This window comes from Eleutherodactylus coqui, chromosome 12 (assembly GCF_035609145.1).
Source record: "Eleutherodactylus coqui strain aEleCoq1 chromosome 12, aEleCoq1.hap1, whole genome shotgun sequence".
In the NCBI taxonomy this organism is placed as follows: Eukaryota; Metazoa; Chordata; class Amphibia; order Anura; family Eleutherodactylidae; genus Eleutherodactylus; species Eleutherodactylus coqui.
Window position 1 is genome coordinate 16,921,745 of NC_089848.1, and position 144,179 is coordinate 17,065,923.

Consider the following 144,179-nt stretch of genomic DNA (forward strand, 5'->3'; position numbering starts at 1 on the left):
GTTGTCCCGCGCCGAAACGGGTTTTTTTTTCTTCAATAGGCCCCCCGTTCGGCGCGCGACAAACACAAGGGATGGGTTAAAAAAAAAAAAAAAAACAGTTTAGTACTTACCCGAATCCCCGCTCTGCGGCGACTTCTTTCTTACCTTCGCAAGATGGCTGCCGGGATCTTCACCCACGATGCACCGCGGGTCTTCTCCCATGGTGCACCGTGGGCTCTGTGCGGTCCATTGCCGATTCCAGCCTCCTGATTGGCTGGAATCGGCACACGTGACGGGGCGGAGCTACGTGGACCAGCTCTCCGGCACGAGCGGCCCCATTCACCAGGGAGAAGACCGGACTGCGCAAGCGCGTCTAATCGGGCGATTAGACGCTGAAATTAGACGGCACCATGGCGACGCGGACGCTAGCAACGGAACAGGTAAGTGAATAACTTCTGTATGGCTCATAATTAATGCACAATGTACATTACAAAGTGCATTAATATGACCATACAGAAGTGTATAACCCCACTTGCTTTCGCGGGACAACCCCTTTAAATACTTTTTAATTATAAAGCAGGCTAACGCAGAAAAACAATTTCCTGGACAAAACCCTTGAGCGATGATTTGGTACCCTACTATTACTGGTATGCTTTGGTTAACAGATAATGTTAATGTACAGCGTTAAAGTAAATTGAAATGTCCGGTACTGGAAGCCCGTAATCATCAATGTTCACCTTGATCTCCAAATCGTCTTATAATTTCTTCATTGAAAGGATTCTGTTTTCCAAAAATATGTGGCTGTTTTTGTATTATTTCCTCCCATATCAGAACTGCTCCAATAGCAGATGCAACCTAGAATGAAATAGAGTATATGACATTCTATTTTTTTGTTTTGTTTTCACTAGTCCTGTTAAGCAACAGCATATCCCCTTTTAAACCCTTTCCAATCTAATTTGTATCCTGGTTTTCCTAGAGGGATAACTTTCTGCGCTATATGCTGGCTGAAGCCAGTACTGCATGAGGTGACATGTTGGATAGGCTCCGACAGCAGAGAGGCTGGCAATATACAGTAAGAGAACCCCAACGGATATATTCTTACATCGGAGCTGTACAGCCTTAAATCATAATGTCTTCAAAGGTCAGACAGTGGATTGGAAAGGGTTAAATGCCTCAACCACCCTCTTATTACACACACAGGATATATCCTCAGAACGGACTAAAAGTCAATTAAATGGCTTCCTTTATTTGTACCCGGTGCAACACAGATTTTAGTTTTCATGGTAGTTCTGAACAAACTAGTTTAAGTAAGAAATCTGATTAAAGGCATTTTAGTCTTAGAGCTGAACAGTAAGAAGATACATTTTCCTGTAGTATTTATTATCCTGAAGAATCCTCTACGTGATACTGTAACAGCCACCCTTATATGTTCTTCCATTTTTGGTTAGTAAATGGGTTGTGGATCTATCCAAATGCATCTTTGTCCAACTGCAGGCAGCAGAATTGGGAGAGATCACTGAACTCTATTCTGCACCAGTTCTCCCCAGAATACGTACACCCTTATCCACAGGAATCATCCCATCACTTCTCAAACTCCTAATTGGTTTTCATACCGGTAGTAGCCTGGAGCCTAATGAAGGCCACCGAGTCTCCCCTCTTTGTACTCATGTTAGGCCCTGCTAGAGGCATAATACACTGCAATACAGAAGAACTGCAATGTATATATATCACCAGTCAAAAGTTTGAACACATTTTTCTTCTTTTAATTTCCAGCTTTTATTGAAACATTTTCAAAAATTTAAATAATACAAAAGTATGCAGTAACGGCACACGTAAGATTGCTGATAGGACAAAGCTGTAGCGATAAAATATGCTCTAATAGAATCTAAAGAGAATAAACCTAAAAGACATTAAAGAAATTCATAAAAATAGGTAAAATAAAAGCCAATAGCCATGGCTTCCAGCCAAAAGGGGGATGAAACTAAACAAGACAAAATAGAAACGTGCACTTACAATTAGACCATCTAAGTCCAAATACAAATGAAAGAGTAAATACCTCTGAGATCATTTTGGGATTTGTAAAAGGCGCTTGGAGTGTCCTAGAGGGGCAAGTCGGAGGAGGACCCAGGGGAAGAGTAATTTATCAAACATTCCTATTGAGGATTACATTTATCAGTAACATTTAGGCACATTGCCAACCTTTCCTCCATGCTACGATCAAATTGGAGTAAGTTGCATAGTTCCTGAAGAGTAAGGCCAGATTTATTTGACCATATTTTTGCGCAATAAGCAGTGACTAGAACCCATTGATTGCAAAGGATTCGTTCACAAGCACGTATTTTGTGTGTGGAAATTCTGTCATGCAAAAAAATATGCAGCATGTTCTACTTTCCTGCACATTTGCAGAGAGAAATAGAATATTTGGAACCAATTAGACTAATTGGCCATTTCAACGGCTGGGACCGTGCGTGCACAAACACAACGCTCTATCCGTAAATTCGCATACACCTGTGTGAATCCGGCCTACATGGTGAGGGTTACTTCCAAGTTCTAGTGAAAACTAATCTAGCAGCCAGGATTATGTGGCCTATCGTAGAGTTAGGGCTCCAACCCACTTGCGTTTTTTTTTTACGCATTATAGCTTGCCTTTTTTTCATGCTATATGGGCTCCTGCACACTTGTGTTTTTTTTCACGCGTTATAGTTTGCCTTTTTTTCATGCTATATTGCTGCTTTTTTTTCACGCGATTGTCAATGGGACTTTCTAATGTTAAAAACGCTTTGCAAGTTGGTGCGTTTTTAACATTAGAAAGTCCCATTGACAATCGCGTGAAAAAAAGCAGCAATATAGCATAAAAAAAAGGGAAGCTATAACGCATGAAAAAAACGCAAGTGTGCAGGAGCCCATATGGCATGAAAAAAAAGCAAGCTATAACGCGTGAAAACAGAGCAAGTGGGTTGGAGCCCTTAAGAGCAGCAGGGAATGCTGAAGATGATTCTGGCTGAGAGTTATCAATGAATGGAACAGGTTACCATGGGAGGTGGTGAGTTATTCAATGGAAGTGTTCAAACAAAGGCTGGACAAATATCTGTCTGGGATGATTTAGTGAATCCTGCACTGAGCAGGAGGTTGGACCCGATGACCCTGGAGGTCCATTCCAACTCTACTATTCTATGATTCTATGCTGATTGGTCGGGGCCTCACTGGAACGGGAGGTTGAATGGAACGCTGGTAGCACAAGCGCACTGAGGCTCTATTCATTTTCAGTGGGACTGTGGAGATATCCGAGTGGCAAGCAATTGAGTATTTCCATCAGCTGCATTGAAATTAATGGTGCATTAACCGCGCATGCTCGGCTAGCGCTCCATTCATTTTGACGTCACTGCAGGAAAACGGGACCTTCATTCTTGAAATTGGTGGAGGTCTCATAGCACTTGTTGGCTGTTTTTCCTTCACTCTGTTCAACTCGTCCCAAGCCATCTCAATTGGATCTAGGTTGGGTGGTTGTGGAGGCCACGTCATCTGACACAGCACTCAGTCACTCTCCTTCTTTGTAATACAGTCCTTATATAGACTATAGAGGGGAAATCCACAGAGTTTTATGCATATACCCCTGGACAGTAGCCCTTAAAGTGTGATTGTTTTAAAATAGGGTGGAATCTCTGCTTATTTGTATTTATTTGTGTTTTATATCAAGTCACAGTGGCCTCATAGCTTATATATTGTAGCTATATTTGTCTTTCCTAGAGGTTAATACATTATGCTGAGTCGGTATAATGACGGATTACATTGTTAAATTTAAAAACAGAAATGGTTTGGAGATTGAACACAATACCGGTGTCTTACACGGGTGAGGAATTAGGGTGAATGCAGACGGAGCGGAAGTTTAGCGGTGAGATTTCCTGCAGAATTTCCACCCGTGCACGCTGCCATAGGATTGCATAAGTTTATGCATTCCTAGGCAGACAGCCATGATTTGACCGCGTAAAAACTTGCGCGGTAAACAAATTGCGGCATGTCCTATTTCTGTGCAAGCCTCGCAGAGGCGCGCACAGAGGCATCACGGCTGATGCGCTTGCTCTGCGCATGTGCGGCAGCCGCAAATAGCAGAACGGAGACAAGACGCAGGGAGGAGGTAAGCCGCGGGTCAGTACAGAGGCACTGGTTGCATCCTGCTGCGAGAATTCTTGCAGCCGGATCTGACCTGGCCGTCTGCATTCAACCATAAGAGTGGGAGTAAATGGGTTTTCCAAGTTATTTATTTTATGTTCCCCCTTCCCAAGACTATATAAAAAAAATGTATTCACCACAGCACCTCACTGCTATTGCAGCAGTCCAGTGCTGCGGCACCTGTCACGTGGGCTTCTAATATAGAGGTCCCGAAGCAAGTTTATGAGACATCACTGATGATGTTCCTGACTGCCTGATAATTGGCTACAGTGGTCACGTGGGTAAACAACCACAGACGCAGAGGACGGAGCACTGGTACGGGACACAGCGGGAGCAGGGAGAGTTGAGTATATAGCTATTTGTTATTTTAGTGTATGCAGAAAGGTTTCACAGATTAACTATAACTCTGACAACTCCTTTAATTAAAATACATTGGAATTGGGGGGCGTGGCTTGACCGATGGAGAGTCAGGAGAGCCTGTGCTTCTGTCCCCCCACAGCATAAAACTCTGATAAAACGGCATCCAAAGTCTAAAATTATCACCCATTACCTACCATGGTGAGGAAGAAGAGGGGCACAAGTTTCAGCACGACCAGGCAGGAGGATTCCGGGCCCCTGGATCGTTATACCACCGCCAGCGGAGACCGCCACGGGCGGGAAACGGCCCACAGCAGAACTGGTGGAGGAGAGAAGGGGACGAGCCGAGGAATCCGAAGATTCGGACTAGGCCAAAAGACCTCCGGACACCGTCCCCCGTGCTCACGACGCCAGCGCCCGAGCGAACAGCGGACCCACGCGGAAGCAAGATGGCGCCGGAAGAGTCAGCACTGCAACACCAGAGCGCCATAGCTGCAGAAGACCTCTGCACCTCGAAGCCGATGTGCATCGGCCCCCCGCCACAAAAAGAACCCTACTCGCCGCCATCGGGGACTGGCCAGTCCCCACCGCCGGAGCTGCGAAGCCGGAGGGTCCTACTGGAAGTACGGGCCCGGCTGCCATCTTCCCTGACCACCGTCCCGGAAGTGAAGGGAGACCGGGGCGCGATGGCGCGAAGAGTCCCAACAGGAGCCTCCGACAGCCAGAGAGCACTGAGGTACAGGGAAGAGAGAGACCAGATTACCCCCCTCACCCCTAGGGAGACCAGGCCAGCCTCTAGGGGCCCGACATTTTTGTAGGGGGGAGTAACGAGGCGCTGGGGCAGCCATACTTTCCCCAGGAGCCCACAATGGAGGGAGAAGAGGAGTGGGCAGCCTCCCCTGGACCCCCAGTCGTGACACGGGGCGACAGCGGCAGAAAAGAGAGTGCAGATACTGATCCTACTGCCCCCAAACCAACAAATAAGGGACCCTCACAAGGGCCGGCTCCCTGCACCGGAGACTACAGGGAGAAGTATCCTACTTATGCCCATGCAACCAAGCCTCCGCAGGGCAAAACAGAAGCCTGACAAGCACCCCAAAACAATGGTGTACCACCAGCTAGGGAGCAAGTCCCCCATACAATCTAACGAACCCTCGACTGACAATTGGGACTGGAAGGAACATCTTAGATCCATCCCCACCAAAGGGGACTTCGACAACCTTTTTGCCCAATTTGCCTCGTCTCAAAAATCAGCATTAGAATCCCTACAAAGAGAAATCCAACAGATGGGACACCGATTAAGAGAAACGGAAGAAACACAAGAACAAGTACTTCAACACGTAAATGAACACAATATTTTATGCGAACATGCCAATCTGATCTCAGAACTCACTACCCACCTGGATGACATCGAGAATCGCCACAGGCGCAACAACTTAAGGATCAGGGGCCTAAGCGAAGAGATAGATGGCAAACAACTCGAGACCTGGGCGCATAAGTGCTTCGGAGATCTTTTGAACAGACCCCCAAACGACCCGGTTGAGATCGACAGAATACACAGGGCCCTGGGTCCGAGATCGACAGATCCTGAAAGACCAAGAGATGTAGTGTGCAGGATCCACTTCTACAAAGAGAAGGAAGAGATCATGCGCCAGATCAGATCTAAAGGCCCGATAAAAGTACGAGACAGAAATCTTTTGATACTATCTGACTTGTCTAGAAGAACATTACAACAGCGCCGGGCGCTTCGACCCATACTAGCAATTCTGAGAAAAAGGAATCCCATACCGATGGGGATATCCATTTCAGCTGGTGGCTGGCACAGGGAATGAGACAGCCATTATCAGATCTTTGGGAGACCTTCCTAGATTCCTCACAGTCCTAAAACTTCCAATGATCTCGCTTCCGGAATGGCATAGAACAAGTACCCCAACACTAGCCCCCCCCCCCCAAAGGTCTGTGGCAAACAGTGCACCCAAACCGTAGAAGGCCAAACAACAAGGACAGAGTCCCATCACCATGAGATCCCTCCCCTTGAGAAGAGGAAGGACCCTCAGGTGACAGAAAATCTCTTGGAAACTGGCAGAATCCTCATGGGGACACTACCCGTCGAAATCCCAGCCTGCTGTCATCCCCTCCATTGACAAACAGGAGGGAATTCTACGGGACTCTGAGTTCAAGACCCGTTCATGGACTGCCACCCTTTGAGAAAAACCCCCTTGCCTGACGCACTACTACTGCAGCAGCAGAGCTCCCCCCACTCAAGTGCCTTATCCTGTACATCGGACACTCGTCCTATCTACCGAACTTTGCCCAACTACGACTACCAGCTACTGAGCCCCCCCCGGCTCATCCCACGGGGAGTTTTTTCCTCCCCTCTGCCAACATCCCCTGCTGCTGCTGCCGCCGCTCTCCCCCCTCGTTCCTTCTTTTCTCTTTCTTTTTTTCCCCCTCCTCCCTCCTTCTCATCTCTTCTTACACTTTTTAAAGGTTTGGATGCCCACCAGATAGTTTTTCTTCCACTTGCCGTGGGAGAATGCAGCCGCGACTGAGAGACTTGACCCGACTCAGCCGCCCCCCACTAGGGACTGCAGCAATCCCCTGCTGCGAAGACGTCAGTCATTTGCAAGTTAATGTGTGACACCACCTACGGTTTAAAGATTGTAATGTTCATGTTGTTAATAGGTGCATCCGTATCACCCTGTCTTCCCCCCCCCCCCCCACTACCTTCAATTCCAGGTACTGTTCACGAGGGGGATCACATCCCAGGACACTCACTGGCCATCACCCCAACTACCTATCAAGCCCAAATGGCCTGATTAACGTTATGCTCTTTTAACACAAAAGGGCTCAACTATCCCAACAAACGCAATCAGGTGCTGTACAGACTCCACAAGAAGCGAGTCATGGTCGCTATGCTTCAAGAGACGCACTTCCCATACTCTGGTCTCCCGGATTGTGGTAGAAACAAATTTTACCCCTTATGATTTCATTCCACTCACCCGGAGAGTGAAACTTGTGGAGTCTCTATAGTATTTCATAAATCAGTAACTCCTGTGGTTCTATCACAGGAAAGGGACGAGGAGGGGAGGTACATGTTCCTAAAAGTCTCCATTTGCAATAAAATATACACGATTGCTAACGTGTACTTCCCTAATCAAGGACAAGTGGGCTTCGCCTCCAGAGCTCTCGGGCTTCGCGGACGGAACTCCGGTCATACTGGGCGGTGACTTTAATATGTGCATGGACCCCCGACTAGATTCATCCACAGGACACTCCGCGCTCTCAAGAATGGCCATTCGCAAAGTCCAGAGAATTCTAGTGAGTATGGACCCGATAGACCTCTGGTGCATCCTCCATCCGGGTAAGCGAGACTATAGTTTTCACTCTGTGGCACATAACTCTTATAGTAGAATTGACTATATATTTATATCACATGGCTTGCTCGATGGGGCCCCTCAATGTTCCCTTGACATACTATTGTGGTCTGACCACTCCCCAGTGCTTGCATCCCTGGGCTCGGGGAACCCGGAGTTGAGGACACCCACGTGGCGCCTCAACGACAATCTACTTAAAGATGCTGTTTGTATGAATGACGTTAAAAAAATCTATTAAAAATTTCAAGCTAGACCATGAATCGGACCCCACGTCTGCCACATTAAAATGGGAAACGCTAAAATGTGTCCTGAGGGGTGTGTTCATCTCACACGGCACGAGGATCAAAAAAGAGCAAACTGCTCGACTCACCCAATTAATAAGAGACCTCAACCAGAAAGAAATGTCAAATAAGGCCCAGCCGACCACCACCCTCCAAACGGAAATCTCAGAAATCTGACATAAAATCCTAGAGATCCTCAACCAAAAAGCCCTCTGCAGAAGGGACAAGTTCAAAGCGGGTTATTATGAGTATGGAGATAAAAGCGGTAGATGGTTAGCCAGAGCTCTAAATCCCAGAACGTCCCACCCACATATACACTCCATCAACTCCTCGGAGGGTAAACGAATCCACGCCCCTATAGGATCAAGTGGGATTCGTCCCAGGGAGGGAAGCAAGAGACAATTCTGTTAAAACCCTGTCCTTGATCAACCGGGCCAGGAAAAGAGGACTCCCACTCTGTCTGCTATCTGTCGACGCTGAAAAAGCGTTCGACAGAATCAGCTGGAGTTATCTGGAAGCGACCCTCGGGAAGCTGGGACTGGGACCCAGAGCTCTGTTTTGGATATTGGCACTAAATCACAACCCCTCGGCCCGGGTCAGGGTCAACAGTAATTTGTCCGCTCCCTTCCAGATTAAAAACGGCACACGACAGGGGTGTCCCCTATCTCCAATTCTGTACATACTAGTGATGGAGACCCTCGCCAATGCCATTAGAAACAACCCCTCAATACGAGGGATGCAGGTCGGGAAGGAGGAGCATAAAATCTCACTCTTTGCGGACGACCTCCTGGTGTATGTCACCGAACCCCGAGTAGGTCTCCCCAACATCATACGAGAATTTTCTGTCTTTGGAAAACTAAGCAACTAGAAAGTCAACGCACAAAAATCGGTGATCCTCAACGTTTCCATGCCTCAACATGCTGTCGTCGAACTGTCCACAGCTTTCCCCTTACTCTGGAAACATGACAAATATCTAGGGATTCAGATTCTGTCGGACCCGTCCTCAATATACGAGTTAAATTATAAACCTCTCCTACTAACCCTGAAAAAGGACGTGGAGAAGTGGGAAGTAACCCCACTATCTTGATTGGAAGGATGTCCACGATTAAGATGGACATTCTCCCTAGGATCTTATATGTTTTTCAGACTGCGCCATGTAGTCCTCCAAAAGTCTTCTTCGATAGATTGCGTAGTCTAATTCTCCAATTTGTATGGAAGGGAGGCTCCAGGAGACTCAGCCACAAGAGCCTAACCAAACAGAAAGAGAAAGGGGGAGTGGGACTCCCTGACTTACGTCTTTATCATAAAGCGACAATAGGGACTCTCATACTAGACCTTTTTCACCATAAGTCAGATAAAATATGGGTACAAATTGAGAATGAAAGCAACGCCTTTGAGACAAGGGGGTGTTTTGGGTTCCAGGACGGGTGAAAAGAGAAAGGATAGAGGCCTCGACCCTAATGAACACACTCATGACGGCCTGGCAAGGGGGATGCAGGATGTCGGTCCCAGGGTTTCTCACCCCACTTGCCGGAAATCCACAACTTCCAGCAACACAGTTCACACGCAGTCAGGGGTTCTTACCACTGGGAGCGGAGGCTAGGGTAGGGGAGGTGCTAGAGTCGGGGAGTCTACGTGACGTGGTGGACATGGGTGGGACACGGGATTTACCCCTGGGCTCATGGATGCAATTTCTTCAGGTCCGCAGTTACCTGGGGAAGATAAAACCCACCCAAGGTTGGAACATGAACTTTACCCCCTTTGAGAAGCTATGCTGTGCCTCGGAGACACCCCGGCATACCATCTCGTTACTCTATAATCAATTATTAGTGGAGCGACTAGATGATCACCGTCCCAGATGGCTAGGGGCATGGGAGGAGGCCCGGGGCTGGCCAGTCCCCGGGGAGCTCTGGACCAGAGCATTCCAGCTCACCCATAAGATGTCTATAGAGAGTAAGCTCCAGGAGTTAAATTTCAAAATATTATCAAGATGGTACATGACCCCGGAGAGACTACACACCTTCTTTCCCTCGACCCCAACACCTGTTGGCGCTGCCAGGTGGGAGTAGGTTTGATGATCCACATCTGGTGGGACTGCCCCATGGTAGCGCCCATTTGGCAAGACATGAAAAGTTTATATGAGAGTGTATGCAGAGAACCCTTGACCTTAACACCTGAGTTGGCACTCTTGTCCATCTCCCCCACCCCAAATCACTTAAAAAAGGTCTCCTAAAATTCTTCATTATGGCAACGCGACTAGTGATACCTAACTTCTGGAAGCAGAGCCAGGAGATACCCAGATGTGCATGGGTGGGGGCGATGGACAAAATAGCTCGGATGGAGAGGCTGAGGCTATCCGACAACCCACAGGGCTATGACAGTTACTACCGTGGTTAGACATTCGTAACACACCCCTATTCTCCAGATGGCTGCAAACCGGCTCATGTGTGTAAGCCATATAGATTCCTGCAAATGCCAACAAGATCGAATTCCCACACTGTCCATACCCCCTATCCTACTCCCCCTATCCCCTAATGTTTATGTATGTAACAAAGCACAATTTACGTAAGATTTCTTTATTTATCAGAGAGGTTTATTAGTACACATAACATGTTATCTTTGTCTATTTCTGTGGTAACAAGGCATTTCCTCATTGTAATTGTTTTACACAAAATGTTAAAATTCTTGTGTCGCTCCTCCCTCTCCTGGCATCTGCCAGACGCCCCCGCACTATTCAGTTGCTGACTTCTAGGTAGAATTATCATGTGATAGCTCATGGTGTCTGGTTCCCGGCTGCAGCGATCATGTGTGCTTGTCACAAGATCACTACCCAGAAGTCAGTGGGTGAATAGTGCAGGCGTGGACTACTGACACTAGTAGTGGGAGGAGAAACACAGGTGAGTATAACATTTTTTTTTTGGAATTTCAATGCATTTCAACAAGGGCCAATCCATTCTGCAGGGGCCAAACAGAAAATGTGAGTATATTGCTTATATAGCACTATTACTAGGGGGTGGTGGGGGCGCTTGAGAGGCACTGCTACTGAATAGGGCCTTATGAAAGGCATTATTATTGAGTGGGGGTTAGTGAGGGGCATTATTACTGATTGGGGTCCCGTAACAGGATTATCACTGGCTGAGAGCTTGCGAGGAGCACTAAGTCTCAATGTGAGCCTGTGAGGGGCATTAATACTTAATAACGAACCTATGTGAAGCATTATTACCGATAGCGAACCTGGAAAGGGATTATTTCTAATTGGAAACTAATGGGGGCATTATTACTAAATGGAGGCCTGCGACGGGAATTAATTCTGAATGAGGGCCTGTTAGGGGCATTAATACTGGTTGGCAGCCTGTTAGGGGGAATTATTACAGGGTGGGAGCCTGCAATGGTAATTAATACTGAATAATGTGGCATTGATACTGAGTGGCAGCCTGTGGGAGGCTGTAAGTGGATTATTACTGATTGGGGGCCAGTGCAGGGCATTAATAATGGTTGGGGCCTGTGCGTGGAATTTTTACTGTGTGGGGGCCTACCAGCATCTCGTGACTACATTTGTCATGGTCACTATTCACCGTAGCATCTAGTGTGTTAAATAATAGGGATCAGAGTCTTTCTGATCTTGGCCATTACAGCAAGAGCTCAGCTGTCAGTAAACACAGGGATCATGCTGGCGCAGGGCACACGACATAAATGTCCATCATAGCAGCTAAAGACCAACCAGTCTATGATGTTCATATATATCATGGGGGCTTAATAGGTAAGAAATAGTCGGCACCTTTATGTGACCTCCAGTTTTAACATGTTCTGTGCTTCATAGAAAATTTACTGCGGTGAGCTATATACGCCACATAGGCTCCTCCTCTCCTACTACCCTTCCTGGCTGCAGGTGGCAAATTGCTGACCCCTACCTACTTGTACTCTCCCCACTTGCTGCTGGTTTGGGCCCACCAACAACATGGGGCCACTTTGTAATTTTTTCCCAGGGCCACTATGGATTCCCAATCTGCCCCTCTCTGAAGGAAGCATAAAGTAGTAGCAGACAGGCTCATCCTAGCAGTCTATCACTAATATGTGAATATGCAGTGGTTTTGGAGATCTCACAGTTTAATTGTTGCAGCATGATGTCAGGGGTGTAAAGTATTCATGTGATGCAGGCACCCAACCCTCATACTTGCCCACTTGCCACTGATTGACAGCTTTCTACTTATGCACCGTAATGACAAGAGAGCTGTCAGTCATCAGTGGAAAGGTGTATCTGCATCTCATGAACATCTCATTAGTGAAAGGCGCCTTAATCAGTGCAGCAGTCACTACTTTGCTTCCCATACACAGCTGATATAGAACAGCTGATCATCTGATATGTATTGTGGCCTCCTGACTCTCCACAGATGGCAGATATTGAGGGAGATAAGCATTTGACTGTTGGAACTGTCTGATCCTTTTGTTCTCAGGAGATAAGACGCTGCCAGAGCTATCTAGTAGCGACCTTCTTCTTTTTACTACATACGAAAAGCATTAGATGATGTATTTAATTGGGCATGCATAATGTACTTATAATCACATATCATCTAGTACCTGATTGGGATGAAATCCATCTACTGGTTCCAGCAGATCCCACTGGTTTCCTCCTAAATGTTCCCATTTTGCACTCACTGATGGAGAAAAAAAAATAAATGTAATTATAAATGATGCTTGCTGAGATATTTCATGAACAACTAAGGCTTCCTGTCCACTGGCGTAGCAATAGCTGCCATCGGGAACAGGTAAGAGCTGACAGCTCTCCGCGCTCAGCCTATCTGACAAATAGGCTCATCGCGGCTAATCGCAGCATGCTGCTATTTAAGTCCCACGCGCAGTGAATCGCTATGATTCTGCACTCGTGGACAGCGGGACTGCACCTTCCATAGTAGTCTATGGAAAGCGTTCACTGCGTTTCCCGCTGCCGGATTATCGCTGTGGAAAATGCAGTGAAAAAGCGCCTGTGGACAGGTAGCCAAAATGAAACTGTTTTTTAAATATTTCTGAAATAAAGAATCAGTTTTATAAACAAGATACCCTCAACTACTTGCAGTATTACGGACCCTTCAGTGTGTCTTGGAGGTCAAGTGACACGTTTCTCGTAATAGAAATCCACATGGCTACATGCAGATCTGTTACGGATTTCAATCCGTTCATTGAAAGGAGATCCATGGTGAAAATACCAGCATAAATTGATGTGTTGTGGATTTAAAATCCACCCTTCAGGTCAATTTACACTGCTGATTTCTCTGCAACGTCTGGATGAGATTTCTGTAGATCTCATCCGCCTTGCCTCTACTGTAATATGCTGTGCATTTTCAGCTTGGCAATCCACGGCGTATAATGTGATCGTCCTCTGTAAGAGAAACCAAGTATTCTTGTAGATTTGATACATTTAATGGCTAACAATAATGTGATGTAACAGTAGGCTTTCAAGACTACCTCGATTTCTTCAGGCTTATATTTGAAGAAGCATGCATAACCTATAGATATATAAATACACAAATGACAGAGACATAGACATGTAATAAATTTGCATTTAAAGTAATAACAGAACACGATGAAGGGAAGAGTCTGAATTAGAAATAAGTATGTGAGCGTTTCATGGTCTCTAAATTGATGTTACTTGGGAGAACTGTTGCCCTCGCCAAGTCTCGCTGTAAAACCTCAACGGATATTCTGACCTGTGTTCAGAGTATTAAAGATGGCCATAAATTTGTATTCACAAAGAACATCTTTGAATCAGGACTACCACCCCACTTCAATTGATGATTAAATCATCAGAGCCTCCAATACAAAGAAGAAGACGATCGTGTACCTCTAGTAGTGACCTACAATCCACAGCAACAGGTTTTTAGGAAAACTGCAAGAAAATTCCATCATACCTACACAAGGATGACTGTCTGAAAACCATATTTCCAACTTCCCTGTTTTGCTACAGGCAACCTCCAAATTTGAGGAACTTTATAATCTGGAGTGCATTACCCTCTGCCACACAAAAAGGAACTTATTCCTGCAATGTAAGGAGCTGTAAGACCTGCTGACATGTACTGACCGCAGACAGGAAACAAATCCCCAACACACAAGAGGAGTCTAAGATCCAGGGGACATTCACATGTTCCACGTCTGATGTTGTGTACCTGATCCTGTGCAGTAAATGTCCTGTTGCAGCAGCCGCTCACTTCATCATGGAACCAGGGATCCCTCCACATAGCTAGTGGAGCAGAGAGAAAATCAAGGCTGAGCATGTGTGACCACTAGAGATGTGCAAACTTTTCAAAAGTTCGGTTCCACTAATTTGGAAAAGGCCAGTTGGAACTAAATCAGAAGTTCATAAATACCCCTAAGGCCTTAGTCAGACGGGCGTTTTTTCGCGCGATTTGTGGATCGCATGACGGATGCGCATCCGCAAATCGCGTGACCGATGCCCGAAAATCGCCCGAAAATCTGCTCCTAGCCGCGTTTCATTAGAAACGGGCTGGAGCTGTCCAGCACATTGCATTCAATGGAGTCGGCAATACAGCCGACTCCATTGAAAGCAATGCGCTGCGGGCGAGTGTGGGATGAATTGTCGGGAAGGGCTTAAATATATAAGCCCTTCCCTGCAATTCATCCAGAAAAGTGTTAAAATAAAAAATATATACATACTCACCTGCTCCCGGCAGCCGGAGTTCCGTGCGGCCGGCCTGCAGTGGGTGTGAAGGGGGTGTGAGTCAGACCTGCCCCCTGATTGGCTCAGCGCTGTTACAGCTGTGGGAGAGAAGAATGATTTGTCTTCTATATGTTCTCAATGGGGTCGGCGCTGCTGCCGCCGGCCCCATTGAGCGCATATAGTGAAGAGAACAGGAATCGCAGATAGGTGCGATCTGCGATTTCTGTTCTATAATTTATCGGACGAGCGCATAAAAAGCGCTCATGTGTCCGATACCATTGCAAAGCAATGGTTTTAAAAAATCACCGGACGCATGCGCAAATCGCGCAAAAAAACGCCCGTCTGACTAAGGCCAAAACAAGCAATGGAAGCTAAAAGAGGATGACGAGGGAGGTAGTTCTTTAGTGGATGTTGCCTTGCAATGCTGTGGTCCTAGGTTCAAATCTGACCAATGACAACATTTCCATAGAATTGGAAAATTCCATGCAGATTTGAACCTAGGCCTCCAGCACTGTATGGCAACAGTGCTAACCACTTAGCTTCCTCTCCTCCTCATTTTAATTTTGGGAACTTTTGTTTTGGCAGAAAAGAACTGCTTGAGCTTTGGGTTCTTGCTGAACTGAATTTTAGTTACGTTTGACCCAAATTCAGCTTTTACAGGTTCGGTTTGCTCGTGTTCAGTGACCACCTTGGAACAACTAGAGGTGGACACAGAATAGAAACACCAGGTGGCGCTATTTCAACAATAGTATTGGAATATCTGGGGATAGAAACATTTTTAAAAAAATATAACTACACAAAGGTTTATAATTATGGGCTGTATTTAACTATAAATAACATTATTCCTGGGACAATCCCTTTAAAGGGAGTAAAGCTAGAATACATCCAATTATCCAATACAAGCGAAAATAGAAAACTGTAACAGGTAAAGATTACCATAGGTACCAAGGGAAAGCATTTTTAAATACATAGCTTAAAGTGCATCTCCAGTTCTACCACATTTGCTGGCATAGCTGGAGACGGAGGAGGGAAAGGAAAAGTTTATAGAACCATATCGATTTAGCAGCCTTTACTGCAAAGTGTCTGGTTTGACTGGAAATACACATTAAAAGGGCATTTTTCACTGTTTATTTAAATGGACACTAAGGCAGCTCTCACACACGCTGCTTTTTACCGCTAACCGTGGTACAGCACCGCTATTGATTTGAATGGTGCCATGCAGACCGGCACTCGAACACAGCATTTGCAAACAGTTATATGCATATTCACCTTGTTTTTTATGCACGTTACCAGGAGACAGTGGAGGAAAAAACTACATCAATTGGGCCTTCTTGCAAGATGACTTGTATTTTTCATTGGTGCTATGTAATGTACTGAAAAACTTTGAAAAATGTGGAGTGACATAGGGAAAAAAAAGCAATTCCGCCATCTTTGGGAGGGGGACTTGTTTCTACGGTGCACACACTACAGCAAAAGTGACCTGTTAACTTCATTCTATTGGTCACTTTGATTACTGCGATACTTTTACTGTAGTACTATTAAAAAATAAAATATCTTTGGGGAAAAAGAATATTTTCTGCTGCCATTTTCTGAAAGCCAGAATTTTTTAATTTTTTCGTAGACATAGTTGTGGGAGGACTTGCTTTTTGTGTGATGTCTAGAGATGAGCGAGCACCAAAATGCTCGGGTGCTCGTTACTCGAGATGAACTTTTCGCGATGCTCGAGGGTTCGTTTCGAGTAACGAACCCCATTGAAGTCAATGGGCGACCCGAGCATTTTTGTATATCGCCGATGCTCGCTAAGGTTTTCATTTGTGAAAATTTGGGCAATTCAAGAAAGTGATGGGAACGACACAGAAACGGATAGGGCAGGCGAGGGGCTACATGTTGGGCTGCATCTCAAGTTCCCAGGTCCCACTATTAAGCCACAATAGCGGCAAGAGTGCCCCCCCCTCCCAACAATTTTTACTTCTGAAAAACCCTCATTAGCAAGGCATACCTTAGCTAAGCACCACACTACCTCCAACAAAGCACAATCACTGCCTGCATGACACTCCGCTGCCACTTCTCCTGGGTAACATGCTGCCCAACCCCCGCACGACCCAGTGTCCACAACGCACACCAAAGTGTCCCTGCGCAGCCTTCAGCTGCACTCATGCCACACACTGGCCTCATAGCCACACCACCCTCATGTCTATTTATAAGTGCGTCTGCCATGAGGAGGAACCGCAGGCACACATTGCAGAGGGTTGGCACGGCCAGGCAGCGACCCTCTTTAAAAGGGGCGGGGCGATAGCCCACAATGCTATACAGAAGCAATGAGAAATCCAATCCTGTGCCACCTCCATCAGGAGCTGCACACGTGGGCATAGCAATGGGGAACCCATGTGCCACACACTATTCATTCTGTCAAGGTGTCTGCATGCCCCAGTCAGACCGGGGTTTTTTATAAATAGTCACAGGCAGGTACAACTCCGCAATGGGAATTCCGTGTGCACCCACAGCATGGGTGGCTCCCAGGAACCCACCGGCTGTACATAAATGCATTGCAGTGCCCAGGACAGCAGAGCTAACGTCAGATTAAATGGAGGTGGGCTTCGGCCCACACTGCATGCCCCAGTCACACTGGGGTTATTTATAAGTAGACACAGGCAGGTACAACTCCCTATTGTGAAGTCCCTGTGGACCCACAGCATGGGTGGCTCCCTGGAACCCACCAGCGGTACATAAATAAATCCCATTGCAGTGCCCATCACAGCTGAGGTAACGTCAGGTTTAATGCAGGTGGGCTTCGGCCCACACTGCATGCCCCAGTCAGACTGGGGTTCTTTAGAAGTGGACACATGGAGTAACAACTCCGTGTGGACCGACAGCATGGGTGGGTCCCAGGAAGCCACCGGCGGTACATAAATATATCCCATTGCATTGCCCATCACAGCTGAGTTAACGTCCGATTAAATGCAGGTGGTCTTCGGCCCACACTGCATGCCCCAGTCTGACCGGGGTTTTTAATACATAGACACTGGCAGGTACAAATCCCTAATGTGAAGTCCCTGTGGACCCACAGCATGGGTGGCTCCCTGGAACCCATCGGCGGTACATAAATATATCCCATTGCATTGCCCATCCCAACTGAGGTAACGTCAGGTTTAATGCAGGTGGGCTTCGGCCCACACTGCATGCCCCAGTCAGACTGGGGTTCTTTAGAAGTGGACAGATGCATTTACAACTCCCTGTGGACCCACAGCATGGGTGGCTCCCTGGAACCCACCGGCTGTACATAAATATATCCCATTGCAGTGCCCTGCTCAGCAGAGCAAACATCACATACAATACAGGTGTGCTTCGGCCCACAGTGCATCCCCCAGTCAGACTGGTAATATGTTTATGTAGCAAAAGTGTAGGCCAACCCCACACACCTTGCTGTACCATGAGTGCAGGTGAAGCCCATAAAAATTACTAGGATTACACTGTAGGCGAGGGCGAGGGTGATAGAGAACGATGCTTCCATCCGCGGGTGCAGCCTGCGTATTGTTTAGGTACCGCTGCTACGTACTCCCTCACCATCGTTTTACAGTGCTCCCGCCGACTCAGCCTTGACTGGGGAGCGGTGACACAGTCTTGCTGGGGAGCCATAAAGCTGGCAAAGGCCTTGGAGAGTGTTCCCCTGCCTGCGCTGTACATGCTGCCTGATCTCCACGCCTCCCTTGCTACCTGGCCCTCAGAACTGCGCCTTCTGCCACTAGCGCTGTCGGATGGGAATTTTACCATCAGTTTGTCCGCCCGGGTCCTGTGGTATAGCATCACTCTCGAACCCCTTTCCTCTTCAGGTATGAGAGTGGAAAGGTTCTCCTTATACCGTGGGTCGAGCAGTGTGTACACCCAGTAATCCGTAGTGGCCAGAATGCGTGTAACGCGAAGGTCACGAGAAAGGCATCCTAACATGAAGTCTGCCATGTGTGCCAGGGTACCTGTAAGCAACACATGGCTGTCCTCACTAGGAAGATCACTTTCAGGATCCTCCTCCTCCTGAGGCCATACACGCTGAAAGGATGACAGGCAAGCAGCATGGGTACCCTCAGCACTGGGCCAAGCTGTCTCTTCCCCCTCCTCCTCCTCCTCCTCCTCAACGCGCTGAGATATAGACATGAGGGTGCTCTGACTATTCAGCGACATACTGTCTTCCCCCGCCTCCGTTTCCGAGCGCAAAGCGTCTGCCTTTATGCTTTGCAGGGAACTTCTCAAGAGGCATAGCAGAGGAATGGTGACGCTAATGATTGCAGCATCGCCGCTCACCATCTGGGTAGACTCCTCAAAGTTACCAAGGACATGGCAGATGTCTGCCAACCAGGCCCACTCTTCTGTAAAGAAGTGAGGAGACTGACTCCCACTACGCCGCCCATGTTGGAGTTGGTATTCCACTATAGCTCTACGCTGCTCATAGAGCCTGGCCAACATGTGGAGCATAGAGTTCCACTGCGTGGGCACGTCGCACAGCAGTCGGTGCACTGGCAGATTAAACCGATGTTGCAGGGTCCACAGGGTGGCAGCGTCCGTCTTGGACTTAAGGAAATGTGCGCTGAGCCGGCGCACCTTTCCGAGCAGGTCTGACAAGCGTGGGTAGCTTTTCAGAAAGCGCTGAACCACCAAATTAAAGACGTGGGCCAGGCATGGCACGTGCGTGAGGCTGCCGAGCTGCAGAGCCGCCACCAGGTTACGGCTGTTGTCACACACGACCATGCCCGGTTGAAGGCTCAGCGGCGATAGCCAGCGGTCGGTCTGCTCTGTCAGACCCTGCAGCAGTTCGTGGGCCGTGTGCCTCTTCTCTCCTAAGCTGAGTAGTTTCAGCACGCCGCGCGACACCGACTGCTGGTGACGTGCTGCTGCTGACACATCTTGATTGCGAGACAGAGGTTGCGTAGGAGGAGGAGGAGGAGGGTGGTTTAGTGGAGGAAGCATACACCGTCGCAGATACCAGCACCGAGCTGGGGCCCACAATTCTGGGTGTGGGTAGGACGTGAGCGGTCCCAGGCTCTGACTCAGTCCCAGCCTCCACTAAATTCACCCAATGGGCCGTCAGGGAGATATAGTGGCCCTGCCCGCCTGTGCTTGTCCACGTGTCCGTTGTTAAGTGGACCTTGGCAGTAACCGCATTGGTGAGGGCGCGTACAATGTTGCGGGAGACGTGGTCGTGCAGGGCTGGGACGGCACATCGGGAAAAGTAGTGGCGACTGGGAACCGAGTAGCGTGGGGCCGCCGCCATCATTTTTTGAAAGCCTCCGTTTCCACAAGCCTATACGGCAGCATCTCCAGGCTGATCAATTTGGCTATGTGGACGGTTAACGCTTGAGCGTGCGGGTGCGTGGCGGCGTACTTGCGCTTGCGCTCAAACAGTTGCGCTAGCGACGGCTGGACGCTGCGCTGAGAGACATTGCTGGATGGGGCCGAGGACAGCGGAGGTGAGGGTGTGGGTGCAGGCCGGGAGACGGTAGTGCCTGTGTCCTGAGAGGGGGGTTGGATCTCAGTGGCAGGTTGGGGCACAGGGGGAGAGGCAGTGGTGCAAACCGGAGGTGGTGAACGGCCTTCATCCCACCTTGTGGGGTGCTTGGCCATCATATGTCTGCGCATGCTGGTGGTGAGGCTGGTGGTGGTGGCTCCACGGCTGATCTTGGCGCGACAAACCTTGCACACCACTGTTTGTCGGTGATCTGCACTTTCAGTGAAAAACTGCCACACTTTTGAGCACCTCGGCCTCTGCAAGGTGGCATGGCGCGAGGGGGCGCTTTGGGAAACAGTTGGTGGATTATTCAGTCTGGCCCTGCCTCTACCCCTGGCCACCGCACTGCCTCTTCCAACCTGCCCTGCTGCTGCACTTGCCTCCCCCTCTGAAGACCTGTCCTCAGTAGGCTTAGCAAACCAGGTGGGGTCAGTCACCTCATCGTCCAGCTGCTCCTCCTCCGAATCCTCTGTGCGCTCCTCCCTCGGACTTACTGCAATTACTACTACCTGACTGATAGACAACTGTGTCTCATCGTCATCGTCCTCCTCACTCACTGAAAGCTCTTGAGACAGTTGCCGGAAGTCCCCAGCCTCATCCCCCGGACCCTGGGAACTTTCCAAAGGTTGGGCATCGGTCATGACAAACTCCTCCTGTGGGTGAGGAACCATTGCTGCCCATTCTGGGAAGGGGCCCGAGAACAGTTCCTGGGAGTATGCCTGCTCCTCAGAATGTGTCATTGTAATGGAGTGAAGAGGCTGGGAGGAAGGAGGAGCAGCAGCCAGAGGATTCAGAGTTGCAGCAGTGGACGGCGTAGAAGTCTGGGTGGTCGATAGATTGCTGGATGCACTTTCTGCCATCCACGACAGGACCTGCTCACACTGCTCATTTTCTAATAAAGGTCTACCGCGTGGACCCATTAATTGTGAGATGAATCTGGGGACCCCTGAAATTTGCCTCTCTCCTAATCCCGCAGCAGCCGGCTGTGATGCACCTGGATCAGGAGCTCGGCCTGTGCCCACACCCTGACTTGGGCCTCCGCGTCCTCACCCGCGTCCACGTCCTCTAGGCCTACCCCTACCCCTCAGCATGGTGTATTACGAGTAAAGCAGAAACAGAACGCTGTAATTAAATGTGCCGCTTATTGGCCTGTGGTTGGAGGCTGACTTCGCTTACGGAACGCACAGCAGAGCCAGAAAACAATTTAGCGCACGCCTGCAGTGAGATATAGGTGCGTATGACTGAGCTAGTGGAATTCACAGCGCAGAAGCAGTCAAGTGGCCAAAGGCCACTAGTAGACCTTAAGTATTTTGCTTCTATTTTTTTAAATGCTGAGCTGATACAGCAGACAGATACTGTAGGCAGCGTATATTATGTATACTGTTTCCCTCTGGCGGGATGACGGCGGTGATGTAACGGAGACAGCAGAGCCAGGAAACAATTTTGTGCAAGCCTGCTGTAACGCTTAGCTGCGTATTAATTAGGACTACTACCCCCAGCAGAGACGCAGTACACTGAAGACGGTCACAGGCAGCACAAATGCAGTATTTTTCTCCAATTTTTTTGAAAAAGCCCACTGCCTATATAGCCTGTATATCTCTTTCCCTGTACCACTGTCCCTGCCTCGCCAGTACTGGCCCTATACTCTGTACAATGACTGCAGACTGAGGACGGTATGGTCTGCACGCCCGATATACAAAAAAAATTGTGCAACACTGCTAAAAGCAGCCTCAACAGTACTGCACACGGTCAGATGTGGCCCTAAGAAGGACCGTTGGGGTTCTTGAAGCCTAATATAACTCCTAACGCTCTCCCTATAGCAGCAGCAGCATCAGCAGCACTTTCCCTGATCTCTGTCAGAATGCATCTGTGGCGAGCCGCGGGCGGGGCAGATTTTAATACTCGGGTGTCACCTGATCTCCCCAGCCACTCACTGCAGGGGGGTGGTATAGGGCTGGAACATCACAGGAGGAAGTTGTAATGCCTTCCATGTCTTTCTATTGGCCAGAAAAACACACAAATGTCTCAGAGATGAAAGTGAAAGTAACTCGAACATCGCGTGGTGTTCGTCTCGAGTGACGAGCATCTCGAACACCCTAATACTCGAACGAGTATCAAGCTCAGACGAGTACGCTTGTTCATCTCTAGTGATGTCCTTTAGTTTCTATTGGTACTGTTTTAAAGTATGTATCAATTTCTGATCGCTTTTTATTACATTTTTTTCTTGGAAACGGGGTGACCAAAAAAACGCACATTTCCAACGTTGTGTATTTTTTTTCTCTGACGACATTCACCACGTGGGGTAAATAATCCGTTACTTTGATAGATCAGAATTTTATGGATGCAATGATACCAAATATGCTTTTGGTTTTTATATTTATATATTTTTAATTATGAATATGGAAAAAGGGGGAGGTTAAGTTTTTTTAAAATTAATAAAACTTTAAAAAACTGATTATTCAATTTTTTTAGACTCCATAGGGGACAGGAACTTGCAATGCTTTGATTGGTCATGCAGTATAATGTAATATAGTATTACATTATACTGCCATCTGACAGGCAATCTATTAAGCCACACCACAGGCATGGCTTAATAGGCAATCTGCAATGGCAGCTCTGGGGGCTTTCAGAAGGCAATCTCATCCCAATGGGATTGCCTCCCACCTCCCCCAGTCTCCATCCATACAAACCCCAAAGCTCCATGATGTAACTGAGCGATGCTGCACGGTAAAAAAATCGCTGCATGTCCTATTTTTTCGTTTCCTTTGTCAAACACACTGCATGCCGTGCGATGTGAATGTGAGTACGATGTGCTGCTCACCATTGAAATCAATGGGAAACATGTGCCGGTCCTCCGATGGGCATGAAACATGTGCCGAAGGTTTGCAATTTCAAAGAAGTAAAGCAAAAACGCCTTGCACCCATGGGAAAAACGCATATTGACAAGCGTGATATTGGTCCGCGTTTCTCTGTCCTTCGGCTTATTTCACATGGGCGAGCGGGATATCTGGGTGTGAAACCAGGCTTGATATCGCGCTTGCGACCATGCATTGTCTTCACCTTTTTGTGTCAGAAAAGCCTCCCATCACTTTAGTAGTGATCTTCCGCAGATCGGCAAGTGTTTCCCATTGTTTCATTGCATGTATCTTGCACATCATGCAAAGTTTTTTTTCCTGCCCCATTGAAAACAATGGGTGAAATGTTCTGGGGGAACAGCCAAAGATAGGACGGGTCACGTTTTTTTCTTCACACTGCGATGCAGGGAAAAAAAAGGTTAATGTATATGATCCCATTCAGAGAATGGGGTTCATATTTGTGTGAGATGTGTGTGTCTCGCAACGCACAAATCTGGCGCGATTTTCTTGACCATGTGAAGGCTACTTAACATGCATGTTTTATCCATGTAGTTTGTGAAAACATATTTCTGTGAGATAAGGTCTGCTAGGGGCAGATCAGGACTCCTTAGAAATTGTGGCCCCCTCGAAGATTAGAAAGATCACACATACCATAATTTGGGCACTGGGACTAGGACAAGACTTTTCCAGGCGCCGCATTCCCCTAGTATTTTTCAGTCTCTCCCCCTGTGCAGTCCATCACAACAATTGGCTTTTGTTTAAGTGCAGCTGCAGCTCGTCAGCAAAACACCCAAAGTGTACAGACCTGCAGCAGCAAGACTACATCTCCCAGCGCACAAGCTGTACTGCCCCCCAACAGAGAATGTTTGCTCCTTGGTGGCTCGTCATTACTTCTTCATGGTAGTGGCAGGAAACTATCTGGGTGTGAAAGAAAGTCAGGCAGCGCCCGCTCAGCAGTGTACTCTGTGAGCTGGCAGAGGAGAGGAACCAGCATTGTCTTCCCACTCTCTCAACTGCTGGTGTCCTCTGCTCCAAGGTCCGACTTCCCCCTCTCCCCTTCACCAGTTCTGTTATCAAATAAAGCAGGGCACCAATAGTAATAATGATCCCTTAGTAATAGTGTACCCCATAGTGTTCCTAGTAGTAGTAGTGATCATCCCCACAGTAACCACAGTAATAATAGTGATGCCATAGTAGCCCCAGTAGTAATAGTGACCCCCCCCCCCCCCGTATACACTGTTCTACATAGTGGCCCCAGTAGTAGTAGTGATCCCCATATTAGCCCCAGTAGTAACGAGTGACCCTCATTATAGTCCCAGTACTAATAGCGACCCACTCCCCCACCCCTATTGGCCTCTAGCCAGGTAGCATCCCTACCGGAATTCCACTCACCCAGCCTGTAGTTCCAGTCCGGCGGCAACCATTGCTGACCTTTCCCGTCAGTGTTTGCACTGCATACAGGATGCAGTATGCAGACCCTGAGGGGAAGAGGTCAGTGTTCACAGACTCTGCACTGCCTCCAGACCGCTACTGCAGGCCGGGTGAGGTTGCGGTACAGCCGGTGGGCCACATAAAATGGGGTGGTGGGCCAGATAGGCCTGCAGGCCTTGTGTTTGGCATGTGTGCTATAGAGTGAAGATAGGCTAATAAATGAACTCCCAATGCCTAATACTAGAAAAGTAAGGTTCTCACCCGCAGCACAGAGGTCGCCCCAGTTATGGGTCAGGCTAGAGAGATGCAGCGCCAAAATAGGAGACCAAACCAGAAGGGCTCCAAAATCGTAATCCAGTAATAGAGTAAATGGCAGCATATGCGGATGTAAATAGTGCAAAAAAGTCCTTTATTGCCCCATCACATGAAAAGCGACGTTTCGGCCGTGATGGCCTTCCTCAAGCTCGAGGAAGGCCATCACGGCCGAAACGTCGCTTTTCATGTGATGGGGCAATAAAGGACTTTTTTGCACTATTTACATCCGCATATGCTGCCATTTACTCTATTAGTGAATGCCTAATACTAGATCAGACTGTTTTATGAGAACATTTATAAGAAGTATTTCTTCACTGGAAACTTAGAGCTAATTCCAGTGTCGTGACAATGACACCTCTTAATGGACTGCCGGCACGTTTCATACCAAGGAGGCACAAAGTCAGCTGGAAATTGCATTATTTGCATTTCTGTACAGAAAATATGTCATATTCACATCCTTTATACCCTCTGGTATAGTTTATTGCTAATGAACTACATCGTAAGACCAAACACAACCAGAAGAACAGGTTACAAGAAATAAGATCCATTTCCAAAGGGAATACTGCAAGATATTATTTGGATTAAACATATTTATGACCATAAACCCAGCGAGCATAAATAGCTGTAAATTATTGTAAAATAATGCTTATTGCACTTCAAAGTGATGTAAGAGAACAAGAATACATTCCAGCTCTATGAAATATTCTAATTCCAGTTCTGTACCATTAAGCAAGGCTGAATGCAAACACTTCTAGACATCCGGGTGGGGGAACAGAGCGCGGAGAAGCATTAGCAGGTTAACTTTAATCCTTACATAGTCAAACCATAACGTTTAATGCAAATGTAGAAGCCTTATGGGTAAAAATAAACAGGCTCTTTTGTACAAGTAATGTCTTTTGGCGAGGGGACACGGAGGGGGTGGAATGAAATATGAGGGCACCTCTCTGAAATATTTCTAAACCAGTGACCTGGCAAGTTATATCCCAGAGACTTAAGACGGTAATATATCTCTCTACCTCCGAGATAAAAGCTAAGCTTTTTTTTTTTCTAAAGCACAAAATATGCTGAAACAAAATTGTTGGTTAAAATCCATTTGAAAAAAGATGAAATAAGGAAAAATATTCTAAAAGAGGCAGAATGTCCTAAAACATGCATACAATTGACAGCATATATCAAGTGTAAGCTGCCTGCTGCCAGAGGACCTCATGGCTTCATTTTCCAAGATCTGTAAATCCTTAGATCCTGTTTTTGTCTTCTGGCAAGGTGAAAAGCCCCATTTAGACACAATGATTATCGCTCAAAATTTGCTCAAAAGCCGTCTTTTGAGCAATAATCTTTGTGTCTAAATGTGCCCATCTTTCAGTTCTGCTTGAAAACCCTCGTTCAGCCCCATTTAGACACATAGATTATTGCTCGAAATTTGTTATAACGATAAAAGTGAGTGATGGTTTTACTTTTAAAGACGGACGTTTTTAACCTAACCAAAATTGTTGGAAATTGTCGGGCTTTTCAGTCGTTATATTATAGTTGTGTAGTGTTTGCATTGAAAGCTCCCCTCAAATTGCTAGACGACTGAACGAATGGCATTTTAATCAAACAATAAGCAAACAGCCAAGCAACGGATTTTAAGCGGACTGAAAGACAATGATGAGCGAATCTTTAACGAAAACTTCATGACGAGCGCAAGATAGACACAACGATTATCGCTTAAACGATGGCTTCTGAGCGAATTTCAAGCGATAATCGTTGTGTCTAAAGGCCCGTTTAGACATGATGATTATCGATCAAAAGATGTGTTTTGAGCGATAATCGTTGTGTCATTTACAGCGCAAGATGATCACTTAAATGTTAAGTTATCACCTTGCACTCTGAGAGGAGCATGCAGAAGACAAGCAGGGCCGCTTGTCTTCTGCATCCAGATGTTCCCCGCTCAGAGCGCCCGCTTGTTATACAGCCGAGCGCTCCAAGCAGGGTATGAAGAACTGAAGTGGACCGCTCTGTTTTTCATACCCAGACTGTCATCAGGGAGCGGGATACAGCTGAAACAATAGTATCAGTTGTATCCCGCTGTGAAACCCTGATAAGGCTGATCGCTGTCTTTCAGCATGCTGAAAGACATCGATGAGTGACGGCTTAATGAAAAGTGCACGATGTCAATGCAGTTAGACACAACGATTATCCTTAAAAGACAGTTTTTGTATCTAAATGGGCCTTCAATCAGCCTGAATAGCAGGACCTCACACTGTGTTCTGCCAGCAGAGATCTGATAACAGCTGATAACATTGTTACAGCTGTTCTCATTTCTCATCCTGGCTGACAGAACAGCTGATTAGCAGGACTGCATGTGATGTCTGCTGTCCATGGTGCTGAATTCTCCAATGGGAGCCCACCCCTGAACAATACAGCCTCCTGCTGAGTTCTGTTACAGCCCCCAGAAGCTCATTTGCATGCAAATAAAGCTGAAAGGTACTAATAACAATTAGTGCCTATTAGTACTTTTATGCAAAACGATTGCTGATCTTTCAATCTTTTGAAAGATATCTGTGTGTGTGAATGGACCTTAATAGGTATTATCTGGTCCAGGGTGCGGCTTTACATGGGCATATGTATTTGCACTGTGAACAAGTCTTTTTTTGCACACAAGGCATGGGTTTTTGTGAGCAGGACTCTGACACATCCCAATTTAAATGGCTATTTAGCCTAAGGAGCTCCAGATGTGTTTTGTCCCATGAAATTGTGCAGCACATTGCACATCTCCTTGCATATTGTGCGCACATTCGTGCAACCCCCATAGAATTCTATGGGGGTCTTTGGTATGCAAATCTGCACAAAAGAAGAGCATGCTGCTTTTTTTCATATGTGCAAAATGCGTACACAAAAAAAGGAGATGAGGACAAACCTATTGAAATTAATGGGTTCTATTCTCTGTGTATTTTGCATGCAAAATGCCCTAATATATACTCTTATCAACTCCAGGCAGAGGCATAAATTGGAGTCATTGGGCCCCAATGCAAAATCTGTAACAGGGCCCCCCTCTACCATGTGCCATTTATAATACTGGTTTCTTGGTATGTAACAGGGGGGCATTTGGGCCCCCTAAGGCTCCTGGGCCTGATAGCGACTGCTACCTCTGCACCCCCTTTAGTTACACCCCTGCCTCAGTGGTATAGCTAAAGGCTCATGGGCATGGTGCTACAATTCAGCTTGCTCCCTCTCTGGCACAACTTCACTTCATGGATAAGGCTCTTCAGTATTTTTCAAATGAGACACTGGCCGCTGGGTTGCTAAAGAGAACCAGAGTAATAGCTAGAGCCTCTAAGGATTATGGGCATGAGGTAATAGACTTATTCCCTGCAAAAGAATAAAAACTAGAGTTGGCATAGCTATAAGACATTTGTTACTACATGGTAGGCTTAAATACAGTGGCTTAGCTCAGTCCCCAACACAGTGATAATTCCCCCACTGTAAGTCTGAAAGACAAAAAAAGCCTGAATGGCAGAAAAGCGGCATGGGGTCTGAGTATTTAATGGTGTCTTCAAAATATACCCTCAATAATGTGGGTTTTAGGTATCCAACCTTGTGCTTGAGTTTATCCATGGAAGATTCCCGAATATCTACCCCAGCTGGCTTGACAACAGGGTCGAATTGGCCAAGGTGAAAATGGCTGGAAGAACAGGAGAGGAACAGCTGGCCTAGCAACTTGGTCTGTTTAAACGGCGGTAAGACGACGGGAAGGAGAGGAGCTATAAGAAGTTTGGAGTTCAGTGATTCATCAGCAGTTGAAGAGTTCAAGTGAAAGCTCCCCCACCCCTCTATCCTCTTTTGATTTATGCTGTTGCAGTATTCGATTAAGTGGGACATTGCTCACTAATGTGGGTGGATTTGATGTCTAAATTTATTGACTGGTATGTGGACTCAAGTCTGGAAAACAAAGCCCTCATTTAAGTTATTACATGGTTATTTGAGTCTGGAAGACTACGTCTTGCTTTAAGTTATTACACGGTGATTGATATTTGGTTTATGGTTATATTTGGATTATGGTGAATGGTGTTGGGAGAAAAACTCCCCTTTGGGAACCCTTTAATAAAATACTGTGGCCTTTAATCCCCTAAAATTGGTGTCTGGTGTATTATTTCAATGAGGGTTCATTTGGTTTTATGGCAATCATTCATAAGATCCCATGTTCCCACCTCAAAATAATGCCCCTGTAAAGCCTGCAAACTCCTGTAGACCTAGACCTGCTCTTAGCCAAGATGTGGAGATGCACTAGTATACCCCTAGGGTCACAGGGGTCGCAATTGCCCCTTAACTAGGATGTCCGTTGGGCCCCCACCATATACTGTCTTAGTGGCACGGCACATGGGTCGGCTCCGGGTGATGCTCCTCCCTTCTACTGCAAGACTGCAGTTGTGACTTGTCACAACTGCAGTATATCAGTGCACTGCCAGCCGCGTGATTGATCAGGCCGGCAGTGTCTAATAGAGAAGTAAGGGAATAGACTATTGCAATAATAGTGATTAAGATGGCTATTTGTGGCCTCCATTTTGTATAGTCTCAGCCATGTATATACTTTCTATAAACTAGTCTTTGTAGGTAACTTGTTGTAGATTTCCTGGGACCTTGAAAGCATCGGGCATAGTGGCATTCTTGTCTGAGGCTTAAGTCTGGTGATCTTGACTCCCTCCCAACTGGTTAATGGCCACTATCAGGTGTGATGGTTTTAGTAAACAGCACATCAGCAGTGATACATAAGCACTTGGTTTGCGTGTAAAATAAGCTGGGGAGCCTCAATTGAGTTAGAAGCTCTGTATCAATGGCCGGAGACGTCCGCCGGTGTTGTGAATTTCCCAAGGGTTTTCTGTCTTTGCTGGCGCTTCCCCAGCTGATGCCCAGACAGATGATGCTTGTAACAGCCCTTGGTGATGCGTAAGTAAGTAAATAAGTACTTAGCGTTCGCTAGAAATTATTGCAAAAGTGCATGCGATATCATTTACTATATGTAACTGTATTACAGCTCATAGTATTAACAAAATGCGTTACATTTGACTCCCTGTCCTTCTTTAAAGGCGTATCAGAACCTCAAACACAAAAAACTTGACAATACATAATTTGGCATAGTCTTGGCAGGATACGCAGAAGGTTCAGATAATTTTTCGCAAAATTCCAATAATATGGAATTTAAGAGACTCTGTCTGACAATCCAGCATATAGTGTGAAATTGCGTAAAACATGTTACTCTTTAAAAAGAAAGAGGTTGCAAGTAAATCTGTTGAGGTTCTGCGATGAGAGTAGGCTCCCTATAATATTTGGGCCACTAAGTGATTGCAATGTTGATTTAAGTGAGCCATGAGACAATTGTTTGAAAAATGCAGAGGCAGTGGATGTTGCCTGTTTGCAGAAAGTGAAAGCTACAAATGATGGTAGACGTTGGTGGATTTTGTTGTCTGTATATCAAGCACACTCTGAGGAGAAGGGAAGATTGTTGATACAGGTTGCAAGAGTTAGAAAAACTATGTAATGTGAGTGCCGCTATTACTTTAGCACAGTGTCAAAATCAGTTGTTAATGGATGTGATGGGTACCAGTATGTGGCTGAGACGGCAGCAGTGAGAGTGGTTCAATACAAACACAGAAAGAGGAGAGGTAGAGTTAACTCTTTGCAATCCAATTTTGGATTCAGGGTTTCCTAGGGGGCTTGCTCTTTCTGCCATTATACAATGGTGCCATCTGCTGGCTATGGGACATGCTGGAGAGGCCCCCCAACAACAGAGCGGCCAGTAATATACAGTAAGAATACCCTGCCGGACATCTTCCGACATCGGAGCTGTACAGCCTTCAATCAGAATGTCTTTGGACGTCAGTCAGTGGATTGGAAAGGGTTAATAGGCATAAGGTGGCATTGGCTAAAGCCGAAGCTGGAGTGAACTGGGATCCAGATAAATGGGATGGTGATATGAGGAATCTTTACAAAAAGTGAGATTGCAACAAACAGGAATCTTAAAATAATAACTGTAAAGCATCCACAAATTCCACAGCGGTGGCGCAGTGGGAGAGCTCCCCCTCCTTCTGTGTCACCGGCACAACCAACCGCACTGGGTTTGAGGATTTTTATGCTGATGTGAAAGCACAGCTTCAACAAATAAAGCAAGCAGCCCAAGGGCATACCGATTTAGGTGGTCTGTAAATACTTGAATGAGATGAAGATGACCGATGGTGGACAAACACATCAAACCGCGGTAAGGCCTTTTTGGCTGTGGTTTATTCACTCTCTGTCTATGTATGAATGAATAATTATGTACTGCAGATTTGCAGTTTGTAAGGGGAGAAGACTTTCTTCTGTGGAGTCTCAACTAGAAACAGTTATGGTTTTTTATTTCTTTTTGCTTTTCCTAAAAGATAAGGTGACTCCTGAAGGGAGGGTTTGTCAGCTTCAGAGAATTATATGAGAATTTGTATTACTGCTTCATAGAATTATGCCCAAATAATATTAAAAAAGTGGATAAGTTAAAAATGTCACAGAAAACGTGTGCAGAAAATTATAAGGAGGTTGAATTGAAAGGATGTTCCTGTACAGAGATTTAAGTTTGTCTCTATAAAACATGCGAATTGAAAACCTGTGATGTAATACTTGTCAGTTCTGTTCATAAATAATAGGGATCTGTTAGTTTGTGAATTTTTCTTTGTGTGTGTATGAGTGTTCTATATAGTGTGTGCCGTCAAATGGTTAGAGTTAGAATGGGAAAAACCTACTCGGGCAATTGGCCAGACCACAAGGAGTGGAGCTAGGTGATGGATGGAAAGGGTAGGAAGAAGAATATGAAATTAGTTTGCCCCTCCTCAACGAAGACCAGTCTAGCAGAGAGACAAAGTGAATCTCTATTTGGGCGGAGTGTGTATGTATGTATGTATGGATTGGTGCATGCACAATACAAGTATATTAAGTGTCCAATGTGTTGGGTTCTACCTATCTAAATACTATTAAATTATGCTGCTAAAATAAGATAATTATATACTTGACAAGCTTGATAGGCACATTACAAACAGAATTAAATTAGTAATAAGGGTTTATTTAAAGTGTGTCACATTTAAAATGTGGGTAGATTTTGATGTCAGAGACCTATTAGGGACAGACATGCTTACAGTGATATAAGCAGTATTTGAATATACCCCAAATGGTATTAGGCCCTTAATGAATCAGCAGTCATCCACCACTTGTGCAGTTCTAATAGTAGCAGATTGTAATGACAATTCCTCCTTCTAATTGCAACAAGTTTTTGCGCATGTACCAGAGGTGCTATGGTGGTAATGCATCAATGCAAGGAGGTAATGCAAGGTATAGTGTCTTCTGCTTGATTTGCCCCAGGGTTCAACACTGCTGCCACCCAATGTGTACAGGGCTGCATAGTATGCGTCAGTCGCAACCCAGGCCAATTGATCAATGTACCTTCTTACTGTTACTCCAAGTCCAGACTATTCACTTCAGAAACTGCAGGATGACTACATACAGCTAGAAAAAGTAGGTGTTTTGAAGTGTATTTTGATTTGCATAGACCTCTTCTTACGTCAGCTAGAGCTGTGGCTTGAAAAATTAAAAAATATATATTGAATGAAGTAATTTGTACATTGTGTACCAGATGTCATAGAAAATAATAGAGGTACACGTTTTCTTAGCCCTTAACTCAGTCAGACCTGTGCCTAATTGTAAGACTGAGTTGAGCCCCTACGAAGTTTTGTTTGATTAGGGCCCCCATAATGGGCCTATACGTTCTCCAGTCCCAGCATGAGGATCTCACTTCCCATGTGAGTGCTTTATGTCAGGAGTTAATTGTCACTTACAAATGTGTATTTTTCTCGATTTTAGATCCAGATTCAAAAGAGGAGTTGCATAGTTTTGCTTTCAGGTGACTGGGTTGTCCTCAAAAGGACATATCGGAAAAAGTTTAGAACTGAGATGTAATGGACCATACCAGATCCAGTTGATGACTGCCACTTCAATCAAATTGGAAGGAAAAGACAACTGGACACATGCCAGCCACTGCAAGAGTCCTCGCTCTTGAACGGGAAAAAGACTCTTGTCACTATTGTAATGTGCTGCCGTACACACACTGACTCAATTATGTGTTGAAAGATGATTGAAACAATAAGTTTGTTAAAAATCATGAAGTACTTGTTGCATTTGATGATGCAGAATAACTGAAAAATCGTTGAATATGTACTGATGCCCCTAGAGTGTTCTCCTCTATGCCCGTTGTGTTTATAAGTGGAGGAGATCAAGTCATACAAATGGTTCCTTCTTAAGCATACAGGCCTTTGTACCCCTATTAGGCTTACACTGACACCTTTATGTTACCGCATGTCGGTCTGTCATGAATGGTAAGCCTTATGTAATGTCTATGGGGTAACACGATTGTTTATTTCCCCACTCATACTATAAATTGGGATTAGTTAGTGAAAGATAAACACTATCAAGATGATCAGATTTTCACAGTATTGGGGCTGTCTTAATCAAACGAATGCAATTCAAGCTTAATTGATTGTAGATATTAACCAACGTACAGTAGTGCTAGATTACCTTACAGCTGCCCAAGAAAAGCATATGCCAGTGTCTTACTGATGATGCTTGGAACGACCTTTAGTGATGCGTAAGTATTTAACCTTTGCTAGAAATTATTGCACGCGATTAGAGATGAGCGAGCACCAAAATGCTCGGGTGCTCGTTACTCGGGACGAACTTTTCGCGATGCTCGAGGGTTCGTTTCGAGTAACGAACCCCATTGAAGTCAATGGGCGACCCGAGCATTTTTGTATTTCGCCGATGCTCGCTAAGGTTTCCTTGTGTGAAAATCTTGGCAATTCAAGAAAGTGATGGGAACGACACAGCAACGGATAGGGCAGGCGAGGGGCTACATGTTGGGCTGCATCTCAAGTTCACAGGTCCCACTATTAAGCCACAAGAGCGGCAAGAGTGGGGCCCCCCCCTCCCAAAAACTTTTACTTCTGAAAAGCCCTCATTAGCATGGCATACCTTAGCTAAGCACCACACTACCTCCAACAAAGCACAATCACTGCCTGCATGACACTCCACTGCCACTTCTCCTGGCTTACATGCTGCCCAACCGCCCCCCCCTCCCCCCCACAGCGCACACCAAAGTGTCCCTGCGCAGCCTTCAGCTGCCCTCATGCCACACCACCCTCATGTCTATTTAGAAGTGCGTCTGCCATGAGGAGGAACCGCAGGCACACACTGCAGAGGTTGGCATGGCTAGGCAGCGACCCTCTTTAAAAGGGGCGGGGCGATAGCCCACAATGCTGTACAGAAGCAATGAGAAATAGAATCCTGTGCCACCGCCATCAGGAGCTGCACACGTGGGCCTAGCAATGGGGAACCTATGTGCCACACACTATTCATTCTGTCAAGGTGTCTCTGCATGCCCCAGTCAGACCGGGCTTTTTAATTCATAGACACAGGCAGGTACAACTCCCTATTGTGAAGTCCCTGTGGACCGACAGCATGGGTGGGTGCCAGGAAGCCACCGGTGGTACATAGAAATATCCCATTGCATTGCCCAACACAGCTGAGGTAGTAATGTCGTGCTTAATGCAGGTGGGCTTCGGCCCACACTGCATGCCCCAGTCAGACTGGGGTTCTTTACAAGTGGAAACAGATGCATTTATAATTCCCTGTGGACCCACAGCATGGGTGGGTGCCAGGAAGCCACCGGCGGTACATAGAAATATCCCATTGCATTGCCCAACACAGCTGAGGTAGTAATGTCGTGCTTAATGCAGGTGGGCTTTGGCCCACACTGCATGCCCCAGTCAGACAGGGGTTCTTTACAAGTGGACACATGTAGGTTAAACTCCGTGTGCACCTACAGCATAGGTGGCTCCCTGGAACCCACCGGCGATACACAAAAATATCCCATTGCATTGCCCAACACAGCTGAGGTAGTAATGTCGTGCTTAATGCAGGTGGGCTTCGGCCCACACTGCATGCCCCAGTCAGACTGGGGTTCTTTACAAGTGGAAACAGATGCATTTATAATTCCCTGTGGACCCACAGCATGGCTGGGTGCCAGGAAGCCACCGGCGGTACATAGAAATATCCCATTGCATTGCCTAACACAGCTGAGGTAGTAATGTCGTGCTTAATGCAGGTGGGCTTCGGCCCACACTGCATGCCCCAGTCTGACTGGGGTTCTTTACAAGTGGAAACAGATGCATTTATAATTCCCTGTGGACCCACAGCATGGGTGGCTCCCTGGAACCCACCGGTGGTACATAAAAATATCCCATTGCATTGCCCAACACAGCGGATGTAACGTCAGCTGTAATGCAGGTGGGCTAAAAATTCATTTGATTACACTGTAGGCGAGGGCCCACAAAAATTGCTGTATCAACAGTACTAATGTACATCCAAAAAATTGGCCATGGCCAACCAAGAGGGCAGGTGAAACCCATTAATCGCTTTGGTTAATGTGGCTTAAGTGGTAACTAGGCCTGGAGGCAGCCCAGTTTAACGAAAAATTGGTTCAAGTTAAAGTTTCAACGCTTTTAAGAGCATTGAAACATATAAAAATTGGTTCGAAAAATTAGATGAGTGAGCCTTGTGGCCCTAAGAAAAATTGCCCGTTCAGCGTGATTACGTGAGGTTTCAGGAGGAGGAGCAGGAGGAGGAATATTAGACACAAATTGATGAAGCAGAAATGTCCCCGTTTTGGATGGTGAGAGAGAACGTAGCTTCCATCCGCGGGTGCAGCCTACGTATTGCTTACGTATCGCTGCTGTCCGCTCGTGGAGAAGAGAAGTCTGGGGAAATCCAGCCTTTGTTCATCTTGATGAGTGTTAGCCTGTCGGCACTGTCGGTTGACAGGCGGGTATGCTTATCTGTGATGATTCCCCCAGCCGCACTAAACACCCTTTCCGACAAGACGCTAGCCGCAGGACAAGCAAGCACCTCCAGGGCATACAGCGCTAGTTCAGGCCACGTGTCCAGCTTCGACAGTTGTAGGGGGCAGAGGCGTCACGGAGGACGGTCGTGCGATCGGCTACGTACTCCCTCACCATCCTTTTACAGTGCTCCCGCCGACTCAGCCTTGACTGGGGAGCGGTGACACAGTCTTGCTGGGGAGCCATAAAGCTGTCCAGGCCCTTAAAGACTGTTGCACTGCCTGGGCTGTACATGCTGCTCGATCTACGCACCTCACCTGCTACCTGGCCCTCGGAACTGCGCCTTCTGCCACTACCGCTGTCGGATGGGAATTTTACCATCAGCTTGTCCGCCAGGGTCCTGTGGTATAGCAACACTCTCGAACCCCTTTCCTCTTCGGGAATGAGAGTGGGAAGGTTCTCCTTATAGCGTGGGTCGAGCAGTGTGCACACCCAGTAATCCGTAGTGGCCAGAATGCGTGTAATGCGAGGGTCACGAGAAAGGCATCCTAACATGAAGTCAGCCATGTGTGCCAGGGTACCTGTACGCAACACATGGCTGTCCGCACTAGGAAGATCACTTTCAGGATCCTCCTCCTCCTCCTCCTCCTCAGGCCATACACGCTGAAATGATGACAGGCAAGCAGCATGGGTACCGTCAGCAGTGGGCCAAGCTGTCTCTTCCCCCTCCTCCTCATCCTCCTCATGCTCCTCCTCCTCCTCCTGAACGCGCTGAGATATAGACAGGAGGGTGCTCTGACTATCCAGCGACATACTGTCTTCCCCCGCCTCTGTTTCCGAGCGCAAAGCGGCTGCCTTTATGGTTTGCAGGAAACTTCTCAAGATGCATAGCAGAGGAATGGTGACGCTAATGATTGCAGCATCGCCGCTCACCACCTGGGTAGACTGCTCAAAGTTTCGAAGGACCTGGCAGATGTCTGCCAACCAGGCCCACTCTTCTGTAAAGAATTGAGGAGGCTGACTCCCACTACGCCGCCCATGTTGGAGTTGGTATTCCACTATCGCTCTACGCTGCTCATACATGCAGGGTGCGCAGGGTGGCAGCGTCCGTGTGGGACTTGCGGAAATGTGCGCAGAGCCGGCGCACCTTTACGAGCAGGTCTGACAAGCGTGGGTAGCTTTTCAGAAAGCGCTGAACCACCAAATTAAAGACGTGGGCCAGGCATGGCACGTGCGTGAGGCTGCCGAGCTGCAGAGCCGCCACCAGGTTACGGCCGTTGTCACACACGACCATGCCCGGTTGGAGGCTCAGCGGCGCAAGCCAACGGTCTGTCTGCTCTGTCAGACCCTGCAGCAGTTCGTGGGCCATGTGCCTCCTATCTCCTAAGCTGAGTAGTTTCAGCACGGCCTGCTGACGCTTGCCCACCGCTGTGCTGCCACGCCGCGCGACACCGACTGCTGGCGACGTCCTGCTGCTGCTGACACATCTAGATTGCGAGACAGAGGTTGAGGAGGAGGAGGAGGGGGAGGGTGTTTTAGTGGAAGAAGCATACACCGCCGAACATACCACCACCGAGCTGGGGCCCGCAATTCTGGGGGTGGGTAGGACGTGAGCGGTCCCAGGCTCTGACTCTGTCCCAGCCTCCACTAAATTCACCCAATGTGCCGTCAGGGAGATGTAGTGGCCCTGCCCGCCTGTGCTTGTCCACGTGTCCGTTGTTAAGTGGACCTTGCCACTAACCGCATTGGTGAGGGCGCGTACAATGTTGCGGGAGACGTGGTCGTGCAGGGCTGGGATGGCACATCGGGAAAAGTAGTGGCGACTGGGAACTGAGTAGCGCGGGGCCGCCGCCGCCATCATAGCTTTAAAAAGCCTCCGTTTCCACAACCCTATACGGCAGCATCTCAAGGCTGATAAATTTGGCTATGTGGACGGTTAACGATTGAGCGTGCGGGTGCGTGGCGGCGTACTTGCGCTTGCGCTCCAACACTTGCGCTAGCGACGGCTGGACTGTGCGGTGCGAGACATTGCTGGATGGGGCCGAGGGCAGCGGAGGTGAGGGTGTGGGTGCAGGCCATGAGACGGTAGTGCCTGTGTCCTGAGAGGGGGGTTGGATCTCAGTGGCAGGTTGGGGCACAGGGGGAGAGGCAGCGGTGCAAACCGGAGGCGGTGAACGGCCTTCGTCCCACCTTGTGGGGTGCTTGGCCATCATATGTCTGCGCATGCTGGTGGTGGTGAGGCTGTTGGTGGTGGCTCCCCGGCTGATCTTGGTGCGACAAAGGTTGCACACCACTGTTCGTCGGTCGTCAGGCGTCTCGGTGAAAAACTGCCAGACCTTAGAGCACCTCGGCCTCTGCAGGGTGGCATGGAGCGAGGGTGTGCTTTGGGAAACAGTTGGTGGATTATTCGGTCTGGCCCTGCCTCTACCCCTGGCCACCGCACTGCCTCTTGCAACCTGCCCTGCTGCTGCCCGTGCCTCCCCCTCTGAAGACCTGTCCTGTGTAGGCGTTGCACACCAGGTGGGGTCAGTCACCTCATCGTCCTGCTGCTCTTCCTCCGAATCCTCTGTGCGCTCCTCCCTCGGACTTACTGCCCTTACTACTACCTCACTGCAAGACAACTGTGTCTCATCGTCATCGTCCTCCTCACCCACTGAAAGGTCTTGAGACAGTTGGCGGAAGTCCCCAGCCTCATCCCCCGGACCCCGGGAACTTTCCAATGGTTGGGCATCAGTGACGATAAACTCCTCTGGTGGGAGAGGAACCACTGCTGCCCAATCTGAGCAGGGGCCCGAGAACAGTTCCTGGGAGTCTTCCCGCTCCTGAGCATGTGTCATTGTAGTGGAGTGAGGAGGGTGGGAAGAAGGAGGAGCAGCAGCCAGAGGATTCGGATTTGCAGCAGTGGACGGCGCAGAACTGTGGCTGGACGATAGGTTGCTCGAAGCACTTTCTGCCATCCAGGACAGGACCTGCTCACACTGCTCATTTTCTAATAAAGGTCTCCCGCGTGGACCCATTAATTGGGCGATGAATGTGGGGACGGCAGAAACGTGCCTCTCTCCTAATCCCGCAGCAGTCGGCTGCGACACACCTGGATCAGGAGCTCGGCCTGTGCCCACACCCTCACTTGGCCCTCCGCGTCCTCGCCCGCGTCCACGTCCTCTAGGCCTACCCCTACCCCTCAGCATGCTGTATTACCAGTGATTTGATTTCCCAGGCAGGAAAGAAATTGGCGCAAGGCTGCACTCAACCGTAGCTGGTTGCGTCTGATTTTGTAACGTTCTCCACGCAGCACACACGTACCCAGAGCCCTTAGGACTGACAGAGGCAGGGCAAATATACTTTTTTCCCTTTTGTTTAAAAGGATAGGCCCACTGCGTCTATTCACTGAATAATAAGTTTAATAACTGACACTGTGTTGCGGCCCTGCAAAAGTGTCACAGAACTTTACTGTTGCAGAGTTATTAACTGTGGCAGAGCAGGTATTTCCCAGGCAGGAAAGAAATTGGCGCAAGGCTGCACTCAACCGTAGCTGGTTGCGTCTGATTTTTTAACGTTCTCCACGCAGCACACACGTACCCAGAGCCCTTAGGATTGACAGAGGCAGGGCAAATATACTTTTTTCCCTTTTGTTTAAAAGGATAGGCCCACTGCGTCTATTCACTGAATAATAAGTTGAATAACTGACACTGTGTTGCGGCCCTGCAAAAGTGTCACAGAACTTTACTGTTGCAGAGTTATTAACTGTGGCAGAGCAGGTATTTCCCAGGCAGGAAAGAAATTGGCGCAAGGCTGCACTCAACCGTAGCTGGTTGCGTCTGATTTTTTAACGTTCTCCACGCAGCACACACGTACCCAGAGCTCTTAGGACTGACAGAGGCAGGGCAAATATACTTTTTTCCCTTTTGTTTAAAAGGATAGGCCCACTGTGCCTATTCAATGACTAATAACTGTGTTGTGGCCCTGCCTACACAATTCTGTGCCTGTAGTATCAATGCAGGGTGCAATGCTCTGCACCGCCGATTTTCAGAAAAAAAAAAAAAGCAACACAGCTAACAGCAGCCTGCACAGTACTCCACACAGTTAAATGTGGCCCTAGAAAGGACCGTTGAGGTTCTTGAAGGCTACACTCACTCCTAACACTCTCCCTGCCTAAGCACCACTTCTGTCCCTAATGCCGGCTGCAATGCTCTGCACTGCCGATTTTGAGGAAAAAAAAAAATTCTCCACTGCTAACAGCAGCCTGCACACACGTAGATGTGGCCCTAAGAAGGACCATTGGGGTTCTTGAAGCCTACACTCACTACAAATACTCTCCCTACAGCAACTCCAATAGAACAGCACTTTCCCTCAGCTAACTCACACGGCATCTGAGGCGAGCCGCGGGAGGGGCCGACTTTTATACTCGGGTGACATCTGATCGCCCCAGCCACTCACAGCAGGGGGGTGGTATAGGGCTTGAACGTCACAGGGGGAAGTTGTAATGCCTTCCCTGTCTTTCAATTGGCCAGAAAAGCGCGCTAACGTCTCAGAGAGGAAAGTGAAAGTAACCCGAACACCGCGTGGTGCTCGTTACGAGTAACGAGCATCCCGAACACGCTAATATTCGCCCGAGCATCAAGCTCAGACGAGTACGTACGCTCATCTCCACACGCGATATCACTTACTATATGCAACTGTATTACAGCTCATTTTAGTAATAAAATTGTCTTAGATTTAACTCCTTGTCCTTCTTGAAAGGCGTATCAGAAACTCAAACACAAAAAACTTGGCAATACAATCATGCGGTGTAACAAGGTATGTATTGTATATAATCACATATGTATAGCTAATATAGGTTATACCAGCTGTACATATACAATTATATACAGGCGATACCCAGGTTATACCAGCATGCTCCATATCACTGTATACAGGGATATATATATATATATATATATATATATATATATATATATATATATATGGCTTCTTTCACACGAGCGCATATCGGCCGGCTGTTTTCACGGTTGATTCCAATGTATCAGATCACATGGGCTTATTAGTTCTAAAACTATGTTTGGGCCGGAATACGTCGGCCGCTGCATGGGCTTCTATGGGCGCCCATGGCAGCGGCCGCAGGTGGAAGGGATTTTAGTAGAGTGGCTGCTAAACTCGCTCCCTCTATTCTCCTCCCCTTCCCCATGCAGGCTTACCTGTCTTCCTCCCAGCTCGTTTGGTGCAATGGGAGGGGGCGGAGCTAAGTGCTGATCTGCCCCGTCTCCTCCCATTGATGGCTGTAGACAAGGGGCGGCACATGGGTGGACCTAAGCGCCCACCCTCTCCCCACCCCTTGTCCATAGCCATTAATGGAAGGAGGCGGGGCGGACCGGCGCTTAGCTTCACCCCTGTCCAGCCCCCTCCCATTGCACAGACAGAGCGGGAAGGAAGACAGGTAAGCTTGCTATGGGGAGGGAGGGGAGGGGAGGGAGATGGCCTGTGAGGTCGACGCATTTGGCCTCACCAGGCCATATGAACGGGCACACAAAGTTTGATTTGTGCGCCCATTCACCAGGTGTTTCGCCCCCAACGTAGCGTATATCGGCCAGCCGTAAAAACGGCCGGCTGATAGGCACTCGTGTGAAAAAAGCCTAACTTATATCAGCTGTACATATATAATTATATACAGAAGATACCCAGGTTATACTAGCCTGGTCCATATAACTATATAAACAAGGTGTATAGCTTATACCAGCTGTACATAAGTAATTATATACAGGAGATATCCTGGGAAAACCCCTCCCTAAGTAAGTGACTTTTGTCATGTTTGCAATTACTTAAAATAAGATCTTTAAAGTAGCACCGACCCCACATTATCTTTTTCTCCCTCAGTGTTTCACTGAGTTTATTTCAACTGTATACAGGGAGATATATAACTTATACCAGCTGTACATGTATAATTATATTCAGGAGATATCCAGGTCAAACCTGCATGCTCCATATTACTATATACAGGATGTACAACTTATACCAGCTGTACATGTATAATGATATACAGCAGATATCCAGGTTATACCAGCACAGTCCATATCACTATATACAGGGAGATATATAACGTAAACCAGCTGTACATATATAATTATATACAAGTGATACCCAGGTTATACCAGCACAGTCCATATCACTATATACAGGGAGATATATAACGTACACCAGCTGTACATATATAATTATATACAGGTGATACCCAGGTTTTACCAGCATGCTCCATATCCCTATATAGGAAATGTGTGAAACACATTGTTTTCTTTTGGCAAGATTCACATGAGTGTAAGCATATTTGTGTGGGTTTTTGCACAGCATATTTGCGCATGCTTCATCGTATTTTACTGTATTTTTTGTGCATACAAAAAACAGGCCTTATGAATGGGTAATAGTATTTGCTGGTTCATTCAATTAATGTTACATTAAGTGCATTTGGCAAGTTTTACCTTTTTGATACAGATTTTCAAAGTAACTAAGTTGAAAGCTCTTGAACTTCTGAGAGGTTGTTATTTCCTGGAGAATACTAGATAGCTGTTCAGCTCTCTAGAATAGAAATTAAAGCAACATCTTCCATCACAGAGAGATAATAGAATAATATACACATTGTTTACATAATATATACAATGTCGATTATTAATTATTTTAGTACAGTTGAGATAGAAATGTACCGATCTGTGAACATTTGCTTTCTTGGTGCAGTGAAAATGCACAGATTTTCATATGTTGCCTGGGTATAAAACAATAGAGGCTGGAATCCTATAACACAGATCGGCACTTTGGTCCCCTTCATATGGTGGAAATGCAGTTCTATAAGGGATCTTTCACACAGGATGGAATAGACCGCAAGACACACTGCGATAAATTCCACACCAAAATCTGATGGCAACCTACAGATTTTGATGTGGAATTGAAAATGGCTTAAAACCTGCCTGCAATTTTGCATCAAAATCCACAGTTAGACTTGCAGATTTCAGTGTGAAATTCTTCAGCTGTGGATTTGGCTTCATCCTACAGCGTAATTCCTTTCTGTTTGCAATGTCTTTAACCCCTTAAGGACCAAGCATGGTAAATATACGGCGCTTGGTCCTGGGCTTTAATCCAGGCCAATAAGAGAAACGCAGGAAGGGATTAATGCCTCTGCTCCTACAATCAAGCACAAGCAGGGCGGGTCTTCGGCTCTCCGACACAGCTGAGGACTCGGTGGAGAAGGAAGAAGCGGTTTTTAAACACTTCTTCCTTCTCCTTTCCAGACTACATAGCATTCAATAAGCGCTATATACTAAAAAGTGAAAGCAGGAGTTTGTCCCGCTATGCGAACCGGCGATCATATGACTGCTGCGAGCGCTCTGTCCCAGCAGTGCTGCAGGGTTCTAGCAGACCCAAATCAGCTTTGTTAGTGACTACTGTCACTACAAGGGAATGTTTTCCTTGTAACTAGGGTTCTTATGGATGCGGCTCCAATGGATGCCCCAGCTACAGTGAAAAAATGTGAAATTAAAAAAAACCCAAACAACTTGAATGTCCCCCAGAAGTCTTATATATCATCATGGGCATCACAGATGGTAAAAAAAAGTTTTACAAAAATAAGTAAAAAAAAAATTACAGAATAAAAAAAAAAAAAAATATATATATATTACAGAAAATTACCCTAGCCAACCAAAACCGTCGCCATATGTGTGCTGTAATCCGAGACTATTTAAATTATCAAAACCTCTGAAACAAGATGAGGAGCCCATTCTCCTACTTTATTTTAGTGTAAATATACTAATTTTATAAATAAACTATACATTTACAGAAAAATCTTTTTTTTTAGTTATTTAACCCCAACACAACGTAAAAATGGACCAATATATCATAGGAAAAAAACACAACAAAAATAATTTTGGTATCTAAAGAAAAAAAACTAGGGCAGTAAAACCACCACATGGCCAAAACACTCTGATCCTTAAGAAGTTAATAGAAAATTTGGTCTGCAATGAAATCCAGAGGAAGCAAATTTTCTCAGACTCGCTCATCTGAGGGAGGTTCTACTTACAAGATTACCACTACTAAGTTAGTTTCACAGTTTTTTATTGCACTTAAAGGGGTTGTCCCGCGGCAGCAAGTGGGTCTATACACTTCTGTATGGCCATATTAATGCACTTTGTAATGTACATTGTGCATTAATTATGAGCCATACAGAAGTTATAAAAAGTTTTATACTTACCTGCTCCGTTGCTGGCGTCCTCGTCTCCATGGTGCCGACTAATTTTCGGCCTCCGATGGCCAAATTAGCCGCGCTTGCGCAGTCCGGGTCTTCTGCTTTCTTCTATGGAGCCTTTCGTGCAGGATGCCGGCTCCGTGTAGCTCCGCCCCGTCACGTGCCGATTCCAGCCAATCAGGAGGCTGGAATCGGCAATGGACCGCACAGAAGAGCTGCGGTCCACGGAAGAAGAGGATTCCGGCGGCCATCTTCACAGGTAAGTATAGAAGTCACCGGAGCGCGGGGATTAAGGTAAGCGCTCCGGTAAGCTTTCTGTACATCCCTGCATCGGGGTTGTCTCGCGCCGAACGGGGGGGGGGGGTTGAAAAAAAACAAAAACCCGTTTCGGCGCGGGATAACCCCTTTAAGCTTCTGCAGACAATTTGGACATACAAATACAATCCATAGCAACCACAACAAACGTTTGAAATGAGGTAACACATGTATCAAGGACAGGCAATGCTCATTCCTGCAATCTATCAATGGTATTTGATCTATTTATCATTTTGCATAGGTTTGGGCTAAAGTTGAGCTCACAGATGATCTGTCTCTGCCACATATTGGAATAGTGGTCTTGTGTGTGGCTGAAGGTGTGTAAGTTATGGAGACAGCCAAGTTGGCGACTTCCTTAGAATTTAAAAGTGCTACACACATGCATGGCCACCTTTTTACTCCTACTTGGCTGGAAATAATATTCATCCAAAGAGGAATGGAAGGGGGTAGAAGCTCCCTAGGTACCCAAGGTGGTGGAGTTCTGAGGGAACATACCCCCTGTGCTCTCCCAATAATCCTGCAATAACTCTGTAGTCTCCGTTATGTAAATTGCTGTCACTTCCATGCAGTGCAGCCTCCTGTCTGATGTTTATCAGACACCAATTTGATGCTGATATTTTTCTTTCACATCAATCTCATGATGCATCACATGAGCAGCAAAAGACTGTACCATCTCTGCTGAAGGTAAAACACTGCCATTACATTCCTTATTCACCTAAATAAGCTACAGATCATAAGTATACAGTTAGGAGGATGAGCTGTGATCTCCTCTATTATAATTGTCTGACAGGGGCCTCTAATCATCATCAGTAACTGTGATAGAAGTGTCTGTGCTCCCCTGTGAAGAGCATGTATGGTACACGCCATGTAATATCATCACACAGGAGTTAAGCTGATTGAGAAACTGATTAGAAACTGAACACATAAACACAAGTAGATCTGAGCGGGTCAGAACTGAGATCACATGACCATATGAGGAGAAAGGCTGGGAGTTTCAGATAGAAAGAACTAACTAACCAAGATAATACTTGATTACTTATATATTAGTGTATATATAAGTATTAAAGAACAAATAAAAAGCTCCTTCTGCGCTCTTTCTTCGGGGTCTTGCGATCCAAAAAAGGGAATCTAGCAAGTCTCCACAATACATAATAAAGTATATTTAATTGTACATTTTGTACATAAAAAACATATAGAGCTTTTGCAACGTGTTTCGGCACTAATATCAGCGCCTTTTTCAAGCATAAATGGACATGAACAAACAACACTTTATATAGTCTTACTAACATTTCATGATAGCGGAGTCCGGAGCTTGCAGCGTGGGACGCTGGTCTCTCCCTCGCTGACGTGTTAATCAAGCGACGGGGGATTAGATATGACGGGTCAAGGTTAATGGAATTACGCCGTTTACGTAGCTACATATAAACCTACGCAGTTTACGTATAGTCGTCCCTACGTGTTGAACTCCAGACTCCGGCTAATGCAAATAGATTGAAACTCCGCAATTAGCGGTATATCAACATTAAAACAATTACAATAGAATACAGTGAATGTATCTTCAACCAAATCTAATCATTTTCATAAATTTCCATAAATCTAAAAGAGATTATTCTAAAACTATCTACATATATAATTTATATATCATTATTCCTATTTGGTATTTTATAAAGAAGAGAAAATAAAAATCACATACATCTTTCTTAAGAGAATACTAATAAAGATAAACCTATATATATCCAAAAATACTATCATAATTTACATAATATCTATTCCTATCTACCAAATAATATGTTAAACAAAGATGTCTCTAAATACTCCTATTCTAATACAGTATAGTGTCGTTCCTTATATTTTTTCCAGCACCTCATTTAATCCAACAGGCACTAACGAATCCATCCTGTAGATCCAGAACATTTCCCTGGTTTTTAGTTGTGAAAAGGAGTAGGTGCGCATATGTTCTAAAGGTGTGATGCGCAGGTCCTTTGGGTTTTTTTGATGTTTCAATGCAAAGTACCGTGAAACACTATGCTTCATGTAACTCATAGAAATATTAAATCTGTGCTGATTTAATCTGGAACTTAAAGTGTTTGTAGTGCGACCAATATATTGTAGTCTACATGGACACTCTATTAAGTAGATTATAAAGCGAGAACAGCAATTCAAGAATTGGTCTATTTTTATATTTTTCTTTTCTCTGTTACAATAGATCTCTTTTCTTCCTTGTCCAATGCTGTCGCAACACTTACAGCGCTTTCTTCCGCATTTAAACACTCCAACTGTTTTAGATTTATTATATATTTCTTTTTGGAATTTTTTAAACGGATTTGAGGGAGCTAGTGTATTTTGCAGGGTTTTGTTCCTACGATAGACTATTTTCGGGTTGTTTTGGATTTCTCTATATAATATAGGGTCTCTCATTAGGATTTCCCAATTTTTTTTCAAAATTTTTTCAATAAGGTTATATTGTGAATTGTATTTGGTAACAAATAGGACATTTTTTTGAATATCTAATTTATCTTTTTTCATCTGGGTTTTTTTTGTATGGTTTAAATCCATACAGGCTTTGTTATATGCGGCTTCGATGAGGTCGGGAGGGTATCCTTTATTTTTAAAACGTTCTTTTAAAATTTGTGCTTGGGAGGCATACATATCAATTGTAGAGCAGTTCCTGCGTATCCTCCTAAACTGACCGAAAGGAATGTTCATTTTTCACTCTTTTTTGTGACAGCTAAAAAAATTTAAAAAGCTGTTACAATCGGTAGGTTTAAAGTGGGTACGCATCTGTATTTCACCTTCCTTAGCTGTTAAAACTAGATCTAAAAAAACTACTTCAGTTTTGCTAATATTCCATTCAAATTTTAAATTAAAATTATTATCATTAATTTTAAAAAGAAACGTGTTTAAATCTTCCAGAGTACCTTCCCAAATAAATAAAATGTCATCTATAAAACGCCTATAAAAAGAAATTCTATCATCATAAAAAATATTTTTTTCGAAAAAACCCATAAATAAATTAGCGTAACTGGGGGCAAATTTTGTCCCCATCGCTGTACCTCTTGTCTGTATGTAAAACCCTTCGTTATAAGTAAAATAATTATTATTAAGAATAAAACTAATTGCTTCTATTAAAAAGTTTTTTTGTTTAGGCGGCATAAGAGGGTCATTTTCTAAAAAAATATGACATTGCTTCCAAACCTAAATGGTGTAAAATATTTGAATAAAGAGAGGACACATCTAATGTCACCCATATTGATGTGTCTCTCCAAGTAATATCTTTTAAAAGGGTTAAAACATGTCCCGTATCCTTAATATAAGATGGTAAATGAATTACGTATCTCTGGAGATGTCTATCAATGTATTCTGAAAGGGGGCTTGTTATAGAGTTAATACCCAAGATTATGGGTCGCCCTGGTGGTTCTAAAGTGTCTTTGTGCACCTTAGGTAAAAAATAAAAATAAGGGATCTCTGGATTTCGGTTATAGATGAATTTATATTCATCTTTTGAGATACAGTTATTTTCCAGAGCTTTTTCTATAAAAATATACAGGGCTTCTGAAATTTTTTTCGTTGGATCATAAAATAGTTTTTTATAGTAGCTTTCGTCACTTAATATTCTCATGGCTTCTCTGCTATAATAGTCTCTATCCATTATTACTGTGCCTCCTCCATTATCAGCTTTTTTAACTATAATATCCTTATTCTCTGATAAATTTTTTATGGTGATTAATTCTTTTCTATTTATATTTGAAGTACTGTTATTTCTATTGTTACACATGGTGGAAAAATCATCCAGAACACTCTGATAGAACAAATCGATGAATTTGCCTTTACTTTCAATGGGAAAAAAATGACTTTTCGGTCTTAAGTCAGTTAAGATAGGATTGCATATGTCAAAGGATTTAATCATCTCACTGTTTGATGGATGATTATTAGAGATGAGCGAACACCAAAATGTTCGGGTGTTCGTTATTCGTAACGAACTTCCCGTGATGCTCGAGGGTTCGTTTCGAACAACGAACCCCATTGAAGTCAATGGGCGACCAGAACATTTTTGTATTTCGCCGATGCTCGCTAAGGTTTTCATGTGTGAAAATCTGGGCAATTCAGGAAAGTGATGGGAATGACACAGTGACGGATAGGGCAGGCGAGGGGCTACATGTTGGGCTGCATCCTAAGTTCACAGGTCCCACTATTAAGCCACAATAGCGGCAAGAGTGGGCCCCTCCCCCTCCCAACAACTTTTACTTCTGAAAAGCGCTCATTAGCATGGCATACCTTTGCTAAGCACCACACTACCTCCAACAAAGCACAATCACTGCCTGCATGACACTCTACTGCCACTTCTCCTGAGTTACATGCTGCCCAACCGCACCCCCTCCCCCCCACAGCGCACACCAAACTGTCCCTGCGCAGCCTTCAGCTGCCCTCATGCCACACCACCCTCATGTCTATTTAGAAGTGCGTCTGCCACGACGAGGGACCGCAGGCACACACTGCACAGGGTTGGCACGGCTAGGTAGCGACCCTCTTTAATAGGGGCGGGGCGATAGCCCACAATGCTGTACAGAAGCAATGAGAAATAGAATCCTGTGCCACCGCCATCAGGAGCTGCACACGTGGGCATAGCAATGGGGAACCTATGTGCCACACACTATTCATTCTGTCAAGGTGTCTGCATGCCCCAGTCAGACTGGTTATATGCACCTTAACAGTAACCGCGTTGGTGGTAATGTGGTGGTGACTGCGGACCTAGTACCACGGTTGTATTTTGTTGGTTTTCGGAATGTGGCCAGGATTAAGTGGGCCGTGGCGGGGGGATGGTGGGGGGGCTCTCTTGTAGTGTCGGTAAAGGTGAAATTCTTGGACTGCCGCCAGACGAACCAATGCAAAGGCATTTGCCAACAATGTTTTCCCTGTTGGAGGAGGAGGGGGATGTTTTTGAGGCACTACGTGTCCTCTCCACGTGTCCGTGGTTATATGCACCTTAACAGTAACCGCGTTGGTGGTAATGTGGTGGTGACTGCGGACCTAGTACCACGGTTGTATTTTGTTGGTTTTCGGAATGTGGCCAGGATTAAGTGGGCCGTGGCGGGGGGATGGTGGGGGGGCTCTCTTGTAGTGTCGGTAAAGGTGAAATTCTTGGACTGCCGCCAGACGAACCAATGCAAAGGCATTTGCCAACAATGTTTTCCCTGTTGGAGGAGGAGGGGGATGTTTTTGAGGCACTACGTGTCCTCTCCACGTGTCCGTTCCATGTAAGCAATAGTAGCACTCAAGACAGGCCCCAGTAACAATTCTGAAGCAGCAGTATAGCGGGAGCGCAGTCTTCGTTCCATGTAAGCAATAGTAGCACTCAAGACAGGCCCCAGTAACAATTCTGAAGCAGCAGTATAGCGGGAGCGCAGTCTTCGTTCCATGTAAGCAATAGTAGCACTCAAGACAGGCCCCAGTAACAATTCTGAAGCAGCAGTATAGCGGGAGCGCAGTCTTCGTTCCATGTAAGCAATAGTAGCACTCAAGACAGGCCCCAGTAACAATTCTGAAGCAGCAGTATAGTGGGAGCGCAGTCTTCGTTCCATTTCAGTAGCCTTAGTATAGCCAAGGCACAAGTGACATTTATGTAGCTAAACTGTAGGCCAACCCCACACACCTTTCTGTACCATGAGTGCAGGCGAAGAACATAGAAATTACTATGATTACACTGTAGGTGAGGGCCCCAAAAAATTGGTGTACCAACAGTACTAATGTACCTCAGTAAAAATTGGCCATGCCCAACCAAGATGGCAGGTGAATCGCTTTGGTTAATGTGGCTTAAGTGGTAACTAGGCCTGGAGGCAGCCCAGTGTAACGAAAAATTGGTTCAAGTTAAAGTTCCAACGCTTTTAAGCTAATTGAAACTTATAAAAATTGTTCTGAAAAATTATTTGAGTGAGCCTTGTGGCCCTAAGAAAAATTGCCCGTTCAGCGTGATTACGTGAGGTTTCAGGAGGAGGAGCAGGAGGAGGAGGAGGAGGAATATTAGACACAGATTGATGAAGCACAAATGTCCCCGTTTTGGATGGTGAGAGAGAACGTAGCTTCCATCCGCGGGTGCAGCCTACGTATTGCTTACGTATCGCTGCTGTCCGCTGGTGGAGAACAGAAGTCTGGGGAAATCCAGCCTTTGTTCATCTTGATGAGTGTTAGCCTGTCGGCACTGTCGGTTGACAAGCGGCTACGCTTATCGGTGATGATTCCCCCAGCCGCACTAAACACCCTCTCCGACAAGACGCTAGCCGCAGGACAAGCAAGCACCTCAAGGGCATACAGGGCTAGTTCAGGCCACGTGTCCAGCTTCGACACCCAGTAGTTGTAGGGGGCAGAGGCGTCACCAAGGATGGTCGTGCGATCCGCTACGTACTCCCTCACCATCCTTTTACAGTGCTCCCGCCGACTCAGCCGTGACTGGGGAGCGGTGACACAGTCTTGGTGGGGAGCCATAAAGCTGGCCAGGCCCTTAAAGACTGTTGCACTGCCTGGGATGTACATGCTGCTCGATCTACGCACATCCCCTGCTACCTTGCCCTCGGTACTGCGCCTTCTGCCACTAGCGCTGTCGGCTGGGAATTTTACCATCAGCTTGTCCGCAAGGGTCCTGTGGTATAGCAACACTCTCGAACCCCTTTCCTCTTCGGGAATCAGAGTGGGCAGGTTCTCCTTATACCGTGGATCGAGCAGTGTGTACACCCAGTAATCCGTCGTGGCCAGAATGCGTGCAACGCGAGGGTCACGAGAAAGGCATCCTAACATGAAGTCAGCCATGTGTGCCAGGGTACCTGTACGCAACACATGGCTGTCTTCACTAGGAAGATCACTATCAGGATCCTCCTCCTCCTCCTCCTCCTCCTCCTCAGGCCATACACGCTGAAAGGATGACAGGCAATCAGCCGGTGTACCGTCAGCAGCGGGCCAAGCTGTCTCTTCCCCCTCCTCCTCATCCTCCTCATGCTCCTCCTCCTCCTCCTGTACGCGCTGAGAAATAGACAGGAGGGTGCCCTGACTATCCAGCGGCATACTGTCTTCCCCCGCCCCCGTTTCCGAGCGCAAAGCAGCTGCCTTTATGGTTTGCAGGGAATTTCTCAAGATGCATAGCAGAGGAATGGTGACGCTAATGATTGTAGCATCGCCGCTCACCACCTGGGTAGACTCCTCAAAATTACCAAGGACATGGCAGATGTCTGCCAACCAGGCCCACTCTTCTGAAAGGAATTGAGGAGGCTGACTCCCACTGCGCCGCCCATGTTGGAGTTGGTATTCGACTATAGCTCTACGCTGTTCATAGAGCCTGGCCAACATGTGGAGCGTAGAGTTCCACCGTGTGGGCACGTCGCACAGCAGTCGGTGCACTGGCAGCTTAAAGTGATGTTGCAGGGTGCGCAGGGTGGCAGCGTCCGTGTGGGACTTGCGGAAATGTGCGCAGAGCCGGCGCGCCTTTACGAGCAGGTCTGACAAGCGTGGGTAGCTTTTCAGAAACCGCTGAACCACCAAATTAAAGACGTGGGCCAGGCATGGCACGTGCGTGAGGCTGCCGAGCTGCAGAGCCGCCACCAGGTTACGGCCGTTGTCACACACGACCATGCCCGGTTGGAGGCTCAGCGGCGCAAGCCAGCGGTCGGTCTGCTGTGTCAGACCCTGCAGCAGTTCGTGGGCCGTGTGCCTCTTATCGCCTAAGCTGAGTAGTTTCAGCACGGCCTGCTGACGCTTGCCCACCGCTGTGCTGCCACACCGCGCGACACCGACTGCTGGCGACATGCTGCTGCTAACACATCTTGATTGTGAGACAGAGGAGGAGGAGGAGGAGGAGGAGGGTGCTTTAGTGGAGGAAGCATACACCTCCGCAGAAACCACCACCGAGCTGGGGCCCGCAATTCTGGGGGTGGGTAGGACGTGAGCGGTCCCAGGCTCTGACTCTGTCCCAGCCTCCACTAAATTCACCCAATGTGCCGTCAGGGAGATGTAGTGGCCCTGCCCGCCTGTGCTTGTCCACGTGTCCGTAGTTAAGTGGACCGTGGCAGTAACCGCGTTGGTGAGGGCGCGCACAATGTTGCGGGAGACGTGGTCGTGCAGGGCTGGGACGGCACATCGGGAAAAGTAGTGGCGACTGGGAACTGAGTAGCGCGGGGCCGCCGCCTCCATGATACTTTTGAAGGACTCCGTTTCCACAACCCTATACGGCAGCATCTCAAGGCTGATGAATTTTGCGATGCGGACGGTTAACGTTTGAGCGTGCGGGTGCGTGGCGGCGTACTTGCGCTTGCGCTCGAACACTTGCGCAAGCGACGGCTGAACGGTGCGCTGAACTACACTGCTGGATGGGGCCGAGGACAGCGGAGATGAGGGTGTGGGTGCAGGCCATGAGGCGGTAGTGCCTGTGTCCTGAGAGGGGGGTTGCATCTCAGTGGCAGGTTGGGGCACAGGGGGAGAGGCAGGGGTGCAAACCGGAGGCGGTGAACGGCCTTTGTCCCACCTTGCGGGGTGCTTGGCCATCATATGTCTGCGCATGGTGGTGGTGGTGAGGCTGTTGGTGTTGGCTCCCCGGCTGAGCTTTGCGCGACAAAGGTTGCACACCACTGTTCGTCGGTCGTCAGGCGTCTCTGTGAAAAACTGCCAGACCTTAGAGCACCTCGGCCTCCGCAGGGTGGCATGGCGCGAGGGGGCGCTTTGGGAAACACTTGGTGGATTATTCGGTCTGGCCCTGCCTCTACCCCTGGCCACTGCACTGCCTCTTGCAACCTGCCCTGCTGATGCCCTTGACTCCCCCTCTGAAGACCTGTCCTCCTGAGTAAGCGTTGCACACCAGGTGGGGTCAGTCACCTCATCGTCCTGCTGCTCTTCCTCCGAATCCTCTGTGCGCTGCTCCCTGGGACTTACTGCCCTTACTACTACCTCACTGCAAGACAACTGTGTCTGATCGTCATCGTCCTCCTCACCCACAGAAAGTTGTTGAGACAGTTGGCGGAAGTCCCCAGCCTCTTCCCCCGGACCCCGGGAACTTTCGAATGGTTGGGCATCACTGACGATAAACTCCTCTGGTGGGAGAGGAACCGCTGCTGCCCAATCTAAGCAGGGGCCCGAGAACAGTTCCTGGGAGTGTTCCCGCTCCTGAGCAGGTGTCATTGTAGTGGAGTGAGGAGGCTGGGAGGAAGGAGGAGCAGCAGACAGAGGATTCGGATTGGCAGCAGTGGACGGCGCAGAACTGCGGGTAGACGATAGGTTGCTCGAAGCACTTTCTGCCATCCAGGACAGGACCTGCTCACACTGCTCATTTTCTAATAACCGTCTCCCGCGTGGACCCATTAATTGGGCGATGAATGTGGGGACGCCAGAAACGTGCCTCTCTCCTAATCGCGCAGCAGACAGCTGCGACACACCTGGATCAGGAGCTTGGCCTGTGCCCACACCCTCACTTGGCCCTCCGCGTCCTCGGCCACGTCCACGTCCACGTCCTCTAGGCTTACCCCTACCCCTCAGCATGCTGTATTACCAGTGATTAGATTTCCCAGGCAGGAAATAAATTGGCGCAAGACTGCAGGCCAAATATAATTTTTGCCCTTTTTGGAAAACGAAAGGCCCCACTGCCTCTAGTGAATGAATTATCTAAGTTTAATAACTGTGCTGTGTCCCTGCTTATGTGTCACAGAACGTGAGGGTAGCAGAGTTATTAACTGTGGCAGAGCAGGTATTTTTTTTCCCAATTAAGGAAAGCAAATGGCGAACCCAGCAGTAAAGCGTAGCTGGCTGCGTATGATTTAGCAATGTTTTTCACGCAGCTCACACGTCTCCACAGGCGTAAGGACGGACACAGGCTGGACAAATAGATTTCTTTTCAGTTTTTTCCCACCAACAGGCAGCACTGCGTATATTCAATGAACCTGCGAAGTTTAATAACTGCGCTGTGTCCCTGCTTATGTGTCACAGAACGTGAGGGTAGCAGAGTTATTATAACTCTTGGAGAGCAGGTATTTTTTTTCCCAATTAAGGAAAGCAAATGGCGAACCCAGCAGTAAAGCGTAGCTGGCTGCGTATGATTTAGCAATGTTTTTCACGCAGCTCACACGTCTCCACAGGCGTAAGGACGGACACAGGCTGGACAAATAGATTTCTTTTCAGTTTTTTCCCACCAACAGGCAGCACTGCGTATATTCAATGAACCTGCGAAGTTTAATAACTGCGCTGTGTCCCTGCTTATGTGTCACAGAACGTGAGGGTAGCAGAGTTATTAACTGTGGCAGAGCAGGTATTTTTTTTCCCAATTAAGGAAAGCAAATGGCGAACCCAGCAGTAAAGCGTAGCTGGCTGCGTATGATTTAGCAATGTTTTTCACGCAGCTCACACGTCTCCACAGGCGTAAGGACGGACACAGGCTGGACAAATAGATTTCTTTTCAGTTTTTTCCCACCAACAGGCAGCACTGCGTATATTCAATGAACCTGCGAAGTTTAATAACTGCGCTGTGTCCCTGCTTATGTGTCACAGAACGTGAGGGTAGCAGAGTTATTATAACTCTTGGAGAGCAGGTATTTTTTTTCCCAATTAAGGAAAGCAAATGGCGAACCCAGCAGTAAAGCGTAGCTGGCTGCGTATGATTTAGCAATGTTTTTCACGCAGCTCACACGTCTCCACCGCCCGTAAGGACGGACACAGGCTGGACAAATAGATTTCTTTTCAGTTTTTTCCCACCAACAGGCAGCACTGCGTATATTCTATGAATAATAACTGTGTTGTGGCCCTGCCTATACAATTCTTTCCCTGCAGTATCAATGGAGGGTGGAATGCTCTGCAGAGGCGATTTTGAGAAGCCCAAAAAAAATGCAGCACAGCCAACAGCAGCCTGGACAGTACTGCACACGGATAAATATGGCCCTAGAAAGGACCGTTGAGGTTCTTGAAGGCTACACTCACTCCTAACACTCTCCCTGCCTATGCAGCACTTCTGTCCCTAATGCCAGGTGCAACGCTCTGCAGAGCCGATTTTGAGAAGAAAAAAAAATCCCACTGCTAACAGCAGCCAACACACAGCTATCAGTGGCCCTAATAAGGACCTTTGGGGGTCTTGAAGCCTACACTAACTACCAATTCTTTCCCTACAGCAGCTCCGGTACAAACAGCACTGTCCCTCATCTAACTCACACCGCATCTGAGGCGAGCCGCGGGAGGGGCCGACTTTTATATTAGGCGAACACCTGATCTCGCCAGCCACTCACAGCAGGGGGGTGGTATAGGGCTTAAACGTTGCAGGGGGAAGTTGTAATGCCTTCCCTGTCTTTCAATTGGCCAGAAAAGCGCGCTAACGTCTCAGGGAAGGAAGTGAAAGTAACCAGAACACCGCATGGTGTTCGTCACGAATAACGAACATCCCGAACACCCTAATATTCGCACGAATATCAAGCTCGGACGAACGCGTTCGCTCATCTCTAATGATTATCCACTTGCAATGCAAAATGCCTTTTTAGCGTGAGATTTCTGACTAGGGAGTTTAGGTCCACAAATAGGTCATACAAATCTGCCTGTTTCGATGGGCAGAAGGATAGTCCTTTTGCAAGAATTTCGGCTTCCTTCCGTAATAAAATATGCTTGGACAGATTAAATATACCTATTTTTCTGGCTTCCTGATTGTCTATTACTAGGCATTCAGTTTCGATTTTCTGATTGAGAAACTGATTAGAAACTGAACACATAAGCACAAGTAGATCTGAGCGGGTCAGAACTGAGATCACATGACCATATGAGGAGAAAGGCTGGGAGTTTCAGATAGAAAGAACTAACTAACCAAGATAATACTTGATTACTTATATATTAGTATATATAAGTATATATATTGCTACATAATGCATTTAGGATAGCTACATAATGCATGAAAAAAGAATTCACCAGAGTGGCCCTTTAAGATGATTACAAGTCAATGAGCTCTTCCGGATCTATTCTAATGCTAATGTTTGTTTTCAGAGATGGGCTGGTTATACCCTTATTATGATACCCCTTTTTAATAATAAATGTGACAAAAATGGCTTAACCCCCTAATTTGAAGGCTTGCCCACATACTTTGAGCCATGTGGTGTATGATGGCCAACACAATAATCCTAGCCATTTTAACAAAACTGGAAGAAAATCATATACTTTATGTAGCGAATCAGTCCGTCAGTACCTCTGTGGTTAGATTGTGAAGAGTTTCATTCTTGTTCATCCAACCTTCACACGGATTACTCTACAATTAGAGCAAATTACACAGAATTTAAAATTCAATGCAAAGAATAAGATTATTATGTAAATGCACTCAGGTAAAAAAATGCTCTTAGAGAAGAAAAATAAACCAATGAGACATAAAAAATAGATGCAGTTCAGTTTTCATGGAGGGAAAGATGCCAGTACTGTCATTTACAAGGTGCCATTGTGGTCTTTGACAATGAATCTTTACACCCAGTGATCCCAAATCAATAGAACAAGGAGATCATCCACTTCAGTTTTTACTGCAGCATCATATGAAAAGCTATGAAAGTTCTGTAGAGAAGAGTATGTTCTTTTCATTGTAATGAACTTGTTACGTAAACTGGTTTTGTACCTTAAGACAGCTGAGGAAGCCATAGAATTGTTCATATGTGATGTCCTTATTTAATTGTCCTGTTTGAAAGAAAACAAAAGACTAAAAAGACATTTCACTCTAGCAATATGCGTCAGGAACGCTATCTTTTCCCCTTAGGGAGAGCACCTCAACGGTGAGTGAGTGAGGAGATTTAAAAGGCCATTCATGCTATATTCATCATATGGTAATATGCAAATAAGAAAGATGGAACAATCCCTCCACAGTGCCAACTATTGGAAGGCAGCAGGAATGCTGCCTTCCAATACGTGGCACTGTGGAGATATTGTTCCATCTTTCTTATTTACTCTATCGATACTGCGCACAGGAATCACAGGGCCACCGAGCAAAACCTGAACGCAACTTAATTTCAATACACGTATCCAATTCACAGTTTTTTCAGAAATGAACAAAAGAAGCAACTTTGTGATAAATATGGATCTTTTAGGCAAGTAATGCTCACTGCTAAGGGTGGATACTTTAATGAGAAAAACATGCAGGATGGAATGTGGCCGCATAATGCACCACAAGCTGCGGTAAATTCTGCACTAAAATCTGCAGGTTTTGATGCAGAATTGAAAATGGATTAAAAGCTACCTGCAATTCTGCATCAAAATCCACAGTTAGGGTGACTACCCACCAACGTTTGTGAATTTGCTGCGTTTTTCCCCCAGGTGTCTATGGGGTGTCTCACCCTTAGAGAGCTAAAACAGATGGGCGTGTTTTAATCCCATTATGGAGCCATGAAAATCGCAACCGCATAAGGGGACAAAAAATGATACCATTGATTTCACTATCGGGATTGTCGCGTGTTAATTCTACGAGAATGAAAGGGCAGAACCTACCTTCCTGCATTTTTTTTCAAACTCGTGCGAACTAGTGCAGAGTTTAAAAACTCAAGAAAGAATAAAACAGGTCCATAGCGGCGAGCATATTAGTGCATGCGCCCAGCTCTTTTTGCCCAGACCTACAGATTTGTTCTTCAGCATAACTCCGCCCATGTGAAAAGTCCCTGAAGGAAATCAAGGCTCAATTCATGTGTAGAAAGCATATTTGTTTTATTTGTGCATACTGAAATGAAGCTGTAGTATATACACGTACATACAGTATATGGGGGCTTTTTGTTTAAATAAATACATAATAAAATTCTAGTGGCATGTAACTCTCAGTGACTTACATGGAGCCGAATAAATCTACACACAGTGACATCTCCCTAGTGGGGGCATTAGTTAAAATTGCACCACAGCCTCTTTGTGCTTCCTGATTGCTGCTGGCCAGGACATGTGACAGCTGCAGCCAATCACTAACAAGAGAAGGTCAACAACTGGGAAGTACAGAGCAGCTGTGGAGCAATTTTAAAGGGGTTGTCCCGCGCCGAAACGTTTTTTTTTTTTTCAAACCCCCCCCCGTTCGGCGCGAGACAACCCCGATGCAGGGGTTAAAAAAGATCACCGGACAGCGCTTACCTGAATCCCCGCGCTCCGGTGACTTCTTACTTACCTGCTGAAGATGGCCGCCGGCATCTTCTCCCTCTGTGGACCGCAGGGCTTCTGTGTGGTCCATTGCCGATTCCAGCCTCCTGATTGGCTGGAATCGGCACGTGATGGGGCGGAGCTACACGGAGCCCCATTGAGAAGATAAGAAGACCCGGACTGCGCAAGCGCGTCTAATTTGGCCATTAGACGGCGAAAATTAGACGGCAACCATGGAGACGAGGACGCTAGCAACGGAGCAGGTAAGTGAAAAACTTTTTATAACTTCTGTATGGCTCATAATTAATGCACAATGTACATTACAAAGTGCATTAATATGGCCATACAGAAGTGTATAGACCCACTTGCTGCAGCGGGACAACCCCTTTAAGTAATAGAAGCTCTCATAGAAGCGTTTGGGAGCTGCCGGCATAGAGAGGGAGTTTAGCAGCGCTAACCGTGTTAAATTTCCTCCCCGTCCCTTTGCCGGCAGCTCCCATAGGCTTCTATGAGAGCTGCCGCCTGATCATGGCCAAAAGATAGGGTAGGACCTATTTTTTCCAGTCCTGGTTAAAAGTGACCGCCGGAATCAGCAGAGTATGTGCTATCTTTTCCGGTGGGCCAATTTTACGCAGCTAGATATTGCCCATCAGAATGAATGCATTGAAATCCAATGCTTCAGATGGTCGCGATTTTCAGCCAACGTTTTATTGCGGCAAAATGGGTGCAATAAAACGCTTGTGTCAATAAGGCCTTAAAGGAAGCAGCGGCAGCAGTTCAGTGTTGGCCCCTCTCACAAGAGGCTCGATAGCAAAGGCATGGTCTGCTATTGTGCCAGGGATGGTGCTCTACAAGGTAGATATAATAAAATAATACATTAAGTACAGATTACCTAACGGATGATATTGATCATGTAAAGTATTCCAGAGAATTCGGCCATCTGCTAGCGACATTAGAATCACATAACTCCCTTTAGGCAAATTCATATCCAGGTACTCCAGATCCTTCATGACATTAGTCTTCATGTCCTTAGGGGCGGACATGTGTTTCAGTGTGTCTGGGGAACTAGAAAACATGAAACACAATATTTTCTTTTTCTTAGCGCTTAAACACATGGGCGTGTTTTATCCTGTTTTGAAAACGGGACAAAACTAAAGCATAGATTTCAATGGTTTTGTTTAGACTAGCGGTATTCCCGCCCATTAATAGTAGGCGTGAAAACAGATAGGACTTGCCCTAGCTTTCGCACACGTCTACGAGGAAGAAAGATAGGGCAGGACCTATTTTCCAGCTTTTTTTCTTTCAAACTCACACGCTATAGCACAGCGTTTAAAAAGCCAACTCCCCCCCCCTCCCAGTACATGCGGAAATACACTCCGCAGCGGCGAGCGTATTAGCGCATGCGCCTATCTGTTTAAGCCCTCATTGAAAAACTTGATTGTATAATTCACATTTCTATCTGCACTCCTGTTGTATTCTCTCTCGGAGGGCGAAAACAGACTGCCGTGGGTGCAACTATGCTCGGTAGCATAAAGCGTATCTGCGCCTGAACGAGGGAGATTTCTTCTTCCTCTAAGGCAGTTCAAACTCCACAGAGCACATGAGTTTGAAAAAAGAGGCGGGAAGGTAGAGGCTGTCCGATCTTCCCTGCATGATGGATTCACTAGGGGCGGGGAGGATAGGGCATGTCCTATATTTTCTTGGCCGTAGTATTTACAGCTGAGAAATCCCAGCAGTGCAAACGAAACCACTGAACTCCTATTGAAATCAACAGTTTCGTTTTGTCCCCTTATACGGCTGTGATTATCAGAAAGATACGCTCATCACTTTGAAGACTGCATTCATTTTGCAACCATTTTTCTTGTTCTAGCGCAGAGGTCCCCATCACTTTAAGCGCTAGTTATTTGCCATCCACCGTTTTAGGATACACCACCAGCGGTCATATTTTATGCCAATTTAATATTCAAATCACATCCATTTTATATTGTCATCACTGTATAGGTGAAATCTTTATATTATACTTCTTACATCTCTTATGTACAAATGTTTTCTTTTACTTAATTATTCACAGTGCATACAAATGAATTTTAAATGTGCATTGTCCAAAATATGTGACATATAGTTTTACTTATATGTATTTATTTAATTTTACCTTTTATGCATTATTTATTACAAATTGTCCCAAATGCTCTTTTTTTAATTATGCTTATGTTCTCTTGTTTTTTTGGATTTCTTTATTTTATTTTCTGTAACCTAGTCTAACCCAGCCAACTGATAAAGAGGCCTACCCCGAAATGCGTATCTGCTGGTTTTAATTGACACAATTAAAAGAGAAGTTTGATAAATCTTATCCCACTGCCTGTTAAAGATTTAATGGAGAGCAGCGCTGGACTATCAGTATTGTTTCTCCATTCACTCCATTTTGTCCACCAATTGGTGAGTCTATCTGGTCGGAAGCGCCTCCTAGTAAAATCAGTTTTCACACACATCTACATCTTCAACTCCTTGATGCTTCTGGTCCCGGATATCATACCGGGCTCCGGACCCTCACACACACCGGGTTTGCTCCACCCCTTTTCTATCTCTTTATACATTGCTTATTGGCCCTGATGTTAAAAAGTAAAAAAAAAACGGATCCCCATATAGTTTTTGTAGTGACTCACTGTATTGGGAAGCGATGCCGACTGTCCTTTATTATACACTTAAGAAAAGCGTATACTGAGTTATTACAACCTAACGGAGGCAGAAGGGATGTTCTCCCGGTATTTGCAGGGCCCATGGGGCTATATGTAGGCACTGGGAGGGCACACAAAGAGAAAGAATGCATAGAACCTTAAGGCAGCTTCACAAGAGCACATGCGCATGCGCAGTAAACAAGGTAGATTTGTTTACATATCAGTGCATGTTACTGTACTTTTTGCGCATGCAGGACATGTGTCCACATGTGCGTATGCCCCCCCCTCCCGATTTAAAAGGCTATTTAGCCTAATGACATGTAGATGTGTTCTGTTTTTCATTGAATTGCTCAGTATATGTTTCCGCGTATTTACGCACCTCCCATAGATTTCTTTTGGAGCCTTTGCTGCGCAATACACAGGAGGATAGAGCAGGACTATAGGTTTGCATACGCATGAAATGCACACGTAAAAAACGTTAAAGAGGGCGGTTTCAGATGAACACTGCTAGTCCAAAACTTGGGAGAATATAATGCTACATTCTATATAAATAAGCATTCATTACAACGGCGCCACAGTAGCATAAAAACATAAAAAGGTGCCTCGAGCTGGTAAAATAATAATGAGAGCAATTATAACAGAATTACTATGATATAAGAGCAATGATCATGCTTCCGTGTCTCTGGACATGCAGCTCTCTTGGGCTTTAAGGATATGGCACTTTTTCCATACACTTCTTGAAAGCCATTGCTTTTCTATTTTTCCATCCCTGTCGCCGTATGAGAGACGGATTTTGAGGGTGAATTGTATTTCTGAATGGCTCATTTTTGGGGTACATTTACTTTTCTGATGACACAGCTATGTGAGGGTTTGTATTTGTGGAAGACTTCTAGTTTTCCTTGGCACCACTTTGGGACTCTTTTAGCTCATTTTTTATTACATTTTTGGTAAGTGAAATAAAAAACAGCAATCCTAGCATTACATAGTAACATAGTATGTAAGGCTGAATGAAGACAATGTCCATCTAGTCCAGCCTGTCTATCCTCCTGTGTTGATCCAGAGGAAGGCAAAAAACCCCCAAGGGCAGAAGCCAATTAGCCCTTTTGGGGAAAAAATTCCTTCCCGACTCCCTAATGGCATTCAGGCTGTTCCCTGGATCAACCCCTAATAGTTCCTATCTGCCTGTATACCCGGATTAACAAATAATCTTAGATTTATAGCTTATAATATCCTTCCTCTCCAGAAAGACATCAAGTCCCCTTTTAAACTCCTCTATGGATTTTGCAATCACCACTTCCTCCGGCAGAGAGTTCCACAGTCTAACTGCTCTTACAGTAAAGAATCCCCTTCTATGTTGCTGATGAAACCTACTTTCCTCTAATCGTAGCGGATGTCCTCTTGTTACCGTCGCGGTCCTGGGTGTAAACAGATCTTGGGAGAGATCCATGTGTTGTCCCCTCATGTACTTATACATGGTTATTTGGTCGCCTCTTAACCGTCTTTTTTCTAGAGTAAATAATCCCAATTTGGATAGCCTCTCTGGGTATTCCAGTCCCGTCATTCCATGTATTAGTTTAGTTTGTTTACTTCTTTGAATCCCCTCAAGCACTGTGACATCTTTCCGGAGCACCGGTGACCAGAATTGTACGCAGTATTCCATGTGAGGCCTGACTAGTGCCTTATATAATGGAAGGATAATGTTCTCATCCTTCGCCCCTATACCTCTTTTAATGCACCCCAAGACTTTATTTGCCTTTGCAGCAGCTGACTGGCATTGGTTACTCCAGTTTAGTCTACTATCCACTAATACCCTCAGATCCTTTTCCATATCACTTTTTCCTAGCGGTACTCCATTAATTGAATATTGGTGACATCCGTTTCTCCTGCCCATGTGCATAGTCTTACATTTTTCAACATTGAACTGCATATGCCATTTTTCTGCCCAAGCTCCCAGCTTATCCAGGTCCATTTGTAGCCGCACATTGTCCTCTGTTGCATTAATTATATTGTATAATTTTGTGTCATCTGCAAATATTGATATTTTGCTGTGCAGCCCCTCTATCAGGTGATTGATAAATAAGTTGAACAGAGTGGGGCCTAATACTGAACCCTGTGGCACCCCGCTAGCGACTGTGGTCCAATCAGAGACTATGAACCATTTATTACCACCCTCTGCTTTCTATCATTGAGCCAATTTTTTACCCACTTAGACACGTTTTCGCCCAGTCCGAGCTGTCTCATTTTGTATATTAGCCTATTATGTGGCACGGTGTCAAAGGCTTTAGAGAAGTCCAGATATACGAGATCAATAGATTCTCCCTGGTCCAGCTTAGAGCTTACTTCATCGTAGAAACTGATCAGATTTGTCTGACATGAGCGACCCTTCATGAATCTATGTTGGTGAGGAATTATTCCCTTGTTCTCCTTGAGGTGCTCATCGATGGCGTCTCTCAGAATCCCCTCGAAAATTCTTCCCGTTACTGAAGTGAGACTTACTGGCCTGTAGTTACCAGGCTCACTTTTGCTCCCTTTTTTGTAAATTGGAACCACGTTGGCAATGCGCCAATCCAATGGTACTACACCGGTCTTGATAGTGTCTAGAAATATTACATATAGCGGCCTAGCTATCTCGTCACTTAGTTCCCTTAGTATCCTTGGGTGTAATCCATCTGGGCCCGGCGATTTATCAATTTTAGTCGTCTTTAGTGGCTTCCGCACCTCCTCCGACGTTAGGTATGACATATTTTGTGATGGGTTCATTTTATTCCCCTGCATCTCGTGTGGCATTTCCTTTTCGTTTGTGAATACACTTGAGAAGAAACTGTTTAGTAGATTTGCTTTCCCTCCATCATCATCAATGATCTCTCCTGCATTATTTTTTAAAGGGCCAGTGCTCTCCCTGCGAATCCTTTTGCTGTTAATATAGTTGAAAAATAGCTTTGGGTTGTTTTTGCTCTCTTTGGCGATCTGTCTTTCTGCTTCCTCCTTGGCAGTTTTAATCTTATCTTTGCATATTTTGTTTTATTCCCTGTATGATTTTAGCGCTTCTTCGCTGCCTTCTTGCTTTAGTAGTTTGAACGCTTTCTTTTTTTCATTTATTACCCCTCTTACCGTCTTGTCGAGCCACATTGGTTTCCTTTTAGTTGAGTTTCTTTTATTTTTAAAGGGAATGAACTGCTCACATGAGGTGATTAGGATCCTTTTAAACTTTTCCCATTTGTCCTCTGTACCGTTATTTTTGAGGATGTTGTCCCAATTTATGTTACCGATAGTAGTTCTAAGCTCATCAAATTTTGCTTTACTAAAGTTTAGTTTCTTTGTCGCTCCCTGATAAGGCTTCCTATTGAATGACAGCTTTTGTATTTTATGCTGATCCCCATGCATAATAAATAATGCATTTCTTTTATGGAATGGGTAGTCACTAGAGATGAGCGAGCACACTCGTCCGAGCTTGATGCTCGTTCGAGCATTAGGGTACTCGAGATGCTCGTTACTCGAGACGAGCACCACGCGGTACTCGAGTCAATTCCATTTCCTTTCCCGCATGTTTAGTGCCATTTTCTAGCCAATAGACATGCAGGGAAGGCATTACCACTTCCTCCTGTGACGTACCAGCCCTATCCCACCCCCATGCAGTGAGTGGCTGGTGAGATCCAGTGACCGCCGAGTACCTAAAGCGGTCCCGCCCGCGGCTCTCCTCAGACACACGCTGGCAGAGATTAGAGAAAGTGCTGCTGCTGATATAGGGAAAGTGTTAGTGTAGGATCCTGTCTTCAAGAACCCCAACGGACCTTCTTAGGGCTACATCTGACCGTGTGCATTACTGTTGTGGCTGGCTGGGAGCAGTAGTGCACAATTTCTTTTTCTTTCATCTCGGGCTGCGCAGGCTATTACAGCTATAGTGCTCTCAGTCTGCAGTGTATTATACAGAGTATAGGGAAAGTGCTGCTGCTGATATAGGGAAAGTGTTAGTGTAGGATCCTGTCTTCAAGAACCCCAAAGCTCCTTCGTTGGGCTACATCTGACCGTGTGCATTTTACTTGGGGCCTGCTGGGAGTTGTAGTACTAGTAGTGCTTCCATTTTTGTATAACGCAGCTAGGCCTGTTTTCAGCCTTTCAGTAATACCTTTTTCTGGCTGCAGTGTTGTACAATACCGCTCTCATTGTGAAAGTGCACTCCCATTATTCCTAGCCTGCTGCGAACTACCTCATTTATACCGTTCTCTGTCGGCAGTGAATTAGACGCAGTGTTTGTGGCAACTGCCACTTCTAAAGGTAGAGTTATATACACTGCACAGTCCGTATCCTCTGTGCAAAAACCCCAAAGCTCCTTCGTTGGGCTACATCTGACCGTGTGCATTTTACTTGGGGCCTACTGGGAGATGTAGTACTAGTAGTGCTTTCATTTTTGTGTAACGCAGCTAGGCCTGTTTGCAGCCTTTCAGTAATACCTTTTTCTGGCTGCAGTGTTGTACAATACCGCTCTCATTGTGAAAGTGCACTCCAATTATTCCTAGCCTGCTGTGAACTACCTAATTTATTCAGTTCTCTGTCAGCAGTGAATTAGACGCAGTGTTTGGGGCAACAGCCACTTCTAAAGGGAAAGTTATATACACTACACAGTCCGTATCCTCTGTGCAAAAACCCCAAAGCTCCTTTTTAGGGCTACATCTGACCGTGTGCATTTTACTTGGGCCTGCTGGGAGTTGTAGTACTAGTAGTGCTTCTTTTTTCGTATAACGCAGCTAGGCCGTTTGCAGCCTTTCAGTGATACTTTTTTCTGGCTGCAGTGTTGTATAATACCGCTCTCATTGTGAAAGTGCACGCCAATTATTCCTAGCCTGCTGCGAGCTACCTCATTTATACTGTTCTCTATCGGCAATGAATTAGACGCAGACTGTTTGGGCACAGCCACTTCTATAGGGAAAGAAATATACACTATACAGTCCGTATCCTCTGTGCAAAAACCCCAAAGCTCCTTCTTAGGGCTACATCTGACCGTGTGCATTTTAATTGGGGCCTGTTAGGAGTTGTAGTACTAGTAGTGCTTCCATTTCTGTATAATGCGGCTAGGCCTGTTTGCAGCGTTTCAGTGGTACTTTTTTCTGGCTGCAGTGCCGTACAATACCACTCTCATCATGAAAGTGCACTCCAATTATTCCTAGCCTGCTGCGAACTACCTCATTTATACCGTTCTCTGTTAGCAGTGAATTAGACGCAGAGTGTTTGGGGCAACAGCCACTTCTAAAGGGAAAGTTATATACACTATACAGTCCGTATCCTTTGTGCAAAAACCCCAAAGCTCCTTCTTAGGGCTACATCTGACCGTGTGCATTTTACTTGGGGCCTGCTGGGAGTTGTAGTACTAGTAGTGCTTCCATTTTTGTATAACACAGCTAGGCTTGTTTGCAGCCTTTCAGTAATACTTTTTTCTAGCTGCAGTGTTGTACAATACCGCTCTCATCATGAAAGTGCACTCCAATTATTCCTAGCCTGCTGTGAACTACCTCATTTATACCGTTCTCTGTCTGCATTGAATTAGACAGCCGTCTCACCGCTAAACAGTACTGTAAGATTACCGTCTCACAATACCATTTCCGTTGGTGGGGTTCAGATAGCTGCAGTTACCAGCACTATCCACTGGCTTTAGAGTCTTCTCCCACTCCACACAGCCTCTATTATCTACAAGTCTCTGCAAGCAGTAAATTACCCCTAGGTATCAGCACAAGACAGCGGGTTACTTTTTTCAAGTCACAGCATAGAGCCTCCGCTATCTACAAGTCTCTGTATGCGGTGAATTAAGGCCCAGTTGTCAGTACTGTACAGTGGGGTAATTTATTTGGGCCCTGCTCTATTCGTAATCCGCCATGATGAGGAGTTAGGGGTAAGGGTCGAGGACATGGACGCGAACGTCCAAGTGAGGGTGTGGGCACAGGCCGTGTTCCTGGTCCAGGTGAATCACAGCCGGCTGCTGTGGGATTAGGAGAGAGGCAAGTTTCTGGGGTCCCCAGCTTCATATCACAATTTATGGGTCCACGTGGTAGACCTTTATTACAAACAGAGCAGTGTGAGCAGGTCCTGTCGTGGATGACAGAAAATGCATCCAGCAATGTATCGACCACTCAGTCTTCTATGCAGTCCACTACTCCTGGCTTAGGGACTGCAACTCTGAATCGTCTGGCTGCTGCTCCTCCTTCCTCCCAGCCTCCTCACTCCATGAAAATGACATATTCTGATGAGCAGGCAGACTCCCAGGAACTGTTCTCGGGTCCCTGCCATGAGTGGGGAAAAACTGGTTCCTCTCTAACCTGAGGAGTTCGTCGTGACCAATGCCCAACCTTTGGAAAGTTCCCATAGGCAAGTGCAGCAGCAGGACAGGTTGGAAGAGGCAGTGGAGTGGCCAGGGGTAGAGGCAGGGCCAGAGCGAAGAATCCCCCAACTGTTTCCCAAACCACACCCTCGCAGCAAGCCTACCCAGATGGTGAGCGGTGATGCTGCAATCATTAGTGTCACCATCCCGCTGCTATGCCTGCTGAGAAGTTCGCTGCAAAGCATAAAGGCTGGCACTTTGCGGTTGGAACAGGAGACGGGGGATGAGAGTATGTCGCTTGATAGCCAGACCACCCTTATGTCTATATCTCAGCGTGTTTTGGAGGAGGAGGAGGGGGAGGAGCAGGAGGAGGAGGAGGGGGAAGAGACAGCTGGGCACACTGCAGAGGGTATCCATGCCGCTTGCCTCTCATCTGTTCAGCGTGTATGGGCTGTGGAGGAGGAGGAGGATCCTGAAAGTCATCTTCCTAGTGAGGACAGCCATGTCTTGCATACTGGTACCCTGGCACACATGGCTGACTTCATGTTAGGCTGCCTTTCTCGTGACCCTCGCGTTAGGCGCATTCTGACCAACACGGATTACTGGGTGTACACCCTTCTTGACCTACAGTATAAAGAGAACCTTTCCTTTTCATTCCCGAAGAGGAAAGGGGTACGAGAGTGATGCAATACCACAGGGCCCTGGTGAAAAAAGTGATGCTAAACTTCCCATCTGACAGCGCTAGTGGCAGAAGGCGCAGTTCCGAGGGCCAAGTAGCATTCTCTATCACCGGAAAAAAAGGGGGAATTAGTTTTGTCAATCTCTCTCGGATATTAGTCCTCCTCCTCCTACTCCTCCTCCTGAAACATCATGTCATCACGCTGAACTGCCAATTTTTCTGCGGCCCAAAAGGCTCTGCTTACAATTTTTTTGACAATTTTTCAAAGTTTCAAAAGTATTGATACCTTAACATAAACCAATTTTTTTAACAGTGCTGCCTCCAGGCTCTGTTACAAATTAAGCAACAGCGAGCTGTATCTTTAAAAAATATTTATGGGTTTCACCTGCCCTCTCGGTTGAGCAATTTTTCAGGGGTACACTTGTACTCTTGGTACACTAATTTTTGTGGCCCTCGCCTATACTGTTATCTAATTAATTTTTCCGGCCTTCGCCTACACTCATGGTACACCAATGTTTCAGGGGTTCGCCTATACTCTTGCTACAGAAATTTTACTGGGGTCTGACTATACTTCAGCTACAGAAATGTTACAGGGGTCTGCCTATACTGTTACTACAGAAACGTTACTGGGGTCTGCCTATACTTCTGCTACAGAAATGTTACAGGGGACTGACTATACCTTTGCTACAGAAATGTTACTGGGGTCTGCCTGTACTTCTGCTACAGAAATATTACAGGGGTCTGCCTATACTTCTGCTACAGAAATGTTACTGTGTCAGGGTAATTCTAAGTACAGCATCAATCAGGCCCACCCCACTTGCCCCGCTGCCGGCGGAGAGAAGAAAACACCACACGGAGGTCTGGTATAGTTTCTCACACGGGACATGGCTCTGCTCCGCCGGCTTTATTACAGATTACATGAGATCTTATACCCTTTGTCTCATCACCATCAAGGGGTGATGGGCTCATAACCATATATGGGAAGTCCGGATTTCCGGCCTGAGACAGTGAAAACAGTCGTTATCTTGCTACGGCGCCTCTGGAAAAACAGCCAAGTACAGAAAATCACGTATTCAATTAACTCCAGTGCAAAGAATCACCCACTCAATTCTAAGAAAACGGCCAAGCATGCATTCTCCATATATGGGAAGTCCGGATTTCCGGCCTAAGACAGTGAAAATTATGTACATAGTGGAACATCTTGATATCTTGCTTCTGGGAAAACGGCCAAGTACACGCGGCCTTCGTCCGATTCTTCATTGCTGTACATTTTAAGATACATTTTGTTCAAGACACATTTTGTCTTCGCCTGGCAAGGCCTCTTGGCATATCTGATGTAAGGCGACATATAAGTTTTTTCTCATTTGGAATTGAATAGAACTTGCATATAGGTATAAAGCATAAAAAACATATGGCAATATATATATATACCCTCACAACTGGGGTCCGCCTATACGTTTGCTACTGAAATGTTACTGGTGTTTGTTTGCCTATACTTCTGCTACAGAAATGTTACTGGGGTCCGTCTATACTTTTACTATGAAAACACATGGGGACACATGGATTTCCCATTGCTATATAACTTAGGGCACCCTGGGTCACACAAGGTGGAGGCTGGGACCAAGCCTGACCATGGGCCCGCTCACGTACTTCCCACACAGACTATAGCGGGTCCTGGTCCTGGTTTCTTGGCCTTGTAATGCCACCTCCTCCTCCTGTTTGGGGTCATGGGATCAGCACTGGGCAACATGTATTTTCTCCCGTGTTATCACAGTTATCTGAGACACTGGTTTGGGCCAAACAAGAGGAGCATTACTGCATTAATGAGACTTTACAGCTGTACTAGCATCGGAGTCCGCTCTATGCCAGCGATTGCTGAGGGTTTGTGCAGAGGCCTATGTCCTCAGCGCAGTGAAAGTCTGCCATGTTTGGGCACTGTGATTTAATACTGTCTTTGGGTTCATTGGACTCACCTATGCTGTGGGTGCACAAAGACTTCCCATAGCGGTGTTTTACCTGTCTGGCACAAATACACTGACTGACTTGGGTAGGGTGCAGAGTGCAGATGGATTTCCCCTTGCGTTGTCGATTGAGGTATTCGACACCTACACAGAATGAATAGTGTGTGGACACATGGATTTCCCATTGCTATGTTACTCGCGGCACCTTGGGTCACACAAGGTGTTTGCTGGGCCCGCTCACATACTTTCCACACAGACCATAGCGAGTCCTGGTCATGGTTTCTTGGCCTTGTAATGCCACCTCCTCCTCCTGCTTGGGGGCATGAGATCAGAACTGGGCAACATGTATTTTCTCTCGTGTTACCACAGTTATCCGCGGCACTGGTTTGGGCCAAACAAGAGGAGTGTTACTGCATTAATGAGAATTTACAGCTGTGCTAGCATTGGAGTCCTCTCTATGCCCACGACTGCCAAGGGTGTGTTCAGAGGCCTATGTCCTGGGGGAAATGCAACTGCGCCAGGTTGGGCCCGTGGAACTTGTTCCTGGTTAATCCAGTCTTTGTAGCGGTGAAAGCAACCGCAACTAATTAAATGAGACATTCACTGCTGTACTAGCATCGGAGTTTGCTTTATGCCCAAGATTGCTGAGGGTGTGTGCAGAGGCCGAGGTCATCGGCGGAGTGAAAGTCTGCCATGTTTGGGCACTGTAATTGCTTCATGTTTAATACTTTCCTAGGGTTCCTTTGGCTCGCCTATGCTGTGAGTGCGCAAAGACTTCCCATAGCGGTGTTTTACCTGTCTGACACTAATACACTGACTGACTAGGGCAGAAAAGTAGGCAGAGGCCCTTCGCAGGGTGAAACTCTGCCATGTTTGGGCACTCTGATTTCCTCATGTGTAATACCATGCTTGAGTTTCTTGGGCTAGCCTATGTTGTAAGTGCACAATGAGTTCCCATTGCGTTGCTTTACCTGTCTGGCACAAATACACTGAATGACTAGGGTAGAAATGTGGGCCGAGGTCCTAGGCGGGGTGAAACTCTGCCATGTTTGGGCGCTCTGATTTCTTCTTGTGTAATACCATCTTTGTGCACCGACAGCATAGGCAAGCCCAAGGAACTCAAAGACTTTCCATTGCGGTGTTGAGCTATCTAACAACTACACAGAATGAATTGTGTGTGGACACATGGATTTCCCATTGCCATATAACTCGCGGCACCTTGGGTCACACAAGATGGAGGCTGGGACCGAGCCTGACCCTGGGCCCGCTCACGTGATTCCCACACAGAGTATTGCTGCATTGTGGAGTTGTGTAGAAGTGCTGGGCTGGCACCTGAGTCCCCTTTATGCCCACGTTTGTGCCTCCTGACAATTTTGCGACGGAGGTGCCACGAGATTGGAATGATGATCATACGTCAATTTATCATCGATTCTCAACAGCATTGTGGGCACGCCCCCCCCTTCAAAGAGGGTCGCTGCCTGGCCCTACCAACCCTCTGCAGTGTGTGCCACCGGTTCCTCCTCATCGCAGACGCACTTATAAATAGACATGAGGGTGGTGTAGCTATGAAGCGAGCGTGTAGCATGAGGGCAGGTGAAGGCCGCGCAGGGAAACTTTTGTGCGTGCTGTGGACGCAGGGTCGCGCGGGGGGTTGGGCAGCATGTAACCCAGGAGAAGAGGCAGTGGTGTCACCCGCAGGCAGTGATTGGGTGTCTTGCTAATGAGGGTTTGTCCAAAGTAAAAACTGTTAGGGGGGTGACACCAGACTCTTGCCCCCATTGTGGCTTAATAGTGGCACCTGGGAGCCTCAAATGCAGCCATGCATGCTGCCCCTGCCCTTCCCTATCCGTTTCTGTGGTGTTTCCATGACTTTCGGATGTTTTCTGGTGTTTCACAAGTCATGACCTATGCGGAGCATCGGTCCCATACAAAAATGCTCGAGTTGCCCATTGACTTCAATGGGGTTCGTTACTCGAAACGAGCTCTCGAGAATCGCGGAAAATTCGACTCGAGCACCCGAGCATTTTGGTACTCGCTCATCCCTAGTAGTCGCATTTGCTGAGATGCTAATTATGTGTACTTTTTTATATCACACATCAGGCATAAACGCACTGTGTCAATGACCAATTTAAAACTCCTGAAGGCACCTGTGAATCCCTTTGTTTTCACTCCTTAATCCCTCAGATTGGGATCTGGTTTTAGGGCTGGTTTAGACACAACGATTCTTGCTCAAAGCCGTCTTTTGAGCAAGAATCGTTGGGTCTAACTGCAATGACATTATGCAGTTTTCGTTAAGGATTCGCTGATCATTCTCTTTTAGCACGCTGAAAAAGAGAACGATTAGCCTTATCAGGAGTTGACAGCGAGATACAGCTGATACTATTGTTTCAGCTGGTATCCCGAATGGTGAACACAGCGGAGGTATAAAGAACACAGTTCTCCAGCTGTGTTCTGCATACTCCGCACGGTGCGCACAGCTGTATACCAGCTGAGCGCTCTGAGAAAAGAACAGGTGGATGCAGAAGACAAGCGGCCCCACTTGTCTTCTGCATACCCTGCCTAGAGTGCTCACTTGTATAGCAGCTGAGTGCTCCAAGAAGAGAACAGCTGGATGCAGAAGACAAGCGGCCCTGCTTGTCTTCTGCATACCCTGCACTGAGCGCACAGCTATACACTAGCTGTGCACTCCGTGAACACAGCTGTCTTCTGTATACCCCACTCAGAACGCAAAGTGATCACTCAAAACTGTCAGTCAAACTGCCGTTTGAGCAATCACCTTGTGCTGTAAATACACACAACAATTATCACTCAAAAGATGTATTTTGAGCGAGAATCGTGTCTAAACCAGGCATTAGCTGCTGAGTTGCTCAGGCCATTATCCCAAGACAGTGACTGTTGACATAGACTGGTCAGAGGCAGAATAGCGTGGTACCGTAGGTATAGACAGAGACATAGTCAATATTCAGGCTGAGGTTGGGACAAGCGACAGGCAGAGGATCAAGGAAGGCGGCAATCAGATAAATTACGTTCAATAAAAGCTGAGGTCAGGACAGGAGAAAGCTGGGTGAATAAGGCATGCGTCAAACCAGGAATCAATCCCAACACTACAGCTCCTCTGTAGAACCCAAGAAAAGCTATTCAGGCACCCTCCACTAGGGGATATTCCTTAAATAGCCAGGCTGGAAATGGGAAAGCTGGGTATGCGCACTGGCTCTTTAGGAGGTAGGGTTGGCATATGCGGGCATCCTACAGGTGACACTGACAACAGAGAAGACTGTATAGTGACTGCCATACAGAGGACACAGCAGATACTGCTGCCTGAGGCCAACATGACAGAGAGGCGAGAGGGATTGTCAGTTGTGCCCAGTGGCCAATAAATTTTATTTTTCTATATTTCTTTACAGTCTTTAATTAAGATTACAATGGGGGTCCGTTCAATTTCCAGGGATGGAATTCACTGATGGAGCTTCCTCTGATGCTGATGTGAATGAACCCTTTGTTGAGATGAGCTACTTAAATTGTTCTTGTTTGAGTGTTTTTTTTAATGCAAACAGCTCAATGTTTGTAAATTTGGCAAATAAACCAAATTTGCAATGTATACATGCCCTCACAGAAAAAACGCCTGAGTATGAGGAAACGCTTGAACTCAACACACAGACACATAGAATGAAATTCTGAACAATTTATTATAACTTCTAACAATTACACATCTCCTGTGGGCCAATAAACAGGATGATTAGTAAGTAGGAGGACCATCATGTTGGGTGATGCTGTTGTCAACATGACGTGGCATCACTTCCTGTAGTGCTGACCGCGTGATATTGACTATAGTCCACAGTTCATCTTCATTACGAGGCTGTGGTAGAGCATCCACTTAACATCCACTTGTGTCCTACAGATTCTCGACTGTGGAGAACCTGACTGCAAACCCGCTTCAGCCAATTTATGCGAAACTTGTTAATGACCATGGGATTTTGCATATAAAACTGCAGTATTACCAGCCAAATTTTGTAGTCCATTAACAAGCTACTTGAAAATCCATGTACAAAAGTGGTCTCAACAATGTGCAACTGCTCTGTGTGATCTTATACTTACGAATTGCAGACATCATTGCCAATCATGGCATAGAAAACTATTGCAGGTTTGTCCATTGGCTCATGTCTCGCCACACTAAAAGAATAAAGTAAGTCAGTGTAAAGAACGGCTTGGAGAGAAAAGAATGATGAATTTAGAAGAAGAGAAATGCATTGAGTCACCCAGTTTGTGCAAATCAATTTCCCATGATAAATCTCTTATTTCCTAGCAGTCTGGCTGTGGCGAATATACAGCTTGCTCATGGCTTTCTCCTGTTCATGTGGTTTTCAACCACGATGCGGGCAGCCTAAAATCACATTGTCCGTGTGAAAGAGGCGTCAAGGTGGTTAAACCACACCAGCATATTAAGTGGATGCAGTTTTCAAATTATCATGCATATTTATATGAAAGTGGTCCCTGTTTTACATCTATAACAAGCTATATGCCCCAATTTACCATCACAGTTCTCCAGACTGGTGATCCACATTTTGAAGTAATATCTATGTCTATTTACCAACAGAAAACTCAGCGTTACCTTTCCAGATAGTTCTGTAAGTTCCTAGATGATCCTCCTGTCAAGATATAAAGAAGGAAAAGCTCAGGGAATGGTCTTTTCACCAACTGATGAATATAATGGGCAAGGTGGAGAGAAACGGAGACAATGAGATTGTAATCTTGTAGATATAATACCTCCTCAACACAGGCTTAAATATACCAAAACGTTTCATGGCGGAGTGGACTATCTGAGGAATCTGTAGCAGAGATAACACACAGGCAAGTGACCCCCTAAAGGTGCTTCTATTCGGAACAATTATCGTTCAGTGTAAATGCAAGCACCGACAGAACAACAAACGAGAAGTCTTTCACCTATCGTTCGTCATTCAGTTTTTGCATGTCGTTGTTCACTTATCAACGATTGCCTGCTTACTGTGTATGGATACAGGCGGACTAGAACGATCCCTGTGACGCTCTGCATCCAATCAGTCAGTGATACTCGTTCTTGTGTAAAAGAACAGCAACAAATATCACTGGGATGACCTGTTGGGCGTCTGCGCCTAACAGGTCAGCCCGCGTAAAAGCATCTTATCTCCAATTTAAATACCATAAAACTTTCACAGCCTTATCAGTGGACTAATAAAGTGTTTATTCATCTGCTCATCCTGTTTTGTTTTAAGTGTAAATTAATCAAATTAATGTCTGCGCCTTCTTATATAGATGTGTGTACATAACAGGTCAAAAGTTTTAGAACACTTCAATTTTTCCATTTATTTTTAACATTAACACAGTTTAAGTCCAGCAAATAAAGTGAGATGGTTCAAAAGTAAGTTAAAGGGGTTGTCCCGCGAAAGCAAGTGGGTCTATACACTTCTGTATGGCCATATTAATGCACTTTGTAATGTACATCGTGCATTAATTATGAGCCATACAGAAGTTATCAGAAGTTATTCACTTACCTGTTCCGTTGCTGGCGTCCTCGTCTCCATGGTGCCGTCTAATTTTCAGCGTCTAATCGCCAGATTAGATGCGCTTGCGCAGTCCGGGTCTTCTTCTTTTCTGAATGGGGCCGCTCGTGCCGGAGAGCGACTCCGTGTAGCTCCGCCCCCTCATGTGCCGATTCCAGCCAATCAGGAGGCTGGAATCGGCAATGGACCGCACAGAAGCCCTGCGGTCCACCGAGAGAGAAGATACCGGTGGCCATCTTCAGCAGGTAAGTAAGAAGTCACCGGAGCGCGGGGATTCAGGTAAGCACTCTCCGGTTTTCTTTTTTAACCCCTGCATCGGGGTTGTCTTGCGCCGAACGGGGGGGGGGGGGGGGGGGGGGGTGTTTGAAAAAAAAAACAAAAAAACGTTTCGGCGCGGGACAACCCCTTTAAAAACATAAAAGTATTATGAAATGTTAACCAAAAATGCAACAATAGTCTGAATTTATCATTTTTTATCCCCAAGAAGAACTGTCTGACTAATACATAAAACGTAACGTTTATTAGATAATTATATAAAATACATGGACGAGTACATACACAAAGTATTTAAAAGAAAATGAATCTAACACCCAAGGGTGATGAGCGCAACCTTGTGTTGAGACCTGAGTAACTCAACAACCTCCTTAGAGACAAGGTACTTAAATATACACCACCTATTGTCTATACGCCATACGTCATCATGGTTTTACCACGTATGGCTACAGACATCTAATTGTAGCGTATATACGAGAGGTATTGTCCCAAGTTATTAAGAGACAATACATCAATGGATTATGCCTCCTTCATCCTCCCTTATATTGGGTGAAAATATATCAAATTTCACTTTTACAGGGCATAGCAGGAATTTATTGTCACCTCCAAGGTTCACAATAAGTTGACCCTGGGGTGAGCTTCCTAAAAAATAAATGCTCAAAAAGGTGAAAGGTGGATTTGAGTTGTCTATTAATCCTCTTGATCTATAACCGTGAGATTGTATAGATATACAGGGAGTTAACGAATATATTTCGCAGCTCCACACCAATTATCCCAGATATAGTAATCAATTAGGATTCCTGTCTGTCATATTTCATTGAGTGTAGTTTTACTCTTCCCAGTGATAGATCCTAATCAGGATTCCTCTATATGACATATATCCCTGTTGAGTGTGTTTTTATTCCGCCAACCCTGGGTAACGACACTGGTGTAACCTTATGCAGATTGATATTACTGTATTAGATACACATAATCAGTACATATGTTTGTATTACTGCACTTAGTATATATATTGATCTTGTCTTCCTAGTCTACCTGCATAAGTATACCATCATGCCGACTGATACTGCTGCATTCAGTACACTCATTAATGTTACTGCACCAAATATGTTAGTGATTCTATCTTTCTAATCATATAATAGTGATTCTCTCTTTCTAATCTATCTTTCTAATCTTTCTAATCTATCTTTCTAATCAACGCGTTTCCGCAACAGGTACTTTCGCCTGTTGTTTCATCAGGACAGAAAGCGGTACTATAAGGCTGGGACTTAGATGAATAGCGTCTCAGTCTTAAGTAATTTTTGACCTATCTTTTAGATTTAGATAACATACACCCAATACTCCACTAAATGCAGCGGTGGAGAGCCTCTATCTATGTAGCTGCTCTTGCTACAAGTTGTGCCCTGAACCTATGGGCTGTTGCACCTTAATCAATTTAACCCTTACTCTCCACCGCTGCATTTAGTGGAGTATTGGGTGTATGTTATCTAAATCTAAAAGATAGGTCAAAAATTACTTAAGACTGAGACGCTATTCATCTAAGTCCCAGCCTTATAGTACCGCTTTCTGTCCTGATGAAACAACAGGCGAAAGTACCTGTTGCGGAAACGCGTTGATTAGAAAGATAGATTAGAAAGATTAGAAAGATAGATTAGAAAGAGAGAATCACTATTATATGATTAGAAAGATAGAATCACTAACATATTTGGTGCAGTAACATTAATGAGTGTACTGAATGCAGCAGTATCAGTCGGCATGATGGTATACTTATGCAGGTAGACTAGGAAGACAAGATCAATATATATACTAAGTGCAGTAATACAAACATATGTACTGATTATGTGTATCTAATACAGTAATATCAATCTGCATAAGGTTACACCAGTGTCGTTACCCAGGGTTGGCGGAATAAAAACACACTCAACAGGGATATATGTCATATAGAGGAATCCTGATTAGGATCTATCACTGGGAAGAGTAAAACTACACTCAATGAAATATGACAGACAGGAATCCTAATTGATTACTATACCTGGGATAATTGGTGTGGAGCTGCGAAATATATTCGTTAACTCCCTGTATATCTATACAATCTCACGGTTATAGATCAAGAGGATTAATAGACAACTCAAATCCACCTTTCACCTTTTTGAGCATTTATTTTTTAGGAAGCTCACCCCAGGGTCAACTTATTGTGAACCTTGGAGGTGACAATAAATTCCTGCTATGCCCTGTAAAAGTGAAATTTGATATATTTTCACCCAATATAAGGGAGGATGAAGGAGGCATAATCCATTGATGTATTGTCTCTTAATAACTTGGGACAATACCTCTCGTATATACGCTACAATTAGATGTCTGTAGCCATACGTGGTAAAACCATGATGACGTATGGCGTATAGACAATAGGTGGTGTATATTTAAGTACCTTGTCTCTAAGGAGGTTGTTGAGTTACTCAGGTCTCAACACAAGGTTGCGCTCATCACCCTTGGGTGTTAGATTCATTTTCTTTTAAATACTTTGTGTATGTACTCGTCCATGTATTTTATATAATTATCTAATAAACGTTACGTTTTATGTATTAGTCAGACAGTTCTTCTCGGGGATAAAATCTGATTTTTGTTTGGAAGTATACTGTTGCCACGGTGATAAGAATTTATCATTTTAACTAAAGGGCTTTTTTCAGGGAACCCATCAAGGACTGCTGCCCGGAAGATAAGAGGTCCACAACACACGTACCTCCTCCCTGGCTTCTAATGTGATGACTGTCAGCCAATCATGCTCACACTAGGATCCCTACTGAGAGACTATTAGCATTATGGCTCTATCACATCTATCCTTTATAAGTGTTGGTCTATTCACAAAACAAACTAATTCTAGTGGGCAGTCCATTGAAACACACAAGTCTGTGACACCCAACTACGCCCACTACCCTACCCTAGCCTACCCTACTACTGCATACTTACATTTATGTATACACATTTGCATATGCATGTAAAGTCCGGACAATCCCTACATTTGTTTACCCACTTTGCAAATAAGGAAGATGGAATAAAACCTCTACAGTGCCACCTATTGGCAGGCAGCATGCCTTCAAGCCAAAGTCAGACTTTTAAAAAAAGCCTTGTAACAACAACTGGGAATTAAAAGCAAAGCCAGACTCCATGTACATACAGCTGTTTCAGGGTTTTTGCCCTTCATCAGTGTACAGTTGGAGTCTGGCTTTGCTAGTGAGAGACCTGGGATGGGGGTCGGAAACGCTATCTTTTCTTCTTAGGGAGAGCACCTAGATGGTGAGTGAGGAGGTACTTTTTTATGTGATATATTTACTTATAGGCTACTTTTTATATGATATATGTACTTATAGGCTAATTTGATTTCCATTTTTTTAAATTTTCCTTTTGTCTTGCTTTTCCTCTTTCATGCCTTTTCAGGGCTCAGTCACACGGGCGGCGATCCGCACGTATTTCCACGCGGAAAAACACCCACACCACGTGTGGCCGAAAATCCGTATGACCAACTCCATTGCCACCTATATGTTCTTTTTTTTGACAGGTGCGGACATCTGCGGTGTGGACGTTTTTTCACGTGGAAATGCACGCGGAATGTCGCCGATATGCACGTACAAACGCCCGTGTGTCTGAGCCCTTACTTGTATTTTCATAAAATGTATATGCAAATAACACCATCCCCCATGTTATATGTTCTGGTATGGAGAGTTTCCAGCAAAAACTGAGGGAGGGGCATTGATGCTGGAAACATTGAGCTTACTATCTTGAAGCTCTGTGCCTTTTTATCACAAAAAGATTGCATGATTTTTTTCCACTACCCAAAATTAAATTGGGATTTTTTTGTATAATAAAGGCCATGAGGAACTGAACTGCTAGAAGATCTATCCAAAGAAATGGAACAAAGAATCTGCTCGCAGCTGAACAACCTGCTCTACAGACCTTATACACCTGCTCCTTTATATACTCTATGTGCTATTATGTTGTGTTGTCCTGTATTGTATTCTCTTGTGTTATATCGTCTTATATTGTGCTGTAAAGTATAGTTATATACTTATATATAGTTAAAAAGTATTTTTCTATCACTTTACTAAATACATTAAAGTAGATAAGTAAAAAGGAACAAACAAAAGATTTATTCCCCAAAGGCTGGTCGATATCACAGGCGAGCAGAGCAGTCATGTAATGGATTGTAAGTGAGCGGAGGAGAACAGCGGCTTCCTCTGACTTTCTCAGGCACATATGGTGCTTTAGATAAAAAGAAATATATCAATATTCGTAGAGGAAAACAAATAGGTGGAAGGAGGCGGCTGTATATATATATATATATATATATATATATATATATATATACACACACACACACACACAGTGTTGTGTTCAGGGTTTGTAGAGATGCAGACAGTCGTGGTAGCATGCCCAGAAGGCCACTTCTTCTTGTTCAGTTCTGGTACACAGGAACCATTGTGCATCTACAGCATGTAACATCTATCTTTGTACAGATGCATACAAACCTTAGACATGTTCCTCGGTGTCAACCACGCCGGGGGTATATGGAAGTGCGCAGCAGCAGAGTCTCCTAGTATTATAATACCCTTTGAGTCGGTGCCTACAACATACATTATTTATACAAGACTGTATGACATGAATTGAGAAACTGTATCTACTTAGAGAAGAAAGATCTGCACTTGAGATTTTGAGAATTGTACCAAGCTGTTAACCTTATCCACTCAACACTTTCCATTTTTCTACCAGGTGACTGGATACCATCTAGGGAATTCTATTAGAATGGGATTTGTTAGGGTAGTTTCAACCTTCTTCTTCTTCCAATCAGGCAGTGAAAATCATCACCAAACTGGGAATTCACCTAATGGCTATATCCTATCCTCGTTGACTGCTGTCAATCACCGTCAGCGATTGTTCCTACTGATACTTTGAGATCTCCCTGGAGGTCCCTTCCAACTCTACCATTCTTTGATTCTCTTGCATCCTTCCTCTGTCTGGTAATGGAAAAAGAGATGGGAACTCTTATCTTGCTGGGGATAGCTCATCCCCACCGGACATCTGTCCTCTGCACTGCAGTAACCTGCATTCATGATAGTCTCTGAGGGCTGTGTCCCCATCTGCCTATGCATCATAAGTGCAATGAGCACTTAAAGGGGTTGTCCGACACATACACATTTTAAAATTAAGTCCAAATGAGTTAAAGCGTACTTACCCATCTTCAAAGCCCGCAATCCAGTGCTGCAGCCCTGCAATTTTCCAGCTTCTGTTGACAGCAGAAGTCAGGTGACCAACGCCTGCCAGTCAGAAGCCTCAGCATCACCTCTTATTCTCCTGGCCTCAGTGTTCATATTCTAGGCACCATGATACCAGGAGTTCTGAATAGTGACACTACAGCTTCTCATTGGCATATAGGCTGCAGCACTGCATCATAGGTGCTGAGGATGGGTTAGTACGTTTTGTTTTAAAGTTTTAATTCAATTGGAAATTAGTTTTAAAATGTCTATATGTACCCGAACAATCCCTTTAATGGAGGTATTAACTGGGAACTGTATGGCAGCACTGAGAATTAAATGATGAACCTAAAGGGATCATCCCACCAAAAACATTTATCACCTCTGCACAGGACAGGTGATAAATATATGATCGCTGTAGATGCGACCCCTGGGACCCAGAGGAATCATGAGAATGGCTCAACCAGTGTTTCGCTATTGAATGGTGGTGCACATGTATGACCAATGCTCCATTCTCTTCTATGGGACTAGGGGAGATAAGCCTGCTCATTGCTTGGCTATGACAGTGAATGGAACAGTGGTCACACCTCAGGGGGAATCATGGTGTGATCCCCGGACGTCCCAGCAATCACACATGTATATCCTACACATCGGACAGGTGATCCCTTTTTTGGTGGGATAACCCCTTTAAGTGCTATAAGGAGGTGTGACCGTATATGGACATTCCGCAGACCCACAAATACCAGCACCTAATTTAGCTTCATAGCCATGTAAATCAAGGCGGGGTGATTCCCCCACTCATTTCAACAAGCATTGCTTGCGCAAATGCACACAGTATTTTTGCAGGCACATGCACAAAAAACACTCCTTCACAGTGCAAATACCTTGCGCAGGAGCGAGTGTTTTTGCTCTTACGACCGTGTGAAGCCGCCCTAAGGCTCTTTTAACATGGAGTGATAAATCATTTGCATGAGCAAAGGATGACAGAGTTCGCTCATTCACTCATTCAGCTTGTTTATACAGGCAGATAAATTGTTTGCAAATTCGCAACAACGTTTAAACGAGCGAACAATTGTTTTTATGCCTGTATAAAATGAAAGCCACACGAGAAGCGAATGAATTTTTCTTCAGCGTTCAATTGTTGGCCACGTTCACACTGAATGATTATCGTTCAAATTTGCACGATCCAGCAATTTTTTGCATAAGGGAACCTACACATGGGACGGGCTTCTCCGCAAAACGCAGCACAGACGCAGCTTTTGTTGTGGATTTACATCTCGTCTATATTAAAAATATGCAACGACAATTCTGTAAGGCGTCCTTAATTCCGCAGCAGAACGCTTTTCCTTTGTAGAATTTAATCTTGCGTTTTTTAAGTAAAGACACACTTTTTAGCAACTGCGAAATTCATGCCCCATTGGAATAACATTGTGGCGCAGAAATGTGCGTGTGGACTAATTTTGTTCCGTGTAAAAGGTCGCTTATGGTTAATGGGGGTCATTCAGCAGGGTTTTAGTTCAGTCATAAGGTAGAACTGTCCGGCCAGGGGGTGCCGTTTTCCTGCTGCCTGGATATTGTAGGAAAATGGAATCCCCTTTACTGCGCAAAAGTCGCGCTATAACGAGCGGTTTTGCACTTATGCTTGTCTGAAGGAGCCCTAAGTTAGGACACGTTAGAGCCCCGACAAAGAAAGAGGATTGCCGTTAACCGGATGTGATGCATACTGTATGATTTCTAGAACACCACAACTGGCGCTAACATCGTGTAAAAACAATGCAGAAATATATACAACCTTCACAGTATTTTTTCTCGTATGGAACGCCATCTTCTGAGTCCGATCCCTTGGAAGGGAAGACATAAAACAAAGTAATTGCTTATTGTGTTCAGCAGTACAGAAATAACTGTATAGTCAGAAAATGGAGTAAAGCTGGGGCTACCCGGTGACCGCGGCCGGTTGGCGCTCAACGGCAGAATGTTATAACTTTAGTATTTTAGAAAAATCTATTCCCTTGCCCATTTTCCTTCCAACAGATCGTAGAAAGCGAAGTAACAATTGTATCGCAGTGATGCCCTGAGATTGAAACATTGCTGCATGTTGTATTTTTGGTCAATTCCTCGCAAGGAGTCATCCATTTTCCCCTATTGGATCTTTAAAGAGGTTGCATCGCGCTCATGTGCCACGAGATTTACAAGCGCGCGGATGCATTTTTACTAGAGATGAGCGAGCACCAAAATGCTCGGGTGCTCGTTACTCGAGACGAAATTTTCGTGATGCTTGAGGGTTCGTTTCGAGTAACGAAGCCCATTGAAGTCAATGGGCGACTCGAGCATTTTTGTATATCGCCGAGCTTGCTAAAGTTTTCATTTGTAAAAATCTGGGCAATTCAAGAAAGTGATGGGAACGATACAGCAACGGATAGGGCAGGCGAGGGGCTACATGTTGGGCTGCATCTCAAGTTCCCAGGTCCCACTATTAAGCCACAATAGCGGCAAGAGTGCCCCCCCCCTCCCAACAATTTTTACTTCTGAAAAACCCTCATTAGCAAGGCATACCTTAGCTAAGCACCACACTACCTCCAACAAAGCACAATCACTGCCTGCATGACACTCCGCTGCCACTTCTCCTGGGTAACATGCTGCCCAACCCCCGCACGACCCAGTGTCCACAACGCACACCAAAGTGTCCCTGCGCAGCCTTCAGCTGCACTCATGCCACACACTGGCCTCATAGCCACACCACCCTCATGTCTATTTATAAGTGCGTCTGCCATGAGGAGGAACCGCAGGCACACACTGCAGAGGGTTGGCACGGCCAGGCAGCGACCCTCTTTAAAAGGGGCGGGGCGATAGCCCACAATGCTATACAGAAGCAATGAGAAATCCAATCCTGTGCCACCTCCATCAGGAGCTGCACACGTGGGCATAGCAATGGGGAACCCATGTGCCACACACTATTCATTCTGTCAAGGTGTCTGCATGCCCCAGTCAGACCGGGGTTTTTTATAAATAGTCACAGGCAGGTACAACTCCACAATGGGAATTCCGTGTACACCAACAGCATGGGTGGCTCCCTGGAACCCACCGGCTGTACATAAATGTATCCCATTGCAGTGTACCTCACTCGGAAGATCACTTTCAGGATCCTCCTCCTCCTCCTCATCCTCCTCCTCAGGCCATACACGCTGAAAGGATGACAGGCAAGCAGCATGGGTACCCTCAGCAGTGGGCCAAGCTGTCTCCTCCCCCTCCTCCTCATGCTCCTCCACCTCCTCCTCCTCAACGCGCTGAGATATAGACATGAGGGTGCTCTGACTATCCAGCGACATACTGTCTTCCCCCGCCTTCGTTTCCAAGCGCAAAGCATCTGCCTTTATGCTTTGCAGGGAACTTCTCAAGAGGTATAGCAGAGGAATGGTGATGCTAATGATTGCAGCATCCCCGCTCACCATCTGGGTAGACTCCTCAAATTTTCCAAGGACCTGGCAGATGTCTGCCAACCAGGCCCACTCTTCTGTAAAGAATTGAGGAGGCTGACTCCCACTACGCCGCCCATGTTGGAGTTGGTATTCCACTATCGCTCTACGCTGCTCATACAGCCGGGACAACATGTGGAGCGTAGAGTTCCACCGTGTGGGCACGTCGCACAGCAGTCGGTGCACTGGCAGATTAAACCGATGTTGCAGGGTGCGCAGGGTGGCAGCGTCCGTGTGGGACTTGAGGAAATGTGCGCTGAGCCGGCGCACCTTTCCGAGCAGGTCTCACAAGCGTGGGTAGCTTTTCAGAAAGCGCTGAACTACCAAATTAAAGATGTGGGCCAGGCATGGCACGTGCGTGAGGCTGCCGAGCCGCCACCAGGTTACGGCCGTTGTCACACACGTCCATGCCCGGTTGGAGGCTCAGCGGCGAAAGCCAGCGGTCGGTCTGCTCTGTCAGACCCTGCAGCAGTTCGTGGGCCATGTGCCACTTCTCTGCTAAGCTGAGTAGTTTCAGCACGGCCTGCTGACGCTTGGCCACCGCTGTGCTGCCACGCCGCGCGACACCGACTGCTGGCGACGTGCTGCTGCTGACACATCTTGATTGCGAGACAGAGGTTGCGTAGGAGGAGGAGGAGGAGGGTGGTTTAGTGGAGGAAGCATACACCGCCGCAGATACCAGCACCGAGCTGGGGCCGGCAATTCTGAGGGTGGGTAGGACGTGAGCGGTCCCAGGCTCTGACTCGGTCCCAGCCTCCACTAAATTCACCCAATGTGCCGTCAGGGAGATATAGTGGCCCTGCCCGCCTGTGCTTGTCCACGTGTCCGTTGTTAAGTGGACCTTGCCAGTAACCGCGTTGGTGAGGGCACGTACAATGTTGCGGGAGACGTGGTCGTGCAGGGCTGGGACGGCACATCGGGAAAAGTAGTGGCGACTGGGAACTGAGTAGCGCGGGGCCGCCGCCGCCGCCATCATGTTTTTGAAAGCCTCTGTTTCCACAAGCCTATACAGCAGCATCTCCAGGCTGATCAATTTGGCTATGTGCACGTTTAACGCTTGAGCGTGCGGGTGCGCGGCTGCGTACTTGCGCTTGCGCTCAAACACTTGTGCTAGCGACGGCTGGACGGTTAGAGGCATTGCTGGATGGGGCCGAGGACAGCGTAGGTGAGGGTGTGGGTGCAGGCCGGGAGACGGTCGTGCCTGTGTCCTGAGAGGGGGGTTGGATCTCAGTGGCAGGTTGGGGCACAGGGGGAGAGGCAGTGGTGCAAACCGGAGGTGGTGAACGGCCTTCGTCCCACCGTGTGGGGTGCTTGGCCATCATATGCCTGCGCATGCTGGTGGTGGTGGCTCCACGGCTGATCTTGGCGCGACAAACCTTGCACACCACAGTTCGTCGGTCGTCTGCACTCTCAGTGAAAAACTGCCAGACCTTTGAGCACCTCAGCCTCTGCAGGGTGGCATGGCGCGAGGGGGCGCTTTGGGAAGCAGTTGGTGGGTTATTTGGTCTGGCCCTGCCTCTACCCCTGGCCACCGCACTGCCTCTTCCAACCTGCCCTGCTGCTGCACTTGCCTCCCCCTCTGAAGACCTGTCCTCAGTAGGCTTAGCAAACCAGGTGGGGTCAGTCACCTCATCGTCCTGCTGCTCTTCCTCCGAATCCTCTGTGCGCTCCTCCCTCGGACTTACTGCAATTACTACTACCTGAGTGATAGACAACTGTGTCTCATCGTCGTCGTCCTCCTCACCCACTGAAAGCTCTTGACACAGTTGCCGGAAGTCCCCAGCCTCATCCCCCGGACCCCGGGAACTTTCCAAAGGTTGGGCATCGGTCACGACAAACTCCTCCGGTGGGAGAGGAACCATTGCTGCCCATTCTGGGCAGGGGCCCGAGAACAGTTCCTGGGAGTCTGCCTGCTCCTCAGAATGTGTCATTGTAATGGAGTGAGGAGGCTGGGAGGAAGGAGGAGCAGCAGCCAGAGGATTCAGAGTTGCAGCAGTGGACGGCGTGGAACTCTGGGTGGTCGATAGATTGCTGGATGCACTTTCTGCCATCCACGACAGGACCTGCTCACACTGCTCATTTTCTAATAAAGGTCTACCTCGTGGACCCATTAATTGTGAGATGAATGTGGGGACGCCAGAAACGTGCCTCTCTCCTAATCCCGCAGCAGTCGGCTGCGATACACCTGGATCAGGAGCTCGTCCTGTGCCCACACCCTGACTTGGGCCTCCGCGTCCTCACCCGCGTCCACGTCCTCTAGGCCTACCCCTACCCCTCAGCATGGTGTATTACCAGTAGTGCAGAAACAGAACGCTGTAATTAAATGTGCCGCTTATTGGCCTATGGTTGGAGGCTGACTTCGCTTACGGAACGCACAGCAGAGCCAGGAAAGAATTTTGCGCAAGCCAGTAGTGAGACGTAGGTGCGTATGACTGAGCTAGTGGAATTCACAGTGCAGAAGCAGTCAAGTGTCCAAAGGCCACTAGTAGGCCTTAAGTATTTTGCTTCTATTTTTTTAAAGGCTGAGCTGAGACAGCAGACAGATACTGTAGGCAGCGTATATATGTATACTATTTACCTCTGGATGGGATGACGGCGGTGATGTAACGGGCACAGCAGAGCCAGGAAACAATTTTGCGCAAGCCTGCTGTAACACTTAGCTGCGTATTAATTAGGACTACTACCCCCAGCAGAGACGCAGTACATTCAAGACGGTCACAGGCAGCCCAAAGATAGTATTTTTCCCAAATTTGTTTGAAAAAGCCCACTGCCTATATAGACAGTATATCTCTTTCACCTTTCCCACTGTCCCTGCCTCACCACTACTGGCCCTATACTATGTAAAATTACTGCAGACGGAGGACGCAATGCTCTGCACGCCCGATATACAAAAAAAAAAAAAAATGTGCAACACTGCTCACATCAGCCTTAACAGTACTGCACACGGTCAGATGTGGCCCTAGGAAGGACTGTTGGGGTTCTTCAAGCCTAAAATAACTCCTAACGCTCTCCCTATAGCAGCATCAGCAGCACTGTCCCTGATCTCTGTCAGAATGCATCTGTGGCGGGCCGCGGGCGGGGCAGATTTAAATATTCGGGTGGCACCTGATCTCCCCAGCCACTCACTGCAGGGGGGTGGTATAGGGCTGGAACATCACAGGAGGAAGTTGTAATGCCTTCCCTGTCTTTCTATTGGCCAGAAAAGCGCGCAAATGTCTCAGAGATGAAAGTGAAAGTAACTCGAACATCGCGAGTAACGAGCATCTCGAACATCCTAATACTCGAACGAGCATCAAGCTCGGATGAGTACGTTCGCTCATCTCTAATTTTTACCATTTAAAACTATTGGAAGCACTTGCAATTTTTTTTCACATACGAACGTAGATGTGATGCATTTTTTAAGAAAAAACTCTTAGTGCTCACATACAGAACTGCAATTTTACAAGCTTAATATCGGTCTTAGGGCGACTTTAGATGACCATAATTGTGCACGGTTTCGCATGCGTATAGCGCAGAAAATAGAACCCATAGCCGGCCTAATGTTACCAAGTAGCACATATTCCCCAATGATTTTCTACCAGCAGGTTTATTAGGGGCCCAAAAGTTAAGACGAACTTTAAGTGAATATGCAACATTTAGCCCTGTGTCACATGAGCGTTTGTATATTGGTGTGCAGATTTGCACTACGTTTTTTATGCTTCAGGCGTTGTGTATTTCGTGCACAACAGCGTTTTCAGCTATGCTTTTTGCAAGCACAAAGTCGGGGACAACTGCATGCGTAAAAAAACGCACACCGATACTCTCAGCCATTGAAATGAAGAATTAGGTTAATGAGTTCAGGAGGTGTTGTTTTCCTGCACAAATACGCAGAATGATAGAGCATGCTGAATTGTTTATTGTGCAACTGAAATGCGCACGCAAAATACACGCTTGTGAAATCAATGGGTTCTATTTTCTGCGAATTGCATGCACAAAATTTTCGCACACAAATACGTCCGTGTGACATGGACCTTATTATGTAGTTTTGAGGTCCGTGTGTAATAACATGATCTGTAATATGCGGATTGGAAGGATTGTGGTTAATATGGACGATGTTTTTATAGTCTAATACCTTTAGAAATAAAATTTATTTTTCTTTTTAAAAAAAAGGGTTTAACTTTTTTTTTGGAGGGGGGGTGTTTTTAATTAAACTTTAATCTTAAATTTATTTTTTCTTTAGTCCCATTAGGGTTTTTGAGGCGGCAGCTGTTTGATACCTCGTACTCCAAAGCACCGTATCAAAGACAGGAAACCCTTCTGGCAGAGCGGCCATTCCAGAGGGAGTCCGGCTGTCAGTCACACAGAATCTGCAGCCTTGTGATCCCCCAACACAAGTGTGAGAGTTTCTACAACGCAGTCCGTGGCATGCATTTACAATGAGGATGTGCATAGGACGACAGGAACAGCACCGTAACTTTATATTACCCAGCGTCCGTCCATGACATAATATACTTGTATCACATTCACCCAGATCCCATTGCAGTTTGAGTCCTGGAGGGAATCCCAGTCTTTTGGGCTAAATGAAATGATAAATAAAATATCCGTAAATCATTTTTTCACTCAATTTCTTCTTTCTATTTCTGATGTGAGATGTTACAGTTAGGGCTCATGTCCACGGCCATGTCTTCACCATGTATTACTCGTGCCTTTCAAGAGTGAAGTCTATGTAAGTCAATGGACTGTCACTGTACTATTCACACCAGCGTGTGGACACTGCACATACGCAAGAAAAATAAATCGCAGCATGCTGTATGTCTCTGAGTTCATACGTAGCGTAAGCATTATACACTTCTATGGGCGTGTTTAATACGCTGTCTATACGCAATACGTTACATATGGGCAACATTTCCATATGCACACCCACCCTGAACAGAGCAGGGGAATTTAAAAAAAATGTGAAAAAAAAAAAAATCACACTGCACATGTCTGTGTGCCTTTGATTCGCAAGCATGCGCAGAGCCATACATAGCAATGTAGTGGTCCAGTACATACTTTCCTGGCCCCCTCCATAAATGTCATACATGTAATGTCTTATGTTGATGCACTGTGCAAAACTGTCTTTTGATTCTGGTATGTGTGTTGCACAGCTGCAGCAATTCAGAGGTTAACGTCTGCAAAATCTAAAGACTGTTCGGTAAATGTATCTATTTCTACTCTGTCACGTGGTATGAGTGAGGTTATAAATGTGAGTGCATGAGAGCGGCAAGAGGCCTTCCATCTTGTCTTCTATCTGAGAGTTCCATCTGGAGTTTCATCACAGAGGCACATGGGGCCACCTTCAGCCCTCATGTGTTGAAGATAGAAGAAGAGGAGAGATTTTCTGGACACGACCAAAAGTGCTACTAAAGGAGTGAGCCCCCAAAAGAGAGAGAGCGTGAGTAGAGCATACGTGTTCTTGTGCCAAGGCCTAGTGCAGAGGTACTCAATTATAATCAGTCACACCCGCGCATCCTGAAGTCTGGGATTGCCTGGTGGAGGTACTTTATTCTCATTGTTCACACTCCAGCTTCCTGAAGTCTGGGTCCTGCTGAGTGGAGGTACGCGTTTTTATGCAGTCACACACAGGTGACCTAAAGTCTGCTGTGTGGAGGTACTTTAGCTTATCTGATTCCTGCACTTTTCTCAATCTGTCATTTGTGCCTTGTATTGCCAAAGTTTCAAGTAAGGTTATTTCCAGGCCCTGACTGTTCCCGGGGACCTGAGGTACTATACTACTGTCTGTGGCTCAGTTATTTTCCCCGCCGAGGTTCATGGCAGTGGGTGCCGGAACGGTGGCACCACCTGTGACAAACTCTGCACCTGTCCCAATGTTTATTGGGCATCCCCATGACGGGGGTATCCAGAAGAGGCCCAGTGCTGCCCTGACCTTGGCTGCGTGCAACCCTCCAGGAGGGAGCGTGGTAAGTGCTGCCGTGACAAGCCAGCATCTTGCCCTCCCAGCTCCTTAGCGCATACCATGCGTCCGGGGCCACCCTACGGGACGCTGCAGCTATGCACGGTCTCTGCCAGCAGAGCCTATGGCTGCCGAGTGTTCCCACGATTTTCAAGCGTCAGCACTGCTTTTTTTCACAAAAACATTGCTGGCGCTTGCAATTTTCTTGTGCGATTTTGCTACGATTTCTAATGTTAAAAACGTATTGCACAAATATCGCAAGTTTGTGCTTTGCAATGCGATAAAAAGGAGGCTCCATAGGGAATAATGATCGATTAAAGGAACAAAAAAAATCACAAACCACAGAACATAGGAAATGCTGTAATTGTTTTTCGCAACATCACAGGAGTGAAAACATCACAAATGTGAAGGAAACTTTGAAAATCATTTTCACTAACTCTCGCATCACGAGTTTTTATCACCCATGTGAAACTGGCCTAAGGGGAAAACATGAAGAGAGTCTTAACGTGTTTCCCCCAAAAATAAGACCCTGTCTTATATTAATTTTTCCCTTAAAAGAGGCACTAGATCTTATTTTTGAGGGATGTCCTATTATACTTACCTAGCAGGCTCAGTCCAGGTCCCCCCCCCCCCCACTGCTCTCCAGAACGCTAAGCCACAGCATCGATGGGACAATTCTTAAATCCCAACCTCCACAATGTGATGGCTGTGATTGGTTCTTCAACCGCTGCTCTGCTAATCAATGCAGTGTTTGATGAACCAATCCCAGCCATCACAATGGTTCATCCAGTGCTGCATTGATTGGCTGAACAGCGCTCGAGAACCAATCAGAGGCACCACTTCCTGGAGATGGGATTTATGAATCATGTAACCAGGAAGTGATCTTCTGTAGGTGAACGAGGATTGCAGGATACATGGCGGAACTATGGACAGCAGCAGGAGGACTTGGATCGAGCCTGCTACGTAAGTATTCCTTTTTTGTAATGTAATGCCACTAGGGATTATTTTCAGGGTAGGGCCTATATTTCAAGCCTCCCCAAAAAATCAGGGTAGTGCTTATTTTCAGGACAGGTCTTATTTTCGGGGAAACAGGGTAGACACGGTTAACAGAATATACCAGTCCTGGTATCTCCAACGGGTAGCAGTGATTTGAGAGGGTGCCTGGCAGCTTCTGCACTGCAGAGAAATTAACCCCTTAAGGATCAGAAATTTTTTCGCCCAGTCCGAGCTGCCTCATTTTGTATATTAGCCTATTATGTGGCACGGTGTCAAAGGCTTTAGAGAAGTTATAGGCGAGGAATTAGCAGCGCAAAACGACACGCACCTAAAAAAGATAGAACATTGGTTATCTGTGCTGCGCGCCAGGCAGGAGTTTCCATTGACTCCTATGGGAGCAGAAGTTTATGGAAAGTCCTGCACTGCCAATAGCTTCCCCGCTGCTTACAGCAAGACACTTAAAAGGTGCTTCTGGACAGCTGTGTTCTTCATACCTCATCTGTCTTCAGGGAGCAGGATACAGCTGAAACAATAGTATCAGCTGTATCCTGCTGTGAATTCCTCATAACGGATTGCAGATCTTTCAGCATGCTGAAAGATCTGCGATCACTGACGGCTTAACGAAAACTGCACAATGTAAGTGCAGTTAGACACAACGATTATCACTCAAAAGACGGCTTTGAGCGATTATTATTTTTTTTTTTTTTGTGAAAATCGTTGTCTAAAAGGGAATTTAGGCTCAAACTTTGGAGCTGAAGAACAAGAATACAGGAACCTGCCGGAACTAAGCTGCACCAGATGGACACTACTGACTTTAATGGGTTCTGTCCAATTTCTGGCATGCTGGCTGAGATAAAAGAGCGCCCCTTGCTGGATATTTCATCTGGGGTTTTGTAGCAGATGTGGATGTAGCCAATGATACACATGAATAGTTCTGTTTTGCTTCTGAGCTGCATTCTGTAAAGTGTTACATTGATTATATAGAAAGTGGCTGAAATAACTGTTCTGTGTCTATTATTCCGCAAAATGATTCATGCTGTTTACATGTTCTCATAAAATAGGACACAATGTGCGCGGATGAAGCAGGTCCTTGGGTTACGATGCCATCATTCTGCATCTGTCATCCGTTAAAACATGTTATATGAAGAGTTGCACAAAATGTGGAACGAGGGCAACAACTTCCCCCGTGTGCGTCACACACCTTACCGAACACTAGCTGATATTTTCATTTCACTATTATTCATTTAGTTTGTGCTTTACGGTAGAGCATTCATATCAATTCTGTCAAATACAGCCATGAAAAATGTAAGTTTTATCTATATGTATGAATATGTATGAATCTAATCCCCATGTAAACAGTTGGTACACTTAATGTCTACATATCCAAACCCAAGTTAGGCCCGATTCCAGATGTGCACCCAGCTGGTGACCCTGTGTACCTTATTTTACTGTATTGCGGATGACCGCCGCGCAGTCCAGTTTTCTTTTTTTGACTGTTTGTCACCTCCCACAGACCTCTATGGGGTTATTTGGTGCACAAGATAGAGCAGATCCTAAAACACGCAAAAACTTGCCTGTCTGTGGCCGCCTTAAGACGCTACATGCTGCTTTAATTACCTAGCACTGTCCACATGAGCGGTGGTGACCAGTCAGAGCAGCAGGTAGTGTCTTAGACTACTGATGCAAACGAATACACAGTGTCCATCAGGAGAAGCTATGCTACCATCTTTATTTGTCCAGGCCCGGAGGGTCACTTTAAGGGCTAATACAGGCTGGCACATGTGCTAATACGCTCACCCCTGCAGAGTGTATCAGCGCATGAACCTGTAATTTTTTTTTTAATGACTCAAATTTCACAATATTGCATGCAGGTAAAAAAAATAAACGTGAAAATAGGTTCTGCCCTGCCCTACCAGCATCCTGCTGGGGAAAAGGAAACCACTGAAATCAATGGTATCATCAGGATCGTCTGCTTAAGCCCTCAGTGCCGCACACTGCTATATCGATAACAGAGTAGCCAGCAATTCTATAACACTCTTCAACCATTATATTCTATGCAGCAAACACTATTAATACTGACATCATGTGGATTACACACAATGGGACCTTCTGCAACCAGTTATGTAACTTCTGAAGTTAATTGATTAGATCTGACCTTATTAAGCGGTTTCATAGCAAAGTGGGTGAATACATGAGCACTCAGAACTTCTCAGTTTTTACTTATTTCTTAAGCAAGGTATTTTTTTTCATTCCTCTGTAACAATCTGTACTAGTCTGTAAGCTTCATAGCATAAAGTCTAAATGAGAAGAATCTGGGAAAGAGAACAAAAGGGGAGGAAGGACAAGGGGCGCAAAGTAGTGTAGTAAGGACAATGCAGACAAAACTGAAGTTACACAAGTAGCTGTAGGGCCCTATTACAGGGAACGGTTATCATTTGCAATCTTATTGGATTGCGGGAATCTGAACAATAATTATTCATTGGAAATGCTGCCAGCCTTATTCAGACGAACGTTTTATCGCGACTATTTTGCCGCGATAAAGCATCAGCCGAAAATCGCTGCCATCTAAAGTGCTGGATTCCAATGCATTTTTCAGATGGGTGATTTTCCAGCATGTAAAATTGGCTGGCCAGAAAAGATAGCGCATACGCTGCGGATTCAGTCAAGCCGCTTTTACGTGAGGCCAGAAAAGATTGGTCGTGCCTGATCTTTTGGCCGCAATCAGCTGGCAGCTTCCATAGAAGCAAAGGGAATGGGGAGGGAGGGGGAGGAGTTTATCATGACTAGTGCTGCTAAACTCCCTCCCCCTTCCTCCCAATTCCACTTGCCGGCAGCTCCCATAGGCTTCTATGGGAGCTTCTATTGCCATGATCAGCCGGAGGAAGGGGGAGAGAGTTTAGTATCGCTAAACGCTCTCTCCCTAGGCCCATGAAATTACACACTGCAGCATATATATGCCATACCCAGCCGTCTGAATGAGCGAGACAACGCGAGATTTAGCCTCGAGTTGGTCGCGGCTTTCTCTCCTTGATGCAATTTTTAGCCATGACGCAGGTGGATGAAAATCTCAACGCCCGTGTGAATGAGCCATTACACAAGGGGGTGTGCTACTGACTAACGAGAATCTCTAGGCCCACATAAATAATCCAATCAGCACATTCTTTGGCTGATTGCTGGTATAGTCACACAGACTGATTATTGGACAAACAAACATTCGGGCCAATGATCATGCGCTATCATCGACCCATGTAAAATGGCCTTAACCTACAGCTGAGGACATGATTTATTTGTTACACTTCCATGGACGTCGGGTCTCACAGTCTGCTATACATTGTGGTTGAGTTTTTTCACAATAATGAACTGGATGTTTATAATAACTTATTTTTATTAATTTTCAGGTTATAAATATTTTACAAAATGTGATTGTTCCCAGCAAGAGAAACCACGTAATCTTGTAGATATGATACCTACAAACATGTAGAAATAATCAACTTTTATTTATATATTTTAGTAATGTTACATAATAAAAAACTCTAGAAACTTTTCAGTCTTAATTGATGACGTAACCTCCTCTCGTACCATTTTTTCGCGACTAAAACAAAAACCTACCGAGCCATTTGGTCATGGGGGATATCGGGGAAGTACGCGATTGTCGGAAATCTAGAATGAGGAGGGGTCGGTAAAAAAGTTCCTGTGCACAGAGCAACTGTTAAACTCATAAGTGCCTGACAGACTATCACGCCTGCGTTTTACACAAGAGCGATAGTCGTTCAGACAAAGGAGGTGGAGCAGTCGGAGATCCCAGCGATTTCTCACTCAGTGTCCTGTTGGCGGCCGTATGTACAGAGGCGACTATCGCTCGAATTCGCTGTTTCCAGTGATTATTTAGTTGATAATCGCCACATTTAAAGGCACCTTTAGGCTGGGTTCTCACACGCCGTAATCCTGATGGAAATCTCGCGGTTTGGCTGCAGTGAAAAAATGCGAGATTTCCGCCAGGAAAAGCGCTGCTTCAAAACCCATGGCACTTAGCCACGGGTTTTGAAGCAGCCTGGCCGCTCGCTTTTCTGCTGTGGCCGGCGCTCCAGGAGAGGAGAGTGCAGCCGCATAAAAAAAATTGACATGCTGCGGCCGGCGAATCTTCGCTGCAGCACCGGCTTATGCCGTATTTGCCGCAATGGATTTGCCGTCCCGTGGGGACGAGATCATGTGGATAGCTGGCTAACATTAGCATTAGCGGCCGCAGATGGAATTGCTGCGGAAAAATTCTGGACGGAATGCCCTGTGTGAACCCAGCCTTATACTGAAAATGAGACCAGTCTACTTGACTGGGGTATACCGGATTCGTCTGCTGCAACCTCCCCCCCCCCCCTTTAACCTCTTATACTAAAATAATCACCGACAACTTTTCTTTTTTGGATAATTTTTTGGCCACAGCAGCCAATTTATTAAAACAAACACAACAATAAACATACAACTCTTCAACCCTAATGATAAAACTATTTTGGGAGAGATCCTTGGCGCCCCCCTAGGTCTGTCGCCTCACCAACCATGGGAAATAGGTGAAACTGCCTCCCGTTGCCTACTCTCGGACTCAGGAGACCCTATTTCCCCATGAACCACGCCTCCCGTCTTCAATCACCTGACTCGGGGGCTTGCCAACTATCCTCGAGTCGCCTTTCCTCCCGACCCCGAGGCCCGCTAGCCATACTCAGACCAGCCACACACACCATGTTTGCAGGGCCACCCCTGTCAAAGCCAATATGCAACAGACCCACCTTGTAATTATTCACCACCAAGGATCCCTCCCCAACCCACCACAGCCAGCATGACTTGAACCCCTCAAGCCTGCGCCGCCCTCCATAAAACTAAGGCGCGCTCTATATCCTCCTGAATGGCCTCCAACCACAAGTCCGTGCCTATCATGTTCAGATGCACTCTGTCGTCCCTCCAATAGTTCCCTGTCCCGCTCTCCAAGTCAATATGACGTACTGCCATGCCCCCATTTCTGGCCACAAAGCGAGATACCTCCCTGTTCAATTTAATTCTTGCCTTGACAAGCCCCTTGGTTGAACGCACAAACCTCCATATCTTACGGGGAACTATTTCAGACCATACTACAATTAGCTTTCTGTGGGAGGCTACCAGTCTCAAAATGTCGTATCTAATATCCCGAGACAAATCCCGGAAGGGCCTCCTGCCCAAGTCATTCCCCCCCGCATGTACTACCAATATATCGGGCACCCTATCCAGCCCCGCCATCCTCTCAAACTCCTGCAGAACCTTACACCAGGACATTCCCCTTATACCCATCCATCGCAACACCACTTCCTCCCTCGGGAACCGCAACTGCCTTCCGTCTGGCCTAACCCCTGCCCTTTCGCTACCCCAAAAGACATAAGAATGCCCCATAACCTACACAAGGGCCGGTTGATGACCTGCAACAAAAGGAAAAACAACATTGAACCAAAAACCCTCCGTGTCCCCCGATAGCCCCCTTTCTTAAAGCAACTTAGGTCGCACATATAACTTGTATCGGCCCAACCTCCATCTCCCAATCCTCTAAACTATCTCACCCCCCAAACCCTGAACAGAAGCCTCCGTGGCTGCCCCGATCCTAAAGGAATGTGTCCTGAATTGTGAACTATCTAAGCCTATATTCTCCAGCGCCTTCCCAAGGATCGCCGAAAATTGAAATCTGGACAAAAATTTTCCGTTCTCATGTTTTAATAAGGGTCCCGAATTACCCTTCCCCATGCTACTGTAATTCTCCCATGCACGCCGAGGGCACATTATCGCCCCCTCTACTTCACCTAACCTCACCACTTGTCCCCGCCCAGCCTGATCTGTCTTAGACCGCCGTATCTGCAGTTCTAAACCCCCATCCACGGGACGCACGTCGTCAACCTGCAAACCCCCCCCAACCGTCTTGCTCGGAGAGACTAGCTCACCTACCCGTAGCGCTCCAAAAAAGGCCAGTGAAAAAGCTAATCTAAATAACGCCCTTTCAAACTTATCAACACAAATCTGCTGTAACGCGCCCCCCATTTTTTCCAATAAATCAAATGATATAGGCCTGCGCGCATCAGCTCTCCTTTGTCCCCTTCTAAGACCCCTTAAAGCTTGTTTAACTAAAAAACGCTTCGTTATGTCGCCCACTCCCCGTAACTTGCACCCGAATGCCACCCCTGCCGTAAAACGATTTACCTGAGCTACCGTCCTCTCCTCCGCTCCCACCGTGCCCAACCAAATTAATAACGCCCCTACCCATTCTTCCTCCGTGTTCTCAATGTGTTGGTGACCCAACCACTCCTCCCACTCCCTCCATGCTGCTTCGTATGCAGCCCTAGTACCCTGAGCCAGTGACCTGTCAATCAGGTGCCCCACTGCTCTCTTACCGGATTCCATAGCCGAGACGGGCACGTCATCCCCTCCTCTTCTGCCTCGGGGGCCAAAGTCCTGAACCGCTCCCACTGAAATCGAGAGAGAGCATCCGCAATTGAGTTGTCAACCCCCGGAACATGCACTGCAGTCACCCACATATTCAGCGACAATGCCTCCAACACCAGGTGGTGTAACAAATTCACCACTGGGGGAGACAATGCCGACAGCGTGTTAATGACCTGTACCACTCCCAAATTATCACAATGGAACCTCACTTTCTTGTTCTGAAAGCGAGTGCCCCATAGCGCAATCGCGACCACTATTGGAAACAGTTCCAACAGTACCAAATTTTTTAACAACCCCACCTTCCCCAATCTGCAGGCCATTCGCCCGTGCACCATTGCCCTTGGCAATATGCGCCAAACCCCCCGCTCCCTGCTGCGTCGGTATACAACTCCCAATCTACATTTTCGCTCACCTCCTGCATAATTACCGTTTTTCCATTGTATCTGTCCAAAAAAGATGACCAAACCATCAGGTCATCTTTCTGGCTTTTCCCTAAGCGAATAAAGTGGTGCGGGGCCCGCACCCCTGCAGTTGCCACCGCCAGCCTCCTGCAAAAAACTCGGCCCATCGGCATTATCCGGCAAGCAAAATTAAGCTTGCCCAATAATGACTGTAACCCTCGCAGGGTGATCTTGTTCGAATTCCGCGCCCTATCCAGTTCCTCCTTCAAGTCCCGCAACTTATCCTCGGGTAACCGACACACCATTGCCGCTGTGTCAATGGTGATACCCAAAAAATTCAAACATGTCGTGGGTCCTTCACTTTTCTCAGGGGTCAACGGCACCCCGAAACGCTGAGCGACCCATTGCAATGTCCCCATTAAAGTCGCGCAGATTGGCGACTCCCTGGGGCCAACACATAAGAAATCATCCAGGTAGTGAATAATCGACTGCCCATTTGCAGTGTCCTTCACCACCCACTCCAGAAACGAGCTAAACGCCTCAAAATATGCACATGAGATTGAGCATCCCATGGGCAAACACCTATCAGCGAAATAACTCCCATTCCAGAAACAACCTAATAACCTGATGCTGCTAGGCGCCACTGGCAATAAGCGAAAAGCCGATTCAATATCAGCTTTTGCTAAAAGTGCCCCCTCCCCATACTCTCGCACCCAACGCAATGCGGCATCAAACGAGGTATATACCACTGAACAAAGTTCCGGTTCTATACCGTCGTTGACCGACGCCCCCTTTGGGTAAGATAAATGGTGAATTAACCGAAATTTATTCGGCTCCTTCTTAGGGACTACCCCTAGCGGCGATACCACAAATTCAGGCAAAGGAGGCTGCTTAAACGGACCCGCCATGCGCCCCAATGCTACCTCCTTGGCCAGCTTCTCGGTTACTATCATCGGACTCTTCAGAGCCGACTGCAAATTTTTTGTAGAAAACGGAATTTTATGGAACGGGGGCGGAATATAAAACCCATCTCGGAAACCCTTGAACAACAGCTCGGCCTTTTCCCTATCATGGTACCTGTTTAGAAACGGTACCATCTCTGCCAGCCTCACTGGCATCATCCCTTTTTCCAAAACTCCCGGGAGCTTTTCCCTTTCCTTTTTTGAAGCATCGCGATGCTCCATGGGACACTGCGTTGCAATGGGAGCAGATATGTTTAAATCTGCAACCCGCCCCAAACTTGCATTGGCCTTCGTTAAATTGCCAACACAAGCCTGGTCTGTTGCCTCCCCCTGTCCCCCTTGACTTCCCGCCTGAGGGCTGGAGGCCGAGCCTGATGGCCCGGCTCCCCCCTGAAAGGGCTGACCAAACCGCACTGGGGCCATGACCCTCAGCCACAGCCCTATGTCCTTTTGGTCCCATCGGATGGAGGGCCTGACTGCCTTTCGCTGCCTAAATTGCTCATCATAGCGCAACCAGGTCTGCCGCCCGTAAACCCTATAGAATCTAAGTAACAGAACAGCCCGGAGCAATTCTCTGGCGCTTTCTCCCCTATAACACTCGCCAAAATGGCAAATGCTTGCAGCCAGTTAGTGAATGTCTGTGGGATCAGACGCCACCTGCGCTTTTCCTCCTCCTCTTTTTTAAACTCGGTCCTCTTCCCCTTATCCAAGTTAAATTTTTTCCAGGGGAAGGAGGGAGAATATTTCCACATATTCATCCTTCCATATTTTTTCCCTGGTTTCTTTCTTCAAGTGAGCCCCTAACGGCCCCTCGAAACATACATATACCTCCCCTTTTGCTCTATCGTCTAGCCTAATCGCATCCCCATCCTTCTCCGTTTGCACTGCCACCGTCACTCCTGACGGCGGCTCTCCACTACACCTTCCTAAACCGCTACCCCCTGCAATACTATCCCTACCGGACAAAGACCCCAGTGGCGTGGTCCATGCCGAAGTCGGCAATGGCCCACTACCCCTATTTTCTGTACCCGCCGCCGGTTCTACCCCAGTCCCCCCTGCCGCGCTTCCCGTTTGGAAGCTGGTACCAGATGACGCACTCGGCGGCGTATTGAACGCCGCTACCGGCGGCGCCCGCGACTCCTGTTGCCCCTGCCTCTGCAAGAACTGCAGCATGGCACCTACTAACGCTGTCACCTCGCTACCCCCCTGGGAGGACGCAATAGCATCTCCCTGACCCCCTAGTTCCCGCACATAACCCCCCGCAGGTGCCACCCGGCTTAAATCAATTTGACAGGACGACATGGAACACTCACCGGGCTGCCTAGGTGCTGTGGGCCCACCAGCCGCCACTCCGTCTTCATGGCGATCATTCTCCGTCCTAGCTCGTCCCGCAGCTTCAACAGACGACTGCCGCCTCAGTGCCGTGCGCACAGCCGCCTCACTGCGATCAGCTGCAGCGTTGCCCCTCTGTCTGGAACCGGCCGGCTGCCGTCCCACCGCAGCATCTCCCCCCTCCCTGCTCCTGTCGGGCTGTGCAAGTAGTTCTGGTTGAGCTGTTGCTTCTTCTACTGTGGCAGGGCTGCTCCCCCTGCTGGACAAAGTGCAGGTTGCCCCCCTCTCTCTCTTCCTCTGCAGCCGTCCATGCCTGATTAGGCCCCGCCCCCTGGCAGCACGGGGCCCGGTACTGCACGCCACGCGGCGCCGCGGGGCAGGATTCCTCCCAGCCCTGCTCCCTCCGCTTGCTGGGGTTGCTGAGTGGAGCCTGGCTGAAGGGACCGAGGACGGGCTCCTTAAGCGGCGCCTGTGCGCTTGTGCCTGATCGGGGCTAAGCCGCTCCGGCGGCCTCGCCCGCTGCGGTCTCCTGTCACTCACCGCCGCGGGCTCTGCCTCCGCTGCGCCCAGTGCCTCTCCCGACAGCTCTTCCAGCCATCCGAGTCCCCTTTGCTCCGCCGCCGCCCGGATCCTCTGCAGCAGCGCTTCCATCACAAGGTAAGGGGGGTTTCTTCTGGGGTCTTCTAACTACTCCCGCAGTCTTCTCCTAGGCTCGTCACGTGGCTCCCTCTTTTATTCTTGGGTCTTCTTCCTTGCTCGTCCCGACGCTCACCTCTCTTCTTCCGCGGTGGTACAGGAGGGGGGGGGGGATCTCCTCTTCTTCTCTGGCTCTCTTCTTGGGTCTTCTTCTCCGCTCGTCCCGACACTCACCTCTCTTCTTCCGCGGTGGTACAGGAGGGGGGGGGGGGGGTATCTTTTCTTCTTCTCTGGCTCTCTTCTTGGGTCTTCACTCTTCTGCTCCTGGTCCGTCTTCTCCGCTCTTCTTCCCGGACTGGCTCCTCCTCTGCCTCTTCGCGCTCTTTCCCCCCCCACTGAATCCCCCCCTTCCCTTACCCAGCATGCCCCCCTTCTCTTACCCAGCATGCCCCCCTTCTCTTACCCAGCATGCCCCCCTTCTCTTACCCAGCATGCCCCCCTTCTTTCCTTAACCCTTTCCCTCCCCGTTAACCCCGTCATGCTTGCCTTCACCTACAGCCCTAAGGGCTTCGGCTCCAGCATTACTGAAAATAAAGCGATTAAGACGCAGCTATCAGAAGGAAATGGATTAGTTGACGGTCCAGCACCATTTCTTTATTTCTCTAGATAAGCAGAGTTGCAAACAATCCATCCTAGTGTTGGTAAGGAAGATAAACTCACCTCTGTCCTGGATAGATAGAGTTATCTAAGTCATTACAATCTCTTCCCTGCCAGTGATATCCCCGCAATGACTGCAGACAACAATGTACCAGATCAGTGAAGCAGAAGTCTTGGGGCTCCTTCACATCAGCAAGTTCCGTTTTTTCCTGCTCCATTCGGAAAGCAGGAGATCTGCACCCCCTGGACAAACTGAACTGTCTTATGACGGAACTGAGCAGCACTGAATGGGCCTCCATTGACCATAATGGGGTCCGTGTGATTTACGACCTGCAGTCCATCATTTTGCCAGTGTTTGCAGGACGAAATAGCGCAACTTGTTTGTGTTATTTCATCCTGCTTTCTAGCAAAAGTCAGTGATGGAGGTCTGAATGGAGCCTCCGAAGCTAACGTGAATGAACCCTTAAGAACATTTCACGCACAATTATTGTCCAAAAGAATTGTTATGGCCCTTTTATATGGGACAACCAGTGGGGTACAGGGCGTCTGACAGTTGTCCCAGTGATGATCGATCCTGTGCTTTTACACAGAAACGATCATCGACCAGTGAATTAGGCAGCCAGGGGACAGGAATCATTCCGACCTGCATGCAGGAACAGAACAACAAGTGAGAATCAAATAAATTCTCGTTCTTCCGTTCAGTTGGGGCTGTATTTACACTGAACAACTATCGGCCTGCTTAAAGCAATAATTCGCTTGTTTGTCACTGAATGAATCTTTTATGAGTCCCTAAAATGTATGATTTTCCAGCAGTACAGCCACTCATGTAAACAGGCATCTGTAGTTGTTGGAAATGGAAGGAGGAAGGACGAGTGATTCCAAAAGTAATCGCAAGTACAAGAAATATTTTATTATTGTAGTATTAAGGCTGGATTCACACGAGAGTTTTATCGCAGCAATTTTGCCGTGATAAAACGCTGGCTGAAAATCATGATCATCTGATGAATTGGATTCCAATTAGAGATGAGCGAGCACCAAAATGCTTGGGTGCTCGTTACTCGGGACGAAAATTTCGCGATGCTCAAGGGTTCGTTTCGAATAACGAACCCCATTGAAGTCAATGGGCGACCCGAGCATTTTTGTATATCACCGATGCTCGCTAAGGTTTCCGTTTGTGAAAATCTGGGCAATTCAAGAAAGTGATGGGAACGACACAGCAACGGATAGGGCAGGCGAGGGGCTACATGTTGGGCTGCATCTCAAGTTCCCAGGTCCCACTATTAAGCCACAATAGCGGCAAGAGTGGGCCCCCCCCCAACAATTTTTACTTCTGAAAAGCCCTCATTAGCAATGCATACCTTAGCTAAGCACCACACTACCTCCAACAAAGCACAATCACTGCCTGCATGACACTCCGCTGCCACTTCTCCTGGGTTACATGCTGCCCAACCCCCCCCCCCCCCCCCCCCCGCACGACCCAGTGTCCACAGCACACACCAAAGTGTCCCTGCGCAGCCTTCAGCTGCCCTCATGCCACACCACCCTCATGTCTATTTATAAGTGCGTCTGCCATGAGGAGGAACCGCAGGCACACACTGCAGAGGGTTGGCACAGCTAGGCAGCGACCCTCTTTAAAAGGAGCAGGACGATAGCCCACAATGCTGTACAGAAGCAGTGAGAAATATAATCCTGTGCCACCGCCATCAGGAGCTGCACACGTGGGCATAGCAATGGGGAACACACTATTCAAGGTGTCTGCATGGCCCAGTCAGACCGTGGTTTTTTATAAATAGTCACAGGCAGGTGCAACTCCGCAATGGGAATTCCGTGTGCACCCACAGCATGGGTGGCTCCCTGGAACCCACCGGCTGTACATAAATGTATCCCATTGCAGTGCCCTGGACAGCAGAGCTAACGTCAGATTAAATGCAGGTGGGCTTCGGCCCACACTGCACGCCCCAACCTGACCGGGGTTTTTAATTCATAGACACAGGCAGGTACAACTCCCTATTGTGAAGTCCCTGTGGACCGACAGCATGGGTGGGTGCCAGGAAGCCACCGGCGGCACATAAATATATCCCATTGCAGTGCCCAACACAGCTGAGGTAACGTCAGCTTTAATGCAGGTGGGAAAAAAATTAATTGGATTACACTGTAGGCAAGGGCCCCAAAAAATTGGTGTACCAACAGTACTAATTGCCCATGCCCAACCAAGAGGGCAGGTGAAACCCATTAATCGCTTTGGTTAATGTGGCTTAATTTGTAACTAGGCCTGGAGGCAGCCCAGTTAAAATAAAAATTGGTTCAGGTGCAAGTTTCAACGCTTTAATGAGCATTGAAACGTATAAAAATTGTTTACAAAAATTATATGACTGAGCCTTGTGGGCCTAAGAAAAATTGCCCGTTCGGCGTGATTACGTGAGGTTTCAGGAGGAGGAGCAGGAGGAGAAGGATGAATATTATACACAGATTGATGAAGCAAAAATGTCCCCGTTTTTCATGGTGATAGAGAACGATGCTTCCATCCGCGGGTGCAGCCTAGGTATTGCTTAGGTATCGCTGCTGTCCGCTGGTGGAGAAGAGAAGTCTGGGGAAATCCAGGCTTTGTTCATCTTGATGAGTGTAAGCCTGTCGGCACTGTCGGTTGACAGGCGGGTACGCTTATCTGTGATGATTCCCCCAGCCGCACTAAACACCCTCTCTGACAAGACGCTAGTCGCAGGACAAGCAAGCACCTCCAGGGCATACAGCGCGAGTTCAGGCCACGTGTCCAGATTCGACACCCAGTAGTTGTAGGGGGCAAAGGCGTCACGGAGGACGGTCGTACGGATCGTACGAACCTTTTACAGTGTTCCCGCCAACTCAGCCTTGACTGAGGAGCGGTGACACAGTCTTGCTGGGGAGCCAGAAAGCTGTCAAAGGCCTTAGAGAGTGTTCCCCTGCCTGTGCTGTACATGCTGCCTGATCTCCGCGCCTCCCCTGCTACCTGGCCCTCGGAACTGCGCCTTCTGCCACTAGCGCTGTCTGATGGGAATTTTACCATCAGCTTGTCCGCCAAGGTCCTGTGGTATAGCATCACTCTCGAACCCCTTTCCTCTTCGGGTATGACAGTGGAAAGGTTCTCCTTATACCGTGGGTCGAGCAGTGTGTACACCCAGTAATCCGTAGTGGCTAGAATGCGTGTAACGCGAGGGTCACGAGAAAGGCATCCTAACATGAAGTCCGCCATGTGTGCCAGGGTACCTGTACGCAACACATGTCTGTCCTCACTAGGAAGATCACTTTCAGGATCCTCCTCCTCCTCCTCCTCAGGCCATACACGCTGAAAGGATGACAGGCAAGCAGCATGGGTACCCTCAGCAGTGGGCCAAGCTGTCTCTTACCCCTCCTCCTCATCCTCCTCATGCTCCTCCTCCTCAACGCGCTGAGATATAGACAGGAGGGTGCTCTGACTATCCAGCGACATACTGTCTTCCCCCGGCTCTGTTTCCGAGCGCAAAGCGTCTGCCTTTATGCTTTGCAGGGAACTTCTCAAGAGGCATAGCAGAGGAATGGTGACGCTAATGATTGCAGCATCCCCGCTCACCATCTGGGTAGACTCCTCAAAGTTTCCAAGGACCTGGCAGATGTCTGCCAACCAGGCCCACTCTTCTGTAAAGAATTGAGGAGGCTGACTCCCACTACGCCGCCCATGTTGGAGTTGGCATTCCACTATAGCTCTACGCTGCTCATAGAGCCTGGCCAACATGTGGAGCGTAGAGTTCCACCGTGTGGGCACGTCGCACAGCAGTCGGTGCACTGGCAGATTAAACCGATGTTGCAGGGTGCGCAGGGTGGCAGCGTCCGTGTGGGACTTGCGGAAATGTGCGCAGAGCCGGCACACCTTTCCGAGCAGGTCTGACAAGCGTGGGTAGCATTTCAGAAAGCGCTGAACAACCAAATTAAAGACGTGGGCCAGGCATGGCACGTGCGTGAGGCTGCCGAGCTGCAGAGCCGCCACCAGGTTACAGCCGTTGTCACACACGACCATGCCCGGTTGAAGGCTCAGCGGCAAAAGCCAGCGGTCGGTCTGCTCTGTCAGACCCTGCAGCAGTTCGTGGGCCGTGTGCCTCTTATCTCCTAAGCTGAGTAGTTTCAGCACGGCCTGCTGACGCTTGCCCACCGCTGTGCTGCCACGCCGCGCGACACCGACTGCTGGCGACGTGCTGCTGCTGACACATCTTGATTGCGAGACAGAGGTTGCGGAGGAGGAGGAGGGTGGTTTAGTGGAGGAAGCATACACCGCCGCAGATACCACCACCGAGCTGGGGCCCGCGATTCTGGGGGTGGGTAGGACGTGAGCGGTCCCAGGCTCTGACTCTGTCCCAGCCTCCACTAAATTCACCCAATGTGCCGTCAGGGAGATATAGTGGCCCTGCCCGCCTGTGCTTGTCCACGTGTCCGTTGTTAAGTGGACCTTGCCAGTAACCGCGTTGGTGAGGGCGCGTACAATGTTGCGGGAGACGTGGTCGTGCAGGGCTGGGACGGCACATCGGGAAAAGTAGTGGCGACTGGGAACTGAGTAGCGCGGGGCCGCCGCCGCCATCATACCTTTGAAAGCCTCCGTTTCCACAACCCTATACAGCAGCATCTCCAGGCTGATAAATTTGGCTATGTGCACGTTTAACGCTTGAGCGTGCGGGTGCATGGCGGCGTACTTGCGTTTGCGTTCCAACACTTGCGCTAGCGACGGCTGGACGGTGCGCGGACAGACATTGGTGGATGGGGCCGAGGACACCGGAGGTGAGGGTGTGGGTGCAGGCCAGGAGACGGAAGTGCCTGTGTCCTGAGAGGGGGATTGGATCTCAGTGGCAGGTTGGGGCACAGGGGGAGAGGCAGCGGTGCAAACTGGAGGCGGTGAACGGCCTTCGTCCCAGCTTGTGGGGTGCTTGGCCATCATATGTCTGCGCATGCTAGTGGTGGTGAGGCTGGTGGTGGTGGCTTCCCGGCTGATCTTGGCGCGACACAGGTTGCACACCACTGTTCGTCAGTCGTCTGCACTCTCAGTGAAAAACTGCCAGACCTTTGAGCACCTCGGCCTCTGCAGGGTGGCATGGCGCGAGGGGGCGCTTTGGGAAACAGTTGGTGGATTATTCGGTCTGGCCCTGCCTCTACCCCTGGCCACCGCACTGCCTCTTCCAACCTGCCCTGCTGCTGCCCTTGCCTCCCCCTCTGAAGACCTGTCCTCAGTAGGCGTAGCAAACCAGGTGGGGTCAGTCACCTCATCGTCCTCCTGCTCTTCCTCCGAATCCTCTGTGCGCTCCTCCCTCGGACTTACTGCCCTTACTACTACCTCACTGATAGACAACTGTGTCTCATCGTCATCGTCCTCCTCACCCACTGAAAGCTCTTGAGACAGTTGCCGGAAGTCCCCAGCCTCATCCCCCGGACCCCGGGAACTTTCCAAAGGTTGGGCATCGGTCACGACAAACTCCTCCAGTGGGAGAGGATTCGGAACCATTGCTGCCCATTCTGGGCAGGGGCCCGAGAACAGTTCCTGGGAGTCTGCCTGCTCCTCAGAATGTGTCATTGTAATGGAGTGAGGAGGCTGGGAGAAAGGAGGAGCAGCAGCCAGAGGATTCAGAGTTGCAGCAGTGGACGGCGCAGAAGCCTGGGTCGTCGATAGATTGCTGGATGCACTTTCTGCCATCCACGACAGGACCTGCTCACACTGCTCATTTTCTAATAAAGGTCTACCGCGTGGACCCATTAATTGTGAGATGAATGTGGGGACGCCAGAAACGTGCCTCTCTCCTAATCCCGCAGCAGTCGGCTGCGATACACCTGGACCAGGAGCTCGGCCTGTGCCCACACCCTGACTTGGGCCTCCGCATCCTCGCCCGCGTCCACGTCCTCTGGGCCTACCCCTACCCCTCAGCATGGTGTATTACCAGTAGTGCAGAAACAGAACGCTGTAATTAAATGTGCCGCTTATTGGCCTGTGGTTGGAGGCTGACTTCGCTTACGGAACGCACAGCAGAGCCAGGAAAGAATTTTGCGCAAGCCTGCTGTAACACTTAGCTGGCTGCGTATGAATTAGGGCAACTACCCCCAGCAGAGACCCAGTACAAAAAAAAAAAAAGTGCAACACTGCAAAAAGCAGCCTTCACACTACTGCACACGGTTAGATGTGGCCCTAAGAAGGACCGTTGGGGTTCTTGAAGCCTAAAATAACTCCTAACACTCTCCCTATAGCAACTCCAGCAAGACAGCACTTTCCCTGAACTATGTCAGAATGCATCTGTGGCGAGCCGCGGGAGGGGCCGATTTATATACTCGGGTGACACCTGATCTCGCCAGCCACTCACTGCAGGGGGGTGGTATAGGGCTTGAACGTCGCAGGGGGAAGTTGTAATGCCTTTCATGTCTTTCTATTGGCCAGAAAAGCGCGCTAACGTCTCAGAGATGAAAGTGAAAGTAACTCGAACATCGCGTGGTGCTCGTTTCGAATAACGAGCATCTCGAACACGCTAATACTCGAACGAGCATCAAGCTCGGACGAGTACGTTCGCTCATCTCTAATTCCAATGCATTAGTTCAGATGGGCAATTTTCCTGTGCGTGAAATCAGCCAACCGTAAAAGATATTGCATGTGGTACGCATTCCAGCCATCCGTTTTTACGCCTGGACGGAAAAGATAGGTCTTGACCTTTGCCGGAATACATCGGCCGTTCCCATAGCCTTCTATGGGAGCCTATAAGAACCATTAGCAAAGGGAAGTTGGGCTTGAGTTTAGCAGCGGCTCATGTTGCTACAGTCTCTCCCCTCCCGTTGCTGGCGGCTCCCATAGGCTGGGGAGGGACAAGCTCAGCTAAGTTCCCACCCCGTCATTCCTGGCTGCTGCTGACCAGGGCATGTAACTGCTGCAGCCAAACACTAGCCACAGCGGTGACCTCCTATAGGCAGTGATTGGCTGCAGGAGTCACATGTCCTGGTTAGCGGCAACCAGGAAGGACAGCATGACTGTGAAGTAATTTTATGTCATAGGAAAATGTCTTAAAGCAACGGTATCTGCATCAGCAGTCTATGATAGCTGTGATTTCTGAGAATGACATGACTGTTGGTGTTGTTGCCCATCATCAAATTACAATATCCTCTACAATATAGGCAGATGCTATGTGTTGTACTGATGGCAGAAAGGGCACCTGGGAAGCCGGGCAGCTGAGTGGAAACCAAATGGACCCCATTATTGTCAGTTCCGCGCTGTTCAGTTCGGTCATAAGACAGTTCCGTTTAGCCAGGGGATTCCCGGAGCAGGAAAACGGAACCTCCGATGCGTATGTAAAACCACCCTTAACAATCACTGAGCATGTTAGTCAACGCTCATTCCTTTTGTAAAGACAGGCAGATGATCAGCACTATAGTATTGAACAATTGTCCCCATGCTACTACCATCGATCATCTACACATCTCTCCATCTACATGCGGAGATGTGCGGTCAACCATGCTCGCTTAATAAGCTGATCAGCTGACGACCAGGTGTTTGCTCATTCATCAGCTAAACATTGGCACATTTACACGGCTTGATTATTGGGCAAGTTAAGGCCCATTTACACGGAGCGTTGATCACTCAAAAATCGCTCAAACGGCAGTTTGAATGACAGCTTTGAGCAGTCATTTTGCATAAACTATTAAGTAGCTGCTCAGCGAGCAAATGAAGCCTTTAGCTGAATGTAGTTACTAGCTGGCGGTCTCTTATCTGCATTCAGCTTCTTTGTTCTCCGACGGGTTAAATAGCTGAAACAATGCTATCAGCAATACCGTCAGAGAACTCAGTGTGTGGTCCTGATAAAACCACAAGATGATTTATAGGCTGGCTTGAATTTAACAATTAACGAGCAGTGCACGAAAAGTGCACGATGGCTGCATGTTTAGGCGCAACGATTATCGATTAAAGATCGCTTTTGAGCGATGTTTTTTGAGCAATCATTGCTCTGTGTAAATGGGCCTTAAGGCTTATGCTCCTGGGGACTTCCTTATTCTCCCCTGCAGGGCAACCTCAGCATTGTGCTGCTGGGGAATCCCTTATTCTCCCCTGCAGGGGAACCCTGGTCTCGCCAGTGCTGTGGGAATTCCTCTAGCCCCATGTAGAAGGGGGTTCCCCCGAGGCATCCTTTCATCGCTCTCTTACACCAGTGCGGGGATACCTCCAGCCCAGAGGAATCCACTCATCTCCACAGGGACTAACAGGAGTGTACAGTGGGACATTTTTATAACATGCTTCTGGGTTTAGCGGCACAGCAGCACTCCCTCCCCTCCTCCCTTTTTGTCCAGCTCCCATAGGAAGCTCCCATAGAAACTCCTGCGCATCGCACACCGAAGATAGGTCGGGTCCTATATTTTCACTCAGCAGGGAATTTGAGTTGTGTGAATTTCAGTCACTGATGTCCTTTCTTTTTAGGTGTGAGTTTTTTGCGTGGCTAAAATTCCTTCATCTCATTTCATAAGAAACGATTCTAATAACCGTTCTAATAGACACAATTTTTTGCGCATGTCAGCTTGCTGCGGAAATTTCCCCGTGTGAAAGAACCCTAAGCATTAGTTATAGATGCACACAAAAAACATAATGTTTTAAAGACACAAAAAATATAGTCAGAGACTTACAGGAAAAGCGCTGAAGTTATCTTGGTCGTAGTCTTCTGCCGGTACGGACCTAGAAGTTTATGATAGTGTAGTAGGTGCAGAACTACGTAGTGACACATACAACTGGCCGAAGCAAAGACTCACTTAGCTGTCGTGTGGCTTAGAAATCAAAGTTTATATTATTCATGATTGGGGTATATTATGAAGAATAAAGACCTATTTACACGTAACGATTGTCTGTAAAAATGTAACTAACATAAGTGTGCAATAATCATTACGTCTAAACACGAGCCATCATGCACTATTCGTTCGCCTTTTGTTTGCTGCTCAGTTTCAGTCTGCATAAAAATCATCGCTGGTTCGCTGACTTCTCACTATGTATAAACGCTCCTGGCTCAGTGCTTCACATAGAAATGTAAAGCACTGAGCCAGAAGTGAGTGATTCTCAGTAATAATCTGCCTGTCCAAGGCCTTGCTCACACGAGTGCGTTTGCATGTGCAGATTTTGCACGCATAATGCGTATAGGATCCATTGTTTTCAATAGGTTCATTCTCAATCTCACTTTTTGGCATGCACTTTGGACGTGCGGCAAAAAAAGAGTGATATGATATATTTTGATGCGCATTTGCACTATTGGAGTCTATGAACTGTGCAATTTCATGGGGAAATAGGAAAAATGGGGACTGATTAGGCTGTTCAGCCTTTTAAATCTTGGCGCGGTGTGTCCTGCGCTGATGTGAACAGTGCTCGGAAGTGCAGCATGTACACTAGAAAGCACAGATATGTGCGCAATAGTGGCAACGGAGTGTATTTGCGCATGGACAAGGATTGTCCGCAGGCTCGCACCCTTCCCCTTGATTTTTTTAACATTTCATAGACTTCTACATGCAGAAAGATAGGGCAGGTCTTATCTTTTCTCGTGAGCAGGAACTGCATGCGAGAAACACGCTCATAAGAACGAACTCATTTAAATTAATGGGTTCGCTTAGTCATATTTTGTGGGTGTGAGATTCATGCGCGCAAAAAACATACGTAAACACGTTCATCTGTTTAAGCCCTCAGTGGATAAATAAACTAAGGGACATTGGCGAATAATATGCTGAATTGTAGGAACTAGTGCTAGGCAGCTGCTATGGGGGCTGCATTCAGACGACCGTATATCGGCTCGGTTTTCACGCCGAGCCGATATACGTTATCCTCGTGTGCAGGGGGGGGGGGGGGGAGGATGGAAGAGCCAGGAGCAGGAACTGAGCTCCCGCCCCCTCTCTGCCCCTCTGCACTATTTGCAATGGGGAGAGGCAGTGGGGGGGCGGGAGCTCAGTTCCTGCTCCTGGCTCTTCCATCCCCCTCCCTGCACACGAGGACAATGTATATTGGCTCGGCGTGAAAACTGAGCCGATATACGTTCGTGTGAATGCAGCCTAAGTCAAATATCATAGAATACATGAAAAATGAAAATCAGGGATTTATCAACATGATGAAAACTTCTAGATGCTTATTATCAATCCAAGGGGTTTCTAGTATACCGATAAAACCCTGCAGGAGCTTCCGATAGTTTTACTTCTTTATAAATACATTGGTTGGATTGTAGACGAAACGCAGCATTTATTTTTGCCCGTTTGGTCAGGGTTGTGTTTGTTTCATTCCAGATTGATTTGCACTTGTGATCCCAAATGGGGAGATTGCAGTGCAGCTTCATGTGGGTCAGATCCCCATAGATCAGGGTGAATCAACAGCAAGTCTCCTACATCAGCATGGCAGGGCCTGACATACTAATCCGCCATGCGGTCGCACACGTGCGCCGACAGGAATCAGCTCGCAGATATTCTCTCTAAGAGATGAAGAAGAACATCTGCACAAAAGGACACAAATGAGCTATTCATCTGCTTCCAGACACACAATGGCCATATCTGAATTTGTTTTTCAATTATATTTCCTCTAATAGGATCCATCAAGTGAAAAGAAAGAGGTAAATTAGATAATGGGGAAATCTAAAGGACCTATTCTAGTTATTGTTAGCAGCCTGATGACAAGACTGACTGCAGAAGCATCAGAGAGGATAGAAGACAGTTCACACATTTTGGACAATCATGATTCCATTAAAGTTAAATGAATGTTAGCACTATGTAACACGCGCGGCATGGCAGCACTAAGTGACACGCTGCATGGAAGGACTATTGAATTGTGCACACCAACAAACTGTTAAAGGGGTTGTCTCGCGGCGAAAGCGATTTTTTTTTTTTTTTATGCCCTATGAAAAAGAAAGCATGTGTTAGTTTTTAACAAGCACATTCCACTTACCTGCATCAGCGTTCTGCAGCTTCTTCATTTCTTTTTTTAAAGATGGCGCCGCTGGTCTTCTCCCACGGTGCACCGCGGGTCTTCCCATGGTGCACCGTGGAGTTTCTTCTTCTGTCTTCCGCGTTCCACTGCCGATACAGCCACCTCATTGGCTGATCGGCACCGCGTGACGGAGGCGGAGCTACGATGACAACGCGGGGACCAGCTCTCCGGCACGAGTGGCCCCATTCACCAGGCAGAAGACCGCACAGCGCAAGCGCGTCTAAAAAAGCAAGAAGCCAGCGAAATTAGACGGAGCCGTGGAGACGGGGACGCCAGCAACGGAGCAGGTAAGTGAATAACTTCTGTATGGCTCATATTTAATGCACGATGTATATTACAAAGTGCATTAATATGGCCATACAGAAGTGTATAACCCCACTTGCTGCCGCGAGACAACCCCTTTAATACTTACGAGTGTATTGCTTTGAAGATCGCTCTGAAGAGAGGAAGTGAACAAATCTTCAAGAGAACGCTGGAGAAAGTTTCAGAATTTTGCTGTAAAAATGTATAATAATAATGTTACTAAGTAATAAATATATTGTATTCTGTGGATACATATTTATCACTGACAGCTTTTAACACTGTCAGTCAATTATCTTCTTTTAGGGCTCAGTCACACGGACGTTTTTTCGCACGGTTTTTTGTGCGCATAACTGATGCGCTCAAAAAATTGCGAGACCAAAGCCAGCGGCATGGCAGAAAAAAACGCAGCTAGCAGTGTTTATCCGCACAAAAGGGCTCAGTCACACGTGCGTTTTAACGCTCAAAAAGGGAGCTGCCCGCTATCCTCTGCCACAGCTGTCACAGAGGAGCGTGATGTTCTCCCATTGAATTAAATGGAGCCGTCAATAAAGCCGGCTCCATTGAAAGCAATGGGCTGCCGGCAAGCGCTGCAGTAATTTTTGGGGAAGGGCTTAAAATATAAAAGAATCCTAAAAAAGTGTAAAAAAAAAAAAAAATCTATACTCACCAGCCGGCTCTTCTCCTGAACTGCTCTCAGCAGTATTCAGCAAGCGGAGATTTAAAATCCCCACCTGCTGAATGGGCTGCCTCTGATTGGCTGAGCACTGTAACCAATCAGAGGCAGCTCTCAGCTATTGAATGACAGCTGAGAGCTGCCTCTGACTGGTCCCTGCACTCAGCCAATCAGAGGCAGCACTCACCCATTCATGAATTCATGCACAAATACATGCAAAATATACTAGGAGATGCGTAAAACACTGCATAATTGCGTAGGATAAAGAGCATATCTGGAACTCGCTAGACTAATTAGGGATTTCAATCGGTACGATCTTTTTCCCACACGCAAATGAATGTTTTTTACTGTTCCATTTCAAACTTTACCTGCAAAAACATCTTTAAAACTATCCGCAAGCAAAAGTCCGCAGACCAGTACCGTGGATAGGCCCAAACTATCTCTTCCTTCCGCAGGTTTTAGCATAAGCCCACCCATGATTGCGCCAATCCGCAAATCTCGGGTGCAAGCGTGAACAGTAGAAGCACACTGAATGACATTACACAGCATTAGCCAGGATGGTCAGGTTTATACTAAAACTTGCGGTCAGAAGGGAGGGTCTGGGTCCCGGAGGTTTTTACATGCGCAAAAAAAACCATGTAACCCTGCTCCCACTTATTGAAATGGGCAATTAAGTTAATTAGCTCAGTATGTGCTAATTTCATGCACAAATGCTGCAAAGGTATGTTTGTGCGGCATGGGCTTAAGTGGAGGATTTTCTAGCTAATTACATCGCCTGCTTCACTTGCCTTTGATCATAGAACTAAAAAGTTTACAAATAAGCTTACCATATAGTTGGACTTTTTCAGTATTTTTGTACCTTGCTTGATTGTTTTTTTTAGACCCATCTGAAAAAAATAATATTGTATTTCCCCCCCCCCCCCCCAAAAAAAAAGACATACAGGATGGTGAGTTCTGGTCAGCAAAAGATCATATTTTAAAGGAAATGTCTCATGTATTTAACTCTACCTTTATTAAGTAGATCTGCATTAGGCCAGTCCAGGTGAGGCTGTTTTCACACCGGCGTTGGGGGTCAGTTCAGCTGAGGCTGCTCTCACACAGGCATTAGGGTCAGTTCAGCTGAGGCTGCTCACACACCGGAGTTAGGGTCAGTTCAGCTGAGGCTGTTCTCACACCGCCGTTTGAGTCAGTTCAGGTGAGGCTGCTCTCACACCGTCGTTAGGGTCAGTTCAGGTGAGGCTGCTCTCACACCGGCGTTGGGGGTCAGTTCAGCTGAGGCTGCTCTCACACCGGCATTAGGGTCAGTTCAGCTGAGGCTGCTCACACACTGGAGTTAGGGTCAGTTCAGCTGAGGCTGCTCTCACACCGGCGTTTGAGTCAGTTCAGGTGAGGCTGCTCTCACACCGGCGTTAGGGTCAGTTCAGGTGAGGCTGCTCTCACACCGGCATTAGGGTCAGTTCAGCTGAGGCTGCTCACACACCGGTGTTAGGGTCAGTTCAGCTGAGGCTGCTCTCACACCGGCGTTTGAGTCAGTTCAGGTGAGGCTGCTCTCACACCGGCATTAGGGTCAGTTCAGGTGAGGCTGCTCTCACACCGGCCTTACAGTCAGTTCAGGTGATGCTGCTCTCACACCTGCATTAGGGTCAGTCCAGGTGAGGCTGCCCTCACACCAGTATTACAGTCAGTTCAGCTGAGGCAGCTCTCACACCTGCATTAGGTCAGTCCAGGTGAGGCTGCTTTCACACCGGCGATGGGGGTCAGTTCAGGTGAGGCTGCTCTCACACCAGCATTACGGTTAGTTCAGCTCTGCACATACACGCTCCCATGCATCTGCACGGGAGCTTGTATAACTGGCTCACAGTGTGGTGACAGGAGCAGATTTCAGTTCTCCCCCTCCCCCCCGCCTTTCTCTATTCATAACATAGTGCAATGTCATAGTTAAACTCATCGTTTATGCAGCAAAATTACTGCCCTATGCAGCAATATGCCTGCACACTGCCGGCTCAAGCAGCATTTTACACATATGCTTGTGTGAGCCCGCATTAAGTTGAAGGCCTGAGCGCCGAACGCAGGTATACTCCCTCCCCTTCTTTTTTTTTCAGCTTCCACAGAAGTCTATGGGTGCCTCCAGCATTTTTCGTCAAAAGATAGGTCAAGACCTAGAGACAAATCGGTGACCGAAAATGGTCATCAATCTGACAATTTTAGGGCGTGATTTTTTTCGCGCACCCGGAAATCGCCCATGTGAATAAATGCATTAGAATCCAATGCTTCACATGGTGGCGATTTTCAGATGACGTTTTATTGCGGCAAAAATAGCCGCTATAAAACACTTGTGTTAAAGAGGCCTTACGAGCACGATATCGGGCCAAGTTTCTCAACATGATATCGCTCTCATTCTTGTGACTGTTGCCTCATGGAGAACAACCTAAATTAAAAGGAGAACAATATAAGTGTATATGACATACAGACCGCGCCAATATCCTGTATATGTGATGAGCCTATATATATAATCCCAAGCTGGCATGGAAATGACAAAGTGCTAGACATCCACACTGATGTCATAATAAATTGTATTCTTTCACCTGGCATATTTCCACGTCAAAAGAAGTGGGCATTTTGCCCAAGTATGCCAACTCTGGCAGTGATTAATGTGTGTATTACAGTATAAAAGCATTTCTCAAATTAAGCATCCCGGTTGTTTTGTGTCATTTTGGCTGCTTTGCAATATATCTTCGGAAGCAAAAAATACATTAATTTCCTGAATATATTCCTGACAGTGGGTTGCTAGCATCCTGAAAAGTGCATGGAATAATTGTTGAAGGTTATTTTAGAGAAAAAAAATGTGAGAGTTAAAAAGTAACATTTTGTTTGCATTATTATAAATCTGTAGATGAAACAACCCATTGTGACAAAGTTTGTAGTTTGCAAATTAAGAAGTTTCTCTGAGGCTTGGAATGAACTTGTTTACTTTCCTTATAATAGAATGTATTTAAAAACGTAAAAGGGTTTTCCAGGCAGCAGCGGGTGCAAGCGGAAGCCGTTGCTCCGACCTCTGTGTAGTGGCTGGTGCTAGTAATTGCAGGCAGCAGCTCTCATTGAAATCAATGGGATCCCAGTCTGCAATTACAAATGCAGAACCCATTGATTTAAATGAGAGCTGCATCTGCAAATACATGCATTGGCCATTACACAGGTCGGAGCAGCACTGCCAGTTTATCCCAGCACTGACAGGCGATGCTGCCTGAAAAATCCCTTTAACTTACAGCTGAATGTTCCATTTTATAAATGACTAGCTCACCTGTCGTGTGTTGCTACAACCAATCACAGCGCAGCTTTCATTTTACCTCAGCAGTATAAGAAAAAGCAACCAATCACAGCGCAGCTTTCATGTGACCTGAGCAGTATAAGAAATAGCAACCAATCACAGTAATCGCAGCTTTCATGTTACCTCAGCAGTATAAGAAAGAGCAACCAATCACAGCACAGCTTTTATGTTCCCTCAGCAGTATAATATATAACAACCAATCACAGCGCAGCTTTCATGTAACCTCAGTATAATATATAACAACCAATCACAGCGCAGCTTTTATGTTCCCTCAGCAGTATAATATATAACAACCAATCACAGCGCAGCTTTCATGTAACCTCAGTAGTATAAGATATAACAACCAATCACAGCGCAGCTTTCATGCTGCCTCAATAGTTTAGAAATTAACAACCGATCACAGCTTAGCTTTCATGTTAACTTAGCACAGTGATGGCGAACCTTTTAGAGACCGAGTGCCCAAACTGCAACTCAAAACCCACTTATTTACCACAAAGTGCCAACACGTAAGGGGGCGGGGCTTATCACGATGTGTGATTTTTACCTCCGTTGTTCTTAAAAGGAAAGGGCTGCTTCAAAATAGACGGTGCAGATTTTGACTTCTTTTGGATGCGGAAATGCTGTGGAATTTGCCACGGAAATTTCCGCTGAGGACATTCTGCAGCATTTCCACCTCGTGTAAACATATCCCAGCAGTGAAATTGACCCCCCCAGAGTGGCCCCAGCAGTAAGAGTGAACTCCCCCCAGAGCGGCCCCAGCAGTTATAGTGACACCGCACCATGGCCCCAGTCGTAATAGTGACATCCCACAGTGGCCCCCCCAGTAGTAACAGTGACACCACACAGTGGTCTCAGTGGTAATAGTGATATCCCACAGTGGCCCCAGTAGTAATAGTGACATCCCACATCAGCCCAGTAGTAATAGTGACATCCCACAGCAGCCCCCAGTAGAAATAGTGACATCCCACAACGGCCCCCAGTAGAAATAGTGACATCCCACAACGGCCCCCAGTAGTAATAGTGACATCCCACAGCGGCCCCAGCAGTAATAGTGACACCCCACAGTGGCCCCCAATAGTAATAGTGACACTTCACAGCGTCCCCAGCAGTAATAGTGACATCCCACAGTGGCCCCCAGTAGTAATAGCGACATCCCACAGTGGCCCCAGTAGTAATAGCGCCCCCCCCCCACTCTGAGACCCAAATTCCCCACCCCCCACCTCCTCTGCTTGGTGCTGTTGCTGCCACAGATCCCAGGAGCACACTGTGCTATGCTGCCGGACACCCCCCCCCCCTTCCCTGCTCTCACGGAACCAAGTAGGGGACATCAGAGGAGGGGGGAGGAGGATCCCTGCTGCACACTGACATCACAGCACAGCTTTCATATCACCTCATTAGTATAAGAAGTAGCAACCAATCCCAGCGCAGCTTTCATGTTACCTCAGCAGTATAAAAAAATAGCAAATCACAGCTTAGCTTTCATTACACCTCAGCAGTATAAGAAATAGCAACCAATCACAGCGCAGCTTTTATGTTACCTCAGCAGTATACAAAATAGCAACCAATCACAGCACAGCTTCCATTGTATCTCAGCAGTATAAGAAATAGCAACCAATCATATCACAGCTTTCATGTTACCTCAGCAGTATAAGAAATAGCAACCAATCATATCACAGCTTTCATGTTACCTCAGCAGTATAAGGAATAGCAACCAATCATATCACAGCTTTCGTGTTATCTCAGCAGTATAAGAAAAAGCAACCAATCACAGCGCAGCTTTCATGTTACCTCAGCAGTATAATATATACAACCAATCACAGCGCAGCTTTCATGTTTTCTCAGCAGTATATTATATAACAACCAATCACAGCACAGCTTTCATGTTACCCCAGCAGTATAATATATAACAACCAATCACATCACAGTTTTCATGTTACCTCAGGAGTATAATATATAACCACCAATCACAGCACAACTTTCATGTTACCTCAGCAGTTTAATATATAACAACCAATCACAGCGCAGCTTTCATGTTACCGCAGCAGTATAAGAAAAAGCAACCAATCCCAGCGCAGCTTTCATTTTACCTCAGCAGTATGAGAAATAGCAGCCAATCACAATTCAGCTTTCAAGTTACCTCAGCAGTATAAGAAATAGCAAAAAATCACAGCACAGCTTTTATACTCCCTCAGCAGTATAATATATAACAACCAAACGCAGCGCAGCTTTTATGTAACCTCAGTAGTATAAGATATAACTAGAGATGAGCGAGCGTACTCATCCGAGCTTGATACTCGTTCGAGTATTAGCGTGTTCGAGATGCTCGTTACTCGAGACGAGTACCACGTGATGTTCGAGTTACTTTCACTTTCATCTCTGAGACATTAGTGCGCTTTTCTGGCCAATAGAAAGACAGGGAAGGCATTACAACTTCCCCCTGCGACGTTCAAGCCCTATACCACCCCCCTGCAGTGAGTGGCTGGCGAGATCAGGTGTCACCCGAGTATATAAATCGGCCCCTCCCGCGGCTCGCCACAGATGCATTCTGACAGAGATCAGGGAAAGTGCTGCTGGTGCCGGAGCTGCTATAGGGAGAGCGTTAGGAGTTATTTTAGGCTTCAAGAACCCCAACGGTCCTTCTTAGGGCCACATCTGACCGTGTGCAGTACTGTTGAGGCTGCTTTTAGCAGTGTTGCACAATTTTTTTTTTTGTATATCGGGCGTGCAGAGCATTGCGTCCGCAGTCTGCAGTCATTGTACAGAGTATAGGGCCAGTACTGGTGAGGCAGGGAAAGAGATATTCAGGCTATATAGGCAGTGGGCTATTTCCAAAAAATTGGGGAAAAATACTATATTTGGGCTGCCTGTGACCGTCTTCAGTTTACTGCGTGTCAGCTGGGGGTAGTAGTCCTAATTAATACGCAGCTAAGCGTTACAGCAGGCTTGCGCAAAATTGTTTCCTGGATCTGCTGTCTGTTACATCAGCACCGTCATCCCGCCAGAGGGAAACAGTATACATAATATTATACGCTGCCTACAGTATCTATCTGCTGGGGGTAGTAGTCCTAATTAATACGCAGCTAAGCGTTACAGCAGGCTTGCGCAAAATTGTTTCCTGGATCTGCTGTCTCTGTTACATGATCGCCCTCATCCCGCCAGAGGGAAAGAGTATACATAATATTATACGCTGCCTACAGTATCTATCTGCTGGGGGTAGTAGTCCTAATTAATACGCAGCTAAGCGTTACAGCAGGCTTGCGCAAAATTGTTTCCTGGATCTGCTGTCTCTGTTACATGATCGCCGTCATCCCGCCAGAGGGAAAGAGTATACATAATATTATACGCTGCCTACAGTATCTATCTGCTGGGGGTAGTAGTGCTAATTAATACGCAGCTAAGCGTTACAGCAGGCTTGCGCAAAATTGTTTCCTGGATCTGCTGTCTCTGTTACATGATCGCCGTCATCCTGCCAGAGGGAAACAGTATACATAATATTATACGCTGCCTACAGTATCTATCTGCTGGAGGTAGTAGTCCTAATTAATATGCAGCTAGGCATTACAGCAGGCTTGCGCAAAATTGTTTCCTGGATCTACTGTCTCTGTTACTTGATCGCCGTCATCCCGCCAGAGGAAAAGAGTATACATAATATTATACGCTGCCTACAGTATCCATCTGCTGGGGGTAGTAGTCCTAATTAATACGTAGATAAGCGTTACAGCAGGCTTGCGCAAAATTGTTTCCTGGACTGCTGTCTCTGTTACATGATCGCCGTCATTCTGCCAGAGGGAAAGAGTATACATAATATTATACGCTGCCTACAGTATCTATCTGCTGGGGGTAGTAGTCCTAATTAATACGCAGCTAAGCGTTACAGCAGGCTTGCGCAAAATTGTTTCCTGGATCTGCTGTCTCTGTTACATGATCGCCGTCATCCCGCCAGAGGGAAACAGTATACATAATATTATACGCTGCCTACAGTATCTGTCTGCTGTATCAGCTCAGCATTTTAAAAAAATAGAAGCAAAATACTTAAGGCCTACTACTGGCCTTTGGCCACTTGACTGCTTCTGCGCTGTGAATTCCACTAGCTCAGTCATACGCACCTACGTCTCACTACAGGCGTGCGCAAAATTGTTTCCTGGCTCTGCTGTGCGTTCCGTAAGGGAAGTCAGCCTCCAACCACAGGCCAATAAGCGGCACATTTAATTACAGCGTTCTGTTTCTGCACTACTGGTAATACACCATGCTGAGGGGTAGGGGTAGGCCCAGAGGACGTGGACGCGGGCGAGGACGCGGAGGCCCAAGTCAGGGTGTGGGCACAGGCCGAGCTCCTGATCCAGGTGTATCGCAGCCGACTGCTGCGGGATTAGGAGAGAGGCACGTTTCTGGCGTCCCCACATTCATCTCACAGTTAATGGGTCCACGTGGTAGACCTTTATTAGAAAATGAGCAGTGCGAGCAGGTACTGTCGTGGATGGCAGAAAGTGCATCCAGCAATCTATTGACCACCCAGAATTCTGCGCCGTCCACTGCTGCAACTTTGAATCCTCTGGCTGCTGCTCCTCGGTGTCGCGCGGCACGGCAGCACAGCGGTGGGCAAGCGTCAGCAGGCCGTGCTGAAACTACTCAGCTTGGGAGAGAAGAGGCACATGGCCCACGAACTGCTGCAGGGTCTGACAGAGCAGACCGACCGTTGGCTTGCGCCGCTGAGCCTCCAACCGGGCATGGTCGTGTGTGACCTGGTGGCGGCTCTGCAGCTCGGCAGCCTCACGCACGTGCCATGCCTGGCCCACATCTTTAATTTGGTGGTTCAGCGCTTTCTGAAAAGCTACCCACGCTTGTCAGACCTGGTCGGAAAGGTGCGCCGGCTCTGCGCACATTTCCGCAAGTCCCACACGGACGCTGCCACCCTGCGCACCCTGCAACATCGGTTTCATCTGCCAGTGCACCGACTGCTGTGCGACATGCCCACACGGTGGAACTCTACGCTCCACATGTTGTCCCGGCTGTATGAGTAGCGTAGAGCTATAGTGGAATACCAACTCCAATATGGACGGCGCAGTGGGAGTCAGCCTCCTCAATTCTTTACAAAAGAGTGGGCCTGGTTGGCAGACATCTGCCAGGTCCTTGGAAACTTTGAGGAGTCTACCCAGATGGTGAGCGGGGATGCTGCAATCATTAGCGTCACCATTCCTCTGCTATGCCTCTTGAGAAGTTCTCTGCAAAGCATAAAGGCAGACGCTTTGCGCTCGGAAACAGAGGCGGGGGAAGACAGTATGTCGCTGGATAGTCAGAGCACCCTCCTGTCTATATCTCAGCGCGTTGAGGAGGAGGAGGAGGAGCATGAGGAGGAGGAGGGGGAAGAGACAGCTTGGCCCACTGCTGAGGGTACCCATGCTGCTTGCCTGTCATCCTTTCAGAGTGTATGGCCTGAAGAGGAGGAGGAGGAGGATCCTGAAAGTGATCTTCCTAGTGAGGACAGCCATGTGTTGCGTACAGGTACCCTGGCACACATGGCTGACTTCATGTTAGGATGCCTTTCTCGTGACCCTCGCGTTACACGCATTCTGGCCACTACGGATTACTGGGTGTACACACTACTCGACCCACGGTATAAGGAGAACCTTTCCACTCTCATACCCGAAGAGGAAAGGGGTTCGAGAGTGATGCTATACCACAGGACCCTGGCGGACAAACTGGTGGTAAAATTCCCATCCGACAGCGCTAGTGGCCGAAGGCGCAGTTCCGAGGGCCAGGTAGCAGGGGAGGCGCGGAGATCAGGCAGCATGTACAGCACAGGCAGGGGAACACTCTCTAAGGCCTTTGACAGCTTTATGGCTCCCCAGCAAGACTGTGTCACTGCTCCCCAGTCAAGGCTGAGTCGGCGGGAGCACTGTAAAAGGATGGTGAGGGAGTACGTAGCCGATCGCACGACCATCCTCGGTGACGCCTCTGCCCCCTACAACTACTGGGTGTCGAAGCTGGACACGTGGCCTGAACTCGCACTGTATGCCCTGGAGGTGCTTGCTTGTCCTGCGGCTAGCGTCTTGTCAGAGAGGGTGTTTAGTGCGGCTGGGGGAATCATCACAGATAAGCGTACCTACCTGTCAACCGACAGTGCCGACAGGCTTACACTCATCAAGATGAACAAAGCCTGGATTTCCCCAGACTTCTCTTCTCCACCAGCGGACAGCAGCGATACCTAAGCAATACGTAGGCTGCACCCGCGGATGGAAGCATCGTTCTCTATCACCATCAAAAACGTGGACCTTTTAGCTTCATCAATCTGTGTATAATATTCCTCCTCCTCCTCCTGCTCCTCCTCCTCAAACCTGACGTAATCACGCCGAACGGGCAATTTTTCTTAGGCCCACAAGGCTCAGTCATATAATTTTTGTAAACAATTTTTATACTTTTTAATGCTCATTAAAGCGTTGAAACTTGCACCTGAACCAATTTTTATTTTAACTGGGCTGCCTCCAGGCCTATTTACAAATTAAGCCACATTAACCAAAGCGATTAATGGGTTTCACCTGCCCTCTTGGTTAGGCATGGGCAATTTTTCTGATGTACATTAGTACTGTTGGTACACCAATTTTTGGGGGCCTACGCCTATAGTGTAATCCAATTAATTTTTTGCCCACCTGCATTAAAGCTGACATTACATCAGCTGTGATGGGCACTGCAATGGGATACATTTATGTACAGCCGGTGGGTTCCAGGGAGCCACCCATGCTGTGGGTGCACACGGAATTCCCATTGCGGAGTTGTACCTGCCTGTGACTATTTATAAAAAAACGCGGTCTGACTGGGGCATGCAGAGACCTTGACAGAATGAATAGTGTGTGGCACATGGGTTCTCCATTGCTATGGCCACGTGTGCAGCTCCTGATGGCGGTGGCACAGGATTATATTTCTCATTGCTTCTGTACAGCATTGTGGGCTATCACCCCGCCCCTTTTAAAGAGGGTCGCTGCCTAGCCGTGCCAACCCTCTGCAGTGTGTGCCTGCGGTTCCTCCTCATGGCAGACGCACTTATAAATAGACATGAGGGTGGTGTGGCTATGAGGCCAGCGTGTGGCATGAGTGCAGCTGAAGGCTGCGCAGGGACACTTTGGTGTGCGCTGTGGACACTGCGTCGAGCACGCGGGGGGGGGGGGGGGGGCCGGGTGTTGGGCAGCATGTAACCCAGGAGAAGTGGCAAATTGTGCTTTGTTGGAGGTAGTGTGAGAGATTGTGCTTAGTTGGAGGTAGTGTGGTGCTTAGCTACGGTATGCATTGCTAATGAGGGCTTTTCAGAAGTAAAAGTTGTTGGGAGGGGGGGCACTCTTGCCACTATTGTGGCTTAATAGTGGGACCTGGGAACTTGAGATGCAGCCCAACATGTAGCCCCTCACCTGCCCTATCTGTTGCTGTGTCGTTCCCATCACTTTCTTGAATTGCCCAGATTTTCACAAATGGAAACCTTAGTGAGCATCGGCGATATACAAAAATGCTCGAGTCGCCCATTGACTTCAATGGGGTTCGTTTCGAGCATCGCGAAAATTTCGTCCCGAGTAACGAGCACCCGAGCATTTTGGTGCTCGGTCATCTCTAATAAAAACCAATCGCAGCGCAGCTTACATGTTACCTCAGCTTTATAATATATAACAACCAATCACAGCGCAGCTTTCATGTTACCTCTGCAGTATAAGGAATAACAACCAATCACAGTGAAGCTTTCTTGTTACCTCAGCGGTATAATATATAACAACCAATCGCAGCGCAGCTTACTTGTTACCTCAGCTTTATAATATATAGTATACCCGTCGCGCGTTGCTGTGATATCTGAAGAAAGTAAATTCAAGGAAACTTGTTCTGATAACATTGAATTTACATTGTTCATTTTTATTGAAACGTATTCATTTTCATATAGAAAACATTTTTTAAAGTGTCATTTATTTATTCGAGTGCTTGTGGATCCACGATATTTTTTGTTTTTCTGTCTAGTGTGTACGCGAATAAATCAGAAGCTTTTCCGAGGCGTGAGCGGCAAAATACAGTTGTCCATGTGAGAGCCATTGTGCATTCGTCCCATATGATAAGTTCACGTTTGCAGAACTTTGCCTATTCTGGAATTTTGGTGTGTCACGCGCGCCACCTATTGTAGGATAGATGTACAATGCCAGAAACCTTCGCAGGAGTGTACTCAACAAGTTCCCAAAGTATCATGGCGACCGGATGAATGGTGTAGTAATGCATACATCCATTTTTATATATCTAGATTACCATACAGTGAATAGAAAGCCATTCTTGAGTTACTACTACAAACGTTCTACAAATTAAAGATGTGACCAGTGACTTCTATTTTGTATATATTATTCCAGGCAAACCGTACTATATAAACAGCCAGTATTTTCCTTCACCAAATATGGATAGGAAAATCCACCTCTACTCGAATGTACCCAGCTAAACACCCACCCCATCCAGATCAGTTGTTCCTTGTTTATCCATCATTCTGTAACCCAACCGCAAAGTTAACAATGGTTTGGGGACGAGGAGGAAAAAGAGGGGTGGAGCAAAACCCGTACAGTTATGTTTGTTGTGAACAATGATACTATAAAAGTGGTGAAGAGAGTGAAGTGGTGGCTTCAATAGTGGAGGTGCTGCCTGACCAGATGACGCACCACCTGGGTGGGCGTGATGGAGTAAGAGAATAGAACTAAAAAACTGGAAGCGGAGAAGGCGCAACACTCCAGGTTAAAGCAAATAGGAAGTGACCATAGGTTTGGGAAACTTCTCCTTTTCTGCAATGGTTTTTTTTGGATAGTAGCAACTTCTTTCATGGTGTCCTTCCAAGAACACCACTCTTGTTCAGTGCTTTTCTAATAGTGAATACATGAATTGAGGCTTGAGAGTCTTCTGTGGGTCTATTGTGCGGCTACCTTTTGGGTTCTCTGTCACTTCACTCAGGATTAACCATTGTGCTTTTGGAGTGATCTAAAGAGAGTGCCCACTCCCAGGGAAAGTGGTAGCAGTCTTGAATTTTCTCAGTTTTTTTTTCCTCTCAAAAAAAGCGACAGAAAAAAATACTGTACCTGGGGGAAGCCTGTGGGGGTTAACCCCTTCTGCTTCTGTGACATACATACACGTTACAGAGGTGCAGGGTGGGTATAAAGCTAGCTGAACTGGATTCAGACAGCTGACAACAGCCACTAACAGCCGCGGTCGGAGCTTTGGAGTATTGTAGTATATTGTAAAAGTGATCATTTGATCACAAGTTCAAGTCTCCTAATGGGTCTAAAAAAATTGTAATATTTAAGTCAAATAAAATTCACAAAAATATTAAAAATAAAAAATTTTTTTTAAATTTTCCCCCACAAAGTTCCCCCACAAACAATAATAAAAAAAATTGTATTGCAACATCTGAAAAAGCCCAAACTGTCTAAGTATCACATTATTTATATCACATGGTGAATGCTGTAAAAATTGGGGAAAAAACAATGCCAGAATTGCGTTTTTGTGCTCACCCTATCTCCCAATAAAAACTGAATTAAAAAAATTAGCCCTCACACAGTGCAATCAACAGGAAAATAAAAAAGTTATCGGGCCCTGAATATGGTGACAAAAAGCATTTTCTTTGTAATAAAAGGGTTTTTATTTTTTTTTTAAGTAGTAAAACATGAAAAAGAATTTCACAGCATAGTAGCATCATAAATAATGGTAGGGGTACTGAGTCTGAGAGGAAAGTTGCAAAAAGTTTGGTACTGTATTAGCTAGTAGAGCAAAATGGGAACAATCACATTGAGAAGGAAGTTAACATGCTGATTTTATTGCACCATGAACGCAGCAAAAGCAAAATTCTCTGAAAAATGGCCATTTGCATTTTTCTTTTCATTTCAGACCACTTTTCCAATACATAATATGGTGCATTAAATGGAACAATTAAAATATGCAACTCGTCCCACAAAAAAACAAGCCCTCAGACAGCTATGTGAAAAAATAGTTATAGCTTGGAACCCGGGAGTGGAAAAAGAAAAACCTGAAAAATAGCTGATTGTTTAATTATGACCAGTCGCACCTCAGACATGAATTGTTTGTTGGTTGTAGTTAGCTATGGTCCCTATTTTGCATCAGCGATATTCTTATTATGCAACCATTATTTAATATTCAAAAACTGCAAATACAAGACATAAATGGAGTTATATCCCTTTAGATTAACTAAAAGACAATTAAATCTGCAACTAATGAGCTTTGTTAGTGAAGCAGAGTTTGCTGTTTTCTTTGTTTCCATAATTCAAAGCTTTGGCTCAAAGTTAACATCACAGGGACTATTGATGCATTTAGTAATTCTGTATCTGTTTTAGATGTGATGTTGTAATAAAGATTTCAGTGGGATTCATCATTAACTTCTTTTATATTGATTGTGTTCCTATGAATATACTTTAATTGGGAACATTAGCAAAGGCCAGAAACATTTTTAAAGCTGTAAACATAATAAGAATGAATTTAGTTAGGATTGACGATAATATAAAAATACACTTCGGATACACATTAGGCTACTGTATGAGCTGTGAAGTCCATTTCCCCCACATATTATCAATACAGCAGAGTTACATTATGATTAGAAAGTATATAAATGATTTACATTTCAAACACTATACTAGTGACTCTTTGTAATAACTTACTGCTATTCCATTTGTTTTTAGTTAATTTTCTATAACATACACTCACTGTTAAAAATCATCCACTCCTAGAAGTTATCAAATGGGATAATTACAATATTAGAGCAAAAGGATCATTTATTGTGGAAAACTGACCCCTTGTAGGGGGGCTCTAGTATCCTGCTGTACCAGCTCTAGCTTAGATACAAGATGCGATATGGGCAAGCATAGATGCTCTAGTACCCTGTTGTACCACCTCTAGCTTGGATACAAGATGTGATAGAGGTGGGCATGGAGGCTCTAGTACCTTTTTGTACCAACTCTAGCTTGGATACAAGATGTGATACGGGCGGGCATGGAGGCTCCAGTACCCTGTTGTACCAACGTGAGCTTGGATACAAGATGTGATACGGGTGGGCATGGAGGCTCTAGTACCCTGTCGTACCGCCTCTAGCTTGGATCCAAGTTGTGATATGGGCAGGCATGGAAGCTCTAGTACCCTGTTATACCACCTCTAGCTTGGATGTAAGATGTGATACAGGTGGCACACAAAATGGTGGTCAGCAACACAATCCTTTCCTCTCACTTAGATAAGACAGGGAATCTGCACGCCTGCTTTCAGTCAGGATTAGAGATGAGCGAGCACCAAAATGCTCGGGTGCTCGTTACTCGGGACGAAATTTTCGCGATGCTCGAGGGTTCGTTTCGAGTAACGAACCCCATTGAAGTCAATGGGCGACCCGAGCATTTTTGTATATCGCCGATGCTCTCTAAGGTTTCCATTTGTGAAAATCGGGGCAATTCAAGAAAGTGATGGGAATGACACAGCAACGGATAGGGCAGGCGAGGGGCTACATGTTGGGCTGCATCTCAAGTTCCCAGGTCCCACTATTAAGCCACAATAGCGGCAAGAGTGGGCCCCCCCCCCAACAACTTTTACTTCTGAAAAGCCGTCATTAGCAATGCATACCTTAGCTAAGCACCACACTACCTCCAACAAAGCACAATCACTGCCTGCATGACACTCCGCTGCCACTTCTCCTGGGTTACATGCTGCCCAACCCCCCCCCCCCTGCACGACCCAGTGTCCACAGCGCACACCAAATTGTCCCTGCGCAGCCTTCAGCTGCACTCATGCCACGCCACCCTCATGTCTATTTATAGGTGCGTCTGCCATGAGGAGGAACCGCAGGCACACACTGCAGAGGGTTAGCACGGCTAGGCAGCGACCCTCTTTAAAAGGGGCGGGGCGATAGCCCACAATGCTGTACAGAAGCAATGAGAAATATAATCCTGTGCCACTGCCATCAGGAGCTGCACACGTGGGCATAGCAATGGGGAACCTATGTGCCACACACTATTCATTCTGTCAAGGTCTCTGCATGCCCCAGTCAGACTGCGTTTTTTTATAAATAGTCACAGGCAGGTACAACTCCGCAATGGGAATTCCGTGTGCACCCACAGCATGGGTGGCTCCCTGGAACCCACCGGCTGTACATTAATGTATCCCATTGCAGTGCCCATCACTGAGGTAATGTCATGTTTAATGCAAGTGGGCTTTGGCCCACACTGCATGCCCCAGTCAGACTGGGGTTCTTTAGAAGTGGACACATGCAGTTACAACTCCGTGTGGACCCACGGCATGGGTGGCTCCCTGGAACCCACCAGCGGTACATAAATATATCCCATTGCAGTGCCCAACACAGCTGGTGTAACGTCAGCTGTAATGCAGGTGGGCTAAAAATTAATTGGATTACACTGTAGGCGAGGGCCTCCAAAAATTGGTGTACCAACAGTACTAATGTACCTCAGAAAAATTGCCCATGCCCAACCAAGAGGGCAGGTGAAACCCATTAATCGCTTTGGTTAATGTGGCTTAATTGGTAACTAGGCCTGGAGGCAGCCCAGCCTGGTTCAGGTGAAAGTTTCAACGCTTTAATGAGCATTGAAACGTATAAAAATTGTTTACAAAAATTATATGACTGAGCCTTGTGGGCCTAAGAAAAATTGCCCGTTCGGCTTGATTACGTCAGGTTTCAGGAGGAGGAGCAGGAGGATGAATATTATACACAGATTGATGAAGCAAAAAGGTGCCCGTTTTTGATGGTGATAGAGAACGATGCTTCCATCCGCGGGTGCAGCCTATGTATTGCTTAGGTATCGCTTCTGTCCGCTGGTGAAGAAGAGAAGTCTGGGGAAATCCAGGCTTTGTTCATCTTGATGAGTGTAAGCCTGTCGGCACTGTCGGTTGACAGGCGGGTACGCTTATCCGTGATGATTCCCCCAGCCGCACTAAACACCCTCTCTGACAAGACGCTAGTCGCAGGACAAGCAAGCACCTCCAGGGCATACAGCGCGAGTTCAGGCCACGTGTCCAGCTTCGACACCCAGTAGTTGTAGGGGGCAGAGGCGTCACCGAGGACGGTCGTGCGATCGGCTACGTACTCCCTCACCATCCTTTTACAGTGCTCCCGCCAACTCAGCCTTGACTGGGGACCGGTGACACAGTCTTGCTGGGGAGCCATAAAGCTGGCAAAGGCCTTGGAGAATGTTCCCCTGCTGCGCTGTACATGCTGCCTGATCTCTGCGCCTCCCCTGCTACCTGGCCCTCGGAACTGCGCCTTCTGCCACTAGCGCTGTCGGATGGGAAGTTTACCATTAGTTTGTCCACCAGCGCCCTGTGGTATAGCATCATTCTGGAACCCCTTTCCTCTTCGGGAATGAGAGTGGAAAGGTTCTCCTTATACCGTGGGTCGAGCAGTGTGTACACCCAGTAATCCGTAGTGGCCAGAATGCGTGTAACGCGAGGGTCACGAGAAAGGCATCCTAACATGAAGTCAGCCATGTGTGCCAGGGTACCTGTACGCAACACATGGCTGTCCTCACTAGGAAGATCACTTTCAGGATCCTCCTCCTCCTCTGGCCATTCACGCTGAAAGGATGACAGGCAAGCAGCATGTGTACCCTCAGCAGTGGGCCAAGCTGTCTCTTCCCCCTCCTCCTCATGCTCCTCCCCCTCCTCCTCCTCCTCCTCAACGCGCTGAGATATAGACATGGGTGCTCTGACTATCCAGCGACATACTGTCTTCCCACGCCTCCGTTTCCGAGCGCAAAGCGTCTGCCTTTATGCTTTGCAGGGAACTTCTCAAGAGGCATAGCAGAGGAATGGTGACGCTAATGATTGCAGCATCCCCGCTCACCATCTGGGTAGACTCCTCAAAGTTTCCAAGGACCTGGCAGATGTCTGCCAACCAGGCCCACTCTTCTGTAAAGAATTGACGAGGCTGACTCCCACTATGCCGCCCATGTTGGAGTTGGTATTCCACAACAGCTCTACACTGCTCATAGAGCCTGGCCAACATGTGGAGCGTAGAGTTCCACCGTGTGGGCACGTCGCACAGCAATCGGTGCACTGGCAGATTAAACCGATGTTGCAGGGTCCGCAGGGTGGCAGCGTCCGTCTTGGAGTTGCGGAAATGTGCGCTGACCCGGCGCACCTTTCCGAGCAGGTATGACAAGTGTGGGTAGCTTTTCAGAAAGCGCTAAACCACCAAATCAAAGACATGGGCCAGGCATGGCACGTGCGTGAGGCTGCCGAGCTGCAGAGCCTCCACCAGGTTACGGCCGTTGTCACACGACCATGCCCAGTTGGAGGCTCAGCGGCGCAAGCCAGCGGTCGGTTTGCTCTGTCAGACCCTGCAGCAGTTCGTGGGCCGTGTGCCTCTTCTCTCCTAAGCTGAGTAGTTTCAGCACGGCCTGCTGACGCTTGCCCACCGCTGTGCTGCCGTGCCGCGCGACACCGACTGCTGGCGACGTGCTGCTGACACATCTTGATTGCGAGACAGAGGTTGCGTAGGAGGAGGAGGAGGAGGGTGGTTTAGTGGAGGAAGCATACACCGCCGCAGATACCACCACCGACCTTGGGCCCGCAATTCTGGGGGTGGGTAGGACGTGAGCGGTCCCAGGCTCTGACTCTGTCCCAGCCTCCACTAAATTCACCCAATGTGCCATTAGGGAGATATAGTGGCCCTGCCCGCCTGTGCTTGTCCACGTGTCCGTTGTTAAGTGGACCTTGGCAGTAACCGCGTTGGTGAGGGCGCGTACAATGTTGCGGGAGATGTGGTCGTGCAGGGCTGGGATGGTACATTGGGAAAAGTAGTGGCAACTGGGAACCGAGTAGCGCGGGGCCGCCGCCGCCATCATGCTTTTGAAAGCCTCCGTTTCCACAAGCCTATACGGCAGCATCTCCAGGCTGATCAATTTGGCTATGTGCACGTTTAACGCTTGAGCGTGCGGGTGCGTGGCGGCATACTTGTGCTTGCGCTCAAACAGTGGCGCTAGCGACGTCTGGACGCTGCGCTGAGAGACATTGCTGGATGGGGCCGAGGACAGTGGAGGTGAGGGTGTGGGTGCAGGCCAGGTCACGGTAGTGCCTGTGTCCTCAGAGGGGGGTTGGATCTCAGTGGCAGGTTGGGGCACAGGGGGAGAGGCAGTGGTGCAAACCGGAGGCGGTGAACGGCCTTCGTCCCACCTTGTGGGGTGCTTGGCCATCATATGCCTGCGCATGCTGGTGGTAGCGAGGCTCGTGGTGGTGGCTCCCCAGCTGATCTTGGCGTGACAAACCTTGCACACCACAGTTTGCCGGTCGTCTGCACTCTCAGTGAAAAACTGCCACACCTTTGAGCACCTCGGCCTCTGCAGGGTGGCATGGCGCGAGGGGGCGCTTTGGGAAACAGTTGGTGGATTATTCGGTCTGGCCCTGCCTATACCCCTGGCCACCGCACTGCCTCTTCCAACCTGCCCTGCTGCTGCACTTGCCTCCCCCTCTGAAGACCTGTCCTCAGTAGGCTTAGCAAACCAGGTGGGGTCAGTCACCTCATCGTTCAGCTGCTCTTCCTCCGAATCCTCTGTGCGCTCCTCCCTCGGACTTACTGCCCTTACTACTACCTCACTGATAGACAACTGTGTCTGATCGTCATCGTCCTCCTCACCCACTGAAAGCTCTTGAGACAGTTGCCGGAAGTCCCCAGCCTCATCCTTCGGACCCCGGGAACTTTCCAAAGGTTGGGCATCGGTCACGACAAACTCCTCTGATGGGAGAGGAACTATTGCTTCCCATTCTGGGCAGGGGCCTGAGAACAGTTCCTGGGAATCTGCCTGCTCCTCAGAATGTGTCATTGTAATGGAGTGAGGAGGCTGGGAGGAAGGAGGAGCAGCAGCAGCCAGAGGATTCACAGTTGCAGCTGTGGACGGCGTAGAAGTCTGGGTGGTCGATAGATTGCTGGATGCACTTTCTGCCATCCACGACAGTACCTGCTCACACTGCTCATTTTCTAATAAAGGTCTACCGCGTGGACCCATTAATTGTGAGATGAATGTGGGGACCCCTGAAATTTGCCTCTCTCCTAATCCCACAGCAGTCGGCTGCGATACACCTGGATCAGGAGCTCGGCCTGTGCCCACACCCTGACTTGGGCCTCCGTGTCCTCGCCCATGGTGTATTACGAGTAGAGCAGAAACAGAACGCTGTAAGTAAATGTGCCGCTTATTGGCCTGTGGTTGGAGGCTGACTTCACTTACGGAACGCACAGCAGAGCCAGGAAACAATTTTGCGCACGCCTGTAGTGAGACGCAGGTGCGTAGGACTGAGCTAGTGGAATTCACAGCGCAGAAGCAGTCAAGTCGCCAAAGGGCAGTGGTACGCCTTAAGTATTTGGCTTCCCTTTTTTTAAATGGTGAGCTGAAACACCAGACAGATACTGTATGCAGCGTATATATTGTATACTCTTTCCCTCTGGCGCTATGATGGCGGTGATGTAATGGAGACAGCAGAGCCAGGAAACAATTTTGCGCACGCCTGTAGTGAGACGTAGGTGCGTAGGACTGAGCTAGTGGAATTCACAGCGCAGAAGCAGTGAAGTCGCCAAAGGGCAGTGGTACGCCTTAAGTATTTGGCTTCCCTTTTTTTAAATGGTGAGCTGAAACACCAGACAGATACTGTATGCAGTGTATATATTGTATACTCTTTCCCTCTGGCGCTATGACGGCGGTGATGTAACGGACACAGCAGAGCCAGGAAGCAATTTTGCGCACGCCTGCTGTAACGCTTAGCTGCGTATTAATTAGGACTACTACCCACAGCAGACACGCAGTACACTGAAGACTGTCACAGGCAGCCCAAAGATAGTATTTTTCCCCAATTGTTTTGAAAAAGCCCACTGCCTATATAGACAGTATATCTCTTTCACTTTTCCCTCTTTCCCTGCCTCACCAGTACTGCCCCTATACTCTGTAAATTGACTGCAGACTGAGGACGCTATGGTCTGCACGCCCGATATACAAAAAAAAAATATTGTGCAACACTGCTAAAAGCAGCCTCAACAGTACTGCACACGGTCAGATGTGGCCCTAAGAAGGACCGTTGGGGTTCTTGAAGACTAATATAACACCTAACGCTCTCCCTATAGCAGCTACAGCAAGGCAGCACTTTCCCTGATCTCTGTCACCATGCATCTGTGGCGAGACGCGGGCGGGGCAGATTTAAATACTCGGGTGCCACCTGATCTCCCCAGCCACTCACTGCAGAGGGGTGGTATAGGGCTGGAACGTCACAGGAGGAAGTTGTAATGCCTTCCATGTCTTTCTATTGGCCAGAAAAGCGCGCTAATGTCTCAGAGATGAAAGTGAAAGTAACTCGAACATCGCGTGGTGCTCGTCTCGAGTAACGAGCATCTCGAACACCCTAATACACAAACGAGCATCAAGCTCGGACGAGTACACTCGCTCATCTCTATTTATGTGCAATTAGCATGAAGAATATGAGGAATATGAAGCAAACAAAGAAATAATAGCTGACAAAACTCAATAGTGAGAGAACTTTTGGACAGGAAAAGTACAATTTGCTACATAAGTTTCTCTTCCAAAACCTCTAAAATATTTCTATATTTTTTTAGTGATATGTAGTAAAGTTGAAGAAACGGCACAACTCTATCCAGTCTAAGCTGTAAGAATGTTGATCCAGAGCAAGACACAGCAACCCACAAGACAGTAGCAAATAGTCTTCACTGTAGAGGATGGAAAATCCTTTCAATATGGCAGTTATCAGATTTTGCACTTTTTAAAAGACCCTTTTAGGGCTGAAACACGAGAGGGTGTTTTTGCTTGTTTTCGATTGTGGGAAACTCCCGCCTGCAAAACGCGGAGAATAGAGCCCATTGATTTCACTTGGTTCAATCTCGCAACTTTTTTTTCCCTGCTACTTTCGCAGGTGCAAAAAAATAAAACCTGTTTTATCTTGTGCATGTTTGCGCACCGAAGAACACCATCGAGGTCTATGGAAGTTGAGCAAAGACGCAGATCTGTACATGCAGGCATGCACTAAATGCTGCACATACCTGTATTCATCAGCACCGCATTAGGCTAGTTAACTGTTTAAATCAGTGAATTCTCCGCCCGTGTGAATGAGTGGTGACTGTACAAATGCACTCAGTATTTGCGCAGGCACACAAGCAAACTACACTTATACAGGGCTCTTTCACCTTGGCGTCAAAATTGAGACTCAAATCATTTTTTGCGTATCAGACACCTGAGTTAATGGTATCGTCTCCTGATGCGCTGTCCACCCCTACAGAAACCTTTCAGTTAGAGGAGGTGGGACTGCGTAACAGAAGTCGATTTACACCTCCATCCACAAATCATGCGGTAGAGACATTTGTGGAATTAGTAAACCGCGATGTTCAGAAATTACAACAGTGTGGATCTAGGGTTGCACGTACACAGAATTTGACAAAAAAGGAACGTGAGGCCCTGCGGGCCTTATCTGTTGATGAGTCCATCACCATCAAGCCAGCGGACAAGGGTGGGGCTGTGGTGGTGATGGACTCATCCACATATGAAAATGAAATTGCTAGGCAATTAAGTGATACTCAGGTATATGAGTTATTGCCCGGGGACCCTACTGTACAGTATCAATCATCTCTGCGGTCAATACTGACGGATGCCCTAGCGGAGGGCAATATTGACCAGGTACTCTATAATTTTCTATACATGGAGTTCCCCAGTGTCCCTACGATCTACATACTGCCAAAGATACACAAAACCCTGATTAATCCCCCGGGGCGACCGATTGTATCGGGACGGGGGTCTATGTTTTCCAATATTTCCATCTTTTTGGACAAGGTCCTCAATAAATTTGCAATCTCCGGCAGATCGTATGTGAGGGACACTGGGGACTTCCTGTCCAAATTGGACAACATCAAGGTCACAGAACGGGTCATCTTAGCCTCACTAGATGTATGCTCCCTGTACACTTGTATAACACATGAGCGAGGCATAGATGCTGTACGACAAAAAATCATGCATGCAGGATTTTCAGTGGAGAGCGAATACATTATCTTGACTTTACTGGAATTTCTCCTATCTAGGAGTTATTTTGTGTTCCTGGACCGGTTCTATAGACAGTGCCAGGGGACCGCCATGGGGTCGAATGTGGCGCCGACGTATGCAAACATATACATGGAAATATTTGAAGAACAACATGTATATATGTCGGCCCACTGGCCCCTGGTGGTCTCCTGGCACCGTTATATAGATTACATTTTTTTGATTTGGAGGGGCTCAGAACTTGAGTTGTCCTTATTTCATGATGAGTTAAATCAAGTCCGTCCGGAACTTAACTTTACTATAAAGTACTCCTTTGAATACATTGAATTTCTGGATGTCCTTGTAACTAGAAAAGACATTGGCTTTGAAACTGAATTGTATGTAAAACCTACAGACAGGAATAGCATATTGGCCTACAACAGTTTTCATCCTCGGTCAACAATCCAGTCACTACCGTGGAGTCAACTCCTCAGAGTTAAGAGAAACACAAATGATAGAATGATTGATCTTCGATTAGATCAAATGTGTGATAAATTTTTGATGAGGGGATATCCAGCGGAATTGGAAAAGGATGCGGCAAACAAGGCAAGGACTATGGATAGGCAGACCTTTACACCAAAGGATGGAAGGGGACAATTAAAGAGGATACCTTTTGTATCCACATACAACCCGGTTAGTAGGAGGATACAGTCTATCCTCAAGAAACATTGGCCTATTGTGGGTTTGGATAATACATCGGAAGAATTTCGTAGTCCTCCGATAATGTCATATAAACGGACGCAGAATCTAAAGGACAAACTTGTCCATTCTTTATATAAAAAGACTAAGGCTATAACACAACCCACATTTGCCCCCCTTAAATCTGGGAACTATCCATGCCTTAATTGTGTCGCATGTAGTAATATGGTGAAGGGGGATCGTTTTCATCATGCACGTTCTGGTGCGATGTTTAGAATTTCAGGTCGCTACACGTGCTCTTCCTCTTATGTAGTATATCTTATGTAGTAATTACATGCCCTTGCGGGCTACAGTATGTAGGGGAAACCATTCAAGAAATAAGATGCAGGATAGGACAGCATAAGAGTACTATACGTACCAATAAACTTGATTTGCCTATCCCTCGCCATTTCCATGACGCTGGTCATTCCATCTCTCAATTAAAATTCTGTGTGATCAATGGAGTACCTCCATTTATTAGAGGTGGTGACCGTACTAGTGCACTGAAGAAAAAAGAACTACGTTGGATCTATTTATTAGACACGCTAACCCCTAAGGGTTTGAACCAGGAATATGATTGTGGCCCATTCTTGTAACCAACTATATCTGGCATCAGTATTCTTTTCTCTCTTATAATTTGGTTTTTAAGGTGAATATTTTTTAACTGTATTCCATTTTTTCTTTCTTGTTTTAGATACAGTGTGATCTCTCCGAAGTGACGGTCTCCGTGTCCGCCTTCCGTCCTATTAATCCTCCATGCGTATGAATTGAGTGGCAGTAGTTTGATAAATGATATATACTCTGCATTAATTCATTATGATTCCTCACATTGTAGCGTGTTTACATAATGAATAAAACTAACCTAGATTATTACTATGAGATATTGCTATTTATGAGTGATAATTAAATTTTGAAATATATGCATATATATATATATCTTTATGAAGTATTGTTCATGTATGGCAGCACTATGGAGCCATATTCCATATATCTCTATAGATTCTATGATTCAGTTGCCCCTTGCTGCAACAGCAGGGAGATATCACCTTTTGGAGGCTCCGTTGTTTGCCATTCATGTACAATAAAGTTTTTTTGATAGCCATTGGATAGAGGTGGAACGCTTTATGTGTTCCACGTGGTGCGCATGCGCAATGACATTGCGGCTCTCGCGGGCCTTGGGATGACACAGGAATTACCTCTGATGCTGCACAGCCGCAGTGAAGTGAATGGAGACGCTGGGCTGGCACGGAGGGACGCTATGACAGTGACTATACACAGCATGTGCAGAAGTGGGAGGAGAGATCACGCTAATACAGGTTATGATTGGATTTGTAATTAAATGTTTTGATATATATATGTGTGATGTATGGGGGGGAGTTTATACTTGAAAAAGACGCAAGTCGAAACGTTGTAAACCATCTGTGAAGGAAATAAAAGGAAAAATCTGCTTTGAAATAGCACCGTGTATGCTGCCATCGCTTTATATTTCATCTTGGCGTCAAAATTGTGCAGAAGTTAGCCATGCAAAATAAATCATGGCAAACTCACCTGAAAGTTGCGTGAATGTATGATTTTCCGCAAGCCTCAGAGTTAAAATCGCCTATTCACATGATTGGGGTTGCTGAAAAAATGTGCTGCTGAGAGAGAGATATTTTTATTTCATTCGGCAAGCACAAAACCTTCACTACACTAGATACAGTATATACATACAACGCCAATGTTTAGCTAAATTTAATGGCCCAGAGTTAGCGGGGCCCTTCCATACGTATGAATGTGTTTGTCTTGTGCATTTGTATTGTCAGTGTCTTCTATGTGAGTGAATTTGATGTGTATTGCACCTGAATGGTTTAATGTCTAGGTGATGTCTGGAAAATGTATCTTGTTGTGTGTCACGTGATCATATTTCTTATATGTGTTTGTGTAGTGGCCCAATACAACAGGGCCCCTCCTGAATGGTGTGTATGCTCAATATTGTTTTGTCACTGTCTGTCATGTTGCAAGATTGGTGTGCATTGCATAGTTGCAGCACTCAAAAAGTTAAGTGTCAGGTATGTGAGATGACTGGTTTTGTATCTTTTTGTTCGTCCGTCATATGATGATGCTGGATATATGTGTTTTCAAGCTGAGAGAGTTGGGGGTCTGTTGTGTTCGAGTCCTGTCAGAGAGAGGAGTACAAGGCAACTGTCTGTGGGTACATTCAACCCACAGACACAGAATGGAGGAGGCCGAGCGGATGGCCTAGTGAATGTGGGGGACTACTACTCCCCAGAAGTTCTGCATTGTGATTCTATCTGTGAATGTGAACCGGTAGAGGCAGAGAGAGAGAGAGAGAGAGAAGAGTTGTTACGGCACTCTGCCCCCCCCCCCCCCCCCCGAGCGCCAGGTGGGGTGCCCTGATCTTCCCGCACCCCACTGTCCCTGCCTACTTGCCTTGGCCCTGGCTAACCCAGGCGGACAACTGGGCGGCGGTCCCTGCTCTGGCTAGAGACCTGGCGACTACCTAGATGGAACTAACTAATGTGGGACAGAGTGCCGACAGAAGAGGCAGGTGGAACAGACCAACAAAACAAAGACTGAGCAAAGACAGGCTGGAGGAAGCTGACTAGCTAACTAGGAGCTGCTGAGACTCGCTGCAGACAGACTAACTAGTGGCTAACAGAACCAATAACTGGCAGTGAGCTCAGGTCACTTCAGTGAGCTCACATCACCGAAGGGACAAAAGGTTTCAATAACGACTTATGGAACACCCTGTGAACCCTCCATGTGGCTGGCAACCCCAGCTCGTAGGTGAGTGTGTTCACCACACGTGTGATGGCAAACGGTCCCACGTAACGTGGCGCCAGCTTCAAGGACGGGACCCATAATTTGAGATTTTTAGAAGACAGGTATACCTTCTGTCCCACCCTGTAAGGTTCAGACACAGACAGACTCTTCTCACTACGCAACTGCATACGGGCCCCCGCTGCCTCCAAGTTTCTCTGTACCTCTTTCCATACTCCCCGAAGCGTATCTGTGGTGACATCAGCTGCAGGACAGACCGACGGAGTAGGGATTGCTGAAAGGAAGTGAGGATGCTGACCGTATACACAAAAAAATGGAGACACCCCAGTGGAAGAACAAAGACGGTTGTTTAAACGGCAGGAACTGAGCCTTTTCGCTAGCAAACAACCGTAAATATTGCACTAAATCTTGGTTCTTCCACTCAGTCTGACCATTAGTCTGCGGGTGGAACGCTGAAGAGAAGGAAAGGTTTCTGCAGAAGGCACGCCAAAACTGCGACACAAACTGAACCCCGCGATCAGATACAATATTTTGGGGAACCCCATGTAGGCGATTTATTTCCTTTACAAAAATCGTGGCAAATTTTTTTGTCGAGGGTAGCTTTTTTAACGCCACAAAATGTGCCATCTTTGAGAACCGGTTGACCACCACTAAGATAGTGGTGCACTTCTGGGATTCCGGTAGGTCAGTGATGAAATCTACCGATAAGTGCGACCATGGACTGGAAGGAACCGGTAGCGGTCTCAGAGGACCCTCTGGAGGACGCCGCCGACTCTTATTGCAAGCACAGACCGAGCAACCCCTCACAGAGTTGCGGATCTCTTGAGACATGCCTGGCCACCAGAAGTGTCTGGAACAAAGGTCCAGGGTCCCCTGGAACCCTGGGTGCCCAGCGAGAACCGATGAGTGAGATTCATCCATGACTCTAGGACGTAGGGTCCCTGGCACAAACCATCTGCCCTCCGGCACCCCCGAAGGAACGTCCTGCTGAGCATCCTGTAGTTGAGGGACGAAGTTCGACTCTACAGCTGCCACCACCACACTGGGGGCTAAGATATTCTCGGGAGTCATGGTCTCACTATCCGGTACCCCGAAACTCCGTGACAGGGCGTCCGCCTTCACGTTCTTCTTTCCTGGGATATATGTCCCAACAAAATTAAACCTGGCGAAGAACAACACCCACCTGGCTTGACGAGCTGTGAGTCTTTTCGCATTGGCGAGATATACCAGATTCTTGTGATCTGTATATACGGTAATTGGGTGTCTAGCACCCTCAAGATGGTGTCGCCACTCTTCCAGAGACCATTTGATAGCCAATAATTCACGGTTACCCACGTCGTAGTTGCGCTCTGCTGAATTGAACTTCCGCGAAAAGAACGCACATGGGCTATACCCAGATCTCCCACTGACTTCCTGCGACAATACTGCTCCTGTCCCCACTTCAGACGCATCTACCTCAATGAAAAAGGGTAGTCGTGTGTCCGGCTGTATTAGCACCGGGGCAGTAGTAAATGCCCTTTTTAGACGGCTAAAGGCCTCAAGGGCTGCAGGTGACCACTTTACCAATTCGGCCCCCTTCTTAGTCAGATCGGTCAGAGGTTGAGCAATAACTGAGTAATTCCTAATGAATTTGCGGTAAAAATTTGCGAAACCTAAGAACCGCTGGAGAGCCTTGAGGTTGTCTGGTCTGACCCATTGGGAGATTGCTGCTACTTTATCAGACTCCATTTGAATCTCTGTGGGTTAGATTACATAACCAAGGAAGGATACTTGTTTAGAACCAAATGTACATTTCTCTAACTTGACAAAAAGTTGATACTCGCGCAAACGGGTCAGGACTAGGGATGAGCGAGCATACTCGTCCGAGCTTGATACTCGTTCGAGTATTAGGGTGTTTGAGATGCTCGTTACTCGAGACGAGCACCACGCGATGTTCGAGTTACTTTCACTTTCATCTCTGAGAAATTTGCACGCTTTTCTGGCCAATAGAAAGACATGGAAGGCATTACAACTTCCTCCTGTGACGTTCCAGCCCTATACCACCCCCCTGCAGTGAGTGGCTGGGGAGATCAGATGACACCCGAGTATTTAAATCTGCCCCGACGGCGGCTCGCCACAGATGCATGCTGACATTCATCAGGGACAGTGCTGCTGCTGCTATAGGGAGAGTGTTAGGTGTTATTTTAGTCTTCAAGAACCCCAATGGTCCTTCTTAGGGCCACATCTGACCGTGTGAAATACTGTTGAGGCTGCTTTTAGCAGTGTTGCACAATCTTTTTTTTTTGTATATCGGGCGTGCAGACCATAGCGTCCTCAGTCTGCAGTCATTTTACTCAGTATAGGGGCAGTACTGGTGAGGCAGGGAAAGAGGTATACTGGCTATATAGGCAGTGGGCTTTTTCCCAAAAAGTTCCAAAAAATACAATATTAGGCCTGCCTGTCACTGCCTTCAGTTTACTGCGTCTCTGCTGGGGGTAGTAGTTGTTGAATTAATACCCAGGCTTGCGCATAATTGTTGCCTGCCTCTGCAGTGCGTTACGTACGCGAAGTCAGCCTCCAACAGGGAAATCGAAATACAGTGTATATCACAGGCAATGGGCTTTTTCCCCAAAAGTTCAAAAAAATACAATATTAGGCCTGCCTGTCACTGCCTTCAGTTTACTGCGTCTCTGCTGGGGGTAGTAGTTGTTGAATTAATACCCAGCCTTGCGCATAATTGTTGCCTGCCTCTGCAGTGCGTTACGTACGCGAAGTCAGCCTCCAACAGGGAAATCGAAATACAGTGTATATCACAGGCAGTGGGCTTTTTCCCAAAAAGTTCAAAAAAATACAATATTAGGCCTGCCTGTCACTGCCTTCAGTTTACTGCGTCTCTGCTGGGGGTAGTAGTTGTTGAATTAATACCCAGCCTTGTGCATAATTGTTGCCTGTCTCTGCAGTGCGTTACGTACGCGAAGTCAGCCTCCAACAGGGAAATCAAAATACAGTGTATATCACAGGCAGTGGGCTTTTTCCCAAAAAGTTCCAAAAAATACAATATTAGGCCTGCCAGTCACTGCCTTCAGTTTACTGCGTCTCTGCTGGGGGTAGTAGTTGTTGAATTAATACCCAGCCTTGCGCATAATTGTTGCCTGCCTCTGCAGTGCGTTACATACGCGAAGTCAGCCTCCAACAGGGAAATCGAAATACAGTGTATATCACAGGCAGTGGGCTTTTTCCCAAAAAGTTCCAAAAAATACAATATTAGGCCTGCCTGTCACTGCCTTCAGTTTACTGCGTCTCTGCTGGGGGTAGTAGTTGTTGAATTAATACCCAGCCTTGCGCATAATTGTTGCCTGCCTCTGCAGTGCGTTACGTACGCGAAGTCAGCCTCCAACAGGGAAATCGAAATACAGTGTATATCACAGGCAGTGGGCTTTTTCCCAAAAAGTTCCAAAAAATACAATATTAGGCCTGCCTGTCACTGCCTTCATTTCACTGCGTCTCTGCTGGGGTTAGTAGTTGTTGAATTAATACCCAGCCTTGCGCATAATTGTTGCCTGCCTCTGCAGTGCGTTACGTACGCGAAGTCAGCCTCCAACCACAGGCCAATAAGCGGCACATTTAATTACAGCGTTCTGTTTCTGCTAATCTCGTAATACAGCATGCTGAGGGGTAGGGGTAGACCTAGAGGACGTGGACGGGGGCGAGGACACGGAGGCCCCAGCCAACTGCTGCAGGATTAGGAGAGAGGCAAGTTTCTGGCGTCCCCAGATTCATCTCACAATTAATGGGTCCACGCGGTAGACCTTTATTAGAAAATGAGCAGTGTGAGCAGGTCCTGTCGTGGATGGCAGAAAGTGCATCCAGCAATCTATCGACCACCCAGTCTTCTACGCCGTCCACTGCTGCAACTCTGAATCCTCTGGCTGATGCTCCTCCTTCCTCCCAGCCTCCTCACTCCATTACAATGACACATTCTGAGGAGCAGGCAGACTCCCAGGAACTGTTCTCGGGCCCCTGCCCAGATTGGGCAGCAATGGTTCCTCTCCCACCGGAGGAGTTTATCGTGACCGATGCCCAACCTTTGGAAAGTTCCCGGGGTCTGGGGGATGAGGCTGGGGACTTCCGGCAACTGTCTCAAGAGCTTTCAGTGGGTGAGGCGGACGATGACGATGAGACACAGTTGTCTATCAGTGAGGTAGTAGTAAGGGCAGTAAGTCCGAGGGAGGAGCGCACAGAGGATTCGGAGGAAGAGCAGCTGGACGATGAGGTGAGTGACCCCACCTGGTTTGCGAAGCCTACTGAGGACAGGTCTTCAGAGGGGGAGGCAAGTGCAGCAGCAGAGCAGGTTGGAAGAGGCAGTGCGGTGGCCAGAGGTAGAGGCTGGGCCAGACCGAATAATCCACCAACTGTTTCCCAAAGTACCCACC

The 144,179-nt window shown here is 47.0% G+C and overlaps 1 protein-coding gene across 1 annotated transcript; it reads right to left on the minus strand.

Annotated features, from left to right (window-relative positions):
• Nucleotides 1-705: 705 nt before the first annotated feature.
• On the minus strand, nucleotides 706-111,108 carry AOAH (acyloxyacyl hydrolase). Its single transcript, XM_066585465.1, has 14 exons — nucleotides 111,074-111,108; nucleotides 110,615-110,663; nucleotides 102,035-102,105; nucleotides 89,112-89,160; nucleotides 82,925-82,973; nucleotides 80,410-80,504; nucleotides 74,686-74,771; nucleotides 74,172-74,246; nucleotides 59,344-59,516; nucleotides 56,962-57,020; nucleotides 56,548-56,607; nucleotides 42,295-42,391; nucleotides 12,743-12,819; nucleotides 706-834 (listed from the first exon to the last, which is right to left on the minus strand). The coding sequence occupies exons 1-14, from the start codon at nucleotides 111,106-111,108 to the stop codon at nucleotides 706-708; spliced, it is 1,104 nt and encodes a 367-aa protein (XP_066441562.1).
• Nucleotides 111,109-144,179: the final 33,071 nt, after the last annotated feature.

Coding starts and splice junctions, on each gene's coding strand:
- AOAH (XM_066585465.1), bottom strand. CDS start 111,108: ATGCGTGCAAAATCTGCACATGCAAACGCACTCGT. Junction 110,664..111,073: donor GCACATGCAAACGCACTCGT/GTGAGCAAGGCC, acceptor ATAAACTTCTAG/GTCCGTACCGGCAGAAGACT. Junction 56,608..56,961: donor GCTTCCTCAGCTGTCTTAAG/GTACAAAACCAG, acceptor CTCTAATTGTAG/AGTAATCCGTGTGAAGGTTG.